Source organism: Bos mutus, chromosome 22 (assembly GCF_027580195.1).
Source record: "Bos mutus isolate GX-2022 chromosome 22, NWIPB_WYAK_1.1, whole genome shotgun sequence".
NCBI lineage: Eukaryota > Metazoa > Chordata > Mammalia > Artiodactyla > Bovidae > Bos > Bos mutus.
The window spans coordinates 3,072,084-3,207,422 of NC_091638.1; the positions used below are offsets into that span (position 1 = coordinate 3,072,084).

At 39.3% G+C, this 135,339-nt stretch overlaps 1 protein-coding gene across 1 annotated transcript; it reads left to right on the top strand.

The window, feature by feature from the left end:
- The first annotated feature begins 36,173 nt into the window (after window positions 1-36,173).
- Window positions 36,174-117,191, top strand: ZCWPW2 (zinc finger CW-type and PWWP domain containing 2). Its single transcript, XM_070360033.1, has 9 exons — window positions 36,174-36,177; window positions 36,690-37,068; window positions 45,789-45,948; window positions 66,718-66,829; window positions 84,691-84,737; window positions 101,970-102,028; window positions 106,067-106,134; window positions 113,264-113,388; window positions 116,554-117,191. The coding sequence occupies exons 1-9, from the start codon at window positions 36,174-36,176 to the stop codon at window positions 116,713-116,715; spliced, it is 1,116 nt and encodes a 371-aa protein (XP_070216134.1). The 3' UTR covers window positions 116,716-117,191.
- Window positions 117,192-135,339: the final 18,148 nt, after the last annotated feature.

The window sequence follows — 135,339 nt, forward strand, 5'->3', positions numbered from 1 at the left end:
TGGATTTAGGTGACTCTAAGGTATTTATGTGTGTAGGGTGGGCATTTGGCTTGTTTTAACCTATTAAGATTTTATTTTCATTTTATATTAAAGAAAAATTCTACTAAAAGAAAAGAGATATGCATTAATACCAAGTGGTCTGGTTTGGGGAATCAATTTTAGTCAGGATTTCTAAACATTCAGATGGATGCTGAAAGTCTAGCTCTTCAATTCTAAAATCTTCATTAAAAGTCTCTCATTTGCTCTCAAACAAAAGTATCTCACTGCTGCTTTTCTAAAAGTTCAAGGACAAAAAGTCTCCAGTTCAGACTTTTTCTAATGAGGAAAGAACATTTTGCATACCTTATAAAAATGTGACTCAGTGCTTAATTTTAAAACTGGATTTCAAAATTAGTATAAATAATAATAAGCAGTGAGCCATTTATGGGTGTACTATATAATTTTATAATTCCTAGTCTAAAAATTCGGTACTTTTTCCTTCTGGGAAAACCTACATGTCACAGTGTACACAAACTACATGGTGAGGTGGATGGACTCTCCCGTAACCTTTGAGATAAAGTGTACAAATCTTAAGGGATTTCCTGGTGGCTCAGACGGTAAAGAATTGCCCCACAATGTGGGAAACCTGTATTCGATCCCTGGGATGGAGAGATCCTCTGGAGAAGGAAATGTCAACCTACTCCAGTGTTCTTGCCTGGAGAATTCCATGAACAGAGGAGCCTGGTGGGTTACAGTTTATGGGGTCACGAAGAGTAGGACTTGACTGAGTGACTAACACAATATTTCCATATACAAATCTTAGCCATTATTCCCTCTCTTGAGTCATATTTGAGTTTTATTTTTTACACTTTGGTCTTGGTAGAATATAATTGAATGTGGATCATCTCAAGTTTCATATTTATTATTAGATCCAATCACAGTCTTCTTTTCTCTTTTCCCCCTCTTTGCTTGTAGAATGCACTATATATTACATATGGTGATACAGTTTGTAATCATATATTAGAAATAAAAAATCTGTTTTGTGCTTTTTATGTTGTTAGATCCTGACACTCAAACTTTTACTAGGATATCAAATTAATTTAGTCCTTATTACAAAGTTTTAAAAATAATATAAACAGAAAAGCAATCTTGAGGCTTCCCTGCTTTTGCGAAGCTCTTCTACCAAGTACACTCACTTTATATTGTGTATAGTCTGAATATTAATCCCTGTGTCTGTGTATTGAAAATATTCAACCTTGTCTTTTTCTTGCTTTTCAACTTATTTTATGGTTTTAATGTTTTTTTAAGTTTTATTTACACAGAACATTTAATCTCTACATTTTCAAAAGTCTTTTCTTTTATGACTTTTTTGTGTTCTGCATACAAATGCATTCATATTTCAATTCTGTCTATGTTTGATACTTTTTACCTCACTATTTAGTCACCTCAGAATTTGTTTTAGTAAATGATGCTGGGTTGGGATTGAACTTTATTTTTTGCTGTAAAAATCGTGAATGGATGTTAAATTTCTCACTTGTTTGGGGGAGGTAAATATGAAGATGATCATAATGGTTTTCCTTCTCTAATCTGTAACATGGCATGTCATGCAAACAGTGCGAGTAGCCCAGCAGCCCACGTGTCAGACTAGCTGGGTCAGTATTACTAGAGAGCCCTCACAAGGATGGAGTCAGTAATTTAATGGTGAGCCTCCCTTGCCTCATTTCACTCTGGAGCAGAATATAGCACAATCGATTCAGTCCATAGGGCAACTTATCATTATAGAGCCTTTGACCATTGAACTGGGGAGCTTCTAATGAATAATTAAAGAAACACATGATTCGCCCTGGCATGATTGGACCAGGATACAGTAGTAATAAAATGTGGTAGAACTTTGATTCTAGCACTGTCCTGACAGCATGGCATTGAGGGTTGTTGGGCCATCTAAGACAAGTGGTTACAGTTGTGGGATGCTGCAAGTTAGCAGCAGGATCACCATGCTTAATTCACAGTCGACCACACCAGTATACAGATTGGGCTAGCAGCATCCCCTTCCCTGGCATGAAGGGGTAGAGGTGGCCCTGGTGTGCGCATGTTGTGGTTGATCAGTATTGATTGTTTTGGGCTCTGAGCTATAGCCAGTGTCCATGGAGCTTTGTATGATGCAACATGTGAGGGAAGTCAGGTTGGAGGGGACCAGTGTTGGAATAATTAACTATGACTTCTCACTGCCAATTTAGCCATGATCCCTTTTTCTCTTAATATTCTAATACATCTGACTTACTTTTCAGATCTGATCTGCTTTAGCTAGGATATTTAAAATCTACTTTCCTAAAGGAGATTAACATAGATTTTTCTTTTTTACATTCTTTCTATCTGACTTTTAAACTATGTTAAATATATATAAGATATCCTCTAGGAACTTTTAAATTTTTCTATAGTTTGCAGGTAGGTTTCTAATATGGTTTATTTCTGAATTTTCTCCTTTTAAAGACCCAGCTTTTGTTTTACTGATTATTGTGGACAGAATGTTTTTGTGCTCCTAAATTCATATGGTAAAGCCCTAATCTCCAACTGTGTTTGGAGATCAGGCCTCTAAGGATAGTAGTTAGGGTGAAATGATATCATAAAAGGTAGGGACTTGATCTTATAGGATTGGTTGCTTTATCAGAAGAGACACCAGAAAGCTTGCTCTCTCTGGTCATGGACCAGAGAAAGGCTGTGTGAGAGAAAACACAGTGAGAAGGTAGCCGGTCACAGGCCGGGAGGCTCTCACCAGAAACCAGGTCAGCTAGAGCTTCAGCCACCAAAGCTGTGAGAAAGTCAGCTTGTTTTCTGTTGTTTAAGTCACCAGTCTATTCGTTGTTTGTTTTAATGGCAGCCTACACTGATCATAACCAACTCTGTTGGTTATTTATGTGCTTGTTTTTCACTTGTTTGTTTCCTAGCTTATTCATTTGTCTTATACATCATTTTTAAACTTTGGATTGCATTCTGTGAAAAACCCTTGGCTTAGTCGTTACAGTTTACTGATTTTTATTTGACCATTTTAATAGTGTATCATTTGATTTTTTTTATTTCAGTGGTCAAACTTTAAATTTCCATGATATTCTCTTATTCTTTTAAATAATATCGTTTCATATATTTCTGAAGTTAGTGGCTATTCTAAAATGCCATCCTATTTAGTTTATTAAACATGCATTTTTTACATAATGAATTGTTTGTTTTGTTGGATTTGTATCCTCTCCTTCAGTTTTGGATTTTCTCTTTGCTGTGATTGAATGCTCAACTATATACTTGAGATTATTTATGAATTCTTGGTTTACTTTAGCTTTTCTCCAAATCTGAAAGAGTGGCTGACACAGAGCTCCTGGATGAGGTGAGCCAGCCACTGCTTCTGGGTAGTGAGAACCCTCTGTTTTTCCTGGGTTTTGCTGACCTCCTGAAGCTCTGTTTCCACCTTTACTCCTGGGATTGCCTGTCTCCCCCCATCTGACAATAGACATCTCTGTGGCTTAAAGCCTGACCTGAGCAGAGGTGACCCTGTGTGCTGTACTTAGTACTTCAGCAAGTCATTCTCTTGTCCCAGACTCTCCTGCATTCATTATTTTAGCACACCCTTGAACCAGCCTACATCTTTGTGGGAGTTTTTTTTTTTTTTTTTCCTGTGGGTGTGTTGGGCTGTGGTGTCCCCTTCTTAATTCCGTGTATTTTTTTTTTTTCATTCCATGTATTTTCTTTCTTGAAAGGATTTCTCATAGTTTCTGGAGACCTGAGGATCCTGCTTGTTTATTACTATTATATCTTTAAGGGGATATGGAGATCAGTTCAGTTCAGTCGCTCAGTCGTGTCTGACTCTTTGCGACCTCATGGACCTGCAATACGCCAGGCTACCCTCTCCATCACCAACTCTTGGAGCTTGCTCAAACTCATGTTTGATGCCATCCAACTATCTCATCCTCTGCTATCCCCTTCTCCTCCTGCCTTTAATCTTTCCCAGCATCAGGGTCTTTTCCAGTGAGTCAGTACTTTGCATCAGGTGGCCCAAGTATTGGAGCTTCAGCTTCAGCATCAGTCCTTTTAATGAATATTCAGGACTGATTTTCTTTAGGGTTGGCTGGTTTGATTTTCTTGCAGTTCAGGGGATTTTCAAGAGTCTTCTCCAATACCACAGTTCAAAAGCATCAATTCTTTAGTGCTTAGCCTTCTTTATGGTCCAACTCTCGTATCCATACATGACCACTGGAAAAACCATAGCTTTGACTATACAGACCTTTGTAGGCAATGTAATGTCTCTGCTTTTTAATATGCTGTTCAGGTTGGTCATAGCTTTTCTTCCAAGGAGCAAGTGTCTTTTAATTTCATGGTTTCAGTCACCATCTGCAGTGATTTTGGAGCCAAAGAAAATAAAGCCCGTCACTGTTTCCATTGTTTCCCCACCTATTTGCCATGAAGTGATGGGCCCAGATGCCATGATCTTAGTTTTCTGAATGTTGAGTTTTAAGCCAACTTTTTCACTCTCTTCTTCATTTTCATCAAGAGGTTCTTTAGTTCCTCTTCACTTTCTGCTATAATGGTGGTGTCATCTGCATGTCTGAGGTTATTGATATTTCTCCTGGCAATTTTGATTCCAGCCTGTGCTTCATCCAGCCTGGCATTTTGCATGATGTGCTCTGCATATAAGTTAAATAAGCAAGGTGACAAAAACAGCCTTGACGTACTCCTTTCCCAGTTTGGACCCAGTCTGTTGTTCCGTATCTGGTTCTAAATGTTGCTTCTTGACCTGCATACAGATTTCTCAGGAGGCAGGTAAGGTGATCTGGAGATAAAATCTTCTTTAATTTCCAGGCACTTTGGGGTGGCGTGAGAAGGCTTTGGCTTGCATTCAGTTGCCCATCTTGAACCAGTCTCTAAAAAGGCTATATTTTAGAAATTGCTTTATTTTGATTTAATTAAAGACTTAGAGAAAAGTTTCAGAAACAGAAGAGAGAATATTTCCCAAATATTCTCAATGTTAACATTTGAAAGTAATGATTCTGGAAAATATATAATTCACCATATATTTGAGAATCATTTAAGTAAGTTGTAGTGATATTACTGAAAATTGCAGATTAGGGAACTTTAAAAAGATCTGTTCCTCCACTGAAGCAATGATTAAACTAGGGGGAAAATACTGTTAAAATTAGCTCTTTTGGATCTCTGGAGTCTAATTTTGGAATCTGATAAAAACTTGACAATACCCAGAAGATTGCTTACTAAAGAAAGCAGCTGCTGTATTTCATTAAGTGAGCTACTTTCCCATGTGTTAGGGTAATTCCTGAGTAACACAACCAACAGTGTGTGTGTGCAGAGAGAAATTTATTTTTAAGGAACTGGCTCATATGATTGTGGTGTCTTAATAAGTCCAGTGTGATGGGTTAGGCCAGCAGGCTAGAGATTCAGGAAAGAGTTGCATTTCAAGTCCAAAGGCAGTTAGTTCTGTTACAAAATTCCTTCTTGCTTAGGAGAGGTCAGGTTTTTTTTTCTATTAATGCCTTTGACTGATTAAATGAGACCTGTCCACATTGTGAAGAGTAATCTGCTTTACTTAGAACCTATCAATTTAAAGGTTAATCTCATCTAAAAATAATCACCCTCACACAGCAACATCTAGAATAATACTTGACCAGATATCTAGGTACCCTGACCCAGCCAAGCTGACACATAAAACTAACAATGGTTAGTTTCAATGCCCACCTGCTGTCGCCCATTCCCAGCTCACAGGTGGCCATGGGAGTGGCAGCTCACATGTGTGCTGTGTTAGTGTCATGCTATTGCCCACACACAGCAGAGTACAGTCTTTACAAAAACTTGTAGATGCAATCTTTCAACCACTTGATACTTCAGTATGCTGTTTCCAAAAACAGACATATTTTTATTCTTACATGACTACAATATAGATACCCAAATCATCAATTTAACTTTGATGAAATACTATTACTATGTGGATACATTTTAAAGGCTTTTGTTACATAGTTCAAAATTTCCTTCCCAAGGTTTCTACCAGTTTATATTTTGGTCAATACTATGTGAGAATTTAAAATAATTCTTTACAATGTTAGAATTGTAGACTTACATAGTTTTAAACTTTGTAGACTGATACACAGTGTCTTCAGATTCATCCCAGTACAATCCTATCTCTTTGTTACTATAGTCTTCACCTTCCTTATCTATATTTTGGATTTTCTTCATGGAATTTTCCTAAGAATAAAAAAGAAAAAGTCTACAACTCTGGAAGTGTTGGGGGAACTTCCAGACTTGACTGTCCCTGCCACAAAAGCACTTTTATTACTATAACTGTTCTTTATTACATATACTTATTTTTTAATTTATCTTTATAACCTCTCTTATAAAATATAATTTTACAGATACAATCATGAGGTTAAATGTCTTTCCCAGTTATACAACTATTAAATTGGTAGATTGTGCACTCCTCTTTGACTGCCTGACTTCAGAGCTGATAACATTATAATTATATTGGGCTGCTTAGGTGGGAAGGACAGTGAAACACTCTGTGAACATTTGCCAAAGAGAATTCATATCTGGTATATTTAATTGTCTTGAAGACAGTTATCAAAGCATCTCTCATGAAAGATGATAGAAGGTATCAGACTTCTATCAGAAGGCTCCAGATGGGGATTGAAGGTGATGAAGAATGTTGGATGTTAAAACTGAGTAAGAAATACAGCTTTTAGGCTTAATATGATTGCCAAATCAAAGGAGATTGTATGTGAACTGGAGACAGAATAAACACTGAAAACCAACACAGTATTAGCTTTACTGCAGAGCTAATAAAGTTTAGCAAGTCTTCAGAGCTGACAAGATTTAACACAGATATTATGAAAGGGTGGCTGGTGAAATTTGACTCTGATATATGGTTAAATACAGGAGACAAGCTGATAATTCAGCAAGGGGGAATAGAAGACTTTTGAGGAATAACAGCCAGAATGGCTAAATTAAGAAATATGGGAGATTGGCTCACAATAGAGGAGAAGGACATGTGCTCATCTTCTCCTGAAAGAGCACCAAAATCGCAACTAGCTGTTGACCAGCCATTGGCAGGCGGATGCTGGAACCCACCAAAAAGAGAAACCCCACGTCCAGAGAAAAAGAAGAAGCTACAGCAGGACAGTAGGCAGGGCGAAATCATGATAAAGTCAAACCCCGTACCCACTGGGATCTCCTGGTGGCTCAGATGGTAAGGTATCTGCCTGGAGTGTGGGAGGTCCAGACCTGATCTCTGGATCAGGAAGATCCCCTGGAGAAGGGAACGAACGGCTACCCACTGCAGTATTCTTGCCTGGAGAATCCCATGGACAGAGGAGCCTGGCAGGCTACGGTCCATGGAGTTGCTAAGAGTTGGACATGACTGAGCGACTTCACTTTCATACCCACTGATGGGCAACCCACAAACTGGAGAACAATAATACTAAAGAAGTTCTCCCCCTGTTGTAAAGGTTCTGAGCCTCGCAACAGACTTCCAAGCCTGGGGATCCAACAAAGAGATTGGGAATCCCCAGGGAATGTGACTCTGAAGACTAGCAGCATTTGATTACAGGACTTCCGCAGAACTGGGGAAAACAGAGACTTTACTCTTAAAGAGCACAAATAAAATCTTATGCACACCAGGACCCAGGAGAAAGGAGCGCTGACCCCACAGTAAACTGAACCAGACCTACCTGCTAGTGTTAGAGGGTCTCCTGTGGAGGTGTGGGTCGGCAGTGACTTGCTGCAGGGACGGAGTCACTGGCAGCAGCAGTCTGGGAGGTGCCCCTTAGCATAAGCCATCTTGGAGGTTGCCATTAATCTTACCATAGAACGTGTAGACTCCAGGGCTGTGTTCCCTCAGGCTAAACAACTAACAGAGAGGAAGGGAAGCCCCATCCATCAGCAGATAACCAAATTAAAACTTTACTGAGCAAGGCCCTGCCCACTAGAGCCAGACCTAGGTTTTCAACCAGAGGTCCCTTCCACCAGAAAACTTATACAGGCCTCTTTGCCTCATCCACCAGAGGGCAGACAGAAGAAGCAAGAAGAACCATGACTCCACAGCTGCTAAAATGAAAACCACATCACAGAAAGTTATTCAAAATGAACAGCCAGAAGGTTATATTCCAGATGAAGGGACAAGATAAACCCCAGAGAGACGGCTAAATGAAGAGGAGATAAACAACTTTCCAGAAAAAGAATGCAAAATACTGATAGTGAAGATGATCCAGGATCTTAGAAGAATAGAGAAGATGCAAGAAATGTTTACTAAAGACCTAGAAGAACAGAAGAACAAACAGAGATGAACAATTCACTAGAAGGAATCAATAGCAGAATAACTGAGCTGGAAGAATGGATGAGTGACCTGGAAGATAGGATGGAGGAAATCACTGCCACAAAACAGAATACTGAAAAAAGAATTAAAAAAATGAAGACAGCCTAAGAGTCCTCTGGGACAACAGTAAATGCACTAACATTCACATTATATGGATCCCAGAAGGAGAAGAGAGAGAAAGGACCTGAGAAAGTATTTGAAGAGATATAGTAGCTGAAAACTTCCTTAAATTGGGAAAGGAAATAGTTAACCAAGTCCAGGAAGCACAGCGAGCCCCAGGCAGGATAAACTCAAGGAGGAACACACCAACACACACAGTAAACCAACTGACATAAAATATTAAAAGCAACAAGGGAAAAACATACAAGGGAACTCCTATCAGGTTATCAACTGATTTCTCAACAGAAACTCTACGAGCCTTAAGGGAATGGCACGATATATTCAAAGTGATAAAAGGGAAGAACCTACAACCAGGAATACTCTACCCAGCAAGACTCTCATTCAGATTTGACAGAGAAATCAAAAGCTTTCCAGACAAGCAAAAGTTAAGAGAATTCAGCACCACCAAACCAGCTTTACAACTAATGCTAAAGGAACTTCTCTAGGCAGGAAACACAGAGAAGGGAAAGATCTACAGAAAATAAACCCAAAATGATTAAGAAGATGGTAATAGAATCATACATATTGATATTTATCTTAAATGTAAAAAGATTAAATGCATCAGCCAAAAGACATAGACTGGCTAAGTGAATGAAAACACGTGCATGTATGTTATCACATCACTTCTACTTACCATGTCATTCTACCCCTCAGATTCTATGTAATTATTTTATATTGTTAGATTAACCCTCTTCCCATTATGGCTTGCAATTGTAATTATCTTTTTTTTTTTTTTTTTTGGTCTGGCTATTGCTTGTTAAAACTGATAAACATCTTCTACTATTGTGATTATGTAATTATTATTCATTTGATACCATGTATAATGATTGGTTAACAGGAAATAATAGAATATCACAAAACTAACATTTAATAGTGCCGGGGTCCAGCCCCGGTGGATCCAGGGAATTCGAAGTGGAGATGGCGTCGGTGAGATCAGAAAACAACTGCTAAATTAAACGTTTATTAAGGATATAAAGAGTGGTGAAATAAGGATAGCTCAGCGAAGAAATTCAGTGAAGAAAAGAGGCTGAATAAAATTCCAAAGCAGGGAATTTATGTCACCTACGAAGGCTGCAGGCGTCCTCCCATTCTCCCGAAGGAGAGGAGACACTAAGGTCTCCCCGGTCAGATCTTAGAAGCCCAGGCAAAATTAGTAGGCTTGACGAGCTTCCCCGCCTCAGAGGAAAAATTCAGCCAGAAGGTGAAAGAAAGAATGACATGGGGAGACCAAATTTCGGTGAATAAAAAGGCGTACTTTATTTTCCAAAGTAGTTTTATACCTTAAGTTGTGCATAGAGGATAATGGGGGAAGGGGTAGAATCATCCAAGGACAGCAGTTCCTGATCCTAATCTAAGCCAGGCTTTCAAACTTATCATATGCAAAAGTTTAGGTGATTTACATCGTCTTCTGGCCAGGAGGCCTGTTAACATTTTAAGAAACTTATTTTTCTCTAAAGGTGATTATTCTAAAGTCAGGCACCAGCCTCCAAAAAAGCATTGGATAAAGTTGCATTCCTATAGGGCAAAGGTGAGGTGGGCTCAATCAAGAAAAGAATTAACTCAAGGGTCCAAGGTTACAAACATTGAAGCTACTACTTACATTTCTATACACCCATTATATCAATCAATACACTGCCAAGGACACAGTAGGTAAGGGGTATGGAGACTTAGCAGCAAACATTGGCCCAACAAGTGAAAAACCCTTCACCAATACAATTTCTAATCAATCTTTTAACTACTCAAAGGAATCTGTGTTTAGACAGTTCAGAACATCTCTTGCCTCTCACAGTTGGGAGGCTCTGAGCAATCACATGTGGCCGGAAAAACCTATTCAGGCAGGCTAGAGGACTTCCAAAGGAGTTTGTAGGTTGAAACACTGTCACACCCAGGAATTATTAACTGGAGCTGTAAGCTAACTCTTTTTTCAGAGAGAGGTAGTGGGGGACAGCCCCCCATAAAGTCAGAGGTGTACGTGAAAGCACAAAGCAGAAAGTAGGCACACTCTGGTTTTGGGGGTAGATGCTCGAGAATTTCCAGGGGGACTCCTGAGGCTCAATCCCGCCTTTGCGTATGCCGAGCCTCCTTCCTCATGACCTTTGCCATGGGCAGAGTTCCTCACGCTGGCTCCTGGCAGTGACAGAATTCTAGTTGAGCTATTCCAGATCCTGAAAGATGATGCTGTGGAAAGTGCTGGACTCAATATGCAGTATGCACTCAATATGCAATATGCCGGCTCCCGGCATAATAGAAAAACTTGTAATCGCTTCTTAAAATCCAGATGCATATTAGAATTATCTTGGAACTTTTTGAAAAATAAAAATGCCCAGATATTGTTTTCTTTCTCCAAACCTTCAGATATGATTCTTAAGAGCAGCCATGTTTAAGAACAACTGGACTATATGATAATCTTTTACCTTTATCCAGTTTGTTTTACTTTTTCTATTCATGGTCAATGCTCCCATTTCATTTAGTTTATGTTTTCTAATTTCTCTGTCTCTTTTTTTGTTGTTGTTCTTTCTCAAGCCTTTATCAAGTATAGTAGAAAAGCTTTTATATACATATATGTGTATGTATATGTATAGTATGTATAATATACACATTTTAGAAAATGTATGAATTTTTGCCTAGATAAAAAATACATTTTGATTCCACTTGTTTGAGTGTGAATAGAATGCTAGATTTCTCATTTATATTCACTTAAAGCTTTGATATAGGTCCATTTATTCTGGCATCTCATATTACTGCTAAAAATCTAGAAAGCTTATAAGCTTAGTGATTTTTAAAAAATGTTGATGAGCCTTGAAACTTTTAATCCAATTCTGAGAATATAAAGAAATACTGTGTTGTAAAAAATAAGAAATTAATATGTGATACAGTATGATTAACTAAAGTACAGATATTGTTGAAATATCACACAATTTTATGCTAGTGTCCATTATTTGTTTCCATATATTGTATTTAGTTGCTTTAGCTTCATGTACCAAATTCTGATAAATTCTTTTTTTTATTCTGTTGTTAATATTTTCTAATTTTCCTTGTTATGACTTAGATACATCCATCATTTAAAAATGAACATTTAATTTCCAAATACATGAGATTTTTAAAGTATATTTGATATTAATTTTAATTTGAATTCTTTCTTCTCTGAAACCACCGTCTGTGTTTTTCTACAGAGAAGGCAATGGTAGCCCACTCCAGTACTCTTGCCTGGAAAATCCCATGGACGGAGGAGCCTGGTAGGCTGCAGTCCATGGGGTCGCTGAGAGTCGGACACGACTGAGCAACTTCCCTTTCACTTTCCACTTACATGCATTGGAGAAGGAAGTGGCAACCCACTCCAGTGTTCTTGCCTGGAGAATCCCAGGGACGGGGAAACCTGGTAGGCTGCCGTCTTGAGGCTTTCAGTGGCTAAGTCAAAGATCTCTCTTGGTGAGTGTCACATTGCACTTGAGAATATGTGGGTTATTTTCAGATATCTTTTAGTATTGATTTCTAATACAATTCTACAGTACTGAGAATAGACTCTATATGAGTTCAAAACCTTTAGACCAAGAAATTTTTGCACCTTGTTTTATGTCCCTGGGTAGGTTCCAGAGCTAACGCCTCAAAAAAAAAAAAAAAAAACCAATGTCCTTTTCATTATAGGGGACTGGAATGCAAAAGTAGGAAATCAAGAGATACCTGGAGTAATAGGCAAATATGGCCTTGGAGTACAGAATGAAGCAGGGCAAAGGCTAACAAAAGTATTGCCAAGAGAATGCACTGGTCATAGCAAACACCCTCTTCCAACAACACAAGAGAAGACTCTAAACATGGACATTGACCAGATGGTCAATACAGAAATTAGATTGATTATATTCTTTGCAGCCAAAGATGGAGAAGCTCTATACAGTCAGCAAAAACAAGATGGGGAGCTGACTGTGGCTCAGATCATGAACACCTTATTGCCAGATTCGGACTTAAAAGTAGGGGGAAAAGGTAGGGACTTGAAAAAAGTAGGAAAGCCACTAGACCATTCAGGTATGACCTAAATCAAATCCCTTACGATTATACAATGGAAGTGACAAATAGATTCAAGGGATTAGATCTGATAGAGTGCCTGAAGAACTATGGGCAAAGGCTTGTGACATTGTACAAGAGGCAGTGATCAAGACCATCCCCAAGTAAAAGAAATGCAAAAAACCCAAAATGGTTGTCTGAGGCGGCCTTACAAATAGCTGAGAAAAGAAGAGAAGGTAAAGGCAAAGGGGAAAAGGAAAGATATAAGCATCTGAATGCAGAGTTCCAAAGAGCAAGGAGAGATAAGAAAGCCTTCCTCAGAGATCAATGCAAAGAAATAGAGGAAAACAACAGAATGGGAAAGACTAGAGATCTCTTCAAGAAAATTAGAGATACCAAGGGAACATTTCATGCAAAGATGGACACAATAAAAGACAGAAATGGTATGGACCTAACAGAAACAGAAGATATTAACAAGAGGTGGCAAGAATACACAGAAGAACTGTACAAAAATTATCTTCATGATCCAGATAATCACAATGGTGTGATCACTCACCTACAGCCAGACATCCTGGAATGTAAAGTCAAGTGGGTCTTAGGAGGCATCGCTACAAACAAAGCTAGTGGAGGTGATGGAATTCCAGTTGAGCTATTTCAAATCCTAAAAGATGATGCTGCGAAAGTGCTGCACTCAATATGCCAGCAAATTTGGAAAACTCAGCAGTGGCTACAGAATTGGAAAAGGTGAGTTTTCATTCCAATCCCAAAGAAAGGTAATGCCAAAGAATGTTCAGACTACTGCACAATTGCACTCATCTCACACGCCAGCAAAGTAATGTTCAAAGTCCTCCAAGCCAGGCTTCAACAGTACATGAACTGTGAACTTCAGATGTTCAAGCTGGATTTCGAAAAGACAGAGGAACCAGAGATCAAATTGCCAACACCCGTTGCATCATCAAAAAAACAGGAGAGTTCCAAAAAAACATCTACTTCTGCTTTATTGACTATGCCAAGGCCTTTGATTGTGTGGATCACAACAAACTGTGGAAAATTCTTAAATGGGAATACCAGACCACCTTACCTGCCTCCTGAGAAATCTGTATGCAGGTTAAGAAGCAACAGTTAGAACCAGACATGGAACAACAGACTAATTCCAAATCGGGAAAGGAGTATATTGAGGCTGTATATTGTCATCCTGCTTATTTAATTTATATGCGGAGTACATCATGTAAAATGCTGTGCTGGGTGAAGTACAGGCTGGAATCAAGATTGCCGGGAGAAATATCAATAACCTCAGATATGCAGATGACACTACCCTTATGGCAGAAAGTGAGGAGGAACTAAAAAGCCTCTTGATGAAAGTGAAAGAGGAGAGTGAAAGAGTTGGCTTAAAGCTCAACATTCAGAAAACTAAGATCATGGCATCCAGTCCCATTACTTCATGGCAAATAGATGAGGAAACAATGGAAACAGAGATAGACTTTATTTTTTGGAACTCTAGAATCACTGCAGATGGTGACGGCAGCCATGAAATTAAGAGACTTGCTCCTTAGAAGAAAAGCTATGGCCAACCTAGACAGCATATTATAAAACAGAGACATTACTTTGCCTACAAAGGTCCATCTAGTCAAAGCTATGGTTTTTCCAGTGGTCATGTATGGATGTGAGAGTTGGACTATAAAGAAAGCTGAGTGCCGAAGAACTGATGCTTTTGAATTGTCATGTTAGAGAAGACTCTTGAGAGTCCCTTGAACTGCAAGGAGATCAAACCAATCCATCCTAAAGGAAATCAGTCCTGAATATTCATTGGAAGGACTGATGCTGAAGCTGAAGCTCCAATACTTGGGCCACCTGATGCAAAGAACTGACTCATTTGAAAAGATCCTGATGCTGGGAAAGATTGAAGGCAAGAGGAGAAGGGGACGAAAGAGGATGAGATAGTTGGATGGCATCACCGACTCAATGGATATGAGTTTGAGCAAGCTCTGGGAGTTGGTGATGGACAAGGAAGCCTGGCAATGCTGCAGCCCATGGGGTCACAAAGGGTCGGACATGACTCAGTGACTGAACTGAACTGAACTGATGTTCCAGTATCTGCTGGTTTATAGTCTGTGGGAACTTGAATAGAATTTGTATCCTACTGTTGTGTGAAAATTATATAAATCTTAATTATGTTGAATTGGTTCATAGTGCTTTTTAAGGTCTACTATATCCTTCTATTTTTCTGTCTATTCTATTACTTTTTGAGAGTTTTATATTGAAACTCCAACTAAAAATTCTTAATTTATCTGCTTAAAAAATAATTATATGGTGAAACTCTGTGTAACTTTGTTCTATATTTTCCAAATCTCCTGTAAATGTGTTGTCATTCTTTCATAGTTTTAAAAATAAAGAATAAGAAAAAAATATAAAAGCCCAACAAATTTTTAGAGGTCATCCAGTCCTACTTCTTTCCCTTATAGTTGAAAACACTGAGTGCTCTTGAGATTATAAATGTAAGAAGTTGCATGGTGACAGAAACTGCATTTTTTGACTCCTAAGTTCTGATGTTTTTTTACTGTCTCTTGAATATTATGAAATTTTAATCTATAGTGTTAAAATTATCTTATTTTCTCTTTAAATTCTCTTTGGAAGTAAGCAGATTCAGCGTTGTAGTCATACAGTCATTTTTTATGAGTGAGATATCAGGACTTCCCTCGTAGTACAATGGATAAGAATCGCCCTCCCAGTGCAGGGGAAACGGGTTTGGTCTCTGGTCTGGGAAGATTCGACATGATGCAAGGCAACTAAGCCCATGTACCACAACTGCAGAAGCCCTCACACTCTAGAGCCTGTATGCCACACTAATGAGCCCACAAGTTGCAGCTCCTGAAGCCCAAGTGCCTAGAGCTTTTGCTCAGCAACGAGAAACCACCACAGCGAGGAGTCTGCACCACAGCCAAGAGTAGCCCCGCTCACCACAACTAAAGAAAGCCCCCATGAAGCAACGAAACCCATCGCAGCCATTAATTAATCAAAAAGAAGGAGATATCATCTAGAAATGGACATGACAAAAGTTGAAATTATAATGTTGAAATACCCCAAGTGTAAAAGTAGTGGTACAGATAGTTACTTTGCTCAAACTCAGAAGAGTTGCATCATCTGGGTTAGTCTGTATTTAAAATGTATGTGCTTTCTATAACAGCAGTGTTGGAGAGCAAAATAATAATGACAACTTTTTTGTTCGGAGGAACAATCATTATTTTTCTCAGTCACATACAAACAATAAAAGCAATTTCTATTATAAGTAGCCATTTGTCTTCATTCCTATTCTGTATGTATTTATTCACACTGTCTCATTAAATTCTGAGATTATTCAGAACTCCTTGGGTATGTTGTAATTTTACCATCTGGGATACATCAGTCATAAAATACATATACATTGTAATAAAAACTGATGCTTCATAAGAATTCATATTGGCTATACTCCATATCTAAGACCTTTGTTCTGTTGAACAATGGAACTGTGTAATATTTCAATTCAAAAAGAATTGATCTTGTTTTCTAATTTTTTTCAGACTGTGCTATAACACTAAAGTAACATTCATAGAATGCAGAAATCTTTGGAGAATTTATGTAAAATCCATGTTATTTAGCTCATGAGTTTCACTTTAATGCTATAAATATCTATAATAATTGTACTATATTAAGTTATTTAGAACAGTTTAGTGGGGTTCTACAGACCTTGGTGGTCTTATTAAATTCCATATAACTAGTAATACGTTGTGATGTATTGTGATAGATAAAAAATTGCTCACTAGCCCCTTTCTCATCTGTTAATATATACTCATTCCAGATGCTCCACAGATACAGAGAAGAAATAGAGAAAAATTAGGGAAGTGATATGAATGCTTCCTGCATGTAAAATACTATTTGAGTATTGGGGGATCAACAGACACAGAATAATGTTTCTAATATCAAATCATTTTTTACTGAAGATTGAAAATAATATCCCTATCCTTGGAGAGGATACAGTCAAGTGGTGGGAATTAGGTAGTAAACATCATTGTAATATGTCACACAATATTGTAAATACCAGAAGTTAAGAGGATGTGAATGTCAAGCAGGGAGAAATTGCAACTGGTTGAGGACTTCCAAGAAGACTTCTTGAAAGACATGGTATTTGAGGTGGGTCTTAAAAGTAGGCAGTTTACAGATTATGCTAGAGTAAGGAGGATACATGAGCAAAGATAAAGAGAATACATTGGATATTTTGGGGGAATAACAAATAATGTAAATTGATGTTGTTTGGAAGATGAATAGTGATGCTAGCTAGCTACCATTTAATGAACACATGCATGCTGTGCTTCTTGCCACATACCCTGCACACATCATTTTATAGAACTTTCTGAATACTTTATGAGGTAGTACTAGTATTATTCCCACTTTCCGGATGGAAAGATATGAAATGATTTACTAAAGGTCATACAGCTATTAAATTGATGTTTTTAGATCTTGGTCTAAGTCTGACTGGTAATAAAATTCATAACCTTAAATATTTCACTATAGAGTAACATTGTGGAAAATTGAAAGTGGGGACATTATTTCCAACTATGTTAGCAGTGGCAAACTATATATATTTTAGCAAAAGTACCAATTATTGTGAGTTTCTAAGATTAATCTCTTATTGATGAGTTGAAATAATTAATATGGGGAGAGAGAGAGTAGACAGATTGGTTAGTAGGCTATTTCAGTTCAGTTCAGTTCAGTTCAGTCGCTCAGTCGTGTCTGACTCTTTGTGACCCCATGAATTGCAGCATGCCAGGCCTACCTGTCCATCACCAACTCCCGGAGTTTACACAAACTCATGTCCATCAAGTCAGTGATGCCATCCAGCCATCTCATCCTCCATCGTCCCCTTCTCCTCCTGCCCCCAATCCCTCCCAGCATCAGAGTCTTTTCCAATGAGTCAACTCTTTGCATGAGGTGGCCAGAGTATTGGAGTTTCAGCTTCAGCATCAGTCCTTCCAATGAACACCCAGGACTGATCTCCTTTAGGATGGACTGGTTGGATCTCCTTGCAGTCCAAGGGACTCTCAAGAGTCTTCTCCAACACCACAGTTCAAAAGCACCAGTTCTTTGGTGCTCAGCTTTCTTCACGGTCCAACTCTCACATCCGTACATGACCACTGGAAAAACCATAGCCTTGACTAGATGGACCTTTGTTGGCAAAGTAATGTCTCTGCTTTTGAATATGCTATCTAGGTTGGTTATAACTTTCCTTCCAAGGAGTAAGCGTCTTGTAATTTCATGGCTGCAGTCACCGTCTGGAGTGATTTTGGAACCCCCCAAAATAAAGTCTGCCACAGTTTCCACTGTTTCCTCATCTATTTGCCATGAAGTGATGGGACCCGATGCCATGATCTTAGTTTTCTGAATGTTGAGAAAGTTTAAGCCAACTCTTTCACTTTGCTCTTTCACTTTCATCAAGAGGCTCTTTAGTTTTTCTTGGCTTTCTGCCATAAGGGTGGTGTCATCTGCATATTTGAGGTTATTGATGTTTCTCCTGCCAATCTTGATTCCAACTTGTGTTTCTTCCAGCCCAGCGTTTCTCATGATGTACTCTGCATAGAAGTTAAATAAGCAGGGTGACAATATACAGCCTTGACGTACTCCTTTTCCTATTTGGAACCAGTCTGTTGTTCCATGTCCAGTTCTAACTGTTGCTTCCTGACCTACATTAGGTTTCTCAAGAGGCAGGTCAGGTGGTCTGGTATTCCCATCTCTTTCAGCATTTTCCACAGTTGATTGTGATCCACACAGTCAAAGGCTTTGGCATAGTCAATAAAGCAGAAATAGATGTTTTTCTGGGACTCTCTTGCTTTTTCCATGATCCAGCGGATGTTGGCAATTTGATCTCTGGTTCCTCTGCCTTTTCTAAAACCAGCTTGAACATCTGGAAGTTCACAGTTCACGTATTGCTGAAGCCTGGCTTGTAGAATTTTGAGCATTACTTTACTATGTGAAATGAGTGCAATTGTGCGGTAGTTTGCACATTCTTTGGCATTGCCTGTCTTTGGGATTGGAATGCCAACGTAGGCTATTTAGAGCAGTCTAAATGAACTGGTGAGGAACTGAGCTGTGTTTGTAGCAGCAAGATTAGAAAGGGGGAAACACACACTTTTTTAATTTTGTAACTCATAACAAAATGACAACTATTTCAATGGAGGGGATAAGGAGGTAGGCATTTTCAAAGTTGACCCTTGCCGACACCCTTGCTGACATTTGAATCTAGGTAATGGATGGATGGTTGGATGACATTAGCAACGCAGTGGACATGAGTTTGAGTAGACTCTGGGAATTGGTGATGGGCACAGGGAAGCCTGGCGTGCTGCAGTCCATGGGGTCGCAAAGAGCTGGACACGACTGAGCAACTGAACTGAACTGAACAAAACAGTAATGTGAAAGAGAAACTTCACATTCAAAACTTTGAAGGAAAAGAAAACTCAATTTGGCCCAAGTTCAGTGTGCTTGAGTAAATCCAGGTGTCAAAATTACATAGAATGTAGGTGTGCTGGTGAGACTTGAGATGGAAATCAGGGATTGAGGTGATTTGGTAGCCATTTGCATGGGAGAGAGAGTGGAAGCTATTTGAATGAAATCTCCAAGGACGAAAATATAAGAGAAGTTTGAAGACAGAGCCTTAGAAAGACTTATTCAGGGCCTTGGGAGAGAAAGAGCAACTGGTCAAGGAATCAGTAGTGGTTAGAGGTTTAAGAGTAAAGCCTTTGGATTAGGTGGTTATAAAACCTTTGGTTTCCTTTAAAAGAAACTTAGCAAAAACCAGGTGGTCAAGCATTTAAGAGTTGAATAGATGTCTAGGATTTATGGTACCTAGTTTATACTCTCACTTTTTGTGACTCTGGAGTTTTCTCTAGAGGAATAGACCCAAATTTCATATTGTGTATCTAGCTAACACACAAGCATTTTAAAATCAAGACCCAAAAGACTGTATTATTTCTGTTCGCTAAACTTCAAGCTTGCACCATATTTGTGTCCCCATACTTGGTTATTAACTCCACTTTTCATCCATTTACCCAAATGGATGTCTAAGATTTATGTGCCACTGTCTTCCCTTACCACTAAGACCCTTCCCCTTGCTTTTAAAACATTTTTAAAAATGTTTGACTGATTATTGCTATAGACTGAATGGTTGTGTCCCCCCCTAAAATGTGATGATAATAGGAAGTGTTAGGATGGTAATGGGGAGGTGATAATGTAGTGAGGGCAGAGCTCTCATGAATAGAATTAATTCACTTATAAAAAGAGAACCCCCAAACTACCTTGCCCATTCCTCCAAATGAGGTTACTATAGAAAGCAGCCATTTATGAACCAGCAGTGGGTGCTTTCTAGATACCAGATATATCAGTGCCTTGATCTTGGATTTCTCAGCCTCCAGATATGTGAGAAATAAATTTCTGTTGTTTATAAGTCACGGTCTATTTTTGTTACAGCAGTCCAAACAGACAAAGACAGATATTGGTACTGAGAAAAGGGGATGCTGCTGTAATAAATACCTAAAAATGTGGAAGTGGTTTTGAAATTGGGTAAAAGGTAGAGGCTGGAAGAGTTTTGAGATTCATTCTAGAAAAAGCCTGTGCTGTGCTGTCTCTTCAGTCATGTCTGACTCTTTGTGACCCTATGGTCATAACCCACCAGGCTCCTTTGTCCATGGCATTCTCTGGGCAAGAAGACTGGAGTGAGTTGCCGTGCCCTCCTCCAGAGAGAAAAAGTCTGCATTGCCAAAAATGAATGGATTGTTAAGGGCAACTGTGATGTGAGCCCAGAAAGAAAAGGTGAGAACTGTAGAGAAAGCTTCAGTCTTTTTGGAGAATACCCAAGTAATTTTGAACAGAATTTTGGTAGAAACGTGGACAGTAAAGGGGGCATTCTGATGAGGTCTCAGATGGAAATGAGGAGCATGTTATTGTGCAATGGAGAAAAACGGGTCCTTGTGATACAGTGGCAAAAACTTGGCTGATTTGTGTTCATGTGTAGTGTTTCATGAAAGGTAGAATTTGTGAGTAATGAAAGTGAATATGTGGCTGAGGAAATATCTAAGCAAGGCTTTGGAGATACAGCTTAGCCTCGTTTGACTAAGTAAAATAATAAGTTCCTTTATCTCCACTGCACTGTGGAGCTGTGGGCCAGGGCCACCATCATGAAGCTGACCAGTAAAGCCCAGCTGAGCTACAGGCACTTGACTCTAACATATGAGAGCTACTGTGTGGGCTGCCTTCAAAGCCATATGGGGACAAGACCAGATACATCCTATAGGGCCCAACCCCTACTGGTAAAACTATGCGGTTACCTACCCTAGTAGGTCTGGAAGGGGTCCACAGCCCCGGTTTGCCTGGAGGGAGAGCATAGAGCCAAAGATCATTACCCCGGATTAATGTTTAGACTTGCTTGGAACCTTTCTTTTTTATTTCTCCCTTTGGAAAAGGGAGTGTCTGTCCTATGCCTGTCCCACCATTGTATTTTGGAAGCAGAGAACACATTTGATTTCACAGGTTCACAGATGGAGAGGAATTTGCCTTAAGGTGAATCCTGCATTCAGTCTCACCCATGTCTGATTTAGGTGATATTTAGATGAGACTTTGGACTTCAGATTTTTGGGTTGATGCTGGAAGCAGTTAAAACTTCTGGGAACGGAATAAATGTATTTTTCATGTGAGAGGAATGTGAATTTTGGGGCCAGAGATGGAATGCTATAGACTGAATATTTGTGTCCCCTCAAATTCATATTGAAACCTAATCCTCAACGTGATGTTATTAGAAGGTAGATGCAGTGGGTGGTGATTAAATCTTAAAGACAGAGCCTTTATGAATGGGGACTAGTATCCCTATAAAAGAGGTTCCAGAGTGATAGTACTCTTGTTATCCCTAGAGTAGTGGTTAACTAATTTGCAAATTAAAAAGTGGTAGAGTTGTCTGACTGAAAATTGAGTGTCTGTAATCCCATGGTCGGAGGAGCCTGGTAGGCTGCAGCCCATGGGGTCGCTAAGAGTCAGGCACGACTGAGTGACTTCACTTTCACTTTTCACTTTCATGCATTGGAGAAGGAAATGGCAACCCACTCCAGTATTCTTGCCTGGAGAATCCCAGGGACAGAGGAGCCTAGTAGGCTGCCATCTATGGGGTCGCACAGAGTCGGACATGACTGAAGCGACTTAGCAGCAGCAGCAGCAACCATTCATAACTATTGCATTAAATGAATGAATGAATAAACTAATAGCCCAAACATGACTGCCTAATTTTGAATAGACATTCAATGTTTTCTATTTTTTAAAATGTAATTTTTAAATTTTCTTTTGAATTATCTAGCATAATAGCTAAGTTATGAAATAAAAAGTTAAAAACAGAAGTTGAGTAAGTCAAGTATACTCAGCACAGCTTTGCATTTGTCATCATCTCTTTAAACTGAAGTGTGGACTACTGTCCCTATGATTTTATAGGGCATCTCACAGACTCCAGCATTCTCCTCACCACAGTTTCTTTCTCCTCTTCATTTGTACCTTCTGTGCACATAGTAATCATGTTCTACTTTCTTTTATATTCCTTATTAGGTTGGTGAAAAAGTAATTGTGGTATTGAAACATGAATTTTAAATCATTAAAACTAGGCTCAAACACATCTTAATTAATCAAAATAGGAACCATTGCATTCAACACAGTTTTGCCAACAAGAAATAAGTTTGTTTATTCTTGTAGCATAAAAATCCATGCTTTGGAATTCCATGAACTCTTGGAAAGCATTTTCTGCCTCCTGCTGGTTTATGGAAGCTTTTTCCCTGCAAAAAGTTGTCAAGATGCTTGAAGAAGTGGTAGTCGCTTGGTGAGAGGTAAGGTGAATATGACAGATGAGGCAAAACTTTGTAGCCCGATTTGTTCAACTTTTGAAGTGTTGGTTGTGCTATGTGTGGTTGGGTGTTGTCATGCAGAAAAACTGGGCCCATTCTATCCACCAATGCCAGCTGCAATCATTGCAGTTTTTGGTGCATCTCACCAATTTGCTGAGCATACTTCTCAGATGTAATGGTTTTGCCTGGATTCAGAAAGCTATAGTGGATCAAATCAGCAGATCACCAAACAGTGACCATGACCTTTTTTTTGGTGCAAGTTTGGCTTTGAAAAGTGCTTTGGAGCTTCTTCTTGGTCCAGCCACTGAGCTAATCATTGCTGATTTTCATATAAAATCCACTTTTCATTTTTTTAATATAAATTTATTTGTTTTAATTGGAAGATAATTTCTTTACAATATTGTATTGGTTTTGCCATACATCAACGTGAATCTGCCACGGGTGTACACGTGTTCCCCATCCTGAACCCCTCTCCCACCTCCCTCCCCATACCATCCCTCTGGGTCATCCCAGTGCACCAGCCCCGAGCATCTTATATCATGCATCAAACCTGGACTGGCAATTTGTTTCACATATGATATTGTACATGTTTCAATGCCATTCTCCCATATCATCCCTCCCTCACCTGCTCCCACAGAGTCCAAAAGACTGTTTTATACATCTGTGTCTCTTTTGCTGTCTCACACAGGGTTATTGTTATCATCTTTCTAAATTCCATATATATGCTTTAGTATACTGTATTGGTTTTTATACTGTTTATAAACAGTATAAAACTTTTTATAAGTAAAAAATATTTATAAACAGTATAAAAATATGTTTACTATTTGTATACTGTATTGGTTTTTTTATACTGTTTATAAACAGTATATATTGGTTGCTGCTAAGTCACTTCAGTCGTGTCAGACTCTGTGCGACCCTATAGATGGCAGCCCACCAGGCTCCCATTCCTGGGATTCTCCAGGCAAGAATATGGAGTGGGTTGCCATTTCCTTCTCCAGTGCATGAAAGTGAAAAGTGAAAGTGAAGTCACTCAGTCATGTCTGACTCTTTGCGACCCCATGGACTGTAGCCCACCAGGCTCCTCCATCCATGGGATTTCCCAGGCAAGAGTACTGGAGTGGGTTGCCATTGGTTAGTGTACTGTTTTCCTTTCTGGCTTACTTCAGTCTGTATAATAGGCTCCAGTTTCATCCACCTCATTAGAACTGATTCAAATGTATTCTTTTTAATGGCTGAGTAATACTCCATTGTGTATATGTACCACAGCTCTCTTAACCATTCATCTGCTGATGCACATCTAGGTTGCTTCCATGTCCTGGCTATTATAAACAGTGCTGCGATGAACATTGGGGTACATGTGTCTCTTTCAATTCTGCTTTCCTCCGTGTGAATGCTCAGCAGTGGGATTGCTGGGTCATATGGCAGTTCTATTTCCAGTTTTTTAAGGAATCTCCACACTGTTCTCCATAGTGGCTGTACTAGTTTGCATTCCCACCAACAGTGTAAGAGGGTTCCCTTTTCTCCACACCCTCTCCAGCATTTATTGCTTGTAGACTTTTGGATCGCAGCCATTCTGACTGGCGTGAAATGGTACCTCATTGTGGTTTTGATTTGCATTTCTCTGATAATGAGTGATGCTGAGCATCTTTTCATGTGTTTGTTAGCCATCTGTATGTCTTTTTTGGAGAAATGTCTGTTTAGTTCTTTGGCCCATTTTTTGATTGGGTCGTTTATTTTTCTGGAATTGAGCTGCAGGAATTGCTTGAATATTTTTGAGATTAATTCTTCGTCAGTTGTTTCATTTGCTATTATTTTCTCCCATTCTGAAGGCTGTCTTTTCACCTTGCTTAGAGTTTCCTTTGTTGTGCAGAAGCTTTTAATTTTAGTTAGGTCCCGTTTGTTTATTTTTGCTTTTATTTCCAATATTCTGGGAGGTGGGTCATAGAAGATCCTGCTGTGAAAATCCACTTTTCATTACATGTCACAATCCAATAAGAAATGGTTCATTGTTGCTACATAGAGTAAAAGAAGATAACACTTCAAAATGACGATTTTTCTTTTTGATCAGCTCACAAGACACCCACTTATCAAGCTTTTTCACCTTTCCAATTTGCTTCAAATGCTGCATGACCATAGAATGGTTGACGCTGAGTTCTTTGGCAACTTCTCATGTTGTTGTAAGAGGATCAGTTTTGATGATCCTCTCAGTTGGTCATTGTCAGCTTCCAATGGCCTGCCACTGCACTGTTTCATCTTCACGGCTCTTATTTGCTCTGCAAAACTTCTCAAATCACCACTGCAGAGTATGTTTGTTAGCAGTTCCTAGGCCAGGTGTGTTGTTGATGTTGCGAGTTGTCTCCATAACATATTGTTTATGACCCATTTTGAACTCAATAAGAAAATCACTCGAATTTGCTTTTTGTCTAACATCGTTTCCTTAGTCTAAAATAAATATAAAATAAATAGCAAGTAATACGTCATTAGCAAAAAAAAGCAAAGCAAGAAATGAGCATTAAAGTGATGTATAACGTAATCACATTTATTTGAGAATATATTCCAGTATCGAACAGCAAAATTCAACAATCCAAAACTGCAAATTACTTTTGCATCAGCCTAAATACTTTATTTGTATTATCACTATTCTTTTCAATATGCTGTTTCTTTGTAGAAACATATTTTAATATTCATTTATTTCTTTACTTTTGGCTGAGCTGGGTCTTCATTGCTTCGCGTGGGCTTTCTATAGTTTCAGAGAGTGGGGGCTACTCTCTAGTTGCTGTGTGCAGGCTTCTCATCGCAGTGGCTTCTGTTGTTGCAGAGCGTGGGCTGTAGGGCACAGGGACTTCAGTAGTTGCTATGTGCGGACTAAGCTGTTGCAGCTTGCAGGCTCCAGAGTGCAGGCTTAGTAGTTGTGGCCCAAGGACTCAGTTGCCCCGCAGCATGTGGGATCTTCCCAGACCAGGGGTTAAACTGGTGTCCCCTGCATTGCAAGGTGATTCTCAACCACTGGACCACTAGGAAAGCCCTGTAGAAATATTTTAAAGTGGCTTCACTTTGTGAGGAAAATTGTGGATAATATAATCTGTATATATGTTTTAACTAGTTAAATATAACTGATGTGGCAATAATTTTTAAAACCAACCAAATGCTGGAGAAAAGGTAATAGAAATAATGAGAATCTGGTTTGAAAAGAGTAAGTATTTCATAACCTATATTATACATTCTATTAGCCTGGATAAACTATCAAATCTAAAATACCAAGAGGTTTAAGTTTGACACAATTGAAAATGAGTATCACTACTTAAATAATAATGACATTTTCTTGGTATTAATTTATCTTCTCAGTATTATCCACTGACTTCCTAAGAAAATCTGAAAACTTTATCTACCATTTAAAAGTAATCTTTTAATCCCCTTAACATATTATAATTGGCTATCATAATGGATTTTCCTAAGCTTTCCACTGATGCAGTGCAGTGAACTTAGAGTGCTTTCTCCAGTGGTTCTAGGATGGACAGAATCCTAGGCAATTGAGTGACAGATACTAATATTATGTTCTGCTTTCTTTTATACCTCTTAACTTGCATTATTTGTTATTAGTATTCTCTTCAATATGCTCTTTCTTTGTAGGAATATTTTAAAGTAACTTCACTTTGTGAGGAATAATCTAGATAATATAGCCTGTAGATCTGTTTAGCTAGTTAAAAATAATGGCAGTATGGTAAAAGTAAATGGATAACTGAAGGGCACCTGATACTCTACATGTGGTACCTCCCATCTTTCCAGCAGGAGGCCTCACATTCCATTTAGAACATATGACCTGCTTTTATATGGCCCGAGTGAGGGTTCTAGTGTCAATTTGATATTAAATACTAAGAAATCCTATTTTTCTTATTAATAATAAATAGAAGGTTCTTGAATGAACTTGTAATCGATTATTTCACTGTTTGTAGACCTGTTCCCCAACTCCTTACCCTCAGCTTAGTTGTCCCAATACCTGCTTTAGACTTATGAGTCTTCCTTCTCTCTCTTCATATTTGAACTTGGGGTTGGTTGACCAGTGTTATCTCATCCTACTGTTACCAAATCGCAAATCCGTGTGCCCGACACACAGTGAGGCCCATCAATACTAAAATGTTAAGAGTTTAGAACAGAGAAAGATTTATTACAGATCTATACAAAGAGATGGGTGGCTCATGCCCTAAGAACCCCAAAGTTACTGAAAACTTTCAGCAAACCCCTTTAAAAGCAAAAGGTGAGGGAAGGGCATGGTTAGTTGTTGCAAACTTTTTGGTGTCAAATCCTTTGCTGTTGAGGTCAGGTCATGGTGAGGTAACAGTCAGGTAATGGTATTCTTGTGATTCTCTACCAGACAACTTTTATTCTCAGTCCTGACAAAAAAAGGCAGGGTCTTAAGGCACAACTTTAACCCTCCAAGGTCCCAATCCTCTCTTTGAGAAGGTGGATTGCAGTTGGCTGTTCCTTTAGGGCCAGGTTCCCACATCCTGCTGAGCTGTCATTGCTGAGGAAGCCAGGTGCCCAACTCAGCTGGTCTTCAGTCTCCTCAGGTCACCCAAATGGGACAGACCAGGTCTCAGAGAGTGTGACCATGGCAGTAAGTCACAGAAACAGGAAAGGGAGAGCGGTTCACTGCTGCCTCAAGGACTGGGACAAGGCTGGTGGAGGGCCTTAGTGAGGTCGCTGGAGCCCTGCAGGATGTAGTCCCCAATCTATTCCCTGGGCACTCCACCTCACCTGTTGGCCCAAGGCTAGGTGAGCTGGAGGGCCTCCAGGAGAAGGCCTGAATCTGCCTCTTACCTCACTCTCCACCTCAACAACCCCCCTCCCCAACCTCTGTTGTCTAAATCCCCTCACTAACTCATTATTTTAACAGTTGGTTGCTTGTGGGCAGGGCCCACTGCTACACTCTTCAGTGGCTGAGCAGGACCCCTAACAGTCGCTCACTGACAGTTGTTGAATGGGCGGGGCCCACTGAGGCACTGACTAATAGGTGAACGGGACACAGTGCCTGGTGACAGGGTACGAGGTAAAGATGCACGGCAGTGGCTGCTGTGCTAAGGGCTGAGGTCACTGCGCTCTTTTATAACAAGGTAGAGATATTGCTATTACTGTTTAAAATTTTCTGGAGCTCATTAGAAGTAAAGAAAACAAAATACAAAGGACGCCACCAAGACAGCAGAGTAAATACAAGGCATCAGACTTTTCTTCCTCCCACAGATGCACTGAATGAGCAGCTTCACACAGATCAGTTCCTTTGGAGAGAAATATAGAAACTAGTTTAGTTCCTCCTACACATTGAGGTGACTGAGGAAATAACCACACTGAAATGAGTAGGAAAAGCTAAGATACATTCATGTCATAGACCTTTAGTTTAACCACGGAGGAACCCAGCAGTTTCTCCTGAGAAACAGATGGTTTGGACCACACAGCTAGTTCCTCAACTTTTATGGCTGCTACCCAAGGGACCAGCTCCTAGATCACCTAGCTCTGAGAGCCAATGGGAATCAGCATTTGTGCATCCACCAGGACCATGTTATGGTTTTAAACAGAAGTGCAAACACTTAACCTTGGCTGTATCCTTGGACTCAACACACACGGACCAGAATAAAACACAAAATTACCATTTTCTCTATGGAAGGAATTTAACTGCATACTTTTCTAGTTGCTGCCCAAGAATTGGGCTTCTAACCAGCTTGCATCTGGAAGCTGATTGTCCTCTTCCAGGAGCCTGAAAGGGCTTGTGAGCAGTTTCCTCTCCCTCTCTCCAGTTATAAAAGTGAGTGTCCAGCTTCTTTCTGGAAGGAGCTTGTCTGTGCATCTAGCACCCCAACTTTTATGACTGCCACTCAAGGAACTGGCTCCCAAATCACCTAGCTTAGAGAACCAAAAGGGCTTCACATTCACAGTCCCCTTTCACCATGGAAAACAAGTAAGCAATTTCTAACAGATCTGTAAGCACGTCCTGCCAGGCTTATCACAGAGAGAGCAGGCAAAAGCACAAGTCTCAGTTTTCCCTAAAAGGGATTTGACTATATACTTTTTCAGCTGCTGCCTAATGGTTCTAATTAATCTGCATATGGGAGCTAATGGGGCACATAATTAGTAGTAGTTCTGTGAGATCCTAAATGGACATCTGGAAACTGGGGTGAGACGAGAAAAGGCAGAAGATCAAACAGAAGAAAGGATCAATGAGCTTGAAGATAGTTCACTGGAAATCATAAAGTCAGAGGAACAAAAAGGACAGAAAAAAGTGAGGAGAGGGAGTGGAATAATATATTGAAAGTTCTAAAAGAACTTATGAAAGAAAGAAAACTGCCAGTCAAGAACAGTGTTTCTGGCAAAGTTGTTCTTCAGAATTGGTGGAGAAATAGAGATATTGATAAAAGGTCACCACTAAACCTGCCTTACAAGAAATGCTAAAGGAATTCTTTAAGCTCAAATGAAAGGATACTAATTAGAAATATGAAAACATAAAAGTATAAAACTCACTGATACAGGTAAATATAAAGTTGTATTAAAAATAATATATGATGGCATTATGTAAATCACATATAGCTTTAGTATAAAGGCAAAAAGACAAAAGTATTGAAAATCTCTGTAGCTACAGTAATTTGGGGGCTTCCGTAATAGCTCAGGTGGTAAACAATCTGCCTGCAATGAAAGAGATCCTGGTTCAATTCCTGGGTTGGGAAGACCCCCTGGAGAAAGGGATAGGCTACCCACTCCAGTATTATTGGGCTTCCCTGGTGGCTCAGCTGGTAAAGAATCCTCCTGCAATGCAGGAGATCTGGGTTCAATCCCTGGGTTGGGAAGATCCCCTGGAGAAGGGAACAGCTCTCACTCCAGTATTCTGGCCTGGAGAATTCAATCGACCGTATACTCCATGGGGTAGCAAAGAGTTGGACACTTAAATAATTTTTATTGGACACATAATATGGAAAGTTGTAAATTGTGACAACAGAACATAAAATGTAGGGACAAAGAGTAAACACGAGGAGCTTTTGTATGTTATTGAAGTTATCAACTTAAAATGAACTATTACAATTGTAGGATGTTTTAGGCAAGCCTCAAAGCAAAACCCTTTGTTAGATATGCATAAGATAATGCAAAAGGAATCGGGGTATACCACTACAGAAAACCATCAAATCATAAAAGATGAGAGAAAGAAGAGAAAGATCTATAAAACACTTAGAAAAAAATTAACAAAGGGGCAATAATAAGCTTTTACCTGTTAAAAATTACTCCAGATGTAAATGGACTAATTCTCTAATCATAGACTGAAAGTGAAGGGAAGGAAAAAGATACTCCACACAAATGAAAACCAAAAGAGACCCAGAAATAGCTATTCTTATATAAAACAGAAGTAAAAAAAAATGTAAAAAACGTCAGGGTTGCTATACAATGATAAAGAGATCAATTCATCAAGAGAATATAATAACTGAAAATATTTATGCACCCAGTATTGGAGCGTCTAAATATATAAAGCAAATATCTGAAGAGAGAAATAGACAGCAGTACAACAATACTTAAAATTGAAATTAAAAGATGCATGCTCCTTGAAATAACAGCTGTGACAAATCTAGACAGTGTATTAAAGCAGAGATATCACTTTGCTGACAAAGGTCCATATAGCCAAAGCTATGGTTTTTCCAGTAGTCTTGTATGGATGTGAGAGCCGGACCATAAGGAAGGCTAAGTGCTGAGGAATTAATGCTTTTGAACAACAACAATAATAGGGGATTTCATTACCTGACTTTGAACAATGAATAGATCATCCAGACAGAAAATCAGTAAAGAACTTTGGACTTAAATTACGCTTTAGATGAGGATTCCACAGATATATACAGAACATTCTAACAGCAGCAGAATGGACATTCTTCTCAAATGTACATGGAGCATTTTTCAGGATATATCATATTGCAATACTATCAGTCATCCTTTCTGACCATAATGGTGTGAAACTAGAAATTAATAACAGGAGAAAAACTGGAAAATTGACAAATACATAGAGATTAAACAACATGCTCCTGAAAAACCAGTTGATCAAAGAAGAAATCAGGAACCTGAAAATGTCATGAGACAAATGAAAATGAAATACAACATACTGAAATTATGGGATATTGCAAAAGCAATTCTAAGAGGGAAGTTTATAATGATAAATGTTTACATTAAGAAGAAAGACCTCACGCAAACTAACTTTACATAGAAGGAACTAGAAAAAAGAAGAGCTACTAAGCCTAAATTTAGTTGAAGGAGGAAATAACAGAAATCAAAGCAAAAATAAATGAAAGATTAAAAAAATAATAGAAAAAGATCAGTGAAAGTAAGAGTTGGTTTTGTGATAAAAGACACAAAACTTTAGCTAGACTAGCAGGAAATAAAAGAAGACTCATAATTGAAAGAGACTTTATAGCTGAGCCACAGAAACACAAAGGATCCTAAGAGACTATGATGAACAATTAGATGCTAACAAATTGAATAATTTAGAAGAATGGATAAATTCCTAGAAGCATATAACCTACCAAGACTGAATCAGAATGAAATAGATTTGAACAGATAACAACAAGTAAGGTGATTGAATCAGTAATCTAAAATTCTCCCAACAAAGAAAAGTTCAGAACCAGATGACTTTATTGGTAAGTTCTATCAAAAATTTAAGAGTAATTAGTGGGAATTCCTTCTCAGCCTCTTTCAAAAAATTGAAGAGAACAACTCCAAATACATTTTAGAAAGCCAGCATTAACTTGATACCAACATCATAAAAGAACACCACTAGAAAAGAGAACATCAGACTAGTATACCCAATGAACATATGTAGAAAAATTCTCAATTTTCTAGCAAACAATTGAGCACATAAAACGGATCATACACCAGGAGCAAGTAGAATTTATTCATAAGATGCATGGATGGTTTAACACTTTGAAATGAATAAACATGATACACCGCAGTGAAGGGAAAGGTAATCATAATGTCATCTCAGTAGATGGAGAGAAAACATTTGACAAAAGTTAATATCTCTTGATGATGAAAACTCTTGACAGATTGGATGTAGAAGGATTATATTTCAATAAAATGATGACCATATGTAACAAGCTCACAGGTAACATCATGCTCACTAGTGAAAAACTTGAAGCTTTCATCTAAGATCAGCAACAAGACCAGGGTGCCCATTCACACCACTGTTATTCAACATGGTACTAGAGTTTCTAGCCAGGACAGGCAGGCAAGAAAGAGAAATAGAAAGTGTCCATATCTCAAAGGAAGAAGTAAAATTTTCTCTGTTTGTAGAATACATGATCTCATATATAGAAAACCCTGAGGACTCCACGAAAAAAATTGTTAAAACTAATAAATGAACTCAAGAAAGTTGTAAGATACAAAACCAACCAACAGAAATGAGTTGCATTTCTATACACTGACAACAAAGTAGCTGAAAAAGAAATGAAAATAATCTAATTTACAGTTGTGTCCAAAAAATGGGGGAAACAGTGTCAGACTATTTTTTGGGGCTCCAAAATCACTGCAGATGGTGATTGCAGCCATGAAATTAAAAGACGCTTACTCCTTGGAAGGAAAGTTATGACCAACCTAGATTGCATAGTCAAAAGCAGAGACATTACTTTGCAAACAAAGGTCCATCTAGTCAAGGCTATGGTTTTTCCAGTGGTCATGTATGGATGTGCGAGTTGGACTGTGAAGAAAGCTGAGCACTGCAGAATTGATGCTTCTGAACTGTGGTGTTGGAGAAGACTCTTGAGAGTCCCTTGGACTGCAAGGAGATCCAACCAGTCCATCCTAGAGGAGACCAGTTCTGGGTGTTCTTTGGAAGGAATGATGCTAAAGCTGAAACTCCAATATTTTGGCCACCTCATGCGAAGAGTTGACTCATTGGAAAAGACTCTGATGCTGGGAGGGATTGGGGGCAGGAGGAGAAGGGGACGATAGAGGATGAGATGGCTGAATGGCATCACTGGCTTGATGGACATGATGGACATGGTGAACTCCAGGAGTTGGTGATGGACAGGGAAGACTGGAGTGCTGTGATTCATGGGGTCACAAAGAGTTGGACACAACTGAGTAACTGAACTGAACTGAAAGTTAATCAAAAAGGTGAAAGATCTATAAACTGAAAACTGTAAAACATAGATGAAAGAAACAGAAGGCAAAAATAAGTGGAAAGATATCCATATTAATAGATTAGAAGAATTTATATTGTTAAAATACCCATACAACCCAAAGTAATCTATAGGTTCAGTTCAATCCCTATCAAAATTCCAGTGGCATTTTCACAGAAATAGAAAAAATGCTAAAATTTGTATGTAACCATAAAACTCCAAAAAGCTAAGCAATCTTGAACAAGAAGAGAAAAGTTGGAGGCATTCTACTTCCTGGTTTCAAACTATTTTACAAAATTGTAGTAATCGAAGGGGTATAGTATCAGCATTAAAAACAGACACAGATCAGTGGAACAGAGTACATAGACCAGAAATAAACCCAGGTATATAGAGGTCAACCAGTTTTAAACAAAGGTACTGAATGGGGAAAAGATAGTCCCTTCATTAAATTGTCTTGGAAAACTGGATGTTCATATGCAAAAGAATGAAATTGGATCCTTAACTTAAACTGTGCACAAAAATAAACTTGAAATTTATTTTTGGATTAAAGACAAATGTAAAACCAAACTGTAAAACTCCTAGAAGGAAACTTATAGGAAAAGTTTCTTGAGATTGATTTTATCAATGATTCTTTGGATCTGACACCAAAAGCATAGGCAACAAAAGTAAAAATAAAGCAGGACGGCTGCTGCTGATGCTAAGTCACTTCAGTCGTGTCCGACTCTGTGCTACCCCATAGACGGCCTCCTACCAGGCTCCTCTGTCCCTAGGATTCTCCAGGCGAGAACACTGGAGTGGGTTGCCATTTCCTTCTCCAATGAAAATGAAAAGTGGAAGTGAAGTCGCTCAGTCGTGTCCGACTCTTATGACCTCATGGACTGCAGCCTACCAGGCTCCTCCGTCCATGGGATTTTCCAGGCAAGAGTACTGGAATGGGGTGCCATTGCCTTCTCCAAAAGCAGGAAGGACTACATTAAATTAAACTGTTTCTTTGTAGCAAGAGAGACAATTAGTTAAATGAAAAGTAGCCTACAGAATGGGAGAAAATATTTGTAAACATTTTTAAAAGGGATTAATATCCAAAATATATAAGGAACTCATACAACTGACACAATAAAAACATTTAAATCTTAAAATGGGCCATTTTTCTAAAGAAGCTATATGGCCATTGGGTATATGAAAAGATCCTTCACATCACTAATCATCAGGGAAATGCAAATCAAAATCACAATTAGTTATCATTTCACACCTGTTAGGATGGCTGTTATCAAAAAGTCAAAAGACAATAGAGATTGATGAGGATGTGAATACACTGGAAACTTGTAGGTGGGAATACAAAATGCTGCTGGTGCTATGGAAAACAATATGGAGGGAGGTCTCCTCAAAAAATTAAAAATATAACTACTATATGATTCAGCTACCCCACTTCTGGGTATTTATCTATGATAACTGAAATCAGAATCTCCAAGACATATTAGTACTCCCATGTTTATAGCAGTACTATTTACAGTAGCCAAGATATGGAACCAACCTAAGTGTTAATTAACGGACAAATAAAGAAAACATACAATGGAATGCTGTTCAGCCTTAAATGAGGAGAATGTTCTGCAACATGCAACAACATGGATTAACCTGGGGGACATTATGCTAAATGAAATAAGCCAGTCACAGAAAGACAAATACTGTGTGATTCCACTTATATGTGATATCTAAAATAATCAAATTCATATAATCAAACAGTGCAATGATTTCCACGGGTGAGGAAAATGGGAAAGTAGGGAGTTCTAAATTAGCAGGCATAAAGTTTTAAGTAAGAAAGATGAGTAAATGATAGAGATCTGCTATACGACATTCTACCCATAGTCAGCAGTACTCTTTAAATGCACTTTAAAATTATTAAAAGGGTAGATCTCATACTAAGAGTACTTACCAAAATATAATAAAATTAATGAAGTTTAAAAAAGACATAAAATGAAGCATCAACTCAAAAAGAGAAAGATAAGCTCAACAAAGAACACCCAAAGAAAGTAGAAGGAAGGAAAGAATAAAGTACAGCTATTAATTAAAGGTGAAAGAGGAGAGTGAAAAAATCTGGCTTAAAACTCAACATTCAGAAAACTAAGATCATGGCATCCAGTCATCACTTCATGGCAAATAGATGGGGAAACAGTGGCTGACTTTTATTTTTCTGGGCTCCAAAGTCACTGTAGATGGTGATTGCAGCCATGAAATTAAAAGATGCTTACTCCTTGGAAGAAAAGTTATGACCAACCTAGATAGCATATTAAAAAGCAGAGACATACTTTGTCAATAAAGGTCCATCTAGTCAAAGCTATGGTTTTTCCAGTAGTCATGTATGGATGTGAGAGTTGGACTATAAAGGAAGCTGAGTGCCAAATAATTGATGCTTTTGAACTGTGGTACTGGAGAAGACTCTTGAGAGTCCCTTGGACTGAAAGGAGATCAAACCAGTCTGTCCTAAAGGAAATCAGTCCTGAATATTCATTGAAAGGACTGATGCTGAACCTGAAACTCCAATACTTTGGCCACCTGATGGGAAGAACTGACTCACTGGAAAAGACCGTGATGGTGGGAAAGACTGAAGGCAGGAGGAGGAAGGGACAACAGAGGATGAGATGGTTGGATGGCATCACCAACTCAATGGACATGAGTTTTGCAAGCTCTGGGAGTTGGTGATGGACAGGGAAGCCTGGCAGTGCTGCAGTCCATGGGGGTTGCAAAGAGTCTGACACGACTGAACCACTGAACTTGGTTAGTGTTGGATAGTGGATAATGATAGTGGATAGTGATAGACTGATTATCCATACTTGGATAGTGATGTTCAATGTATGTGTGCTCAGTAATGTCAGACTCTTTGCGACCCCATAGACTGTAGCCTGCCAGGCTCCTCTGTCCATGGAATTTTCCAAGCAAGAATACTGGAGTGGGTTACCATTTCCTACTCTAGGGGATCTTCCCAACCCAAGGATCGATTCTCCGTCTCTTGCATCTCTTTTGTCTCCTGCACTGGCAGCAGATTGTTTACCACTGAGCCACCTAGGAAGCCCCAGTGGTGGTCTACTAATTTATCAATATAGTATATGCAAGTCTTTTTCTAAAAATAGGTTTGTATTTCAAAGTAAGTTACTAATAATTAGTTTTACTTATATTTTACCTATATTAATTATTTTAATATACACATAACTTATTATTAAAGCTGGCAGTTAGGAACTTATATAATTCTAATGTCTTGAATTAATAGTAAATAAAATCACTTGAATTAATAATAAAAGGCAAAACTACATAAGCAAAATATTCCTTTAATTTTTAAAAAATTTCACATTTTCATATGGTGAAATATTTTGCTACCTTTAGTTTTCTTCAGAATTAGAAAGGGATCAATTCTACACTGTATACACCATATACCCAAGAGGCAATACTACCTAGTGGATAAGATTGCAGAATTAGGGAACTGCCTGACTTTAAATCCCAACTATATCATGTACTAGCTGTGGGACCTTGAACAAATAACTTGACTTTCCTTGGCTTTCATTTTCTCTCTAAAAATGGTCACACTGAGGTTGTCGGGAAGGCTATATGAGTGGTGTGCATTGAATAGTATCTGGCCCAGAATCCGCAATGGGTAAGATTTACCTCTTATTATGGTGGCTTAGCAGTAAAGAAGCTGCCTGTGATGCAGGAGATGCAGGTTCAATCCCTAGGTCAGGAAGATCCCCTGGAAAAGGAAATAGCAACCCACTCTAGCATTCTTGCCTGGGAAATCCCATGGGCAGAGGAGCGTGGCGGGCTACAGTCCATGGGGTCGCAAAGAGTCAGACACGACTTAGCGGCTAAACAACAACAACAACAACGGCAAAAGTACTGGGTATCTATTAGATGCATACTGAGGAGTAGTGGAATAGATATTATAGTTAACCTGTACCCCTTTTCTGCTCCATCATACTTTCCTTATTTTTAATTTGGGAGCATTTTATGACCAGAATGACTGAGGCTTCTGTTTTCTTCCTTTGTCTCTGGGTGGGTGGAAACACGACACGTTCAACGTTTACAGGGAAGAGGTGCGCAAACAAAGTATAAAAGAGCTACTTCTCGGATTTTGGCCTGAGCTTTCTCTCCTTATCCCCTGAAATCTTTATTCTGTTATTTTCCTCTTATTTTCTAGGTTAAATGCACTTACGGAAAAAGGAAAATTTGATAGTAAGATAATAGAATGTTGTAATATGGCAATGGATTCCTCAGTGGAAAACAACATGTATATAAACAAAGTGTGGGTTCAATGTGAGAATGAAAGTTGTTTGAAATGGAGACTGTTATCAAATGAGGATAAAGCCAAAGTCAATCACAGTGAACCATGGTACTGCTTCATGAACACTGACTCAAAGTACAATAAGTGCTCTGTTTCTGAAGAAGACTTTCCTGAAGAGTCTCAGCTTCATCAAAGTGGATATAAGATCGTCTATTCACAGCTGCCTCTTGGAAGCCTGGTTTTGGTAAAATTAAAGAATTGGCCAAGGTAAGATTTTTGTTGGTGTTTTCTAATAAACTTTTGAGGTATAGTCTTGCTAAGTTTATTAACTTTCAAAACTTTTCAAACAATCAACTTCTCTGTTGTTGTCTAACTTATTTATTGTTTTCTGATCTCACTGTTATTCTTTCCCTGACTTGTTTGGGTTTAATTCTTCTTTGTCTAGTTTCTTAAATTGGAGACTTAGATAACTGATTCATATCTTTTTTTCTTCCAGATATGGGCAATTAAAGCTATAAATTTCTCTTTAAGCACTGCTTTAGTTATATCCCACAAATTTTAATATGCTTTGTTTTATTACAATTCAGTTTGTGATTTTTTTCTTTGAAATGAGTTATTAGAATTGTGTTTTTAAATGACCAAATACGGGATTTAAAAAATATTGTTATTGAGTTCTAATTTAAATCTCTTGTAGTCTGTTTCACTGAATCTTGTTTTATGGCCCAATGTGGCCTATCTTGAAAAAAATTTACATTCTTTAATTATTGCCTAGATGCTTAAAAGATCTTTTTTCTTCTGATTTTTGTACATTTACTATTTTATAGCTCCATGTTTCCCATTCTGGGTTGATTTCTCTAGTATGCAATGGGCATTTTCAGTGTGCAGTTTCAAGTCTTTTCATCTCGATTACGTTTTTCTTAAATTATAACTAGTTTATTCAGTTTCATTGCTTTGATTGTATGTTTGGATCCCTGTAGTACTGATGGTGAATCTTCTCTGGTGAGCTTTGGTATTACTTTTTCTTCAGGAGTTTTCATCTTTGAAATTTATGTATTTTCCCTTTCCATATGTTATTTTTCTGAAGGAGTTACCAGTTCTTGTGTTCTTCTAGTTCAGTCTTTATTGAAAAATTTAAAATTTCTTTCAAGAGTTTTGCCCCTTCTCTTTTCAAATCTTCCTTTTCTCCTATCACTTTGTTTTCATTTGTATTCAGTGATTCGCCATGAAAAATGTTAGATGTTTGCTTTCCTACGGAGACTGTGATGGGCTCATCTAACACACAACACAGAACACACACAAGAGGTCTCCAAGGCAACACCGAGAAGCGCGCTCCTACTCTATCACTTCCTGTTACGGACCGGATTGTGGTTCCCCCTAAAGGCCGTGTGCTAAATCCCTAACCTCGGAATGAGACTGTATTTGGAATGAGAGCCTTTAAAGAGGTGGTTAAGTTAAAAGAGGCCCTCATCCAATCTGACTGGTGTTCCTGTAAGAAGAGAAACTTCAAGTACACAGTAGACAACCAGGGCCGTGTGCAGAGCACAGCCCTTGAGAAGACAGCATCTGCAACCCTGGGAGAGGCCTCCAGGAAAACCAGCCCAGCTGATACCTTGATCTGCGACTTCTGGCCTTTAAGACTGTGGGAGAATAAATTTCTGTTTGTAAGCTACCCAGTCTGTGATAATTTTCTATGGCAGCCTTAGCAAACCAATATACTTAATATCTTTCCAGATGTGGAAGTCTCTCAAATATGTACCTTTTGTTACTGAGAGTTTTTCTAGGGATCAAATGTGAAATATTGTTTAAAAATACATGTATGTTAATTGATATGTGCATATATTAATTGATAGATATATAGTTTATACATATATAATTGTTGTTGTTGTTTAGTTGTTAAGTCGTGTCCAACTCTTTGTGACCCCATGGATTGTAGCCTGCCAGAGTCCTATGTCCATGGGATTTTCCAGTCAACAATACTGAAGTGGGTTGCCATTTCATTCTCTAGGGGATCTTCCTGACCCAGAGACTGAATCTGCATCTCTTGCATTGGCGGGCAAGTTTTTTTTACCACTAAGTCACAAGGGAATCCCATGTAATAATAGGATGGTCTTTAAGAGGAGCTAGAGTTATGTAAGAACAAATGTTTTTAAAGGTGTGAATATGAGCACTTATTTTTGAAGTTACTTATGAAGGTATTTGTAGTCCCATGCTATTTTTCATATCTCTAACATTTTGAAAGCAGAGCATTTATATTTACTAATGGAAATTCTGAAGGTTCAGTAATTCTAATTCAAGAAATGGATTTGAATCTTGTCACTATGTCTGAAATATTACATTAGAAATTTGATTAGGAATTTCTTTTGCAGTTTTGTGCTTATAACTGAGGGTTAGAGTTTGAAATACGAATGAAGCATGTTTTACTCCAGTCCCTAAATTACCTCTAATCTGTGATTAAGACCATCAAAATGCTGCAAAATACAGCTATACCCACCTTCTTGCTTACTGGAAAGAGTAAAATACATTTTGCTATGCAGTCACATAAATTCTTCTTTATAAACTAACTACAAATGAACACAGACTTAAAGTACAGACTAGGAAACTCAAATCTATTGCTTTATTGCTTATTCAGTACCACAAATACATAGAAAGATGGTAACAGGATAAATTGCAGTCAGTTCGGTTCAGTTCAGTTCAGTCGCTCAGTCATGTCCGACTCTCTGTGACCCCATGAATCGCAGCACGCCAGGCCTCCCTGTCCATCACCAACTCCTGGAGTTCACTCAGACTCACGTCCATTGAGTCAGTGATGCCATCCAGCCATCTCATCCTCTGTCGTCCCCTTCTCCTCCTGCCCCCAATCCCTCCCAGCATCAGAGTCTTTTCCAGTGAGTCAGCTCTTTGCATGAGGTGGCCAAAGTACTGGAGTTTCAGCTTTAGCATCATTCCTTCCAAAGAAATCCCAGGGCTGATCTCCTTCAGAATGGACTGGTTGGATCTCCTTGCAGTCCAAGGGACTCTCAAGAGTCTTCTCCAACACCACAGTTCAAAAGCATCAATTCTTCGGCGCTCAGCCTTCTTCACAATCCAACTCTCACATCCATACATGACTACAGGAAAAACCATAGCCTTGACTAGATGAACCTTTGTTTGCAAAGTAATGTCTCTGCTTTTGAATATGCTATCTAGGTTGGTCATAACTTTCCTTCCAAGGAGTAAGCGTCTTTTAATTTCATGGCTGTAGTCACCATCTGCAGTGATTTTGGAGCCCAAAAAAGTAAAGTCTGACACTGTTTCCACTGTTTCCCCATCTATTTTCCATGAAGTGATGGGACCGGATGCCATGATCTTCGTTTTCTGAATGTTGAGCTTTAAGCCAACTTTTTCAGTCTCCTCTTTCACTTTCATCAAGAGGCTTTTTAGTTCCTCTTCACATAGCCAAACATCAGTTCTTAATTAAGAAATATAGATACTGAAATTTCAAATGGGAAGACCAGTCAACTGGCTACAGAGACACTTGGCAGTGTAGCATTATGTGTGTTAATTGTTAGCCTTTGCCCTTACCCCTAACTGAAGGCTCAGAACTCAGTCTTATCAACATCTTGGAGTTACTCTTTCTCAGAATAGTTCACACTCTCCTATAAAGCTAAAAAAGCTAAAGAGAAATTGATACAGAATCAAGAAATGCCTGCTTAATCACTGTATAATAAAAGCAAATAATAGTTAGGAGAACATCACTTTCTTTGTCTGTGGTCAAGCTCCATGAAAAATCTAATGGTAATAGTCATATTTGTCGCTACATCATACAGTAACACACACTTATAAAAATACTTATGCAGTCTCTTTCCTCTGAGTTATGCCCACTTCAGCTTGAGGATGGGGCTGTCTTCACTGCTAGGAAGAGAAAGCTATAATGTTTAAGAAATCTTAGAAAGAGCAAAGAAATTAAAGGTTAAAAAGAACTTCATATCTCAGTATAGGAAAATACAATGTCAAGCAGAAGCTAGGCATTTTACACAGACGTTTTGCAAAGATTTCTCATAAATATGAAAATTAAAGAAAATATATTTGCATTCTAAATACTATGGGCTAAACAGTTCAATTCTGTCTGTAAGTTAGCAAGCCAATCCAGTGTTACTTTTTAGATATAGTGTATATTTTAGGGCTTCCCAGGTGGCGCTAGTGGTAAAGAACCTGTCTGCCAGTGCAGCAGATGTAAGAAACCTGAGTTTGATCCCAGGGTTGGGAAGATCCCCTGGAGGAGGGCACAGCAACCCACTACAGTATTCTTGCCTGGAGAGTCCCATGGACAGAGAAGCCTGGTAGGCTATAGTCCGCAGAGTCTGACAAGACTGAAGACTTAGCACACACACATGTATTCATTCATAAATGAGATCTCTATTACATCTTTTTATTAATAGTATTATAAAATATTATTTGATTACTTATTATTTGCATACTTATATACTTTTGTATGTAAATATGTGTGTGTATGTGTAGACATGAGAAATTTCCTTTTCCCATTGGTCCCTGCTGTTAGGTACAGTAAAGAGATTTCTTGGCAAATATAACAGTAAGTTAATGATGATTCCAACTCATCCATTTTGTTTCCTATAGATTAAGGATGAGCTCAAGTAAAATTTGCTATCTCCTTAAACATCCAGACTACAGTTTGAAAAATGTATTTATTTCTTCTCATTGGTTATAAATATATGGCAGCCAATATCATGCTTAAGCTTCAACTTCTGTTGCAGGCAGTAGCTATCTTAGATCATTTCCACCGGATAAGGAAAGTATAAAACATCAGTTTCTTTGTGATATATTTTCTGTTCTTTTGAAATTTCTTGTGCTGCCTAAGTTTCCCACTTCTTGCTGCAAGTGGATTTCAATACCCAATGTCTGTCTGACCTTGCTGTGTTTGTGTATTTTACCTTCCACCGCCCACAGGCTCTGAGACTGACTGTTCGTTTTCCCTTGTAATTCTGATGTCCTTCCCTTGGGTTGTTGACTCTTACTTTCCCTGTCCACCTTCCAGCCCCCACACAGCACTTCAGAATTTCTTCTTGATATGAACACGAAAAACCAGGAAGCAGAAGTGCACAGTGCACTATCAGCATCGACAGTTCTGGAACTCAGATTGAGGTCAGAGTGAGGGTGAAACTGGACATCAGCTTCTTTCTTCAGTCACAGCAAATCAGAGCAGATGATGGATGTAGCAGCTGGAGAGAAGTAATCATGTTTTCTACATCTATTGCCTCTGCTCAGCTTTCCCTACAGTTCGGTACATTCTGTTTTAGCTGAGATATGCAGACTTGGAGTCAGATAATTCCTTTGCATCACCTGAAAGTGCCCAAGTTATTTGGACATTTGATAATGCTTTTCATAATTCATCTTCAAATCAGTACTCAGTATTTTCTGTAATATATTTCAAGTAATGAACAGAAGCTTTTCTGTTGGCATCTAATTCTTTTTAGAAGTCATCTCTTTATATTTTATAGAGTAATTAAATTGAATACTCTTGGACCCAATAGATTTCACTTAAAAAATAGTATCAGAATTTGTGTCAGAAAAGTAGCAGCTCATCTAACACATAAAAACTGCCAAATATTTCTTTTTTAAAAAAAAATTTATTTATTTTAATTGGAGGCTAATTATTTTACAATATTGTATTGGTTTTGCCATACATCAACATGAATCCGCCATGGGTGTACACGTGTTCCCCATCCTGAACCCTCTTCCCACCTCCCTCCCTATACCATGCCTCTGGGTCATCCCTTCTTTCATGTGTTAAATATAAGAAATCCATTTCTGAGATTATTTTAAAGTGAATGGAGTAGGTACTGCTTATAATTTTGTATTGGGTTGGTAGTAATCCTTTTTAAAAATTCAGTGAGGTGCAAATCACCTAATATTAAACATGAACCCCTTATGTTTTATAAAGAGTTTATACAAATAGAATGTAACAATCACAGTTGAGTTACTTTTAAAATAGGTATTGATCATGTTGAAGGACCCACTTGTTCCTTGATTTCTTGTAAGTTGGGTGTCTCCATTGCAGCTGTCACTCATTCTCAGTCATTTATCTACCTGTTGAAGTCTTCTTTTGAGTGGACTCCTTCAGAAATGTAGATTTCTAAAATATGTTTAAAATATAAATTGAACTCAAGTTTATCTCTTAAGCACAGTCCAGTACGAGTTGCCAACTACCGGTAAGATGCTGTGATGTGAGCCTGGTGACCCGATGGTCCTCTTCATTTAGGTTCTGAACTCTCACTTGACTTTCCATTATCATTTCCACTTCTTCCCAAGTATTCAACTTCTTTGGATGTCAGGTTGTTGGACTTAGTTTTTCATTCTCTGTCGTGTCCGTGTGTCCTCAGTCGTGTCCGACTCTTTGCAACCCTGTTGGCTGTAGCCCACCAGGCTCCTCCGTCCATGGGATTTCCCAGGCAAGAATACTGGAGTGGGTTGCCATTTCCTTCTCCAAAGGATCTTCCCAACCTGGGGATCTAACCCACATCTCCTGCATTATAGACAGAAGATTCTTTACCACTTGAGCTATCCAAGCCCTTTCATTCTCTAGCCCTTGTTTTCTCACAATTCCAGGGGCTAGAAGTCTGAGGTCAGGGTGTCAGCAGGGTTGATTTCTTCTGAGGCTTCTCTTGGCTTGTGGGAGAGTCTCTCTTTTTGTCTTCTTGTGGTCTGTCCTCTGTGTGTGTCTAGATCCTAACCTTCTTTTTTATAAGGAAACTAGTCATGTTGGATTAGGGCCTGCCTTTTAACTTGGTTGCTAGACCCTATCTCTAAATAGAGTCACATTCTGAGATCCTGGGAGTCAGGACTTTGACATATGAATTTGGGTTGGTGAAAGGGAAAGTCAGGTCTCTCAGTCATGCCCGACTCTTTGTGACCCCGTGGACTGTAGCCCACCAGACTTCTTTGTCAGTGGGATTTTTCAGGCAAGAATACTGGAGTGGGTTGCCATATGGGTTGGTAGGATGACATAATTCAGTCCATAATGATGGTACTTTATAATATTTTAATTTGTAAAACCCCAAAATGTGTAAAGTGTATGTTTTTGGAACTTTGAAACAGCACAGTGAGGACCTAGAGTGACAGTAAGGCCTAGTTACCTGCTAGAGGCCTCATGTCTGGTACAAGGCAGAACAAGAAACTGGGCCTTCTAACTTGAACTTCACTGCCTTTCTTGCTCTGCAGTACTGCAAACTGAAGAACTTGATAATTGTACAGTTTTTGTATGCTTGGGTGTATTAGCCATGCATATTTTGAATCTTGATCTGTAAAGTTTAGTCAGATTGCTACTGTGCATCCCTTAGTCACAGGCTTCCCCAGTGGCTCAGCAGTGAAGAATCTGCCTGCAGTTCAGGAGCCACAGGAAATGTGGGTTCGATCCCTGGGTTGGGAAGATCCCTTGAAGGGAAAGGCTACACATTCCAGTATGCTTGCCTAGAGAATTCCTTGGACAGAGGAGCCTGGCGAGCTACAGTCCATGGGGTCACTAAGAATCAGATACAGTTGAAGTGACTGAGCACACACACATGCATTCCTTAATCACAGCTTGCTGATCTTCCTTCTTTATTCTCTGAGCAGTAGGTCAGAGTCTTCTGTGATTGGTAAAAAGGCTAAAACTTAGTGGATGTATATGCTGTTTTTGCCAAGTGGGAAACTGAACTGTATCAAGGAATTTCTGAAGGTTGTGTCATGAAAGAACACACCCCTAGAGATTTGTTTTTAGTGAAGGATAAATGTTATTCACAGTCTTCCCTGGTGGTTCAGGCGGTAAAGAATCCACCTGCAATGTGGGAGACATGGGTCTGATCCCTGGGTTGGGAAGATCCCCTGGAGAAGGGAATGGCTGCCCACTCTCGGATTTGCAGTATTGAGGATGTGTACCATTTGGTCACTGCCGATGGAACATATGTGGTGGGGAGGACAACTGCTGTGGTGGGAGGGTAAAAGCAGAACTGCTGCTTTTGTTTCCACTTTTCCCAAAGTTGCTACACCGTCCAGTGTCAGCACAGCCTGAGTCACCAGTCCCCTTTGGCATCCTGGTTCACAGATTGCTAGCTCTCTCCTACCAAGTCAGTGGGTTAACATTTTAGTAGTGAATCATTACAATTGGTGAGAGTTGATTCAAGCCTGCCATGAATCTGATGACTCTTTTTCTCTTAACTTTACTGTTCAGTTCAGTTCAGTCGCTCAGTCATGTCCAACTCTTTGTGACCCCATGAATCGCAGCACGCCAGGCCTCTGTCCATCACCAACTCCCGGAGTTCACTCCAACTCACATCCATCGAGTCAGTGATGCCATCCAGCCATCTCATCCTCTGTCATCCCCTTCTCCTCCTGCCCTCAATCCCTCCCAGCATCAGAGTCTTTTCCAATGAGTCAACTCTTCGCATGAGGTGGCCAAAGTACTGGAGTTTCACCTTCAGCATCATTCCTTCCAAAGAACACTCAGGACTGATCTCCTTCAGAATGGACTGGTTGGATCTCCTTGCAGTCCAAGGGACTCTCGAGAGTCTTCCCCAACACCGCAGTTCAAAAGCATCAATTCTTCAGTGCTCAGCTTTCTTCACAGTCCAACTCTCACATCCATACATGACCACTGGAAAAACCATAGCCTTGACTAGACGGACCTTTGTTGGCAAACTTTACTGTTAGCAGTGCCTCAATGTCTCTTAGCGACCCTGGAAATCATTCTTTTGTCTCATGATTCTTTCTTCTCACATCTTATGAATATCTTCAGTATGTGACTGTTTGAAAACTTTCTATATTTACAGAGATACAACTGATTACTTGTATCATTTGAATATTCTACTTAAAAGACTAAAGTATGAATATGTTTAAAATTTGTAAAAAAGTTATTAAAATTCAAAGGAGGAAGTTTGACAGATGATTGTGATAGATGTATTAATGTCTGCCCTTTTTAAAACATGAAAATAATTAAAAATATTTTCTTTTGAAAGTTGGCCAGGGATACTTTGCCCTGACCCTTTTAAAGGGAAGTATGTGACCCATGACCTGGATGGAGATGTTGAACAATATCACGTAGAATTCCTGGGTGATCCACATTCGAGAACATGGATAGATGCGGAGTTTGTCGGACATTATAGTATCACGTTAAAGGTAGGTACAGTAATGTCAAAACTTTATTCTTCTTCTACTTGTTTTTAATGATGACTATTTTCTCTCATATCCTAAAAGGTATATAGTTTTTTACTTTTATGTTTATATGAACAGAATAGTATGTACTATTTGTTTAAACTTGAATATTGGTATTTTTAAAACAGCCTTTTCAAAGAAAGTATGAATATAAAAATAGCTACGAGGTAGTTTTAAATTTTATTTCTCTAATGGCTATATAGTATAAATCAACAGAGCGCTCTCTATAATTGCCTTTTGAAACAGTTTTAAGATTATCATTCGATAATTTTTCAGTTCTCTTGAGAAAACTCTTAAGTTATAGCCCTAGCTCACAGGAAAGATTAATTATGGAATGCAACCAGATTTTTTCAAATTTCAAACAGAATATTTCATTATACTAACTCCTTCAGTATTTTTTTATTCTTTTTAAACTTTTTAAAACACAGTCTGCAATTAATAAATAGACTGAATTCTCAAGTTGATGAGAGTAAGTGAATTGAACCTATTTTCATGGGTTTGGTTTAGTTATTATAAATTAATTCAATTATCTATATCTGTATTCTAATACTGAAACTTTCCATCTGCAAACTATGCTTTCATTAGAAATCTGATTAAAAAGTAGATGTCAAAAATATGAATGCCTTTGATTCAATTTGGATGGTTCCTATTGTAGAGTGAGAAGTATATATATATTCAGATATACATATAAATGTATGTACATTTATGACATGCCATTTAGTCCACAGTATATGTAAATCTGTGGAAATTTGAGGTACTTGCTGAGGGACTTTACTGAATCTCTGACCATACTGTATCTTTGTTCCTTTCAGCTTAAAAGCAGTGGGTAGGGAAGGCTGACTCAGTAGAAATGTTTGTGTGGAATAACACCACATGCATTCCTTTTTGGTGGCTGTGAGCCAGTCATGTTGTATGAGGCACCTCTCCACTCACTTGTTGCCTGGGCACTTCTGCGGACACCCTCAGGAGACAGAGGGGAATGTTCTCCCTCTGTGCCCCTCCCCTTTTCTAAAAGACACAGAAGCCTTCCAGCTTCTCATGGAGCAGAACTTAGAGTCCCAAATGTTTGACAAGTGTGATAAAGAGCAGAGCATTCTTCAAAAATTATATTTAAACATATGTAAAAAATCAAAGTGTAGACAGAAAACAACAAAATTCTGTAAAACAGCTAACCTTCCTTTAAAAAATGAATAAATTTTTAAAAAATCAATGTGTATTTTTAGTTGTCTGAACTAGCGTTACTCTCAGGATTTGAGTTCTGTCAGGATAAATTTAAGTAGTCGGATTCCAGTGAGCATACCATTGGTCCCTGGGACAAGGAAAAAATCTGCTGCAAAACAAAACTAAACTCAAGAATAAGAACCCATAATAAGGTCTGAAAACATTAAAGCAAACTTAAAAAATTTTGCAAATACCAGGAATTCAGGGTGCTTAAATTAAACAGGTTCCTAAAGCAAGAATGAGGACAGAAAAAAATAAAGCATTTGTTTCATGTCTCTGGTGCCTGGGTGAATAACTCCCTGGGTACCCATGGACTCTGGGAAGGCTCTTGCCTCTGCTGTGATTCACAGTACCTACCTATAGGCTCTTATCTCTTACTCTCTTCTTGTTTGTGTCTTCTTCTTCCTGTCCTTTCTTGGAGCTGATAAAATGAGAATGCCTTCTTCTGTGAGTCTCTTCTTTCAAGACTGAAATTTTAGTTTCCCTTTACCTCAGTTGGCACATGCCCGGCTGTCCTGATGTGCTCAGATCCCCTACTCCTGGCTACCTAAGGATCTCCACTTGCCAGAAAGGAGACTCACAGATGATTGACACCTCATTATTCCAATGAAAAATCAGGGAGCAGAAAGGAAAGAGGTCAGCTCAGGAAATGCTGACAACCATGATAGGAAAATGGTCAAAAGTCATCCATATAAGAAATCATTTCAAAATGAATAACATCAAACTACGTAATACCCAGGGGTGACTGAGATATCCCTGTCCCTTGGAGATGGAGATAGTACTGACTGCAACCTGCACTTCAGTTGCCTAGACTTGCCAGGAATTTAATGCATTATGTCCTCTCTTCACTGGGGCTCCTTCCTCCCCAGATACTGTGTCTGCACTGTACTCCATCGATCCAGATACTAAATTCACACTTGTGCCCCCATAAAAATATCACTCACATGAAAATAACATGTATTAAACAATATAGACCTTCTTCAGGATTTTTGTAGAAGAGATGGAGAATGGTTGCACATTACACTTACCATCTCAGCTCCTTTTCTAAAAGCAGACAAACAATGATAAGCATGTATAGCTCTCACTGCTCAAATTGACTACATCTTACTTCATATATTATTTCAACATTAATTTCTCCTTATTTGTATCAGCTTAGTTTAACAAGTGATTAAATACTATTTCAGAGTTTTCACTGACTGTGGATTATATCTATTTTGTGTGTGTTTTATGGTGGGAGAGTCTCTTCTAGAAAGACAGTATATGCATTTATGAGAAAATAGAATATTTTTTCATTTTAGATTCTGAAAATGTTAACTATTCTCCTTTACTTCATGTTTGTCTAGGCTTTTGCTTTTTTTTTTTTTTTTTTGGTAGTCACTAGAAAGTTGTTACGTTTATGGGACCACTGACATTAATTTCATTGTTGAAAGCACAACAGAGCTCTGTTGCTGTGAATGAATATGTATATGAATGTACGGTTGATAAACTTTTCCCCATTAAATAAAATTACTCATCGATATACTGCAATATATTTTAGAAAAAAAGTTGAAGGCCATATTTAGATTCTGTATTTGTAACTTATGTTAGTTTAGTCATACATTTTATTTTTTAACTTACTAGAAAATCAGTAAAGATAGGTGAAATCCCCTTCCCCCTTTTTAAAAAAACATTGATTCCCTTATGGTATATATGCAGAATACATGTCACTCTGGTAATTACTCAGAGAATATAGACATGACATGTGCTAGATAACTATTAGAGTTAATGCATGGAGTACAATTCATTCCCCAATTAGCACAAATGTTTTTTCTTTTATATTTAGTAGGTCCATGTCTGCAGAACCTACTACTTGCAAATTTATTCTTTTGCTCGATAGACTACATGACTTAGTTTAGCATTTCTTAAGCCTGGCTTTGCATTAGAAGGCTTTATAAAGTGATAACAACAACAAAAATAACAGCAAAACACAGCAGTGCTAGCACTGTGTTCTACTGGATCACTTAAATTAGAAGGTCTTGGATTAAGGCCAGGTCCCTCAGATGAATCTGATGTGCGTTTCAGAGGGAGACAGAGAGAGAGAGAAGCACTAAGTTTTCTCAACTTGAGGCATCAGAGTTTTGTTGGTTTATTTCTGTGTGCACGCTTAGTCATTCAGTCGTGTCTGACTCTTTGCGACTCCATGGACTATGGCCCTTCAGGCTCCTCTGTCCGTGGGATTTTCCAAGCAAGAATATTGGAGTGGGTTGCCATTTCTTCCTCCAGGAGATCTTCTTGACTTAGGGATCAAACCTGCATCTCCTACTTCTGCATTGGCTGGTTTCTTTACCCCTGAGCCACCTGAGAAGTCCTTGGTTTATCTCTGCTAGTGCAGTGATATAACTGTGGTCATGGCTCACTGTTTCAGGACGCCTTTCTCCTACTTCGTTTGTTAGTCTTTCACTTTGGTTTTCCTGGAGATGATGCCGACTGCCATAGCCTCACATGTCTAACCCAGAAATCAGAGTTTTTCTGAACAAAGCTTTAAGTCATACTGGTTATTCAACACTATACATAATTTATAGATATTGCTGATAAAACTGATGTATAATTTAAATGTAATATTTATAGCATGTTTTAGTTGATCATCTATCTTATAGGTTATTACTGGACATAAATAATGTACTCTAACCATGCCTGTTTGTTTTTTTTTTTTTATTTTTAAACTTTACAATATTGTATTAGTTTTGCCAAATATCGAAATGAATCTGCCACAGGTATACATGTGTTCCCCATCCTGAACCCTCCTCCCTCCCCATACCATCCCTCTGGGTCATTCCAGTGCACCAGCCCCAAGCATCCAGTATCGTGCATCGAACCTGGACTGGCAACTCGTTTCATACATGATATTATACATGTTTCAATGCCATTCTCCCAAATCTTCCCACCCTCTCCCTCTCAACAGAGTCCATAAGACTGTTCTATACATCAGTGTCTCTTTTTGCTGTCTCGTACACAGGGTTATTGTTACCATTTTTCTAAATTCCATATATATGCATTAGTATACTGTATTGGTGTTTTTCTTTCTGGCTTACTTCATTCTGTATAACAGGCTCCAGTTTCATCCACCTCATTAGAACTGATTCAAATGTATTCTTTTTAATGGCTGAGTAATACTCCATTGTGTATATGTGTCATAGCTTTCTTATCCATTCTTCTGCTGATGGACATCTAGGTTGCTTCCACGTCCTGGCTATTATAAACAGTGCAATGCCTGTTTGGATTACACTTTTCTAGTTCTTTATACTGCCAAGAAAATTAAGTATTGCACTCCTGGTGCTGGGAGGCTCTTGTGGTAAAATTTAACTTTTTTCGTCCATGATGTGAGTGGATTTTTTTTGGCTATGTATTTCAACAGTCTGCTGTCTTCTCTGTGGAGGATATACCTGTAGATGTGCAAGCACTTCTTTGGGTATTAGATGCCATTTGGTAGTGTGGAGCTGCCTGTGTTTTGCAGGGAAATGAAAAGGGAGCAATGTGGTATTGCTAAACATGTGCTCCACAACTCCTAGAATTTTGCTTCCTGATTGGGGTGGTCATTAATACTGTTTACCAAAGTGTTCCAGGTTTCTGCCTCCCTGTTATAAAGTAGAGATGCATGTCTGATACTCTTGTGCAGGGTGAGGCCAAAGAGTTATGAGTGAGTGAGGAATATCTGAGCATATGATTGTGTCCAGTGCAACATCCTGTAGACTTCTGTCTTGTGGCTCCATGACTGATAATGTTTGAAATTTTGGTTTGCTGCTCTCTCAGCCTGGATCCCTGGACTACTCTTCGCAAAGGCCTCCACTGCCAACAAATAACAGATGTGCAGTGTGAAGAAGAAATAAACTGGCCTATGTTAAGTCCCTAGGATTATTCTGACAGATAATTAATGATAGCAGAGAGGATGTTACAGTTCTTTGTAACCTGTATCTTTAGAAGAAGCATTCCTGAAGCTTCAGTACTCTTCAGAATATGGCCAGATGACTGAGGTCACATTACTCTTAATTTCTCCCAGTCTGTAAATAGAAATAACACAACCTATAGTAATTTAGGGGCTTCACCAATGACTCAGTGGTAAAGAATCCACCTGCAGTGAAGGAGCTGCAGGAAATGCGAGTTTGATCCCTGCGTTGGGAAGATCCCCAGGTGGAGAGCTTGGCCACCCACTCCATTATTCTTGCCTGGAGAATCCCATGGACAGAAGAGGCTAGTGGGCTACAGTTCATAGGGTTGCAAAGAGTCAGTCACAGCCGTAGCAACTTAGCACGTATGGTAATTTATCAAATACTTTGGTTTCTTTCCTGTATTATGATAAACATATGGATAGAAATTACCACCAGTGATGATACACTGAATGTAAATTTGGTCCAGTAAATGTCCCCCAGTGGAGGGCTCTGATTGTCAGCATGTACTGCAGTGACTCCAAAAACCAAACAGGCCCATGAATAGCAGTTATGGATCTGAATCCATACCGTAGGTCAGGGACTGGGTGGATCCTTGTATAATAATATAATGCAATAATGTATCATATGTATATGTAATACACTTAGATATACATATTATAATAAAACACTGCATTTGTTATAATAAATGTAGTATTTAAAGGCGCACGGCACCCGTGAAGCAGGCATCATCACTGTTGCCGTATGCAGGAGCTGAGTCAGGCTGCGTGTCTGACCCAAGGCCAGGCAGCTGCTGGGGGACGGGGCAGTGCCTGGTGCCAGTGTGTCTAACCCCAAAGTCCATTCTTCTGTTTTACGCCTTACCAGCTTGCACATGCATAAGCATCAGCCTAATTTATTGTTGAATGTTTTCCACATTTGCACCTAATAAATGAGGAACATTTTCACCTTTTAATCCTAATATGCGTGTTGAATGATGGCAGTTTCTGGTCGACTTGTTTTTTATTTGCTGCTTGATGTTCCCCTTTGCAGGACTAGTGGCCAAGCAGAACTCTTGCTGTTTTCAAATTACAATTGCAATAGTCATTTGACATGTCTAGATTAGCATCTATTTGAGCAAGTGTTTTGCTTCTCAGATTTTATTAGGATTCAAACTCTAAGAATGTAGTCTTTAAAAAGGATTAGCAAATTAGTTTATAACTAGATCATCAGGCAGCATTTTGCTCTTAGAGTAATGAAGTAAAACAGGATACAAATTTATTTAGCTTGCTGTCTGTGGAAAGCCACATTTGCCAGAAAAAAAGTGTACATATGTGTGTGTGTGTTTGCACCATGTTCCTGTTGGCAAATAAGCTGTTATAGCTACCAAACTCTCAGTAAATTTTTATCATTCTGATTCCATATTTAGTATAAAATATGTTGTAATTTTGGTATTATTGGATTAAGATTTTTGTTTGTTTGCTTGTTTTCTAAGCATCCTTTAATTTTTGACCTGAAGAAAGTTTAAGGGAATTAGAACATGTTTTTATAGGTATGAATTATTTGTGAATAATCTGCCAAGAAAACTCATTGAAATGTATTAGGAGAAGAATGAAGTTGTCATAGTGATTAAAAGGCAGGCTCTAGAACCCAGTCCTTTGGGTTTGAAGGTTGGCTGTCTGCTTACTAGATGTTTTTCCTGAAGCAAGTCATTCCTGAAGCAAGTCATTTACCTTTTACCAGTCCCACACACCTCATCTTAAAATGGAAGTTATAATAGTAGATGCTTCATGGAGTTGTCATAGGGTTAACTGAGGTTACATGTGTAAAGCACTTAGCATGGTGCTTATCATATAGTAGGCTTTTAATAAACATTAGTTCATGCTGTCATTGGAAGTACAGGTGAAATACAGGTTACATTATTTATTTCTTCTTCCTGGAAACCCACATCTACAGGAGAGAGTACCAAAAAAATTTTTTTACCAAGAATAGTAAGGTGGAGAATAATATCTTTTCTTCTGACTAAGATTTTATGTGAAAGATAACATGATTTTAGTGTTTTTTTTATCAGCCAATACCTTCCTCCCCAAAATTGACAGAGATAGGGGGAGGCCTGGCGTGCTGCAATTCATGGGGTTGCAAAGAGTCGGACACGACTGAGCAACTGAACTGAACTGAGGGCTAAGTGATCATGTTATTCTTTGATTTTTCAGCACATGACTGGAAGTGGTCATTGCTGTGGTGCTTTTCTACTTTAGTGTGAAAAAAGTGGTGAGACTTCTTGAGAGCAGGACATAGGTTAGAGCCTTCTTAATCTGACTTCTTGGTGAATGAATTGTCCCCAGTATCAGCAATGCCTCAAGAATACTTTAGTTTTCTCTGATGGAATTTGGAAGGAGACTAGGAAATATTATCTTTTATGTTCTTTGCAACTGAATAAAACCAGTTTTTTTTCCTGTATCTCTATTCTGTCTCTTTGATTCAGTCATATTTGTATATGCTGACTTTGCTGCTCCAAATAAATTCTTGAATTCACTTCTGTCATCTCTCAACTTCATCTCTTATGAATTTAGAGAGCTGTGAACTTGTACTGAAGTTAAAAGTCCAAATGCACATAATATGACCAACTTTACTCAGTTGATAAAGGAAGGAACAGAGGGGCTACCTTTCCCATCATCAAATGCAGGAAAAATGTATTAAACAACAGCCAGCTTTCTCATGTTCTTCAGCAGACAGCAATAATCTTTCCTAAGGAATTCTCAACTTTCTAGAAGTGCTTATTTTCTGTTAAAGAAACCAGAGTCAGATTATTGTTTTTAAACCAAAATATAAGTCTCACTAAATTGTCTTCAAGGTAATTTAATCCCTTATGAGTAATTTAATCCCTTATGAAATAAAGCTGCCGTATAATGAGATGTTTCTGTTGAGCTTGTTAAATTAGTAAAAGGTTGCAGAGTAACTGTTTGATGCTTCAAGGAATGGTGATGTCCAAAACTCAAAACCATGGAACTGAAAGTCTACAATTTATGTATTAACTTCTCTTTTCTTTAATTTGTCCACTTTAAAAAAAGTATCTTCTGACCAGTTACTAGGAACAGTCTGTGACTCAGGCAAAACCCTAAACAGTGCAGATTAAACTAACTTTGAAAATAAATTCCAGAACTACCACTTCCTTCCCATTTTGTTCAGCTCACAGTATATGAGCTGATTGTGTCACATATTTAACCATCCTCTTCTCCTGGCTCTCCCACCTGCTTGTGTGATTCTATTTTTAAATAGAATCTGAGCATCTGTCTGTAATAAATACAACATTTGTTTTCCCACAAACACATATTCCCTAAAAAACAAGCAAATGTGGAGTAGAAAACAGCAGCCAAGAATGTTAACTCTTTTAGGCTCATGTCTTGAGATCCTTTAAACCAAGCCTGACTGTTTTAGGTATCAGAGCAAATGAACACATGATTTAAACCCTTTCTCCCTCTTGTATTTAACATCCCAGCTGCAGCAGGCAGCCTGGCCAGAACCCTAGGAGACAGTGGCCCTGGAGATTTCACAGACCTTAAAAGTTATCAGTTGACCCAACACTCACTTCCTGTGGTTTGTTTATCAATATATTACGGCTACTTCACTGTCATTTTTATTGTTGTAATATTGGAGTGGGTTACTGTTTCCTTCTTCAGGGGATCTTTCTGACCAAGGGATCAAACCCACGACTCCTGCTTGGCAGGAGGACTCTTTGCCACTGAGCCACCTGGGATGCCCATTATCAGTTTAGCAGTGAAATGTGTGTATGCCCATTTGCTGTGGACTTAAGGATACATTCACTTTTGTGAAATAAAAATTCTACAGCTTGAGATAAAAGTATGTGAGATACTTTAAATTGTACACAATAAATTAAGGTTTTTATTTTTTAATTGTGATAAAATACATGTAATGTAAAATTTACCATTTTAACTGTGTATCTAGTGGTGATTTAAGTTTGTAACTCCTGATTAATAATCCTAGAAAAAAATTTTCCTAAGCAATGTAAATATGACCCAATACAGAAAATGCCAGATGGTAGTTTCCTATCATTTTCAACACAATTTATTTCTTATGATAATGACCTACAAGCTCTTCATAACATCATCTTTGAGGTTTGTGTGACGATATCGCCTTCTAGTGAAATATCATTTTATAGTCACTGAGCCCATGAATTCTGGAGCCAAACTGCCTGTGTGTGAATGCCAGCTCTCTCACTCACTGGCTCTGTGAACTTGTGTCGAAACCAAGTGCCTCCATTCCCTTATGTGTAAAATGAGAAAAGTACCTACCTTGCAAGCTAGTTGGGAAGTTAAAAAAAAAAAAAGAAACTGTTTGTGAAGTGCTTCAGATTGTACCTGACACTTCGTACTACATAAGCAGCCCTGGATATATTAGTGGATACAAACAACAATGGACTCATTAATAGTAGAACTGCTCTGGACATAAAGTACACAGTCAGCTCCTCCCTGTTGTTGATAACAGTTTCTGTCTTGTTTTCTTGGACTTCAGAGACTATATGATAAATGTTTACATTCTGATCATTTATGACATTGATAACCAACATTTAAAAACTGCTTTACAATTTATAAAGTACCTTTTAATGTATGCTGTCTCATGGGATTTTCGTTTATTGTTAAGGAAGTTAGGTCTCACGTTAGGTGACTTGCCTGAGGTCAAACAGCAGCAGAACTGGGACTCAAGCCCAGGTCTTCTGACTGCGAGTTCCAGGTTTTTGCATTATGTGACAGCCTGCTTGGTTTACATTGGACCATCTGTTTCTAATCTTTACAAGCATACCAAATTCGTAATAAGCTATCATCTATAAACTGGAAAATCACAAAGCCCTTCTTATTGGTCTCCTGGTGTTAATTCAGCCAACTTGATTAATTAACTTAATCTTTAGCCAGGGCTTTTCAAAGTTGGACAAAGATGTGACAGATCTCTTCACCTTTAGTGCACTGATTCTTAGCCAAGGATCTTGGGCCTCTGCATGGCTGTCACTAAAACTTAGTATTTATTTCATTCCCTTGTAACCTTAGAAGTAATTGGTTATTATTAATGCAAACTTTGGTATCCTGATACCAGGGTTTGTTTTTTGTTGTTGTTTGTTTGTTTTACTCTAGTTTTGTTTGCCAAACTTACTCATCATCACATTCTCCTATAGAATTCTTTAAAAATGTATATTCCTGAGGGATTTCCTTGGTGGTCCAGTGATTAAGAATCAGCCTTCCAATGCTGAGGACACAGGTTTGATCATTGGTCAGGGAACTAAGATCCCAAAGGCTGTGGAGCAGCTAAGCCTCTGTGCTGCAGCTACTGAGCCATGCTGTCTAGATCCTCAGAAGCCTCAACAGGAGAAGCTTGCAAGCTGCAGCGAAGACCCACTGTAGTCTATATATGTATTCCTGAACCTGCATCCTGGGGAGTGTCTGAGGAACCACTCTGTAGCAGATTGTCTCCCCATATACCTATGCTCTGCTTTACTACAATTAGCTAAAGAAGAGATACATAAAAACATGTGTTATTTTTATTGTGTTTACCTTGTGGAATATAAGTCTTCTCAGGTGGCACAGTGGTAAAGAATCTGTCTGCCAATGCAGGAGATGCAAGAGATGCAGGTTCAATCCCTGGGTCGGAATATCCCCTGGGATAGGAAATGGCAACCCACTCCAATATTCTTTCCTGGAAAATCCCATGGAGAGAGGAACCTGGTGTGCTTTATTAATGTTTTTGAGTCCATGTGCTAAAGAAGCAAGGCAAAGCTTCAGCAAAACTGTGGTATTGGATACCCTGTCCCTTTAAATAGTTTCTCTCTTGGTGGTGACTGATTTTTTCATTGCTGAAGTAGCCGGAGGCCTCTTTCTTTCTCTCGTCTCTCAAAATCTGGTCTACACATTAAATGACAGAAGTATTCGCTGTATGAAAAGGGATATCAGTCCAGATAACAGACCAGCCTGAAATGTTAGTCTGTGTGTGTATGTATGTGCATGTGCTCAGTCAGTCAGCTGTGTCTGACTGTAGCCTGCCAGGCTCCTCTGTCCATGGGATGTCCCAGGCAGGAATACTGGGGTGGGTTGCCATTTCCTACTGCAGGGCATCTTCCTGACCTAGGGATCGAACTCACATCTCTTGTGTCTCTTGCATTGGCTGGTGGATTCTTTACCACTGTGCCACCAGGGAAGCCCCAAAATGTTAGACTAGGGCTCCTTTAAAAACAACATACAGTGGTTGTTTATCCATCTTGTTAGGAAAAAAAACTTAGATATTCAAAATACTTAGAAAACACATGTTAAAGTCCAGATGAATGAAGAGCTTAGCTGGAAGCCTGTGGGTTTTCTAATTTGTCCATTGGGGCTGTTTTACCTAAAGCTGCTTGACTTCCTTCCCCTCCCCCTCCCCAAAGTTCAGGACCTGCTCAGGCATGTGTCAAACCAAGTAATGGAATCACCTTAAAGGTTTGACTGTCACATTTTCTTATTCTTTCCTTTCTGCCTAATTTCTCCCCTAGTACTCATAGCATTCTTGGTATTATCTTTGAAGTTGATGTAAGGGATCAGACTAAACAGAGCTGGAACTTTGTTGGGGGGAAGGGAGGTCAACTGGCTCATACTTTTCAGTTTTTTTGGATGTGGGAGACCTAAGTTATTTTGATCTTAAAATCTGGCTGAATTAGAGTAAGCAAATTCCTATTTATGATTTTGAAACCATTATTGCTTCCAGGACTCAATAATTTGAATGGGCTGTCTAAATCATCCAGAACCTGTATTAAAGATGGCAGGTAACAGAGGAGGCAGGTGTTACGAAGCCCAGGCATGTGAAGTGCACAGAGGTTCCTGTGACTATCTTCTAGTTGGCATCAGAGGAATGAGAATGTTCTTACTGTTAAGATTGCTGGTTGCTATTGCGGAAATCCAATTTAAGGAAGACAAGACATCCTTATGATTAACTTCCTACTGAACTTCTTTGAAAGTTGCTTCAGTAGCTTCTTGAAAGCTACTGTAAACAGTAGCTTTGGCCTGATAGGAAATGGGTGTTGCATCACGGGTTGAGTCAGTGAGGTACACTGGAAGTTTGAGTGTATAAACAGCAACAGTCAACAGAAATCCTTAAGCAGAGGACTTTACTGGGTGGTGGTGTTGGTCCCCAAACATTTAGGAGAGATGCCTTTCAAAGGAAAATTATTTTGTATTTCTTTAGGTTATAAAGTCTGTGAATTATCCCCCCATGCTTCTAAAGACATATTATAACTTAAAGTAATAAAATAGTAAGGTAATGGTCAGTATTTAAAGCTGTTTCAATGAATTTATGAAATCCAATACAACAGTTTCAGTACTTAGGATTCCAGTTTTCCAGATTTTTATTATATTCTCAACACTGTGTCTGAAAGATACATTTCATAAATTATAAATACTTATATTTGCAGCTAACTTTGTTATTAATATCATCAAAATTTGAATCGACAGTATTGGATAGTAGCTGCTCTGTGGTATCTATAGGATTTTAGTGAGGCTCTGCCATCCCCTCGAATAGGTCATATTAAGATGATTTGCTTGAATTTAATTTTAAAATTAGGTAGTATTTTTTTTGCATAACACTTAAAGTACTTGAAATTAGACACTTTTTTTTCAAGAAAAAATGCTATTAACATCATAGGATAAATCAGTGGTTCATGAAATACTATACAGATCTGACTTCTTACAAGAAAATGAAGTTTAACATCATCTTAGAAATAATATCAGGGACTTTCCTGGTAGTTCAGTGGTTAAAACTTCGAGCTTTCAATGCAGGAGCTGCAGGTTCAATCCTTGGTCAGAGAGCTAAGATCCCACATGCTGGGCAGTGCAGCCAATAAATAAATAAATAAACTTAAAAAAAAAAGTAATATCACCATATTATAATGCCAGATAGTCATCATGTTTATACATTTTTCTTTTACTGTTCTAGGGATAATCACATAATTCAGGATTAAAATGTAGCAACCTTTTATTTTCATCTCCAATTTTCTGTCTGGGCTCTGCTCATACCACCATAAACAAAAAATGTCTATTTATAATACTCAAAATAGTTACTGAGCTCCTATTACTTGCACTGATTCTAGGCTCAAAATTTATCAAAACAGACAAAATTTAAATGCCATCAGATGACTTAAATTAGTGGAGTGAGACATGCAGTTAACAAAGTTTTTAAGGACAGATACACTGTGTTAGCTGTTGATGAGTGCCATAGGGAGAAATTAAGGGAGAGCAGTAGACAGGCAGAATGAAGGAGCAGAGCGCCCAGCCAGTGGGGAGAGGAAAGACCACCTGGAGAATCCTGCACTAGGAGATTCTTTGCCACAGCCAACCAGATACCAGGTTGATAATAGTTTTTGTTTCAATTATATTTTTCCCTTTAATTTATTCCAAAAAGTGGTCATATTTCTTTTATTCTCATCTCTCAGGGATGTTTTCTGTTGGGATCAAAAGCAGAGCTGACCTGTCTCTTTGACCTGAGCTCCCTGAATCTGGGCATGGGGCAGGCAAGAGCATGCAGGCAGAGAAAATCCTTTCAGACCTGGAAGATGACAAGGGTCCGCCATTGCCCTGGGGAATGAAGTACCTCACAAAAGAAGAGCGCAAGGTGCGCTGGGAGGTTGATGGTTTCCAGCCTCAGAAAGGACCCTTTGGGCCTGAAGAAGTTGTGATTGCCTGACTCGAGGGATTTGAATAGACATGTTATTCATGGAAGCCTTATGGGTTAAGGAGTAATGATCTCTCCTCACTCTTCAGGTACCATCTTTCCCTCCCAATTTACAGGAACCTAGAGAAAGTAAGGGGTGGCCCCAAAATGAGCAAGATCAAATTTCTTATCCTTGTTGGACAAGGACTGGCACATTCAATTTTATTTAGCAAAAATAATGTGACATTGTGCACACATTCAAGTTTGAGAAGTGAGATTTATCTTGCTACAACTCCAAGTAATTATTGAGTTGTCCAAAAAATTCATTGAGTTTTTTCTATAAGAGAGAGTATGGAAAGAAAGTATGGAAAAACCCAAATGAACTTTTTGGCCAACCCAATATCTTGATTAATTTTTATGGGGAGAAGCAATCTTAAATACAAAACAACAGAAGACACGAATTTCTGCCTGACTGCAGATTTCTCTTCACTGGCCTTATTGGGTGGACAGACACATAGGTATTCTTTGCTTTGAATGTGCTACCTCGTGATATAGAGATAGCACGCATCTTTGTCAGAGAGTCAGAAGTTACTTGGAACAAGATCATATGGGACAGTAGTTAGTTTCAGATGTAACAGCAGAGTGATTTAATTATACATGTATCTATTCTTTTTCAAATTCTTTTCCCATTTAGGTTATTACAGAGTATTGAGCAGAGTTCCCTGTGCTGTACAATATGTCAATCTCAAACTCCCAACCTGTCCCTCCCCTTTCTCCTACCTAGTAACCATAAATTCATTCTCAAAGTGTTTGAGTCTGTTCCTGTTTTGTGAATAAGTTCATACCACTTTTTTAGATTCTGCATATAAATGATGTCATCTGTGTGTCTGTATGGTACTTACTTCACTTAGTGTGATCATCTCTGGGTCCATCCATGCTGCTGTCCATGGCATTCCTTTTAATGCTGCTAAGTCACTTTAGTGGTGTCCGACTCTGTGCAACCCCATAGATGGCAGCCCACCAGGCTCTGCTGTCCCTGGGATTCTCCAGGCAAGAACCCTGGAGTGGGATTCCTTTTAATAGCTGAGTAGTATTCCATTACAGAGAAGGCAATGGCATCCCACTCCAGTCCGCTAAGAGTCGGACACAACTGAGTGACTTCACTTTCACTCTTCACTTTCACGCATTGGAGAAGGAAATGGCAACCCACTCCAGTGTTCTTGCCTGGAGAATCACAGGGACTGGGGAGCCTGGTAGGCTGCTGTCTATGGGGTTGCACAGAGTCGGACACGACTGAAGCAACTTAGCAGCAGCAGTATTCCATTATATGTATGTACTACATCTTCTTTATCATTAAAAAGAACTTTAAAAAACCCCTACAGTTGACCCATGAAAAACTCGAGAGCCAGGGGCATCAACCCTCTGCAGTTGAAAATCTACCTTCACAGTGGTCATTGACTAAAGTGACTTAGCACACACGCATGCACCGTGATCATCAAAGTTCACCAGTTCTGCACCCGAAGATTCAACCAACCTTGGGTCATGTAGTATAGCAGTACATATTGAATGAAAACTCTACATAAAAATGCGATTGCAAAGTTCAGACCTGTGCTGTTCAAGGGTCAATTTCTAAAATTTGTAGGAAAATAAAACGTGGAAGAGGGATCGGATCTGTGTCTCCTGAGTCTCCTGCCTTGCAGGCAGATTCTTTACCACTGAGCCATAAAGAATCTAGGGTAAGCCCAGATATGGGAGAGGGAGTTGGGCCTATAAAATATAGAATTATAATAACTCTCTAGTAGTTAAAGCAGTTTGATTTTAACAGTTATTTGATAGATTAATAGAACAACGTAAAGTTCAAAAGTACATGAAAATACTTAATGGTAAGGTTGTATTCAAGTAGTTTTTTAAAGGTTGTTATTGTTTAATAAATTATATATGTACAGATGGCTAAATTAGTTCTAGAAGGATGAAAAATTTAAATGAAAAAGAAAACACAATTATACTAACACATAAACTAAAAATAGGAGAAGATATTTGTAGTACATATAGCAAAGGGCTACTTCTTTAACACATAAAAATCTCTTACAAATCAATGAGAATGCAACCAATATAAATATTAACAGTTATTATGGAACAGTTATTCCATAGAAAGGAAAATATAACTGGCTTTTAGCCTATTATACGGAATGAAGTAAGTCAGAGAAAGACAAATATCAAATATTAATGCCTGTCTATGGAATCTAGAAAGACGGTACTGATGATCCTATTCGTGGGGCAGCAAAGGAGACACAGACATAAAGAACAGACTTTTGAACACAGTAAGGGAAGAAAAGGGTAGGACGATTTGAGGAAATAGCACTGAAACGCAGACATGACCATATGTGAAATGGATAGCCAGTGGGAGGTTTAATGTATGAGGCAGGGAACCCAAAGCCCCGGCCCTGTGACAACCTCAAGGGGTGGGATGGGCAGGGAGATGGGAGGGGGGTTCAAGAGGGAGGGGACATATGTATACTTATGGTTGATTCATGTTGATATATGGCAAAAACCATCATAATATTATAAAGTAATTATCCTTCAATTAAAATTTTAAAAAAGAAAAAATATGAAAAACTGATGAATAAGGTCTGGGAATCTAATGTATAACATGGTGACTATCATTATTAATAATGTTGCTGTGTTATATACTTGACAGTTGCTGAGAGCAGATCTTAAATGTTCTCACCGTACACACAGGTAAAGGCTATTATGTGAGTTGATGATATATGTTAACAAACCCTACATGGTAATCATTTCCATATATATATATACACACACACACACACACACATATATATATATCAAATCATTGTGTAGTACTCCTTAAATTTATACAGTTGTCAATTATATATCAATAAAACTGGAAAATGTAAAAAATTACTCAAAATTAAAGAATTTTAGAAATGAAAATTCTAATAGAAAGGAAATACCATTTTTTCCTTAAAAATATTGGCAGAGATCTGAGTTTGGTAACAAGAGTGTTCTCCAGAGTGTGACAAAGCATAATACTCATGGCATTGTAAATTGTGATCACCTCATTCAAGAGTGATTTCACAGTAGCTCCAAAATTTAACTTAAGTTCAATGTCTTAGGAATTTATGCTTCAGTACACTTTAACATGGGTAAGGAGACATACGGACAAAACTTTTTTTTGCAGCATTGTTTCATCTTGCAAAATATTGGAAAAAACCCAAATGTCCATCACAAGGGCATTTGTAAAATAAATAACGGTACGTGTGTACTACCTATTTGGATATACATACATCTACTTCCTCATTCCCTTGGTTATCTATTTTAATTTCTTGGCTTTAAATATGGTGTATGTGTATGTTTCCTCCATTTTATCTGCAGTTCAATTCTCTCTACTGAATTCCCTTATGAGAGTGCTCCTCAGGTATTGTAATGTGTATTCAAAATGTGTGAACTCTTGATCTCTACACCACCCCTATCTCACTTCTTTGACAGCTCCCCTATCTCAGTGGATAGCAAATCCCATCCTCTACTTACTTGGTCCCAGAGCCTTAGAGTCATCCTCTCTGTCTCTCTTAACCAATTTCCAGTTGGTTAAGAAGTTAATTATTTTTGGTCTACCTCCAGATTATACCTGGAATCCTACCTCTTGTCACCACAGTGGCTGCTATGACCTGGACTGTACCACATCATGTCTTGCCTGGATGACTGTAGTAGCCAGTCATCCACTCTACACTTGTTCTGTGGTCTGTTCTCATTAAAGCAAGCAGGACGATCGATTGTTTTAAAGCATTCAATCAAAACAAATTTTATTTTTCTGCTCAGAACTGTGCAGTGACTCCGATTTCACTCAGAGTAAAAGCCAGGAACTCATTGGAGAGTTCCTGCAGTGGCCTGCAAGGACCTCCATGACCTGGTCCCTGTTAATTCTTTGGACATCATTCCCAGTTACTCATTTTCTTTCTCATTCACTCATAACCAGCTTACCTTCCTTGATGCCCCTTGAGTACACTTATATTCTCCTGTCTTAGAGCATCTTTTGTCCACCCACAGTGCTCTTTCTCAGGATATCTCAGGTAGCTGCTCGACCTCCTTCAGATCCTTGCTTAAATGTCACCTTTTCAATGAGAGTTACCCTGAACCACTTTATTCCCTCCCCTTTTCTTTATTACAGAATACTTACAGCCTCTTAAACTAGAGCCTTTATGTATTTGTTATGCTTACTTCACCGGTTAGATTGTAAGCTTCATTTGTTTTCTTCAGTGATAAATCCTGAGGATCTGAAATACATTGAATAAATCTATAAAGAGATTAAAAATAAAAGATTACAAGCATTTAAAAAAAATCTGCAAGGTACAAATAGAAAAACTCAAAGTATATAGCTATTCATAGCATTCTGTAAAAATAGATATTTAAGTGATGTAAATGCTTGTAGGTGGATACAGTGTCTCTGGAAGACTGTGAAAGAAACTGGTAATTTGGGGCGCCTTTGGGAGAAACAGTACGGGGGTGGACAGGGGGGCACATTCTACGCTTTTAGAATCGCTTCTTCAATCAAAGAACAAACTAATTGAAAATACATTGCATATCTGAGCCTTATTCTGAAATTCAAAATTCTTTGTACAAGAGTTTGAGTTCTTTGGAAGATGTGTAATTGTAATATTACCACTAGGTGGCACATACTTACTGATAAATTCTTAAAGATTCTCAGACACAGGATTAAAAATTGCTTTTTCGTTCCCCAGACTCACCAGGGTTTAATTTTGGAATATTTTGCATCGGTTTTCTTGAGAAATTTCCTTAACTTTAGTTGTTTAGTGCTGTAACAGCTTCCCAGGTGGCTCAGTGGTAAAGAATCCTCCTGCAGGAGATCGGGGGTTCAGTCCTTGGGTCAGGAAGATCCCCTGGAAGACGGCATGGCAACCCACTCTAGTATTCTTGCCCGGAGAGTCCCATGGACAGAGGAGCCTGGCGGGCTGCAGTGCATGGGGTCTCAAAGAGTTGGACCTGACTGAGCAACTGAGCGTACAACACGTAACAGCTTATAGGTGATTTTTCATTATCTATAAATTATTTTTAAAATCTTTTAAATTAATTTATTTTTGGCTGGACTGGGTCTTCCCTGCTTTGCACAGCCTTTCTATAGTCGTGGTGGGCAAAGGCTCCTCCTCGCTGAGTTGTGGGGCCTTCTCATTGAGGTGGCTTTTCTTTCTGCGCAGCACAGGCTCTAGACGCAGCCTTCAGCGGTTGCGGCACACAGGCTCGGTGGTTGCCTCACAGGCTCAGTAGTTGCCTTTGTGGGGTTAGTTGCTCTGTGGCAAGTGGAATCGTCCCAAACCAGGGATTAAAACCGTGTCCCCTACACTGGCAGGTGAGTTCTTATCCATTGCACCTCCAGAAAGTTACCATGAAAGTGAAAGTCACCGTCGTGTCCGACTCTTTGCGACCCCATGGACGATGCAGTCCATGGAATTCTCTAGGCCAGAATACTCCAGGGAAGCCCAAGAATACTGGAGTGGGTAGCCCATCCCTTCTCCAGCAGATCTTCCAGACCCAGGAATCGAACCAGGGTCTCCTGCATTGCAGGCAGATTCTTTACCCACTGAGCTATCAGGGAGGCACCACCAGAAGTCCTATAAATGTTTAACTTAGCATCTTTATAACATTTGAGAGGCAAAAATGTTTTAAATCTGCAAATGTTGTTATAGCTTAGATATTCTTAAATTAGTTTAAATTATCTGATGTTTTTTGAATTGTATCTGTCTGTCTTTTCTTTTTTCCTATGAAATAACCTAATAAGTGAAATTTAGGTATTCTGTGTGCAAAAATCTATTGTTTGATTTACAAAAATAGATTTTTGTTTGATTGTATTTTTTCACTACTTTTATGGCAAATAGTGTCCAGTACCACATGCAATTTAACACCTGTGTTCTTTTTGGAGCTGAAGTTTGCAAAAATAAAATGATGGCATGCATTTTATAAATTGTAAATTTTTTAAGCATCATAAAAATCTTTTAGGGACAAGCTCTAAAATAACATTGGCAAAATTACTAGGCCATATAATTTTTACAGTCATTTTTAACCTAAAGATTCTTTTATTCCATTTTTCTTTTCAAATTAAATTTTCCAGCTGTTATTTTTTTAAATATTTCGGCTATGCTACATGGCATGTGGGGTCTTAGTTCCCAAACCATGATCAAACCCATCCCCCCTGTTTTGGCGGCATGGGGTCTTAACCACTGGACCACCAGGGAAGTCTCTCAAGTTATATTTTTTAAAAATTGAATATATATTTAGAAAAAGAACTGTATTCAAGTAGAATAACATGTATTGATCACTTATTATGCCAGAAAACTCTCTCATCTATTATTCCCTTAATACTTACTGAATTTAATACTTATTGTTTCCTTTAATACTTAATGGTGATTGCATTAGCCACGCTTTACAGGTGAAGAAATTGGGCACAGAAAGTTTCAAAAAATTGTATGAATATGCCAGCTATCTGCTGTAACACCAAAACTGGATGTGAATGGAATTAGTTTTACTACAGTAAGAAACTATGCCTTTCAGTTTTTATCATTACATTACCATTGCCTTGTTACTTAAAGAGGAATCAAAATTATTCTTATAAAATGTATTAATATTCACTACTTTGTTACACTGGTGGTCTTAGCTATCTGTAACTAAGTCTGAGATAAATCATATTAAAGTATCTTAGTGAATTGAGACTCTGACCCTTTTGGCTATTAACATACAAAATTTCCCCAACTTTGCTATATTCTAAAATATACCAAAAAATAATAATCAAAGTCTAGAGTATTGTACAGTGCTTAGTTTTAGTTCAAGCTCAACAGCTGAACCTGTTAAAAAAAATACACTTAAAGATGAATCTTACTAATTTTCTGTCTTTCTTTAGCCAGAAAAATGTAAGAAAAATAAGTGGTATAAGAGTGCCCTACAAGAAGCATACCTCCTGTATGGATGTTCTCATGAGCAAAGGCTGGAAAGATGCTACCTATCAAAACAGGGTACGTGCATTGTTTATTCTTCACCACCACAAAACAAGGATTTATTCAAGAGTGTCTTTCCAAAACATGTTTGCACATTTTAAAATCTCTCTTTCCGTTTCACAGGAGAATAGTATATCTTTGTCCAATGAAAATTTATTCTTATGTGGATTAATAGTATTTATTTTTTGCCCTCTGAAACTATTTTCCCAGACTAAACATGCAATCCATGTTTTAAAATTAATTTCTGTTGGCGCATAGCTGCTTTACAATGTTGTATTATTTTCTGCTGTGCAGCAAAGTGAATCAGCTATATGTATACATATATTCCCTCTTTTTCAGATTCCTTTCCCATTTAAGTCACCAGAGGACTGAGAAGAGTTCCCTGTGCTAGATTCTCATTAGTTGTCTATTTTATACACAGTATCAATAGTGTATATATGTCAACCCCAATCTCCCAATTCATCCCACCCCCAGCATCTCCCCTCGGTAACTGTAAATTTGTTTTCTACGTCTGTAGTTTCTGTTTCTACTTTGCAAATAAGTTCATCTCTACCATTTTTCTAGATCCATGTAAAGCGATATCAATATTTGTTTTTCTCTTTCTGACTTACTTCACTCTGTATTATAGTCTCTAGATCCATCCATGTCTCTGCAAATGTCACTTTTTCATTCCTTTTTATGGCTGAGTAGTATTCTTTTGTCTCTTCTTTATCTATTCCTCTGTTGATGGACATTTAGGTTGTTGACTTCCCTGGTGGCTCAGCCGGTAAAGTGTCTGCCTACAATGTGGGAGACCTGGGTTCAATCCCTGGGTTGGGAAGATCTCCTGGAGAAGGAAATGGCAACCCACTCCAGTATTCTTGCCTTGAAAATCCCATGGGCAGAGGAGCCTGCTTTAAGTTCTAAAGCAGACCATGGAGTCACAAAGAGTCGGACATGACTGAGTGACTTCACGTTCATGTCTTGGCTCATGTAAATAGTGCTACAAAGAACACTGAGGTGCATGCTTCTTTTCAGATTATAGTTTTCTCTAGATATATGTCCAGAATGGGATTGCTGGATCATATGGTAGCTCTATTTTTAGTTTTATAAGGAGCCTCCAATCCTGTTCTCCATAGTGGCTGCACTAATTTACATTCCCACCAAAAGTATAGGAGGGTTCCCTTTTCTCTACACCCTGTCCAACATTTATTATTTGTAGACTTGCTGATGATGGCCATTCTTACCAGTGTGAGGTGATAATTCATGGTAGTTTTGATTTGTGTTTCTAAGTCGCTCTGTGTCCCAGTCGTGTCTGACTCTTTGCAACCCCGTGGACTGTAGCCTACTAGGCTTCTCTGTCCATGGGATTCTCCAGGCAAGAATACTGGAGTGGGTTACCATATCCTTCTCCAGGGGATCTTCCCGACCCAGGGATTGAACCCAGGTCTCCTGCATTGGAGGCAGACGCTTTAACCTCTGAGCCACCAGGGGAGCCCAATAATTAGTTATGCTGAGCATCTTTTCATGTGTTGTTTGGCTATCTGTATGTCCTTTTGGAGTAGTGTCTATATAGCGAGCACTCTATTTAAATGTAGGTGTTTTAATTAGTGCTTCTGTCATCTATATTCTTAACCTTTCTACATAGATTCTCTTATGTATTTCAAAGCATTTATTTCAAAATTAGAAGCTATGGCTTTAAAATATATTCCTTGAGTGAAACTTTTATTTGGATATGCTATATTATTTTAGAACAAAGTATTTTTCAAAATGTTTTTTTTTTTTCAAATTCAAGGCAAAGATAAAAAGTGATCTTTAACTTCTTTAATTAGGTAGAAAAGTATAATATTTCAAAGCATCCTCAAAGTTCTCTTGAATCATAAATATTGTGGTTTATGGGTAGCTTTTTAAATGAATTCATAGGGTTTGTAGCAGCTATAATACATTTTTAACTCTAAAAAGAATTTAATATTTGCATGGAAATGATTTTTCAATAAATAAATATATTTAAATTTTTTTCTGCTTAGTGATCATAAAAGGATATATTTTTTTTCCTTACAAGGTACCTTCTGATTTTCTCCACCTTAAGTTCTAAAGCAGATTTTTCTAAGGGAGGATCTGGTCTTTTGTGCTTACTGAATTTTAAAGTAAGACTGATATTTTTTCTCCTGTAGAAAAGTTTAAAACATGTATAAAAACATTTTATTTGAGAAAAAGTTTAAATATTAACCTAGCCACCTAAGTTTAGATTTTAAAGCATATAAATAGATTTGAAAAGAATGGAAAAAGAATGATAAGCAAACTCCTGTGGTCAAGACTTTTATTACCACAAATGTGATTTTATTCCTTGAGCTGAAAATATAATGTCTCTGTTTATTAGCAATAAAGGTTGAACTCACTTTAGTGTCACAAATACAATTTTATGCTTTGCATGGGCTATACATTTGTTTGTGTAACCAGAATAAACTGAAATATTTAGTTGTTTTAAACATTAATATTTTGTAGTAATGTATAGTCTTTTACTTTTGAAAGTTGTATTGCAGCCATTTCACACTAGCAGTGACCTGGTCTCGGTAAGTTATTTTGCCTTTGCTGTTGTTGTGTGTGCCAGGGTGTTGATGTCTGCATCCTTTGGCATTCTTACTTGTCCGGAGACCTGGAACGGGGTTCTTTCTGATTGATTTTGCAGCAACAAACCATTTTCTTGATGAAAGTCTGATGGTTTTTACATGCAGAATTTGTATAATTCAGCCTGATTATAGAGAGCCATGTGCCTAAGGACTCTCATTTTGTGCCTGAAGTATCCCAAATTGACGGGCGTGAACAGACTTCTAGGAGTTAAGTCTTTGCGTCACAGGCTCACTCCCTCTTTACTGCCTCCAAAAGAGAATTTAGTCCTGTGCCTGCTTAGCTTCTAGAGTGGATTCTAGGAGGTATACAGCTTCTTACTGTATTCAAAGTAGGTTTGAGAGATAATTAACCATTATTCAAATATTTTACAGGAGGTCAGTTACTTAAAAGTTTAGTTGCTTAGAGGCAAACCATTTATTTCATTCCAGTAGCTGTGAGGATTTCTCTACTACCAATTATATTCCATTGTTTGTGTGTACCAGTTTATTTATCCACTCACCCATTGAAAACATCCTGGTTGCTTCCAGGTTTTCAGTTCAGTTCAGTCGCTCAGTCGTGTCTGACTCTTTGCGACCCCATGAATCACAGCATGCCAGGCCTCCCTGTCGATCACCAACTCCCAGGGTTCACCCAAACTCGTGCCTGTCGAGTCGGCGATGCCATCCAGCCATCTCATCCTCTGTCGTCCCCTTCTCCTCCTGCCCCTAATCCCTCCCAGCATCAGAGTCTTTTTCCAGTGAGTCAACTCTTCGCATGAGGTGGCCAAAGTATTGGAGTTTCAGCTTCAGCATCAGTCCTTCCAGTGAACACCCAGGACCTTTAGAATGGACTGGTTGGATCTCCTTGCAGTCCAAGGGACTCTCAAGAGTCTTCTCCAACACCACAGTTCAAAAGCATCAATTCTTTGGTGCTCAGCTTTCTTTCTAACCCTAACTTCCCTCTCATATGGTTGTAAATAAAAATTTTAACATCTCTTACGATTCATGATGCATAACCACCTCTACTCATTTGGAACATTTTTATTTTCTACCTGAAGCTCCTCTTTTATACTTTAAAAATATGATGTGGATATAGTTCAGAAGAGAAGTAAAGGTCCTTTTAATTATCCAAATCTACATTTCCTGTTAACTGCTTTTCACTCTGTATGTCAGGGTTCTTACATGCAGAGATTTCTGAAGGGAGGAAATTAAACCTTTCTCACTAGGGAGAATTCAGCTCTTAGAAAATAGTAAATGCTGCTGAAGTTGAACACAGACTTACTGTTATTAACAGAGAAATCAGTAGTGATTGCTATGTTTGAAAGTATTACATCAGCACTTTCCTTTGACATTGAATTAGAGTTCTATTGCACTGGGAGACAGCTCCACAACGTTTGAGTGTGAAGAGTTCTTGAACAGCAGTTTGGATGTTTCTGTTCCCAATTCATCTCCCTGCTGGATGTTTTACTTAAGAATCGCTTACGTTTTGAGAAGAAACATGAGTTCTGTTCTATTCTCATTAACTCTCAATATATGATCAGGGTCCTTTGGATCCAATTTTAGTCTTTTTGTGCAGTTTTAGCTATTTGTACAGATTAGCCTTTCATTGTGATTTTTATTATTGTCAGAGGTCTTCAAAAGAACAGGGAAATTTTTTTTGATTCAACAAAGCATGTTCTATATTGTAACTACTACCAGGTCTCACTGGGCCCTTAAATCTGAAATGCATTGTGGAATTTCAACCATCTTATTTTTCCCTCTCGGAATATTTTGCTATTTTATCATTGCTCATCAATTATTCCCAACTGTTTGAAAGACAAATAATTATTTAAATGGAAGAATGATGAAATCACTTGAAAAGATGAGACAATAGTGAAATATATCATTGACAAACTATTTTTCCTAGTATTACAAGGCTTAAGATCTCTCCCTCACTCTCTCTCTAACACACACACACACACACATGCACACACACACACACACACACATCAATTAGCTAAAATGGAAGAGAACATTGTTATCTAAAATCTACCAGACATTGTTTTAGGAACTTTATTTTATGTAGATTATATTATTTAAATCACAGTATACCAATATATTACTCCTGCTTTATCAGTTAAGAAACTAAAGATCTGAGTGACAACATGTAATATTTTATATTTTACATTGTCTAGTATAGTGACTTATGCCATGTAAATATTCTGTGTGTTTCAGTTAATTATATTAATTTGTTTGGGTACAATGTATATTTCAGATCCATATAATATTTTGCATAAAATCCATATACATTTATTAAATGTAAAAAAATTGAGCACCTGCTGCATTGAAAAGTGGTCCCTGCCTCAAGGCACATCCTAGCCTTGCAGAGTGCTTAGATATATATCGAAGAAGCTGTAAGACAAGGGAAAAAGTTCTGTGACCTAAGATGACTATGAATTTGCAAAAGAGGTGGGTATTTCTCCTAGCTGAAGAATCATCTATGGTGGTGGGTCATCTTGTACGTTCATCAGGAAGGAAACATATACTCCAGAAGAAGGGGTTATTTCAAGCACCAGCTGAACATAGGAAAAAGGGAAATTTACACATGGCAGCCAGTTGTAGGTACTAATACAATAACCTACTCCTCTAGTTTTCTGTTTTGTGAAAATAATTTTTTACTGCAAAATTGGCTTTTAGATGGCAAAAATTTATTTACTCTTATCCTTTTTGTTTTACATGCTCATTGTGATTATATTCCCGTATTGATAAATCTTTTTCGTTTCTTTCTTAAATTTTAATTTTAATTGAAGGATAACTGCTTTACCACTAGTGTTATGTTGGTTTCTACCATACAGCAACATGAATCAGCTGTATGTGTGTGCTTAGTCACTTAGTCGTATTTGACTCTTTGCAACTTCATGGGCTGTAGCCTGCCAGGCTCCTCTGTTCATGGTATTCTCCAGGCAAGAATACTGGGGTGGGTAGCCATTCCCTTCTCTAGGACATCTTCCTGACCCAGGGATTGAACCCAGGTCTCCTGCATTGCAGGAGGATTCTTTACCGTTTGAGGCACCAGGGAAGCTCTAGGTATACACATATCCCCTCCCTCTTGAGCCTCCCTCCCAGCCCACCATGTCACCTTTCTAGGTCTTAACAGAGCACCAGGCTGAGCTCCCTGTGTTATATAGCAACTTCTCTCTGGCTGTGTATTTACGTGTGGTAAAGTATATATTTTCAAAGCTACTCTCTCATCTTATCCTTGCCTTCTGCCACTGTGTCCACAAGTCTGTCTCTACATCTCTGTCTATTCCTGCCATGCAAATAGGTTAATCAGTACCATTTTTCTAGATTTCATATATATGCATTAATATATGACAATTGTTTTTCTCTTTCTGACTTATTTCACACTGTATAACAGGCTCTAGGTTCATCCACGTCAGTTCAACTGACTCAAATTCATTCCTTTTTATGGCTGAGTAATATTCCATTGTATATATCTACCACAATTTCTTTATCCATTCATCTGTTGATGGACATCTAGATTGCTTCCATGTCCTGTCTATTGTTAGTAGTGCTGCAGTGAACATTGGGTACAAGTGCCTTTTTGAATTATTATTTTCTCAGGGTATATGCCCAGTAGTGGGATCACTGGTTCATGTTGTTGTTCAGGCACTAAGTCCTGTTTGACTCTTTGCAACCCCATGGACCACACAACACCAGGCTTCCTTGTCCTTCATTATGTCCCAGAGCTTGCTAAAACTCATGTCCATTGAGTCAGTGATGCCATCCAACCATCTCATCTTCTGTCGCCCCCTTTTCCTCCTGCCCTCAATCTTTCCTAGCATCAGGGTCTTCACATCAGTTGACCAAAGTATTAGAGGTTCAGCTTCAGCATCAGTCCTTCCAATGAATATTCAGTGTTGATTTCTTTTAGGATTGACTGGTTTGATCTCCTTGATGTCCATGGGATTCTCATGAGTCTTCTCTTGCACCACAATTCAAAAGCATTAATTCTTTGATGCTCAGCCTTGATGGTCCAGCTGTCACATTGACACATGACTACTGAAAGAAACATATGTTTGTCTGTACAGTTCCTTTGACTGTACAGACCTTTGTTAGAAAAGTGATGTCTCTGCTTTTAATACACTGTCTAGGTTTGTCATAGCTTTTCTTCCAAGGAGCTAGCATCTTTTAATTTCAGAGGTCATATGGTAGCTTCATTCCTAGTTTTCTAAGAAATTTCTGTACTGTTCTCCATAATGGCTGTATCAATTTACATTCCCACCAACAGTGCAGGAAGGTTCTCTTTTCTCCACATCCTCTCCAGTATTTATTGTTTGTTAGCCGTCTGTATGTCTTCTTTGGAGAAATGTCGGTTTAGGTCTTCTGCCCATTTTTTAATTGGGTTGTTTGCTTTTCTGATATTGAGCTGCATGAGCTGCTTGTATATTCTGGAATTTAATCCTTTGTCAGTTGCTTCTTTTGCAGTTATTTTCTTCCATTCTGAGGGTTGTCTTTTCATCTTGTTTATAGCTTCTTTACTGTGCAAAAGCTTTTAAGTTTAATTAGGTCCCATTTGTTTATTTCTGTTCTTATTTCCATTATTCTTGGAGGTGAGTCAAAGAGGATCTTGCTGTGATTTATGTCAAAAAGTGTTCTGCCTACATTTTCTTTTTAAGAGTTATATAGTTTGGGCTTATATTAGGGTCTTTAATCCATTTTGAGTTTATTTTTGTGTATGGTGTTATGAAGTGTTCTAATTTCATTCTTTTACACATAGCTGCCCAGTTTTCCCACACCACTTGTTAAAAAAGCTATCTTTCCATTGTATATTCTTGCCTGCTTTGTCAAAGATAAGGTGCCCATAGGTGTGTGTGTTTTATTGTAGGCTTTCTGTCTTATTCCAGTGATTCATATTTCTGTTTTTGTGCCAGTACCATATTATCTTGATTACTATAGCTTTGTTGTACAGTCTGAAATCAGGACCATCGATTCTTCCAGCTCCATTTTTCTTTCTCAAGATTGCTTTGGCTATTTGGGGTCTTTAGTGTTTTCATACAAATTGTGAAATATTTTGTTCTAGTTCTGTGAAAAATGCCGTTGGTAATTTGATAGGGATTGTATTGAGTTTGTAGATTGCTTTGGCTAGTATAGTCATTTTCACAATGTTAATTCTTCCAATCCTAGAATGTGATATATCTCTCCATCTGTTTGTGTCATCTTTGATTTCTTTCATCACTATCATAGTTTTCTGTATACAGGTCTTTTGCGGGTTTTTATCCTAGGAATAAACCTACGTAAGGAGAGAAATTAAGGAAATAATCCCATTCGCCATTGCAACAAACAGAATAAAATACCTAGGAATATTTCTTTAAATTTCAAAGGTCGTATGGTAACTTCATTCTTAGTTTTCTAAGGAATTTCCATATTGTTCTCCATAGTGGCTGTATCAATTTACATTCCCACCAACAGTGCAAGAAGGTTCTCTTTTCTCCACATCCTCTCCAGCATTTATTGTTTGTAGATTTTTTGATGATTACCATTCTGACCAATGTGAGGTGATACCTCATTGTAGTTTTGATTTGCGTTTCTCTCATGATGAGTGATGTAGAGCATCTTTTGGTGTGTCTTTTAGCCATCTGTGTGTCTTTTTTGGAGAAATGTCAGTTTAGGTCTTCTGTCCATTTTCTGATTGGGTTGTTTGCTTTTCTGATATTGAACTACTTGTGTATGCTGGAGATTATTCCTTCATCAGTTGGAATATTCCTGGGTATTTTATTCTGTATGTTGCAATGACGAATGGGATTGTTTCCTTAATTTCTCTTTCTGATTTTTCATTATTAGTGTATAGGAATGCAAACAATTTCTATGTATTAATTTTGTATCCTGAGACTTTACTAAATTCATTGATAAGCTCTAGTAATTTTCTGGTGGCATCTTTAGGATTTTCTGTGTACATACATTATCTTGTCATCTGTAGACAGTAAGAGTTTTACTTCTTTTCCAATCCAGATTCCTTTTATTTGTTTTTCTTCTCTGATTGCCGTGACTAGGACTTCCAAAACTATGTTGAATAACAGTGGTGAGAGTGGGCCCTTTTTCTTGTTCCTGATCTTAGAGGAAATGCTTTCAGTTTTTCACCAAAAGAAATAATGTTTGCTGTGGGTTTGTTGTACTTGGCCCTTGTTATGTTGAGGTAGGTTCCTTCTCTTTCATTTTCTGGAGAGATTTTTTTTTTTTTAACATAAATGGGTATTGAATTTTGTTGAAAGATTTTTCTAAATCTATTGAGATTATCATGTGATTTTTATCTTTTATCAGAAGCCTTTTATCTTTTAATTTGTTAATATGGTGTATCACACTGATTTGCATATGTTGAAGTATCCTTGCATCCCATGGATAAACCCCACTTGATCATGGTGTACGATCCTTTTAACATGTTGTTAGATTCTTTTTGCTAGTATTTTGTTGAGGATTTTTACATCTATATTCATGGATGATATTGGCCTGAAGTTTTCTTTTTTTGTGATTTCCTTATCTGGTTTTGGTACCAGGGTGATGGTGGCCTCGTAAAATGAGTTTGGGAGTATTTGCTTCCCTCTGCAATTTTTGGGAAGAATTTGAACAGGATAGAATTCACCTATGAAGCCTTCTGGCACTGGTCTTTTGTTTGTTGGAAGATTTTTGATCAATTTCATTTTCAGTGCTTGTCGTAGTTTTTGTCATCTCATGTTTTTTTTTTTTTTTGATGGGTGGGTCTGTGTTCCTTTCTTACTAGTTGTTTGGCCTGAGGTTTCTAGCAGTGGAGTTTGTGGGCACTTGGGTGAAGTGGGGTGTTGGTGTTGAGATGTGGACCTCTGGGATACCTCATCCTGATTAATATTCCCTGGGGCCTGATATTCTGTGTTAGTCTAGCAGTTTGGAATCACTGCTCCCACCACAGGAGCTCAGGCCTGTTTCCTGGCCTGTGAGCTGGGATCCTGCAAGATGCAGGGTGCAGCAAAAGAAGAAAAAAAGAAAATAGAAAAGTAAAAAGGGAGCAGATCAATAACAAATAATAAAATAAAAAATAAATTTAAAATACTAACAGATATGTTAGAAAAGATATAAATCTATATGAAACAGGCTCTGGAGGTAAAAACCAAACTTCAGTAGCAAAGAAGAAAATAATAATAAAAAATAAAAAGGAGCAGAACAATAACAAAGAATAAAAAATAAAATGGATTTAGAAAACTAACAGATATATCAGAAAAAATAAGAGTATATATGAAACAACCCCTGGGGGGTAAAACCAGACTCCAGTAGCAAAGAAAGAAAAAGTATGTGTGTGTGTGTGTGTGTGTGTGTGTGTGTGTGTGTGTGTATACAAATAGCTGTGAAAAGAAGAGAAGTGAAAAGCAAAGGAGAAAAGGAATGATATAAACATCAGAATGCAGAGTTCCAAAGAATAGCAAGAAGAGATAAGAAAGCCGCCTTCAGCGATCAATGCAAAGAAATAGAGGTAAACAACAGAATGGGAAAGACTAGAGATCTCTTCAAGAAAATCAGAGATACCAAAGGAACATTTCATGCAAAGATGGGCTCAATAAAGGACAGAAATGGTATGGACCTAATAGAAGCAGAAGATATTAAGAAGAGATGGCAAGAATACACAGAAGAACTATACAAAAAAGATCTTCATGACCCAGATGATCACGATGGTGTGATCACTCACCTAGAGCCAGACATCCTGGAATGTGAAGTCAAGTGGGCCTTAGAAAGCATCACTACAAACAAAGCTAGTGGAGGTGATAGAATTCCAGTTGAGCTATTCCAAATCCTGAAAGATGATGCTGTGAAAGTGCTGCACTCAATATGCCAGCAAATTTGGAAAACTCAGCAGTGGCCACAGGACTGGAAAAGGTCAGTTTTCATTCCAATCCCAAAGAAAGGCAATGCCGAAGAATGCTCGAACTACCGCACAATTGCACTCATCTCACATGCTAGTAAAGTAATGCTAAAATTCTCCAAGGCAGGCTTCAGCAATATGTGAACCGTGAACTTCCTGATGTTCAAGCTGGTTTTAAAAAAGGCAGAGGAACCAGAGATCAAATTGCCAACATCCACTGGATCATGGAAAAAGCAAGAGAGTTCCAGAAAAACATCTATTTCTGCTTTATTGACTATGCCAAAGCCTTTGACTGTGTGGATCACAATAAACTGGAAAATTCTGAAAGAGATGGGAATACCAGACCACCTGATCTGCCTCTTGAGAAATTTGTATGCAGATCAGGAAGCAACAGTTAGAACTGGACATGGAACAACAGACTGGTTCCAAATAGGAAAAGGAGTACGTCAAGGCTGTATATTGTCACCCTGTTTATTTAACTTACATGCAGAGTACATCATGAGAAACGCTGGACTGGAAGAAACACAAGCTGGAATCAAGATTGCTGGGAGAAATATCAATAACCTCAGATATGCAGGTGATACCACCCTTATGGCAGAAAGTGAAGAGGAACTAAAAAGCCTCTTGATGAAGGTGAAAGTAGAGAGTGAAAAAGTTGGCTTAAAGCTCAACGTTCAGAAAACGAAGATCATGGCATCCGGTCCCATCACTTCATGGGAAATAGATGGGGAAACAGTGGAAACAGTGTCAGACTTTATTTTTCTGGGCTCCAAAATCACTGCAGATGGTGACTGCAGCCATGAAATTAAAAGACACTTAGTCCTTGGAAGGAAAGTTATGACCAACCTAGACAGCATATTCAAAAGCAGAGACATTACTTTGCTAACAAAGGTTTGTCTAGTCAAGGCTATGGTTTTTCCTGTGGTCATGTATGGATGTGAGAGTTGGACTGTGAAGAAGGCTGAGCGCCGAAGAATTGATGCTTTTGAACTGTGGTGTTGGAGCAGACTCTTGAGAGTCCCTTGGACTGCAAGGAGATCCAACCAGTCCATTCTGAAGGAGATCAGCCCTGGGATTTATTTGGAAGGAATGATGCTAAAGCTGAAACTCCAATACTTTGGCCACCTCATGCAAAGAGTTGACTCATTGGAAAAGACTCTGATGCTGGGAGGGGTTGGGGGCAAGAGGAGAAGGGGACGACAGAGAATGAGATGGCTGGATGGCATCACTGACTTGATGGACGTGAGTCTGAGTGAACTCCGAGAGTTGGTGATGGACAGGGAGGCCTGGCGTGCTGCGATTCATGGGGCAAAGAGTCTGACACGACTGAGCGACTGATCTGATCTGATCTGATGTGTATATATATATATCTATGTATATATGTTTATATGTATATATATGTGTGTATATATGTTTATATGTATATATATATATATATTATACTAAATAAAAATAAAAGGGAGCAGAACAATAACAAAGAATAAAATAGATTTAGAAAACTAACAAACAGTAGAAAAATTAAGACTATATATAAAATAGCTACAGATTGCAAAACTGAAGGTAAAACTGAACTCCACTGGCCAAGAGTAAAAAACAAAAAAATCTAACAAAACAATAAGAGCAACAAAGAAAGGCAGAAAAAAACCTTGGCTTTAGGGGGTCATGGTCCTTAGGTAGGTAAGGGCTTAGGTGGTTGTAGAGTTTAGGTAGAGGCAGGGTTTAGGTGGGGCATGGGGTCTTGGTTCAGGACCATGCCTCCAGAAAAGACCTTGGATTGGAGTAGGAGGTAAGGCCTGGGCTCAGCCCACCTGAGGGGGCCTCCAGAGTGCATCAGGCTTCCAAGTACAGAGGATCGGGCTTGGCACCCCAGGAGGCTCCCCCAGGCTGAGTGGATGGTAGAACACCAGGCTGTTTCCCACTCTTCCACACCCGAGGGACATACCCCCAGCCAACACAGCTCTTTCTCCTCTTTCTTTCCTGTGCCTGCAGGGCCTACATGGGCAATGCATGTGCTTGGAAGGGACTCTAGAGGACAGAGGGGGCTCCAGAAGACAGAGGGAGACTTGACTTCTTGACTGCCCCTCCCCTTCTGCTCCCCCATGGGAGCTGGTCACCCAGGGGCTCCTCCCGTTGGCCTGGTTGTTGGGGATTCCCTACCAGTGTCTAGTGAGTGTCCTAGGCATGGGGAGACAGGGACTTTGTTTCTTCTCTCTCCTCCATCTTGATTCTGCCTTTCTGCATAAATGCAGCCCTGAAACCTTACAGTTAATATCTATAGCCCTTCCCATTTTTCATTACCACAGTATTAAGGTTTCTAAAACATATCTATGGATAAATATTTACATAGAATCTATTCAATTATGGAATTCCAGATTGAACATTTTTTAAAAAAAGACCAGTTGTGCCAATGATTTTTACTAATATACACACATACATACTTTTGCACATATCAAAATGATCTTTAAATACTTTTCTATACAATTGACCCTTAAACAACATGAGTTGAAACTGAGCAGGTTCACTTATACACAGATTTCAGTGAATTCACTTAATAAATATATGAAAAATGTGGGGAGATTGGTGACAATTTGAAAAAATTTACAGATGAACTGCATAGCCTAAAAAATTTGAGAAAAGTGTATATCATGAGTGATTAAATTATATGTAGATAGCAGTCTATTTTAATCATTTACTACCATGAAATACACACAAATATATTATAAAAATTAAAACTTATTAAAATGTACATAAACACAGATTGTATATGGTGCCATTTGTAGTCGGGTGAAATGTAAACAAACATAAAAATGCAGTATTAAACCTTGATTGCATAAAGGTAAGTGTTGTGCACACACTGTGCCATGGTAATACTTTCCCAGCTACCTCCTGCTGCTGTCACAGTGAGCACAGATGTAGTGCACACTTGTGCAAATGCTGTGACACGGGTCACCTCTGCACGAGCACTTCATCTCTCCACTAAAGTTGCGTATCACAGTGGAAAGTGTTCTCTTGCAGTTCTCACATATTTCTATGCAATACCATAAGCCCTGAACAATACCATAGAACCCACGAAGTGCCACTAATGATGCTGAAAGTGCACGCAGGAAATAAGTCACGACGTTCCAAGGAAAAACAGAGTTACTTGATATGGACTATAGACTGAGGTCTGCAACTGAAGTTGCCACCATTTCAAGATGAATGAATCCAACCATTGTAAAAAAGTGAAACAAGGAAATTTGTGAAACTATCACTTTGGCTACACTGCTGCTGTCGGACTTCAGTCATGTCCGACTCTGTGTGACCCCATAGATGGCAGCCCACCAGGCTCCCCTGTCCCTGGGATTCTCCAGGCAAGAACACTGGAGTGGGTTGCCATTTCCTTCTCCAGTGCATGAAAGTGAAAAGTGAAAATGAAGTCGCTCAGTTGTGTCTGACTCTTTAGCGACCCCATGGACTGCAGCCTACCAGGCTCCTCCATCCATGGGATTTTCCAGACAAGAGTACTGGAGTGGGGTGCCATTGCTACACTAGCATGCACCAAAACCTTTCACTTTAGTGCAATACACTTTTTACCTTGCGTTGAAATTGCAGCCTTAGTGTGAGTACAGGTTTGCTATCAAAAAGACATACCTTAGACTCTAGTATGATTCAAGAAAAAGTGAGGTTATAATATGACAACTTAAAGCAAAAGGAAGGTGAGGGATCTGAATTAGAGAATTTACTGCCTGCAAAGGATGATTTGATAATTTTAGAAAGAGGTTGGGCTTAAGAAATGTCAAGATAACAAGAGAAGCAGCTTCTGCTGACCAAAAGGCAGGAGATGAGTTCCCAGATGCCATTAAAAAAGTCACTGAGGAGAAAGGATGCCTACCTGAACAGATTTTTAATGCAGATGAAAGTGTCCTATTCTGGAAAAAAAATGCTGCAAAAGATATTTGTTAGTAAAGAAAAGAAGCAAGTACCAGGATTTAAGGCAGGAAGGGCTAGGCTAACTGTTTGATTTTGTGCAAATGCAGCTGGATGTATGATCAGGACTGCCCTTATCCATAAAGCTGCTAACCCACAAGCTTTGAAGGGAAAAGATAAACAGCAGCTGCCAGTCTTTTGGTTGTACTATACGAAGAAGGCCTGGACAGCAAGAATTCTTTTACTGGATTGGTTTCATCAGTGCTTTGTCCTTGGAGTCAGGAAGTACTCCACCAGCAAGGGGACTGTCTTTTAAAGTTCTTCTGATATCGGAAATGCCCTGGCCCCCAGAATGCCACGAGTTCAGCACTGAAGGTGTCAAAGTGATCTGCTTGCCTTTCGAACATATATTCTCTAATTCAGTCTCTGAATTGCTGGGAGAAACATCAGTAACCTCAGATATGCAGATGACACCACCGTTATGGCAGAAAATGAAGAGGAACTGAAGAGCCTCATGATGAAGGTGAAAGAAGAGACTGAAAAAGCTGGCTTAAAGCTCAACATAGAAAACAAAGATCATGGCATGCAGTCCCATCACTTCATGGCAAATAGATGGGGAAACAGTAGAAACAGTGACAGACTGTATTTTCTTAGACTCCAAAATCACTGCAGATGGTGACTGCAGCCATGAAATTAAAAGACACTTGCTCCTTGGAAGAAAAGCTATGACCAACTGGAACAGAATATTAAATAGCAGAGACATTACTTTGCCTACAAAGTCCGTCTAGTCAAAGCTATGGTTTTTCCAATAGTCATGTCTGGATGTGAGAGTTGGATCATAAAGAAAACTGAGCAGCATTGAATTGATGCTTCTGAACTGTGGTGTTGGAGAAGACTCTTGAGAGTCCCTTGGAAATCAACACTGAATATTCATTGGAAGGACTGATGCTGAAGCTGAAGCTCCAGTCTTTTGACCACATGATGTAACAACCTGACTCACTAGAAAAGACCCTGATGCTGGGAAAGATTGAAGGCAGGAGAAGAAGGGGATGACAGAGGATGAGATGGTTGGATGGTATCACCAACTCGATGGACATGAGTTTGAGCAAACTCCAGGAGTTGGTGATGGATAGGGAGGCTTGGTGTGCTGCAGTCCATGGGGTCGCAAAGAGTCCAACACGACTGAGTGACTGAACTGAACTGAATTCAGTCTGTAGATCAGGGATCATAGAACTTTTAATGTGTGTTACACATGGAAAGGATTGTCAGTGCTCTAGAAGAGAACCCTAATAGAACATTGTGAAAGTCTGGAAGGTTGATTACACCATTGCAGATGCCATTGTTGTGACAGAAAAATCCATGAAGCCCATCAAGCCTGAAATAATAAATCCCTGCTGGAGAAAACTGTGACCAGATGTGCATGACTTCACAGGACTTACAATGGATCCAGTTGAGGACATCATGAAAGAGGTTGTGGGTAGGACAAAAAGGGTAGCAGGTGATGAGTTTCCAGACCTTGGAGAAATTCAAGACAGCACACCAGAGGAATTAACAGATAACTGCTTCTGAATCATGGCCAGATGATGAGGAAGAAGATGTAGAAGAAGCAGTGCCAGGAAACAAATTGACATCAGACAATCTGGCAGAAGGTTTCAGATTACTCAAGCCTGGTTTTAACTTTTTACATCGTGAACTCTTCTATGATATGGGCACCGAAACGGAAGCAAATGGTGGAAGAAGTGTTAGTATCATTTTGGAGAAATGAGGATGCAAAAAAGTCAGACAAAAATGAAGATGCATTCCTATAAAGTGACATCAAGTGAGCCTGCCTATCCTGTCTCCCCTTCCACCTCCTCTGCCTCTGCCACCCATAAGAAAGTCCAACCCTTTCTCCTCCTCCTGCACAGCCTTGTCAAAGTGAAGCTAATGAGGATGAAAACCTTAATGATGACCTACTTCTACTCAATGAATAGTAAATAATCCTCATGCCGTACGGTCCATAAATGTATTTGTTGTGCACTATGTGGGTATCCTCACGTGCCAGTCTAACACTTGCAGTAGAGTCTGTATGACAGTGTGTGTCCTCCGCATTAGTGCCCAGGCATTCATCATGTAGAGCATTGTGTGCAAGACTTATATTGAAGTGAATAGACTAGCCTTACATAGGCAAAAACTGAGTGATAGTTAACACAAAATTAATAATGTGTTGGTTTTCTTACTGTCTTGTAACTTTGCTTTCAAAGAATTATATTACATACAGTACCTCTCTCTCTCATAATTGGGGAAACTGCATATCAGCCTATCATCACAGGTAAGGGGTTTTAAAAAATCTAACAGGTGTCGCATTCTGTCTTATGAATGTGACCATAATATTGTCTGCCATAAAAATGTTATAATGATTTATCCATTAACATAGAGGCTGGGCTACTGTGAGCAATCATATCTATTACACTGGGCAGCCATGTCACTGTTTCTTCATGAAACATGAATTTTGTTTTCACATTATCTTTTCATATTTGATGTCTAGTGTTAGTAATACATGTGACATCTACAGTATTTTGTATCATAGAAGACAAAATTTCTATAGGTAGTGACAGATGGATGATTCATCTTAAAAACAAATCACAGACTTACAGCATTGATATATATATACAGTACAGTACTGTAAATATTTTTTCCTTTCATGATTTGCTTAAAGACATTTTCTTTTCTCTGGCTTACTGTATTGTAAGAATGTAGTATATAATACATAATAACATACATAATATGTGTTCGTCAACTGTTTACATTATCAGTAAGGCTTCCAGTTAACAGTAGGCTACAAGTCATTAAATTTTAGGGAGTCAAAAGTTATATGTGGATTTTTGACTGCACAAGGGGTTGGCGCTCTAAACCGCCTTGTTGTTCAAGGTCAGCTGTACTCTTGTTTGATTAGCCTCCTCACTCTTGCTGCATCTTTCTTGGCAGCACTGTTGGCAGCCCCATTTGGGGCCCCGAATGGAGGCAGCAGGGATAGAGACCAGGGACTTGTGGTCGGATGTATCTGCCCCATTGCAGAACCTCAGGCTGTGGAGTGGAGACGGGGCATGCACCTTTAAAAACTATCAGGAGGATTAAATAAGATGTTGTCTCTTTGAAGTCTTTATTCCTTGTCTGGCATGTAGTAAGACATGCATGTAGAAGTAACTGGGATTTAATTCCAGATCCTACATACCCCAGGGCACTTGGGCTGACTGGAACCTAGAAATGAAATGCACTGGATGCTCGCTGGAGGGCATCCAGCCAGCCAGTCAGATTTAGGGGCCGAGGTTTGTCAAATAAGTATAGGAATGCTCTTACTTTTGGATTACTTTGTTTTATAATCAACTCTGGGAGCTGAGTTTGTTAGCATTTTTATCAAAAAGGACCACAGAAAACACATATCATGGTATGAGAAAGAAAATTCTGTGTAATGTTGCATTTATTCGAACAGGAGTGTAGGCACTTTTCTGAAGCAGCCATTCTTTATTATCTTACAGACAAATCCAAAGCAACTGGCAAAGTTACTGTGGTGGCCAAGAAAAGGGTAAGATCATATTTTATTAAATATACAGATTTGAAATTCAATCTGATTAATACACTTTTAAAAGAAAATAGTATTTATATTTAATATTAATGGTTAATATTTTAACTTTTATGGTTAATTTAATATTTATGTTACTTATATCAGTGTAATAGAATTATCAGATATTAGAATAATAGAAAATTTTAAGTTAAAAAATAAACAATTGCTTTTATTTGTGCATACTCATATTTTAATATTTCTCATACTAAAATATTTTATGTCATGTTATTATGTGTGCAATCTTCATAGAAAATTGAAATAATTAAAATTCACAGCTTATTGTGGACTTTACCTTAAAGTTAAGTAGAGAACAACATCAGGCATTTTTTTGAATCTTTTTAATAAAAATTCGTAAAGTTAATAGCATTTTAAAGCAATTTTTAAAATTTAATGTTATTCTGTACATTGTGTGCAGAGAGATATTTAACTCTACTTACTGTCAAAGCTATGGTTAGGATAGGAGAAGCTTTGACAGTGTTCTCATGTGACAATATTCTCAATAGGACACCACTGAAAAAGAAAAGGAGTCAATGCTTTTAAACAAATTCTTCTGGACAAGTAATGTATTAGTGTCATAAGTAAGTGGACCATGATTGAAAGCAAAGCCTACCCTTGTGGTCCTTCCGTGTTGAGTGATGGGGCGGGCACAGGGTGAACTCTCAGAAGGTCAAGTGTGACGTGGGGAAACAGGAAAGGCTGATGGGCAGGAACCTCCAGGTGGACAGGCAATAAAAGGAGCATCATTCTTGTGTTCCATGTATGTATATTTTTATGAGTCCTTTTAAAATCAAATTTTGTTTTTATCCTTTTGCTTTTTGCTTGTAAAAGGAATCTGGACTTTTCACTATGTAAATAGTGTAGATGCACCTTTGCAAAGGGAAATTCAACATCAGAAGACAAGGTTGCCCTTTAAAAAAGAAACGAACTAGGACTTGTGTGCATGTCTGAAGGTTTAGACAGGAGCATGTGAAGTAGTGCAGGGTTGTTTATGAGGATGGTATTGTTTATTTCAGTCTCTACTAGAGGATATTTAGCATAAAAATTATAAAGGTAATATTAACTACCATTCTTATGTATTGCTTTATTTTTACTAGTGATTTTCAACAAAGGTGGTACTGTCTCTAGGTCAGTGCTATTCAAAATGTGGCCCACGAACCAGAACTGGTCTGTGAACTGTTTATTGGCCTGCAGTGAGATAAGAGGAAAAACTGACAGTAACCATTTAGACACTTGCATGGTAATTTTTGTCTGTCAAATGCAATAAAATGGAATTTATATTCTGTATGTTTTAATTTATTGTTTTGTTTTCCCCTAGTGACTTTTTTTTTTTAAATAAAAGTATAGATATTGGACAGATTATGGAGTTGGGGAAGGTAACAACTGGCTTTTTACTACAGGTAGTTTGTGAGACACTGCCCTAACAGATATTTTAGGAATGTGTGGAGGTGTTTGGGAGTATAGTAATTGAGGGAATACAAGACATTCTGCTTCCCTTGTTGCTCAGCTGGTAAAGAATCCGCCTGCAATGCGGGAGACCTGGATTCTGTCCCTGGGTTGGGAAGATCCCAACCCACTCCAGTATTCTGACCTGGAGAATTCCATGGACTATACAGTCCATGGAGTCGCAAAGAATTGGACACGACTGAGCAACGTTCACTTTCACAAGATGTTCTACTGAGCAAAGATTCAGGACAGTAGATATCTTGCAGTGCATTAAACAAGACTGTGTAATGTCTGTCCGACATTTGGTATGACTTTTGAATGTCCTGCTGAACTCAACAAACTACCAATATAATTGCAGAGTGATTTAATATAAAATAATACTGAAATATTATAAATTAGACCAAAAGCCATGAAATTTCAAAGACTTATGGAGAGGAAAATGGAAATAAACACATTGTTATTGAAATTACTGGATAATTTACTTATTTTCTACCCTACATACTGTAACATTTTCAACCATATATTTACTTGTAAAGGGGATAGAGGTCCTGGTCTGTCACCTACCACTGCTATGATCTTCAATTTGGCTGCTAAACTCTCTATGCTCTCAGTTTCCTCCTGTTAAATGAGAAGAATGAAAGTCTTATAATATAAAAATTACTCTTGACAATTTATATAAAGTACATAGCACAGTGCTTAGAAAATAGGAAACATTTCATAAATGTTAGCTATTGTTGTGGGAATATGGATTTATTTTTACATGTGGTACAAGGATAGAGTATAAAAAATTGCAGCAGCCTTATAGTGATAAGACTCAGGATGTGCTGCCCCAGAATACAGCACCTTGGTGTATTGAGTGTTCTCAGATGAAGGAATTTGTGAAACACCAGGTAGGAAGGAGTTTCTGACCTTCCCCTGAAGCAGGTCATAAAGGCCTCATGAGGGAGTTCTCCTCCCTGTCCGTGGAGGACAGGAGCCTCCTGTCTCCAAAGACAGAGGGCACAGAGAGTTCTCAGAAGCAGGCTCCACATGTAGCCCATGCACCTTCCTGTCCTGCCACATCCCTGTGACTTTCCACTCCTCGTCACACCCGGAGTCACAACACTGAGGCTGAGTTGCTTCTCTGGGTCTTCATTTCCTATGGAGGCACCCCAGTCACATAAAACTTATATTAGATAATTTTGCATGCTTTCACTTTTTCATCTGTCTTTTGCTGTAGGGGCCCCAAATGAAAACTTAGAAGGGTGGTGGAAAAAGACATGTTTTCTCCCCGCACTCACTGCTTATCCCAACACCATTTATACTAATAAATAATCTTTCCCTACTTTGCTGCTCTTCTTTTGTTTTCTTCTCTATAATAGATAGTATGGGGTTTCCCAGGTGCATCAGTAAAGGACCCACGTACCAATGCAGGAGACAAGAGTTTGATCCCTGGGTTGGGAAGATCGAGGAGGAAATAGCAACCCACTCCAGTATTCTTGCCTGGAGAATCCCATGAACAGAGGAGCCTGGTGGGCTGCCATCTATGGGGTCACACAGAGTCGGACATGACTGAAGTCCGACAGCAGCAGTGTAGAACTCTCTTGCTTTTTCCATGATCCAGCGGAGGTTGGCAATTTGGTCTCTGGTTCCTCTGCCTTTTCTAAAACCAACTTGAACATCTGGAAGTTCACAGTTCACATACTGCTGAATCCTGGCTTGGAGAATTTTGAGCATTACTTTACTAGCGTGTGAGATGAGTGCAACTGTGCGGTAGTTTGACCAACCTAGATAGCATATTCAAAAGCAGAGACATTACTTTGCCAATAAAGGTCCGTCTAGTCAAGGCTGTGGTTTTTCCGGTGGTCATGTATGGTTGTGAAAGTTTGACTGTGAAGAAAGCTGAGTGCCGAAGAATTGATGCTTTTGAACTGTGGTGTTGGAGAAGACTCTTGAGAGTCCCTTGAATTGCAAGGAGATCCAACCAGTCCGTTCTAAAGGAGATCAGTCCTGGGTGTTCATTGGAAGGACTGATGCTGAAGCTGAAACTCCAATACTTTGGCCACCTCATGCAAAGAGTTGACTCACTGGAAAAGACTCTGATGCTGGGAGGCATTGGGGGCAGGAGGAGAAGGGGACGACAGAGGATGAGATGGTTGGATCGCAGCACCAACTTGATGGGCATGAGTTTGGGTAAACTCTGGGAGTTGGTGATGGACAGGGAGGCCTGGCGTGCTGTGAATCATGGGGTCACAAAGAGTCGGACACAACTGAGCGACTGAACTGAACTGAACATCACACAATAATATATTTAGAAATATTTAGTCAAGTCTCCAAAGAAAAACTCTGTTGAGGTTATGGTTGGTATTGACAAAAATCTGTGTACTAATCTGGAGAGAAACCCCATGTTTATTGAATATTGCTACATACCTGTAGAAATGTAACTTGTCCCTTTATCATTTTTTCTTTACTGTTTTTTCAGTGTGGAATTTTACATCTATCTAATTAAGGCCATCCCACATTGTTGTTACTAATCAGAAAAGGATCTCTTTTTAAATTTTGTTTTCTAAATTTTTTAGCTTACATATGAAAATATGTACACATGGGTATCTTTTCTTCTAGCACTTTATTTTTATTAATGCCAAGAGTTTAATTGACACCACCTTAAAAAACAAAAAGTAATGACCACTCTCTTGATTTTTACATGTAGGTATGAGGAATTCAAGCCATTATATTTTTTGATGAAAAATATAAAAAAATTCTCTCCTAAATTATTGTGAAAATTCTTCATAATACGCAGGAAACTTTCATTAGCACAATTACAAAAGTTGCTTATATTTTATGACTGGTTGTCTGAATATTGTGCTAATTATTATTATTTTTTAATGTATATTTATTTATTTTATTTGGAGGCTAATTACTTTACAATATTGTATTGGTTTTGCCATACATCAACATGAATCCACCACAGGTGTACACGTGTTCCCCATCCTGAACCCCCTCCCACCTCCCTCCCCATATCATCCCTCTGGGTCATCCCAGTGCACCAGCCCCGAGCGTCCTGTATCATGCATTGAACCTGGACTGGCGATTCGTTTCACATATGATATTATATATGTTTCAGTGCCATTCTCCCAAATCATCCCACCTTTGCCCTCTCCCACAGAGTCCAAAACACTGTTCTATTCATCTGTGTCTCTTTTGCTGTCTCGCACAGAGGGTTATTGTTACTGTCTTTCTAAATGCCATATATATGCATTAGTATACTGTATTGGTGTTTTTCTTTCTGGCTTACTTCAATCTGTATAATAGGCTCCAGTTTCATCCACCTCATTAGAACTGACTCAAATGTATTCTTTTTAATGGCTGAGTAATACTCCATTGTGTATATGTACCACAGCTTTCTTATCCATTCATCTGCTGATGGACATCTAAGTTGCTTCCATGTCCTGGCTATTATAAACAGTGCTGCAATGAACATTGCGGTACACGTGTCTCTTTCAATTCTGGTTTCCTCAGTGTGTATGCCCAGCAGTGGGATTGCTGGGTGATATGGCAGTTCTATTTCTAGTTTTTTAATGAATCTCCACACTGTTCTCCATAGTAGCTGTAGTAGTTTGCATTCCCACCAACGGTGTAAGAGGGTTCCCTTTTCTCCATACCCTCTCCACCATTTATTGCTTGTAGACTTTTGGATAGCAGCCATTCTGACTGGCATGAAATGGTACTTCACTGTGGATTTGATTTGCATTTCTCTGATAATGATCAAATTGCCAACATCTGCTGGATCATGGAAAAAGGAAGATAGTTCCAGAAAAACATCTATTTCTGCTTTATTGACTATGCCAAAGCCTTTGACTATGTGGATCACAATAAACTGTGGAAAATTCTGAAAGAGATGGGAATACCAGACCACCTAACCTGCCTCTTGAGAAACCTGGATGCAGGTCAGGAAGCAACAGTTAGAACTGGACATGGAACAACAGACTGGTTCCAAATAGGAAAAGGAGTACATCAAGGCTGTATACTGTCACCCTGCTTGTTTAACTTATATGCAGAGTACATCATGAGAAACACTGGGCTGGAAGAAGCACAAGTTGGAATCAAGATGGCTGGGAGAAATATCAGTAACCTCAGATATGCAGATGACACCACCCTTATGGCAGAAAGTGAGGAGGAACTAAAAAGCCTCTTGATGAAAGTGAAAGAGGAGAGTGAAAAAGTTGGCTTAAAGCTCAACATTCAGAAAACGAAGATCATGGCATCTGGTCCCATCACTTCATGGGAAATAGATGGAGAAACAGTGGAAACAGTCTCAGACTTTTTTGGGGGGCTCTAAAATCACTGTAGATGGTGATTGCAGCCATGAAATTAAAAGACACTTAGTCCTTGGAAGGAAAGTTATGACTAACCTAGGTAGCATATTCAAAGGCAGAGATTACTTTGCCAACAAAGGTCCATCTAGTCAAGGCTATGGTTTTTCCAGTGGTCATGTATGGATGTGAGAGTTGGACTGTGAAGAAAGCTGAGTGCCAAAGAATTGATGCTTTTGAACTGTGGTGTTGGAGAAGACTGTTGAGAGTCCCTTGAATTGCAAGGAGATCCAACCAGTCCGTTCTAAAGGAAATCAGTCCTGAATGTTCATTGGAAGGACTGATGCTGAAGCTGAAACTGCAGTACTTTGACCACCTCATGTGAAGAGTTGACTCATTGGAAAAGACTTTGATGCTGTGAGGGATTGGGGGCAGGAGGAGAAAGGGACAACAGAGGATGAGATGGCTGGATGGCATCACTGACTCGATGGATGTGAGTTTGAGTGAACTCCGGGAGTTGGTGATGGACAGGGAGGCCTGGTGTGCTGCAATTCATGGGGTCGCAAAGAGTCAGACACGACTGAGTGACTGAACTGAACTGATTGATAAGGAGTGATGTTGAGCATCTTTTCATGTATATGTTAGCCATCTGTATATCTTCTTTGGAGAAATGTCTGTTTACTTCTTTGGCTCATTTTTTGGTTGGGTTGTTTATTTTTCTGGAATTGAGCTGCAGGAGATGCTTGTATATTTTTGAGATTCATTCTTCGTCAGTTGCTTCATTTCCTATTATTTTCTCCCATTTGAAGGCTGTATTTTCACCTTGCTTAGAGTTTCCTTTGTTGTGCAGAAGCTTTTAATTTTAATTAGGTCCCATTTGTTTATTTTTGCTTTTATTTCCAATATTCTGGGAGGTGGGTCATAGAGGATCCTTCTGTGATTTATGTCAGAGAGTGTTTTGCCTATGTTCTCCTCTAGGAGTTTTATAGTTTCTGGTCTTACATTTAGATCTTTAATCCTTTTTGAGTTTATTTTTGTGTATGGTGTTAGAAAGTGTTCTAGTTTCATTCTTTTACAAGTGGTTGACCAGTTTTCCCAGCACCACTTGTTAAAGAGATTGTCTTTTCTCCATTGTATATTCTTGCCTCCTTTGTCAAAGATAAGGTGTCCATAGGTGTGTGGATTTATTACTGGGCTTTCTATTTTGTTTCATTGATCAATATTTCTGTCTTTGTGCCAGTACCATACTGTTATTTGTGCTAATTAATAAGCTTCTTATAATATAGAATTCATGTACAGCACTTCACTGAATTCACTTAGTTTTATATGCATCTTTCCACAAAGATAAATATTGTAATTGATCTTTACAGCTGGCTTATAGCCCCAGGCAAAGAGATATCTCAAGAAAGAATGGTAAGAGAGGAATCCCTTGGGAAGAGTCACTGTCAGGCTTCAAAACTCACTTAATTTCCTTTGGATGTTACTTTTTTTCAACCTTCTCATAAGCCAGTGTTTCCAAAACTTGAATCAATTCAGATATTCTGTCAAAATTTGCCGTTTTCTATACTGTTAGTTTTTATAGCTTTCTTGCTTTTGATTTACCTTTTTGGTAATTTAGTTTTTTAAATTGATGTGAAACTTAAACACAATGAAATGCACAGATCTTAAGTGTAGAGTTTGATGAGTTTTTCTTAAGCATATAGACCCATGTAACTACCATTCCAGATTAAAATAGAAAACATTTTCATTACTGCCTAAAATTTTCCTAATCAAAGTTTTCAGATATAAATGTATTCTTTTGATGTGAGCTGCATTTTCAAATATAAATAAAATATATATTAATATATAAATTTGTCCATTTATCATTTTAAGTCATCAGTGGAAACCTTCATATAGAAAGTTCTGTTTGTGCTAATTTTAGTTTCCCTGAAAAACTCTGAGTCACTCTAAGGCAATGTTATCAAACTTCCTTCCAGGGGAGTGATTTTAAACAAGATATTCTGTAGTAACTTAAAAACTAAGCCTGCCCTTTAGGTTTCAAGCTTTACCTCTTTTATCTTAAATTAAAATCTATAGGAATTCTGTGGGATAACTATTAGTAGAAAGTATTAAAATCAGACAAAATGGATTAGTTGTTGATATCCATAACCTTTTATATATTTGTAAGAACAAGGAGTACTCTTGACTTAGAGTACCTCTTTTCTGATGTGGATGATTCTGTTTGTTTCTTAAATAGAAAAGCCTACTTTGGGACTTGTATATTTGCTTAACCCTTTTTCTGACTTGACTTTCAGTTTATGGATCTGATTTCAGCCAAACTGATATCCTGGTAGTTTTCTTAAGATGGTTGATGGGAGTGAGAGGAGTGGGGAATAGAGGGTAAGTGGGCATCAGAGTGCGTATAGCAGAGTGAACACCTCTTTGTTTTTGTTCCCTGGACAGAAGCTGACCACTTCCTAGAGTGAGGTACTGTTCTCCAAGCGGGCAGGTTGTCATTTAGCAGGCAGCTTACACAGGGCCGGTTTTCCGCCACGGGGCTGTGGGGTGCCTCTTGTTGCCATTTGGGGGTTGCAGGTCCCAAGAGTGCTTTGGGAGGTGGGAGTGGCAGGGTTTTCCTAAACTAGTGACCTGTCCCGGTGTACTGATTTACCTGAGAAGATTTAAAATCTAGTTAGGCAGTAAACAGAAATTCATCTCTATCAGTAATATCCTCTCAACTTCTAAGAATTGTTTTCATCCTAATTATTTTAAAATGTCTTCATTTATAATAATAGAAGATTGGCCTAATTTTTCTTTCTCTACATATGATGCCCATTTGAAAATTCACTCAAGGTATGTATTCACTTGGAATTCAAGTTTAGTAATACTTAAAATCCGGTGTCATAGATTCCAGAAATCCAAAACTTTTCAACCATAACTCTCCACATTTTCTATTCTGTAATTTAACTTTGAACCAGAAAGCAAAAAAAAAAAAAAAAAAAAGCTACAAAATGTGATTGCTCTTTTGTTAAGAAACATAAAGCTGTTCAAGTTGAGTCCTACTAATCACACGAAGAGCAAGTGTTGTCCTTTGCTATTTGGGACTGAAGGTTGTTATGCAGCTCTCTTCAGTTTTATTGGTTATATTCATTGCCAGAATAGTTCTTTCTCTTATCCAGAGACACATCTCCAACATCAAGCTACACACACACAATGAGTCTGGGTTTCTTCTCACCGTCACCTTCCTCATCCCATTCCATTAAAACCAAAAACCAGTATTACTAATCCATAGAAGTGTGGTTATTGATATACAATAGGAGTTTGAATAATTAGTATATTTTATAGATTCTAGCTATTGCCCTGAATATTAAAAATTATCTTTCTATGCCTAATGAAATAACTACTATTTTCTAATTGGCAAAGGAAAATTGTTATCACTGGAAGAAAATATGCCAGTGAAAATCAGTAAAGTTTACATATAACTTATTAGAATTAATCTATAATTTCAAATTTATAAACATTCGACCTCTGCCCACAGATCTTCAAATTTTATATTTATTTATATTTTGTTCATAGGTCTTTAAAAACCTATAAATTACTACTTTAAAATTCTTTAAAATATTACTAATTTGGGGGTGATATTTTTATTTTTGTTTATGTATTAATGCTTTCCATGCTTAGTTTCTCAGTCGTGTCCAACTCTTTGTGACCCCATGGACTGTAGCCTGAAAGTTCCTCTGTCCATGGGGATTTTCCTGGCAAGAATTCTAGAGTGGGTTGTCATGCGCCCTTCCTGGGGATCTTCCCAACTCAGGGATCAAAGCCAGGTCTCCCACATTGCAGGCAGATTCTTTACTGTCTGAGCCATCAGGGAAGCCAATGAATACTGGAGTGGGTAGCCTGTCCCTTCTCCAAGGGATCTTCCCGACCCAGGGATCGAACTGGGATCTCCTGCATTACAGGCGGCTTCTTTACCACCTGAGCTACCAGGGAAGCCCAAATGGAGATGATAATATCAATCTCAAGAAGGTACAGTAATACTGGAATGGGTAACCATTCCCTTCTCCAGGGGATCTTCCCAACCCAGGGATCGAACCCAGGTCTCTCAAATTTCAGGCGGATCCTTTACTGTCTGAGCTGCCAGGAAAGCCCAAATACTTTCACTTTGCTTCAAAAATAATTTTCTCTGTTATGAAATATGTATTTTAGGTACACATCCTAAATCTGTACTCCCCTACATGCTGGAAGCATGTCACCCAGATCAAACAAAAGGAGTTGTAGCTTCTACATTCTTCTATGAATCTAGGTGCAAGAATGTCTTTCGTTTCAAACTCTGGAATCCTCAGAGATCTGATTTAAAGACTTGGATCCAGACAAAATATTTTAAATAATCTTTTTTTAAAAATTATGCTACTCTGCAGTCTGTCTGTCCCTGTATAGGAGAGAGACAATCTTCCTTTCCATGTTGCTGAGGATAAAATGTTCAGAACACTTGACAGTGATCATGGGTCAGAGAATCAGACCACCTATCCTCACTAATCAAGTTAATGGAGAGAAAAATGGTAAAACCACTAATGAAGGTCTCAACATTTGTTCTTTAGTCCAGAAAAAAATGTAATATGTGTCCTATAATCACTGAATGTTCTCAGAACATCTGCTTTTTCGAATTTAATTGAAATAGGTAGATTCTAGAAAGTATTCCTGAGAAACCTTATCTTTTCCCAACATTCCTCTTGCTGAAATATCTAATGACTTAGAAAAAACTGTATAGAAATAGGAATTGTTTTCAACAGACTTGGATTTTTAGGCAGTGTCCAATTGCAGGGCAAATAGTCTAACTTACCAGCTTCATTCAGTCAGATTAACAGCTGACATAAGTTCTACTTTCTTCTGATTTCCATGGGACTCTTTCCTCCATGTTCCTATTAATCCTTCATGTTTTGAAGCTCTCTATAGATATAGTGCAATTTGTGTTGTTTTTTAAAAAAAAACTTCCTGAATTGCTATGTTCTACCTGTGGTATAGATAGATGGTCAAAGATTGTTAAAAAAAAATAATCGAGTGCAAGACTTGAAAATTTATCAGTGATGTATATAACCATTGGAGTTCCCTTGAGGTGTCTGGTACTTCTGTCCTCAACCAGGAGTGGGAGGTGTTAACAGCAGGACTTTTCTTGACTTCTGTCTAAGGTGGTCTAGCAGTCAACTTCTATTTTAGGGGGAAACATTGTCCCATGAATGCCAAAGAATTGATACTTTTGAACTGTGGTGTTGGAGAAGACTCTTGAGAGTCCCTTGGACTGCAAGGAAATCCAACCAGTCCATCCTAAAGGAAATCAGTCCTGAGCATTCATTGGAAGAACTGATGCTGAAGCTGAAACTCCAATACTTTGGCCACCTGATGTGAAGAACTGACTCATCTGAAGAGACCCTGATGCTGGGAAAGATTGAGGGCAGGAGAAGGGGACGACAGAGGATGAGATAGTTGGATGGCATCACTGACTCAGTGGACATGAGTTTGAGTAAACTCCAGGAGTTGGTGATGGACAGGGAGGCCTGGCGTGCTGCAGTCCATGGGGTCTCAAAGAGTCGGACATGACTGAGTGACTGAACTGAACTGAACTGATTCTCCCATGCCTCAGGTCACTGTTTGAGCATACACTCCAGTGTTTTCTCTGGTAAGCTCTTCATGCAGAGAAATCCACAGACCAGTAGTATGAACTTACACATGGCTGAAGAGAGTGCAAGGGACAGCTAGAGGTTGATAAATCATGTTGCCAGGGACTGGTCTCTGATACTGTCCAAACCTCACAGGAATACCCCTCTGCTGAAGACTGACCTGACTGAAGCATTGGTCATTGGCTGCCATCTATGTAAGAAACACCGATTTGTAGATGATCTGTTGAAATCATGCTTAAAATAAGACTAGAAAATGATCATTTCAACCTTCCCTTCTTTTCAAAGAAGTGTTAAAAACAAATATTCTCTGGGCCCGAAGACTTAACTTTATTATTTGTTCTCCCAAGGTACTCAGATTAAGTAATAACCATCATTTACAATGTTTCATGAAACCAGTTTTCATCCTATTCCAAGCATATATTTCCCAGAAGATTTACCAAAGGGGAATGAGAATATTGGCTTTTCCTTCTATATAATGACTTTTGACAGGAGTTTATGTACATTATTCAAGGTACAGATTCATTCTTCTGTCAAAATAGGCAGCTCTTTAGTGATTATTGACTGACAATTATTCTCAGAAGATTACAAAATGTATTTATGTATTCAGTGAGCATAAAATGCTGATCAAAACTTTACGCCCTCAGATTTAATACAGCTAACAAACTTGTTCTTCTCACTAAAGAGATTTTTAATTTCAGGACTTCCTTGGCAGGCCAGTGTTTACCACTTCATGCTCCCACTGCTCGTTCAATTGCTGATCATGGAACTAAGATCCCACATGCCATGTGGCCAAAAAAAAAAAAAGATATTTAATTTAGATGAGGAAATGGGCAATGTCAAGTCAGTTTTGCAGATTACATGAATCCGATATAAATAAAATTCTTATAGATTATTTGTCCTTTGCAATTAAAGGCAATTCTATCATTTGCCATTCTAGTTTGCAATCCTAATTATCATTAAATATATATTTTCCTTTTCAGTAAATGGCATATGTTCTGTATATATACACTTCTTTGTTTTACATCCAACAAGAAAAGAATTAATACTTGCTTTGTTTTTGTTAAAATCAATGATACTTACCTAGTAATATATTTGTTTGGATGGTATTAAAATCAATGATACTTACCTAGCAATATATTTGTTTGGATGGTGCCGGCTAGGTCAGTCACCTGAAGAGCTTATTTAAGTACGGATTCTGGGCTCCACCCCCAGACTATCTGATTTGGGGTGGTATATTTGCATTTCTAACAAGCTCTCAGGTGTTACTGATTCTGTCCTGTCATGGCTCTAGTTCTGAATAGCATTGGCTGGACAACATAGGTCAGTCAGCTTTGCAACACAGGAAGAGAAGGAGAAGACATGGAGTAGATAAAGTAGATCTTTCATATCTACTTGTAGTGGGTTGGATGGTAGCCTCCAAAAGATATGTCCACCAGGATCCTCAGAATGTGACCTTATTTGGAATAAGGATCTTTGCACATCCATTGGGTAAGGATTTTGAGATGAATTCATCTTGGTTAATGTGGGCCCTCCATCCAATGACAAGTGTTCTTATAAGAGACACACATCTATCCTTCAGAATAGTAAGAAAATAAACTTTTGGTACTTCACCAAATTTGTGGTAACTTGTTATGGCAGATTTGGAAAACTGATCTATGACCAAAGTCCAACCATATCAAAGTGCCAAGTACCCTCTGTCATATGGTTTAATGAAAAAGGAGACTCCTGACCAGGTAGACTAGTATAACAGTGAAATAGTGACTGCACATCACCTAATTTCTAAGCACTGTTGGATACTTTCTGGCATGTTATTTAATTTAATCTCCCCTCATATGCCTTGAGGTAGAAGGCTCATTTAGTTAGAAAATATTTAATAAATATTTTTATTTATTAAAAACAAAGGAAATAAAAATATCCTTATGCCAAGCTCTTGCTGGATGTTAGAGAGGTCAGTGACTCACTGAAGGTGACCTTGCTGGTAGGTGCCAGGGTCTAGATGAATCCTTTCAGATTCAATGCCTATCCCCATCCACTATACATCATCAAAGGCTAGAGGAAGAGGCACACTTCGGTTCAGTTCAGTTGCTCAGTCGTGTCTGACTCTTTGAGACCCCATGGACTGCAGTATGCCAGGCCCCCCGTCCATCACCAACTCCTGGAGTTAACTCAAACTCATGTCCATCAAGTCAGTGATGCCATCCAACCATCTCATCCTCTGTCGCCCCCTTCTCCTCCTGCCTTCAATTTTTTCCAGCATCAGGTCTTTCCAAATGAGTCAGTTCTTCTCATCAGGTGGCCAGAGTATTGGAGTTTCAGCTTCAGCATCAGTCCTTCCAATGAATGCTTAGGATTGATTTCCTTTAGGATGGACTGGTTGGATCTCCTTGCAGTCCAAGGGACTCTCAAGAGTCTTCTCCAACACCACAGTTCAAAAGCATCAATTCTTCAGTGCTCAGCTTTCTTTATGGTCCAAATCTCACAGCTATACATGACTACTGGAAAAACCAAAGAGGCAAGGGCATCTGAGGAGTGTTAAACAAAGTAGAGAGGAATTTATTATCACCAACACAACTCACCCTCATTTATGGAAGTTGTCTAGTAGTATTTCTCTCTACTAATACCTATAAAACACTTTTCACTTTGTTACCTATGGTTTTTCCAGTAGTCATATATGAATGTCACAGTTGGATCATAAAGAAAGTTGAGCACCAAAAAACGGATGCTTTTGCATTGTGATGCTGGAGAAGACTCCTGAAAATCCCTTTGAAAGTAAGGAGACCAAACCAGTCAATCCTAAAGGAAATTAACACTGAATATTCATTGGAAGGACTGATGCTACAGCTGAAGCTCCAATACTTTGGCCACTTGATGCACAGAACCAATTCATTGGGAAAGACTCTGATGCTGGGAAAGATTGAAGGCAGGAGGAGAAGGGGACAACAGAGGATGAGATGGTTGGATAGTATCACTGACTGAATGGACATGAGTTTGAGCAAACTCTGGGAGAGAGTGGAGGACAGCGGAGCCTGGTGTGCTACAGTTCATGAGGTTACAAAGAGTCTGACATGACTTTGCGGCTGAACAACAACCTTGTTACCTGAATTTCATTTCCACTTGTGACCACCACCCTTTCGCTTCATATTCAAATATGCATATAATGTGAGCTGATCCTAAATAGCAAGATAGAAATAAAGTGTTACAATGTCTTTGTGGATGTAGACCATTGATTTAAACAATAGTATTTTTATATGCTTTTTTTTTTTTTACCATATAAATATGTAAAGCAGTCTTGGAAAAGCTATATGAATATCATGTGTGAAAGTTGCCCAGTCATATTGGACTCTGCAACCCCGTGGGCTATATACAGTCCATGGAATTCTCCGGGCCAGAATACTGGAGTGGGTAGCCATTCCCTTCTCCAGGGGATCTTTCCAACCCAGGAATCGAATCTAGGTCTTCTGCATTGCAGGGAGATTCTTTACTGTCTGAACCACCAGGGACCTTGAGGTTAAGATCACAAAAAGAAGACCACTTAAATCTCTAGTATCATAATAATATGAACTTCCTAAATGTTTCATACAAACTTCCTTTGAGAGATTATTAAGATATAACTTTTTAATGAGAAATAAATTTAAATTATCCCATTTTACCTGTAAATTCTTCATCAGGTTTCTCCTTGTAATTCTGTTTCTCTGTGTATATTTTAAGGCTAAGAGTTTGGTATACACAGGTTAAGGACTGTTATATTTAGATGGTAGATTGTTTCTTTTAGCATTAAGGAATAACCCTTTTTATCTTTGATTATGCTTTTTGCCTTAACATCTGCTTTTTTCTAACAGTAGTATTGTTATACCAGGTTCCTTTTGTTATTAATCATTAATATATTCTGTCTCCTTTCTTTCAATTTTTCCAAGTCACTGCATTAAAAAATATTTTTACCTTTATTCTTGCCAGGAAGGTGTAACTTAATTTTAAACTATAAAACTCAGTGGTTTTTAATATACTAACAGTTGTACAGGCATTACTACTATCTGATTTCAGAACATTTTTTCATACTACCAAAAGAAAACCTGGTATTTGTTAGAAATCACTACTCATTTCCACATCCCACGGTCCTTGGCTATCAGTAATGTACTTCTGTGTCTGTAGATTTACCTTTTCTGGGCATTTCAAATAAGTGAAATCATTGAACATGTGGCCTTTTGTGTCTGACTTTTTTAACTTTTTACTTTGCATAATGATCTCAGGATTCATCCATGTTGTAGTATGTGTCAGTGGTTCATTATTTATAAAAGCAACATCATATGTCATTATATGGATAACCAGGCTTCCCCAGTGACTCAATGGTAAAGAATCTGCCTGCAATTCAGGAGATGCAGGAGATGAAGGTTCAATCTCTGTGTCAGGAAGATCCCCTAGAGGAGGACAGGGCAACCCGATCCAGTATTCTTGTCAGGAAGATCCCATGGCCAGAACAGCCTGGAAGGCTATGGTCCTTGGGGTCACAAAGAGTCAGACATGACTGAAGTGACTGAGTACACGTATGGATATACCACATATTCAGTTCAGTTCAGTCACTCAGTCATGTCCAACTCTTTGCGACCCCATGAATTGCAGCACGCCAGGCCTCCCTGTCCATCACCAACTCCTGGAGTTCACTCAGACTCATGTCCATCAAGTCAGTGATGCCATCCAGCCATCTCATCCTCTGTCGTCCCCTTGTCCTCTTGCCCCCAACCCCTCCCAGCATCAGAGTCTTTTCCAATGAGTCAACTCTTCGCATGAGGTGGCCAAAGTACTGGAGTTTCAGCTTTAGCATCATTCCTTCCAAAGAAATCCCAGGGCTGATCTTCAGAATGGACTGGTTGGATCTCCTTGCAGTCCAAGGGACTCTCAAGAGTCTTCTCCAATACCACAGTTCAAAAGCATATGGACATTTAAATTCTTTCTCCTTTTGGACTATCATGAATAATGCTATTATTCACATTTATAGTTTCATAGTTATGACCAGACACAATCTTTTACATGTGTATATGATTCATTTATGTTGGGTATATACCTCGGAGTGGAATTGCTAGATCATAGGGTAACTCTACACTTAACATATTGAAGAATTATCACACTGTATTCCACAATGGCTCCCCCATTCTACATTCCCACCAGCAGTGTATGAGGGTTCCCATTTTCCCACCACCTTCTTGTCTTTGCTGAGACATTAAGACCCCATCCCAAGTCCCTTTGGCCCTTTCCTGATACAGATTCCCTGGAGGCCTTCCACATGTCAGTTCCTAACATACAGATTTACATTCCACATGTTTCTGGCCTTTGAATATTTCTTTCTTTCTTTAAAGATCATAAGTGTATTAAAATTTAAAAGTTGTCTTACTTAATGTTTTTGTATGTTTGTAAAATGAGGAAGGGAGAGTCTATATAAGGGTAGACATTTGTATAGGATCAGTCAACTGTTCCTGGAAGTTGAGCAGGTGAGTGCAATTACAGCAATTGTTGACTTGGAATTACAGGTGTGTTTACAGCTGGGAGCCAGAGTTTCTCTTCGGGGCTAAATTACTCAGACTGTATGCTGCTGCTGCTAAGTCACTTCAGTCGTGTCCGACTCTGTGCAACCTCATGGACTGCAGCCTACCAGGCTCCTCCGTCCATGGGATTTTCCAGGCAAGAGTACTGGAGTGGGGTGCCATTGCCTTCTCCGACTCAGACTGTGTAGGATCCATTATTATGCTGAGCTCATCATATCCCACATGAACTAACACATCTTTTTGTTAATGGTTATCTTTTTACAGGTGCAAATTTCCAAAAATAACACTGAAAAGAAAAATCCCAAATTTAGAAAAAGGAAAAGGTATGTTTTTTTTAATGAAAAATTATTATGATAAAATATATATATGGTTTAATTTTTATATGACATTTCCCCTGATTCTTTTTTTAATTTATTTATTTTAATTGGAGGCTAATTACTTTACAATATTGTAGTGGTTTTGCCATACATTGACATGAATCAGCCATGGGTGTACATGTGTTCCCCATCCTGAACCCCCCTCCCACCTCCCTCCCCATCCCATCCCTCAGGGTCATCCCAGTGCACCAGCCCTGAGCACCCTGTCTCACGCATTGAACCTGGACTGGCGATCGATTTCACATATAATATACATGTTTTGATGCTATTCTCTCAAATCATCCCATCCTCGCCTTCTCCCACAGAGTCCAAAAGTCTGTTCTTTATGTCTGTATCTCTTTTGCTGTCTCGCATATAGGGTCATCATTACCATCTTTCTAAATTCCATATATATGCATTAATATACAGTATTGGTGTTTTTATTTCTGACTGACTTCACTCTGTATAATAGGCTCCAGTTTCATCCACCTCATTAGAACTGATTCAAATGCATTCTTTTATGTACCACAGCCTTCTTATCCATTTGTCTCCCGATGGACATCTAGGTTGCTTCCATGTCCTGGCTATTATAAACTGTGCTGCGATGAACATTGGGGTACACGTGTCTCTTTCAATTCTGGTTTCCTCGGTGTGTATGCCCAGCAGAGAGATTGCTGGGTCGTATGGCAGTTCTATTTCCAGTTTTTTGAGGAATCCCCACACTGTTCTCCATGGTGGCTGTACTAGTTTGCATTCCCACCAACAGTGTTAAGAGGGTTCCCTTTTCTCCACACCCTCTCCATCATTTATTGCTTGTAGACTTTTGGATCACAGCCATTCTGACTGGCATGAGATGGTACCTCATTGTGGTTTTGATTTGCATTTCTCTGATAATGAGTGATGTTGAGCATCTTTTCATGTGTCTGTTAGCCATCTGTATGTCTTCTTTGGAGAAATGTCTGTTTAGTTCTTTGGCCCATTTTTTGATTGGGTCATTTATTTTTCTGGAATTGAGCTGCAGGAGATCCTTGTATATTTTTGAGATTAATTCTTTGTCAGTTGCTTCATTTGCTATTATTTCCTCCCATTTGAAGGCTGTCTTTTCACCTTGCTTAGAGTTTCCTTTGTTGTGCAAAAGGTTTTAAGTTTACTTAGGTCCCATTTGTTTATTTTTGCTTTTATTTCCATTACTCTGGGAGGTGGGTCATAGAGGATCCTGCTGTGATTTATGTCAGACAGTGTTTTGCCTGTGTTTTCCTCTAGGAGTTTTATAGTTTCTGGTCTTTTTTTTTTTTTTTAGTTTCTGGTCTTACATTTAGATCTTTAATCCATTTTGAGTTTATTTTTGTGTATGGTGTTAGAAAGTGTTCTAGTTTCATTCTTTTACAAGTGGTTGACCAGTTTTTCCAACACCACTTGTTAAAGAGATTGTCTTTTCTCCATTGTATATTCTTGCCTCCTTTGTCAAAGATAAGGTGTCCATAGGTGCATGGATTTATCTCTGGGCTTTCTATTTTGTTCCATTGATCTATTTTTCTGTCTTTGTGCCAATACTGTACTATTTTGATGACTGTAGCTTTGTAGTATAGTCTGAAGTCAGGAAGGTTGATTCCTCCAGTTCCATTCTTTTTTCTCAAGATTATTTTGGCTATTCAAGGTTTTTTGTATTTCCATACAAATTGTGAAATTATTTGTTCTAGTTCTCTGAAAAATACCATTGGTAGCTTGATAGGGATTGCATTGAATCTATAGATTGCTTTGAGTAGTATACTCATTTTCACTGTATTGATTCTTCCACTCCATGAACATGGTATATTTCTCCATCTATTAGTGTCCTCTTTGATTTCTTTCACCAGTGTTTTATAGTTTTCTATATATAGGTCTTTTGTTTCTTTAGGTAGATTTATCCCTAAGTATTTTATTCTTTTCATTGCAATGGTGAATGGAATTGTTTCCTTAATTTCTCTTTCTTTCCTCTCATTGTTAGTGTATAGGAATGCAAGGGATTTCCGTGTGTTAATTTTATATCCTGCAACTTTACTATATTCATTGATTAGCTCTAGTAATTTTCTGGTGGAGTCTAGGGTTTTCTATGTAGAGGATCATGTCATCTGCAAACAGTGAGAGTTTTACTTCTTCTTTTCCAATCTGGATTCCTTTAGTTTCTTTTTCTTTTCTAATTGCTGTGGCCCAAACTTCCAAAACTATGTTGAATAGTAGTGGTGAGAATGGGCACCCTTGTCTTGTTCCTGACTTTGGGAGAAGTGCCTTCAAATTTTCACCATTGAGAATAATGTTTGCTGTGGGTTTATCATATATGGCTTTTATTATGTTGAGCTATGTTCCTTCTATGCCTGCTTTCTGGAGGGTTTTTATCATAAATAGATGTTGAATTTTGTCAAAGACTTTCTCTGCATCTATTGAGATAATCATATGGTTTTTATCTTTCAATTCATTAATGTGGTGCATCACATTGATTGATTTGCAAATGTTGAAGAATCCTTGCATCCCTGGGATAAAGCCCACTTGGTCATGATGTGTGATCTTTTTGATAAGTTGTTGGATTCTGTTTGCTAGAATTTTGTTAAGGATTTTTTGCATCTATGTTCATCAGTGATATTGGCCTGTAGTTTTCTTTTTTTGTGGCATCTTTGTCAGGTTTTGGTATTAGGGTGATGGTGGCCTCATAGAATGAGTTTGGAAGTTTACCTTCCTCTTCCCCTGATTCTTGATTCTGTTTCTCTAGGGAACTATGTTCTAAATTTTCTAAAAGAATTAATAATATAAGTAGTATTCTTAGAAGTATGGAGAAAGTTTTATGTTTGTACAGATGTATTGAACTGTAAGTTTCAAAGATTAATATCATGTGAGTGACCAGATGAGAAACAGGTTTTAAATTTAAACATAGGTAGTACAAACCAGAAACAAGGTTGTATAATAAGTCATGGATAACAAGTTTTAGTGTTTATCATTGAACCAATTGCATAGGTTTTTTATTTTTTTATTGAATGGTAAGCAGTGCTTTGTGAAAAGGAGTCCTACTTAAAGACTGGCTTGATATGATAGTCCTTCTTTTCTTTTTTGTCCTTTTTCTGAAGATGAATAATTGCATTTTATAAAGGACTTTCACTTCCTAATCTCAGTTACCCTTCACAGTAACCCTATCAAATAAGTATGAAGTGTATCATAATTATGCCCATTTAAAAGATAAAGAATTTATGGCTTAAAGAAGTTACGTGACTTTCTTAGGATCTTCTGGTTAGAGAAGATGTGCCTGAACAAATGTTTTCTGACTCTAAATCATCAGTACAGTATACTGGGAAAAGCATGGATTTTGCAGTTTGACAGAATTCATTTCTGTCATTTTCAACCATTTTCCTATGTTGTCAAATTTCTCAATCTCTCAGGGCCTCAGTTTCTTCATAAAATGAGAGTAACAATAACTTAGTAGGTTTTTGGAGGGAGGATTATATGAAATAGGCTATGTAAAGTGCTGGGTAGCTTGTTAGTATGGAGAAGGCAATGGCACCCACTCCAGTACTCTTGCTTGGAAAATCCCATGGATGGAGGAGCCTGGTAGGCTGCAGTCCATGGGGTCGCTGAGGGTCGGACATGACTGAGCGACTTCACTTTCACTTTTCACTTTCATGCATTGGAGAAGGAAATGGCAACCCACTCCAGTGTTCTTGCCTGGAGAATCCCAGGGACAAGGCATCCTGGTGGGCTGCCGTCTATGGGGTCGCAGAGTCGGACACGACTGAAGTGACTCAGCAGCAGCAGCAGCAGCAGCAGCTTGTTAGTACTTCTCACCTAGTGAGAGCTCAAATCAATATTATTCCCCTTTGGGTTTTCACTGCCCTTCTTACTGTGTAAAACAACCCTGAAAAAAGATACTTCAAGGTAAGAAATGTATATTCATAATTTACTGTTACCAGTATTCATGAATGATCATTTAAATATACATGCTTGTTCTTAAAAAGTAAATCTGTCAAATTCTTTTTCCAGGAAAGCTGTTTTAAAATCCTCTTTTGAAAATGTTTGTTCAGATGATGCCTTATCAAAGGAAAACATGGGTATGTGAAGGCCTGTCTTGCTTTTAGTTCTTTTACCTATATTTAATTCCACCAAACGTAATTGTAGTCCTTTGAAGAAAACAAAATGTACATGTATATGTATATGAGAAACATTAGTGGCGTTCTGGTATTAATTTACATACTAGGGCTTTTCCATTGTCTTTAAATTTCTATCCTCTCAAATTAAATTTTGTCTGGCTTTGTCATATGTTTGATTTTTTTTTTTAAATAAAGCACTAGCAGTTATAGGAGGAAATACCAACATCAGTACATTTCAGTCTAGAATTCTCTATTCTACATTTAGTCAGGGCTGCCAAAGGAGGGAAGAAAAGCAGAGCCTGGTGCTCCCAGCTCAACTTGTTGTCGTGGGTGCTAGAGCACTGTAAGGAGAAGGTGGCCTGTAGGGGGAAAAGCTTTTCTTTCAGAAGCACTTTACTCTTTCTACATTTTCCTTGGTCTTGAAAAGAGGCACATGCTTGTTTGCAAGGTGGAACTTCGGCAGCCACACAAAGAGGTATCATAGCCGATTAAACCCAGAGAAGCTTTTGGTCCTCACTTCCTCTCCTGTAGCCACTCCCACATCCTATGGGGCTAAATGCGCCATTTGTACAGTCTCATGGAACGGAAGGAAGGACAGAGTGGTTATTTTATATCTTCCTTTCCTCTCCTAAACCACTACAGAATTCTGTTGCTCTCCTCTTAAACTTACTGCTCCTGCTTTCCTGCTAATTAAGGTACCTCCTTTTTTGCAGAGGGAGTGCAGCTCTGTTCCTTTGCCTCACATGATCAGCTCACATATTCCTGTAGAAACAAAAGTCACTTTATCCCTAGAGTGAGTTCCCAGTAGGTGACCCTGACACCACAGCTGGATCATCCTCCCCTCCAACTGGCACAGGATCCTTCAGGAGAGATCCTAGGGCACCAGGGATCCAGGGACCAGAAGTGACTGCCCGGTTAGTAGTTTCCCTGCTGCCTGGCTCTGAAAGCCTCAGTAGCTCACTGGTCTGTGTCTCACTCCTCCAGTGCCATTTGAACTGAAGAGCAGAGCCATCTCATCTTCTATGTTCTCTGTCCACTTCCTGAAAGAGGGATGCTTTTTCAGTAGTTTGCATCCTCTTCAAATTCTTTATTCACTACTCATATTTCTGTGGCTTCCTTGATCCAGGTCTCTGATGTCTCTCATTTCTTCTTAGCTTAAGGTAGGATCAGTCCTAGATCAGACAACAGAGAAAAATGATAGCATCTGACTCTTGAGTCTCAGCTCCACTTTGAGGCCCTCCTTTACACTCTGGGTGCTCATGTCTCCCCTTTGTCCTCTGCCCCAGCTGTGATGTGCCCTCTTGGCTTCATGCTCTGCAGTTGCTTCTCTCTCCCTTAGTTTGAGATCTCAGGGAGAGTCAAGTACATGCAACTACCCTACCTTTTCAGACATCAGTTTCTTCATCTGAAATAAAGAAAATGCAAGAGAAACTGTCTTATCCAAGAGAGAGAGGACTGTTTCTGGAAAACAACAGAAAAAGTTGAGGAATCATTAAATAAATGATTAAACTGTGTGTTCATGGGTGTGTAAAGATTTAATCTCATGCTGGGGTGGGAGATAAATTATGAGTTTGGGGTTAACATATATACACTACTGTATCTGAAATAGATAAACAAGGGCCTACTGTATAGCACAGGGAACTGTACTCAATATTTTGTAATATTTTCTAATAACTTATAATGGAAAAGAATCTGAGAAAGTATATATATGTGTATGTGTGTATAACTGAATCACTGCTGTACACCCGAAACTAACACAACATTGTAAATTTACTACAATTTTGAAAATGGTTATAAAAAAGGATTTGATCTAAGAAATAACTATTTGTGAAGTATGTCTGTATTTTTGGGGAAATTGCTACCAGAAATATCTTGTATTATGTTTGATTGTCCCTGTAACCCATTTTCTTTCAGTGTTTAGGGACCAAAAACATCCATCTATGATGGTGAAATAATAATAGAATAATAATGATGATAATGATAAACTACACCTGTAACAGTTACTGTGTCTTCACTTTTCTAAACATTTCATATATATTAGTTTAATCCTCACAAGATCTGTATGAGATGAATAAGGTATATTTTATTATAATTCCTATGGTATCAGTGGAGAAACAGAAGCACTTAATAGGTTATATGCCTTTTCTAAGGTCACATAGCTTCTTAAAATTAATCAAAGTTTGCAGCTATTTCCTTGGTTGCTTTAGCAGAAGTTTAAAGCTAAATTTATGGTTTTTCAGTGTGGCTCAGTGGTAAAGAATCCGCCTGCCAATGCAGGAGACACGAGTTGGATCCCTGGGTCAGGAAGATTCCCTGGAGTAGGAAATGGCAACTTACTCCTGTATTCTTGCCTGGAATTTCCCATGGACAGAGGAGGATGACAGGCTGCAGTCCATGGGGTCACAAAGAGTCAGACATGCCTGACCACACATGCAGTCACAGTCACATACAGCACTGCTAGTTTGTCAAAGCATCTTTTTAAAATGTAATTATTGCCCTTCATATCCCCCTTAATGAAGAGATTTTTTACTTCTCTTATTTTTAGTCTTTGAGCTTTGTCACTTGTTTTATTGTATCAGTGTTGTCTGTTGGTAAATACCTCATTTCTCTTTGTGGAGTAGGCAGTCTATAAAAGTTTTAATAAAAGATTAACATATCATCAGTATCAGTTGAGTCACTCAGTTGTGTTTGACTCTTTGCAACCCCATGGACTGCAGCAGGCCAGGCTTCCTTGTCCATCACCAACTCCTGGAGCTTGATTAAACTCACGTCAATTGAGTCGGTGATGCCATCCAACCATCTCATCCTCTGTCGTCCCCTTCTCCTCCTATATTGACATATAACCCTGGATTAGTTAACAGTCTACTAACATTCATGAGTAAATTAGCAAGGGATGTGTTCATCATCCACCTGGGACAGGTGAGCATGGCAGAGAATGGCTGATACAGAAAAGGTCTGGATGATGTCTGGATGAGCCAGGCAGGAGGTGAAGGCCTTAGGCCTGGGTGGGGGCAGAAGGCTGACAGGGGAGAAGGGTGCTGTCTTGCTATTGAAGGCAGACTTGGCCTGCCTGGTCTGGGTTGGAAGTTATCTTTATCCTCTGGGCCCTCCTGCCCGCCATGTCTGTTTGTTCTAGGTAGGCACCTTCTTCTTCATTCACTTGAGCCTGTAGTTCCCTCATCTCTACATTTACATCCTAAGCTGATAGAAGAGGCTTTGTGGTTCAGTTCGGTTCAGTTCAGTCACTTAGTCGTGTCCGACTCTCCGCGACCAAACAAATCAAAACCAAGTGCTTTTTCCTCCTCTTCACCTTCCTCCTCTAGAAGAATGGCTTCAATATTTCAACATTGAAATGGCCCTGAAAATTTAAGATGCTGTTTTTCAGTGCCAAGTTTGAAGTAACTGAACCAGTGGCCTCTTTATATAAAAGAGGAAATAGCTTCTTTAAACGTTTAATAGAGAAGTAGAGAATAAAGAAAACTTCCTAAATATATTATACATTGAAGGATTTTTCTAAAATAGTGACTGATTTATTGAGATAAACAGTAAGTTATTTCTTACCAGGAATGAAAAACCAGCACTAATTTATTTTATAAAAATTCATTTTAAAAAGCCAGATTCATACTTCAGTGGGAAAGATACCTTTTTTCTTTTTTCTTTATTTTTTTTCTCCCACTTTCTCTGAGTGATAGAGCAACTATAATGGTACCACTTTACTCTCGACAACAAATTGAAGCAAGTCAGGAAAACTACCAGATAATCAGGATTGATAGAAGATGATTGGTCATGCAGTCAGCACAGACCTGCATTCTGTCTGTATCTTTGGAGATCATTGACCAATTTTGATAACCTTGTTTGCAGATTACAGTAACTGCAATTTCTGAGAATTATTTTTGGACTCTCTGTGTTTGCAGTATTAGGAATACCTTTTAGAAAAGCAAGCCTCGTGTTCTGAAAGCAGAATTTGACATCATCAAGTTGGTGTTATGAACCCTACTTGATTTACGAAGCCATCCATTACTTTGTCTACCCTTTGATCGAAAGGCAGTATACATGTTTTTCCAGATCACTTGAAAACAGAGAGCCTGCAATGGCACTCGGCAGTGACATTCATTATCATAAATTGACTGTATTTTAGTCTAGCCTTAGAAATACAAGGGCTTCCCTGGCCGCTCAGCTGGTAAAGAACCCAGCTGCAATGCAGGAGACCTGGGTTTGATCTCTGGGTTGGGAAGATCCTCTGGAGGAGGGCACAGCAACCCACTTCAGTATTCTTGCCTGGAGAATTTCATGGACAGAGCCTGGCAGGCTGCAGTCCATGGGGTCGCAAAGAGCTGGACACAACTAAGCGACTTTCACACACAACTTAGAAATATAAAGATGTTTGTGTGCCATTTTTCCTTCACAGCAGAGCTCAAAATTCGTCTTCTCAACAGTGCATTAAATGTCACTATCAATTTCCATAGACTCAGACTGTAAAATAGGAAAACACAACATCCATGAGTGGGACTGGGGAACTGATGTGAAGATAGTCACACTCTTGTTGTTAAGTGACAAGTTACTAAGTAAGTAATCTGTCACAGAGAGAGGTGACTCTCAACAAAACTGCTTCCATGAAAATGGACTTTCCTGTAGAAAATTCTAATTCAGAAGCCATGGTGTTGCATTCATATTTTTTGATCATCTTCAGGTGATTCTTATGCCCCAGATTTGGAATACTGTTGTTCTAGGATGTGATAGCTTATACTCTGTGTTCTTATGTGTTCGCAGTTACCACAGAACACAGATCTATATGCTTACAATGCACATGTAAGTCGTGGTTTTTTGTTTGTGTTGTTTCTGAACATAGGAACTGATTCTGAGGTGTAGAATGGCTTATCAGAAAACTACTTTCAAAGTGTTTTGGGAGTTTTCCACAGAGGAGACCTGAGACTGGCTGGGTGGAGGTGGTGACAAGGATGGCTCGCTGATCTGTGGCTCTTCTCTCAGATCCTTGACCCTTAGAAGGCACAAAATAAACATTTGTCAGTTGAATAAAAGAAAATGATAATGAAAATGGCTTTTTTTGAACTGGAACGTTTTACGTTAATAATCTCTATTTATTAACCGTATAACATGCCTAATTTGTAAGAATACCTGTGCAAACTCACACACACACAAATGGATGTGTATATCATATTACACAAATTAAAATTAATGTTATTGCTGGGAACACCTTGCTTCCATATTCACTGATGATATTTTAGCCCTGAAGGGTGTGTCCTGCTTGGGTTTCCATGAACTTTCAGCTGCTCTACGTCTGTGATGTGGTTTTTGGTGACCTGCCAATGTGTAGTGGATGATGGGGTGTATGTCAGATTTGTATAACCAGAGTGGAAGATGATGGGGTGTGTGTCTTTCTCTCTGAGTCATGCTGCCCTTGGAAGACTTTTCAGGGCCCCATCTGTCTGCTGTGCAGGAGCAGGTCACTAGCCTCCTCCCTTGATCTTTACTTCAGAAAGATTCGATATCAATTGAAAATGTTTGTTTTATTTAAATAGGGAACTCCGTTGATATTGTTAATCAGCAATCGGGTCTATAGAGTTATAATAGGTATTTATATCTTTGTTGGGAATATTATATCAGCAAGTTCAACAAATTACCAGATATTTTGCTTACTTACATATTTCTGTCACAGTAGCAGAAAAATCACACAGCCTTTATAAGTATGTGAATTAAAAAAAAAAAAAAACTAGATTAGGCAGTTAAGATGCATTGATATTTTGATTAAGAATAAACTAGGGCTTCCCGGGCAGCTGAAATGGTAAAGAATCTGCCTGCAATGCAGGAAAACTGGATTTGATCTCCTGGAGAAGGGAATGGCTACCCATTCCAGTATTCATGCCTGGAGAATTCCATGGATAGAGGAGCCTCGCGAGCTACAGTCCCTGGGGTCACAAAGAGTTGGACACGACTGAGCAACTAACACTTTCACTTTACATATTCAGCCTGGATTTAGTCTTGACACTTAATTACTGGCTCCCCCTTTTAAACAGTAGTTTTAATAGTTTATTTCAGGGCTTAACAAATTGTGGCTCACGATGATCAGTTGTTGCTTGTTCTCGTAAATAAAGTTTTATTGGGACACAGCCACTCCCATTTGGTTGAGGGTGGCGCTGTGGCAAAGAATCTGCCTACCAATATAGGAGGCGCAAGAGACACAGGTTCAATCCCTGGGTTCGGAAGTTTCCCTGAAGAGGAAATGGCAGTCCACTCCAATAGCTTTCCCTGGAAAATCCCGTAGATAGAAGAGCATGGTGGGCTACAGTATGTGGGGTTGCAAAGAGTTAGAAGTGACTGAGCATGCACTCACATATGCTTTCTAACAGCAGAGTTGAGTAGTTGTGATGCAGACCATCTGGCCCACAAAGCCTGAAATATTTACTCTCTTGTCCTTCCTAGAAAAAAAGTTGCTGATCCCTGGTCTTTAAGTAACAACTTAATTTGGTGCCCTTGGCTTCTTATTTTAAAAATACACATGTATACCCATGGCTGATTCATGTGAATGTATGGCAAAAACCACTACAATATTGTAAAGTAATTAGCCTCCAATTAAAATAAATTAATTAATTTTTAAAAAATAAATAAAAATAAAATAATTCAGTGTCTGGGATACTTATAGTCTACATATAGCAAGAATGTCACTTGCATTTGTCAAGGAATACTTATAAAAGATTCACCTGGAAATCCACAGTAATTTTGCATCAAGCAGAGGATATAACTGAAAGTTACACAAAATACTTTTTACCTTGTTCAGTTCAGTCACTCAGTCGTGACCGACTCTTTGAGACCCCATGAACTGCAGCATGCCAGGCTTCCCAGTCCATCACCAACTCCTGGAGCTTGCTCAAACTCGTGTCCATCAAGTTGGTGATGCCATCCAACCATCTCATCCTCTGTTGTCCCCTTCTCCTCCTGCCTCATAACATTTAGAAAATGTCCTCTTTGAGGGTGGTTAAGATTATGAATTAGATAGAATTAATTAAGGTGTAGGTTTCTTTGTGTTTTTTTGTTGTTGTTGTTTTTTACTATATTAACAACGTTTCTTCAGTTGTCTCTGAGACAGAATTTTTACTGAAAGAGCTGGAGCAAATGCTAGAGCAAGCCCTGGAGCACACAACCACCCAAAGGGAGTTTGAAGAGGAGTGCGGGGAGGAAGTGAATACAGGAGAAAAGGTAGGATCCATAATGACCATCAGGCCTAAAGAGCAACCTCAGATCCTTAAATGGCAGAAGTTGTTCCCAGATATTCATTTTCATTATGTGGGAAATTCCTTTCACTTCTGAAATGTGAGCCCTTGGTTATCATGAGGTGAACAAGAAACTAGTAGCCTGTGGAAAAATCAGAATGCATCTGTCAGTCTTTGAAAAAAATATACTTGAGCCAAGGAGCTGTTTTATTTTGGATCTTTGGGGCTGGAATGAAGAGAGATAGTGAGACTCACTGACGCCAGGGAGGTACTGATCTTCGCATTCAGGAGAAGCACCAGAACAAGAGGCCCCCCGGAAACCTGCCCTGCCTGGTCGTGCACAGAGCTGACCTCCATGGGGCATTTTTCACCAGATTCTATTTCACTACTCTTAACCGGGTAGTTTTTTCTTTTTCCTTTTGGCCAGCCATGTTGGGCTGAGAAAGGCCATGTGTGCTTACTGTATTCAATACTTATCAAGGACAGCAGAAATTTTAAGTTGGTTGACACATTGCTCAGCACAACAGCAAGCCCAGGTCATTAACACAGAGCAGCAAGGTAGCAGGTGTGAAAGAAGTCAGCCGTGAGGCAGACGCTTACACAGGTGGCCCAGCTGTTCCCTGTGTGGTTAGGAGGCAAATGGCAGTGAGGAGCTCTGGGTCCTTCCAGTTTCATTCCTTTTCTCATTTCTTGTTTGGCTGTCCACTGTGCCTGGAGTCAGGAAACAGGGGATGGGAGACGGGCTCGGGATACTGTCCTTGTGTCCCCTTCCTGGTCCAGGCAGTGAGGACTCAGGACTGGCTAAGGTTGCCTGTCACTTGCCTCAGAGGATTGTTAAATGAGGCAAACCAGAAAAAGTGCTTTGCAGAGTAACTGACTCCTAAGACTGGCCATTATTACAGACGAGAATTGGCAGTGGCAGCCTCTGGAGGGAATAGGAGCTAAGAATTCCTCACCTGGTCTCTGTTACCACATCCTCACTTTGCAAAACTACCCATCCCCAAGTCTTCTGTGCTGAGGTGCAGAAAAGGTGGCTTTGTAAATGGACAAGATTGTTCATCCACTTTGGCTGATTTCATTCATAACTTCAGCAAGAACAAAGATGATTCTTAAAGACTTCCTAGATTAAGTTACAAATCATGAAAATGCACAAAATTCGCTGTTGAGATCAAACTGTAAAGGAAAATAAAATTTAAATAAATAAAATTATTGGTAAAAACACTGAGTTGAAAAACATAATTGTTTTCTTGGTCAGCGATCTCAACTTGTTCTTGAATTGCCATGAATTGTGAATACTATTTCTCTGATTAGACTCCCTTTAAAAAAAAAAAAAAATCTTGTTCTCTCTGTAGATCTTACCCCTCGTAGAACAAGAGCTATAGATTGGTGACATTTATTGTATACATGTAGTTAATATATAAATTATTCTTTTCTGGCAAATGTGTATTTTGTTTGAGCACCATATGGTTTTGTGCAGTGTTTTTTTTTCCGTCTTAGCAGTTTGTCTATTCAAAAATACAGGCAGGTTGATTTTTATAGAAATGTCCTGGAGCTTTTACAGCCACAAAATTGGCTTCTATTTTGCCATTATAACTAGTAACTTGATAGAACAGAAAATTACTTCTGATTTTTATGTCTTAAGGTAAAATACATAGTTTTAATACATCACCAGGCAGGAGCTTGCTCTTTGTTTTAGATTCCTGTAATGTTTTATGCTTTCAAAAGGCATTTAGGAATTATAAAAATTAACTGTTTTAACTTGCTGGCAGGCAGGTGAGTGCTGCCTGCTGACTGGCTCTAAGCCTCTCTCCACATAGAGCTTTAGAAGCCTGGAATTCATGCCAGGTTGGGGTACTTACTGCCTTGTTCACTTTTAAATGAGGAGAATAGCAATGAGACCAGCTGTCAGAGCTGGAGCAATTTCCAGCTTATAGGTAAAGAAATGATCACCTAAGGGATTTCTTTTCTCCTTTCTTTTCTTCCTTCCTTCCTTTTTTTTTTTTGTGTGTGTTAGTAGGAAAAATTAATATGGCTTCCAAAGGTAATACTGTTTAACACTGAAGATGTGTTTTGTTTTTAGAAAGTGGTTAAGTGTTTTGTTAAAAAAAGTGGTCTTTTATAAGCTAACACACCAGAAGAGGATATACCTGATAATTTTGAAGTTCTGAGCATGTTTATTCTCTGGGCAGATATTGTTTGAGCTGTTTTCAAAGTTGTGAATGTGATGTTTTCATCATGCATTTCATGTGTGAGGTTTCAAGTTGATTACTGTCAAGCACTTATACTAATGAATTGAGAATAGCACCATGAACAAAAGCACACACACATGGATAATCAAAATCCATTTTTGTTTGTCATTCAAGTACTCAGAGATTGTTTTCCTCAGTAGACTCACCTTTCTAATTATGTTCTTAGCTAACATTAACACTGGTTGACATGCCCTAACTTTGAAAAAAATGGAAGGGAATTAATTTCAGACTGTTATAAAATCCACCTAAATAATTCACAAACTAGATAATCCATATACAAATAAGACAGAGTTTACTGAGTACCTCTCTGTATTAAAAGGTACACTTTTGATACATGAAAGTAGAAAGTACTTGTATAAACTGCATGAGTTTTGTTTTGTTTTGTTTTGTTTCCACATTGTGTGGGAAGTTGCCTTTGCCTTTAACGAACCTTGAAGTTGTAAATCTCGTGTGTGCATTTGTGTGTTTGCCTTGTTTTTACCTGTGTCCTTTCCAACTAAACCAGCGCACACACTTACTATTCGTAAGGAATGCAGGTGCTTATGAGAAGACGGTCATCGGAAGTGTGACTAAAACAGTTTTCACTTGTATTCTCCGTAATGGTCAATTTAAAAATAAAAAACATAGAAAACTTGCAGAATTTTAATTTTAATGATCACATTTTTCCAATTCAAAAAGTTAAAGCTAAAAATGTATGATGTCGAGGAGCAGAGATAGGATTAAATATTCAGTTACTTTTACACTGACACTTACTGTATATTATATTTTATGTGGGGATCATTATTTGACCACCAGCATAACAGAACACCTTGTTAAGGAGTTACTGACACTTTTATATTTTGTTCAGATAATTAAGCCTGGTCTTCAAGTAAATTTGATGACTTCTGTGGTTATTTTTACAGTTACCTAAATGTGGCCCTGAAGTTCCTGCAGGCAGCTCTCTTGAAAACCACTGTGAAGAGGACTGTCTTATAATTGATGGGCGAAGGTTAAAGGCTGGAGAATGTATTGAAAATATAACTAAGAAGTTTAAAGAAATAGATGCTTTGATGTCTGAATTATAAGGAATTATAATGCCCTGTCTTATATAGGGCATTATAAGATATTTTCAAAAGTTAATTATAAAAACATTTACATCTTTACATTTGCCCAAAGTTAAAACTTAAAAATGTTTTATGAAACATTTTACCAAAGTTGTTATTTATAATAACTTTCTACTTTGTATTTTGAGAATATCCATTGTTTTGAGAGAGAATCAGGTGGTATTTAAATTAATGTTGTAATTTTAGAATCTGAGAACCCTGATATTTATATTTGTAGATTTTTTCTTGTTTGCCTTAATTTTAAAATAGTTTATGAAACTTACTTCACAAATACATGCTTTATAATGATTTAATTTAGATCCTTTGTTCAAGTGTGGCTAACTTAAAATGACTGCTAATGCTATTATAATTCTTACAAATAATTCAGATCCAATATTCTTAGAGAATGTATATTTGTAGTAGAAATAAGCTACTGCAAAATAAAAGGAAATAATAAAAAATAATTGTGTAATAGAATTGGAGCTTTTCTAAAAAAACAAAAATGTTAATTGCCTTATTATTTTGGAAACAGTCGTTTCAACCACAGTTCCCAAACTGACAATTTAGTAGAGTCTGTGAAGGGTCTTTGGAAGATCAGAATCCTGGACCCTTCCCTGCTGAGTCAGAATCTCTGGAGGCAAGGATGGGAAATGCAATTTAAAATATAGAGATAAGTTAAACATCTTCACTGTAGAAAAATCTAAACAATATAGAAAAGTAAAAGGTACATCCTGCAATACCACTCCCCTAACATCCCCCTGGGAGCCCCGTTCCTTAGGGGTCCCTGTGAACGCTCTGGTGGGTGTCCTCGATCAGGTCCTTTGCTCATCAGATGGTGTGTGTGCACAACCACCTCCAACTCTACACTCTAGCTTTGGCTCCTTCTCTAAATCACTCCTTCTCCCTGGGGGCCGGGGTGGGAGAAAGGGCATTTTACGCACTTGAAAACATGGAAACAAAGACCAAAGCTTGAGGAGAGAGGAAGAGGGAGCATCCAGGACTTGCTGGTGGTTGAAGTGGCTGGAGTGGCATGTGATGGGGGAAGGTGAGCATCAGAGCTGAGCCAGGCTTCTCTCCGTCAGTAGAGTGGAGGTTGCTGTGAAAGGAAAGTTGATAATCTGCAGAGAGTGAGGAAGCAGTCTGAAGATGTGGAAACTATGCAGCTTATGATGGTGACTGGCATTGTCTCAGAGCTTCTCTCTTCTGGCCACCCTGCCATGCCTCTCCAGGGCCTCATGGACCAGCATGTTCCTTCCAGCAGAACCAGCGGGGACACACTTGCTCCTATGGGCCTGGGACCAGGGCTTCTGTGTGATTATCTGCCTCTAGGGCAGGCCGCACCCTACATGTAGAGCTAGAGCTTCTTGCTGTGCCCAAACGAAAGCTTTGTAAGGAAATTGTGTCTGCCTCCCAGGGGAAGTTACACTCTTAAGTACCCTAGTTACACGATACCAAGTTTAATATATGAGGTGTAAAGCAATATGTCAAGGCCTTCCGCTCAAGCATTTGGGTTGGAATAAGAGCCTGCCTTTGTCCAGTTTGAAGAGGCTAACTGCTCCTTTTGGAATGAGTTGGGCCACACCATCCTAGTCTACAGCCTCTGTGAACTTACGGAGAGTCTGCCTCCACTGGAAGCTGAGTCCCCGGTTAGATCTGCAGACCCTGGAGAGCTGAGCACCAAAGCCAGCCTGTTGCCCATGTTCCAGGAAGACCTGGTCTATTTGCCCCAAGAAGCTGAATTTGTGATTTCCATTGGTAAGAGGCTTGCTGCTGTTTCGTTCCTAAGCTAAGTCCTACTCTTTGAGACTCCATGGACTGTACCCCGCCAGGCTTCTCTGTCCATGGAATTTTCCAGGCAAGAATACTGGAGTGGTTTGCCATTTCCTTCTCCAGGGGATCTTCTCAACATAGGAATTGAACCCAAGGCACCTGCTTGGCAGGCAGACTCCTTACTGTCTGAACCCCCTGGGAAGCCCAGTAAGAGGCTTAGCGCTATCTTTATTGGAGACAAACTGTACTTTTAATGGATTCGTCTCTTTTGCCTCCAGTGCATGTATGTATTTGCAGAAATCTGTAGTGTCTATAGCCTTGGCCTTACTGGCTCTGCAGTGGCAGGTGATGGCCCATGGACAGTTAATCCATCCACTGTAGACCTAGGTGCTGTCATAAACTTTCTAAATCAGTCTAGTTTTTGTAGAAAGAATTGGCAGTTCACTCTTTCTAGAGGAAACTTGCATTCAGGTACCTGAGGTGACCCTATGAAAGTGTTCCAGTTAGACCATTCTGCCATCTACTACCTCTATCAAATAGCTGGTAATCCATGTCTCCACCATACATTGGGGCTGACAGGTGGTAGACTTCTGTTCCAGATACTCCCAGGCCAGTAGAATTTGCACCTGCAGCCCTTCCAAGGAACAGAGGTAACATTTTGAAAATTCTCAAAATAATGAAGTCCTGCTCTGTCATTTCTCTCTGTTGGGTCCCAACAGGAGACACAGTACAGTTTAAGAATTCTCATATTTCTTTAGGGCTGAACCAATTCTTAATGCCTTTCCATAGAGTTCTAGAAGAGTTGGTCAGTACAGATAAACTTTATCTTAAGGTCCAAGTGGGACATTTGCCCAAGTGGGCAAATCTGAATATTAGGATTTTTCCATCTCGTGATTTGTTGCATGGTAAAAACACTCAAAGTGGTAAGCAACATAAAGAGAACAATTTTGAAAAAATGAGTTGTTTGCTTTAAAATTCATATAGCAAGTTACTATAAGCAAGAGACATGCTCAAAACAAAAACCAAACAAAACAGTAAAAGAAAACCAAATACTGTATACTGATGCATACATGTGGAATCTGAAAAAATTGATATACATAACCTTATTTACAAAGCAAAAATAGAGACACAGACATAGAGAACAAACATATGGAAAAGAAGGGGCGATGAATTGGGAAATTGGGTTTGACATATCTACACTATTGATACTATTAATATGGGTAAAGCAGATCACTAATGAGAACCTACTGTACAGCACAGGGGACTCTACTCACTGCTCTGTGGTGACCGAAACGGGGAGGAAATCCAGAAAAGGGGGTATGTATGCATATGTATGGCTGATTCACTTTGCTGCACAGCATAAACTAATACAACATTGTAAATAATTATACCCCAATTAAAAAAAAATTGTAAGCAGCCCAAAAGTTGCTACTTAGAAAATAAAATTGTTATCTTCAGCCAATCAAGGCAGGAAAAGATTTTTAAATTAAGATATAGCATGGGGAGAAAGGTTAAATCCAGGAAATGATTGTTGAATGGTATAGCAAGAGAGACAAAAGACCAAATTCAGGTGACTTGCCAGAAAACATGGCTTCAGGGCAAAGACCCAAACGGGTGTGGCTGTAACACTGCAAAATATGACAGAATGACATTTAGTAGATCTTCCAGTTGGACAGAGGCCTGGGTCCACTGCCACAGGATGTACTCAAAGTGCTAGTGATTCAGTCTGGAGAGAAGCATGTCTTGGAAAAAAAATAACAATGTGATTTTCACACATGGAATGAACCGCAATTGAATACATAGAAAATCCACTAAGTTGTAGAGAAAGTGACGCTATCAAAGTCCTACCAGCCTGAACTAAGAGAAACTGAAATGTTTGAGAAGGAACAAGACCTCTGAGCCCCCGATTTTCTTCAGGTGGGAAGCAAGCAGGGCAAACTTAGTGTAAACAGGTGTAAGTTTCAATGTCCTCTTAGGAAGCAACAAGAAACATGAAGACAAGGTATCTCAGAGGACAGAGCATGGACTGGGGTCTCACCCCTCCCCCTGACCCCACTGTTCCTCCCCTTCCTTGAAAGAGAACCAAGAATCAAGAACCAAGAACCAAGAACCACTTTCTGTAATGGTGTATATAGGAAAACAATCTAAAAGGAGTAGCTATTTTCTGGGCTCCAAAATCACTGTGGATGGTGACTGCAGCCATGAAATTAAAAGATACTTACTCCTTGGAAGGAAAGTTATGACCAACCTACATAGTATATTCAAAAGCAGAGACATTACTTTGCCAACAAAGGTTCGTCTAGTCAAGCCTATGATTTTTCCTGTGGTCATGTATGGATGTGAGAGTTGGACTGTGAAGAAGGCTGAGTGCCGAAGAATTGATGCTTTTGAACTGTGGTGTTGGAGAAGACTCTTGGGAGTCCCTTGGACTGCAAGGAGATCCAACCAGTCCATTCTGAAGGAGATCAGCCCTGGGATTTATTTGGAAGGAATGATGCTAAAGCTGAAACTCCAGTACTTTGGCCACCTCATGCAAAGAGTTGACTCATTGGAAAAGACTCTGATGCTGGGAGGGATTGGGGGCAGGAGGAGAAGGGGACAACAGAGGATGAGATGGCTGGATGGCATCACTGACTTGATGGACATGAGTCTGAGTGAACTCCGGGAGCTGATGATGGACAGGGAGGCCTGGCGTGCTGCGATTCATGGGGTCGCAAAAAGTTGGACACGACTGAGCGACTGATCTGATCTGATCTGGTACGTACAATTGATTCCTTTTCCTGTACACCTGAAACTAATATAGTGTTGTAAATCAACTATATTTCAATAAAAATATATATATAAAATTTTTTAAAGCCACTTCCTACTTCCATGGCAGGGAAATTGGTCTACTTTGCCTAGAAGGATTTCAAGTTTGCTGAAGATCAGGTTTCTGCTCTTTGAATGGGAGTGGCTATTGTGATTATCTGTCCCCATTGCACTGTGCCTGTTGCATGGGTGTGGGAGGGGGTGGCCAGCAACTTGTATTTTAGTTCCCAGGTCCAGCCCACACCTGTACTGTGTGTTCTTCATGGAGTCCTGAATGTTGCGCCTGACGCCACGACTGGGTGAGACTTCTGCGTGCCCTTGGGTGGAGGTGGGGATGTTTTTCACGTTGCAGGGATATGAATAACATGGTCATGGAGGTGGGCAGAAGCTGACTGGGTTATTGGCCCAGTTCTTTGCGTCTTCTTGCATCATGGCCTCGTTACGGGCAGCATGTACTTCCCTGCCTTGTGACATTAGGCTCGGTCTTCTGCTTTGGCTCCATGAAATAGGGCTGAAGGGACGGTGCCAGTTTTATCAAGAGATGGCCTTTTGAAGCTTTGCATGTTTCTTCTTTTCCTCTTGTGCTCCTGCCATTACCCTGAGAGGAACAGGTCCATTACCCACAGAGGAACAAGCCCTCTGGGAGGGGAGAGACCAAAGTGAGGACTCAGACCCGAAGACCTGCAGAAGGAAGCAAAGCTGCCCCAGGGGACCTCAAGAGCCACAGGATAAAGGGTTATTGCTTTCGGCCACTGAGTTTGGGGTCGTTTACCGCACAGCATTATTGTGGCCATAGTTCTCTGACACACTTGGCTTCTTGGTCCCAGCAACAATCTCACAGGCCAGCTGTGGAGTCTGCCTCCCAACTGTACCCGCAGCATTTTCTCCTTAGGCGGGAACTACTGTCAAAATAGTCCTGCCTCCTGGGTGGACCCGGAATGCTGGCCTGAGGCCTCCTGCCCGTGACCTTCCAGCAACACCCGGACCTGGCCCAGACTGGCCCCTCAACTGGGAGGGCTCAGCCTGCCCCCCACACTGCCCACGGTGCTTGTCATAGCCACACGTTCCAGGAAACAACTCACTCAGGACAATGCAGATAGTGGAGTGCAGTTTATTATACGACAGGCCCAAGGCAGAGTCTCCTCATAGCCAAGGACGCCGACCAGTTTTTGTGAAAACCATATGTACCCTAAGTGTATGTGCCCAAACCCACCTCCCCAAATTCCCTGAAACTAGTCAGAACAAAGGAAAGATACAGTCAAAGTTAACCCGTGATTTGTATGCCTAGGTAGTTAACAGTGGACAATTATCAATAGGCCTGTGGTCATACCCCAATAAGCATAATAGAATGTATGATTCTATTCAGTTACACAGATTATTAGGGTATTCTTTTAGGCTATGGAGAGTCTAGGTACGAGCCCTAGGGCTTTTCCATCCGGAGGGCCTGGTTTTCCAGTTGGTATGTCTTTTCCATAGATACTGGGCATATAGCTCAAAGTCCACAGTCTGGCCCAATATGGAATCCTGCTTTCAACATGGAGCCTGTTCTGTCTGTTTCCTCCTTCATGCTGAGTTGTGCTGGTTTATTAAGGAGGCAGGATAAATATATAGATATTATCAATAAATAGGATACTACCACCACCAGCATATCACTAAGGGCCAAAAGAGTGAGTCACTTATTCCATGTAAGTAGTTTTAGATGCTACAATAATCCCATAGAGTGGATATATGCCCATAATGTTGCAGTGTCTCATTTGACAAACGTTTGTGTGCTTTTTCCTCCCCCTTGCCTTTGCCCATGTCTTCCTTCTACTTTGGCATTGTGTCACAGGATTGTGAGTAGCAAAATCTGTTTGGGTCCAGATTTTACCTACTAACTTGTCTAAGTCATATAGCCAGTAAGTGGAAAGGGCAGAATTTGAGTACATTTCTCTCTGGTTCCAGATCCCTTGCCCTAAATTACTGTCTATATTATTTAATAGCCTGCTTATTAGCTGGGTAGTCGAATGATCATCTAATGTCCTCTTATGCAAAAAGGGGTGGGACTTTCTAAAGCAAAGCATTATTATGAGGAATGAGTGAAAAATTTTATGTGAAAGTGCTCTGTAAATCAATTTTATCTTTTCTGCTGAAGGAAACCAAATATGTATTTAAGGATATTGCAGTTATAATTATTGAGATTAAATATAACTATACATTTGAAATGATCACTTATCTTGGTTTTGAATTACTCCATCTGCTAGTCATCAATATCAGATTTCCTTGTTTCTCTATTTTAAATTAATCTTTAGCAGCACTGCAATCTTCTCTCTGGTGGGTATGTGAACAGCAGTGTCCGTCTTTTAAGAGGCATCTTAACTGTTTAACTTTAGCAATGGGTTTAAATCACCTTACCTTCCTCACAGACATTCAGTTGAAGAAAGAAAAGAGGTGGGGATGGATCTTAACACTGACGAGTAGTGGCAGGATTCTGTATGACCTCGGATGCGTTCATGCCTTTCACATAGAGCCAACGTGTGTTTTATCACATTCCAGCAAGGTGGAATTTGGACTCTGCCTCTGAAATCCTTTTGAAAGCCAGGAGGCTAACCAAAGTATTTGATCAGAATTAGTCTGTTTTAGCAGTGACACTTGCTTATTGTGACAGGCAATTAACATCAGTTCAGTTCAGTCGCTCAGTCGTGTCCGACTCTTTGCGACCCCATGAATTGCAGCATGCCAGGCCTCCCCGTCCATCACCAACTCCCAGAGTTTACTCAGACTCACGTCCATCGAGTCAGTGATGCCATCCAGCCATCTCATCCTCTGTCGTCCCCTTCTCCTCCTGCCCCCAATCCCTCCCAGCATCAGAGTCTTTCCCAATTAACATATATACATTTAAATTTTGTAAAACAACCCTCTTGCAATTTACAGAGGAAAAAGAGCCAGCAGGAGAGACACGTGTGGCTCCGCCCTCCAGTCTGGAGTTTTCCACTTAGGGATGGGGAAGTGGAAACAAATAGAGGAGGTCCTTGGAGCAGAAAGTACATGTGAAAACTGGACATCTCAATGCAGAAAGGAGTTCTCTTCTCGATAGCTACAAAACCCCTTATTGTAACTCCTTCCTCCTTCCGTGTGTCCCTGAGAAGCTGCACCTCACCGACCCTGAGGTCAGCAGACAGCTTTGGACTTGGGCTGTCAGTAGCTGTTCATGGAGGGAGTTTAGCCAAAACTAGCCTACCCTCTTAAACTCCCTTACAAAAAGTGGTAAGTTTTAGTCGCTCAGTCGTGTCTGACTCTTTGCGACCCATGGACTGTAGCCTGTCAGGCTCCTCTGTCCATGGGATTTTCCCAGCAAGAATACTGGAGTGGATTGCCATTTCCTTCTCCAGGGGATCTTCCCAACCCAGGGATCGAACCCGGGTCTTCCACATTGCAGGCAGATTCTTTACTGTCTGAGCCACCAGGGAAGCCCTTATACCCCATTATAGTTCCTACTGAATTGCAGAGAAGACCAGTGGCAGTGACACCTGATATTTATACCCACTAGGTCTTGTTCTGAGGGGACTCAGTGCTTCCACCACACAACTGGCTCAGACTCTAGGGGCTCCAGAAGACTACTGTGTCCTCTCTGTACTTAATGCCCAGCTGCCTGCCTGTGCCCCATAACCCCCTGTTCCTGCATAACCTCTGCAGCCACACTTCCCACTGTGGTTGAAGCTGAGATGGGGGAGGCACAGGAGGGGAGGCTGGCAGGGGACCCATATCTTGGGGACAGTGGTTCTCTAAGTGAGCCAGTGAGCTGTTGGAGCCCTTCACCGGCGGTGGGGGGCAAGGCTGTGTTTCTTCACGGTGGGGGCTGCCCACACCCTCCTGCCCTCCTTGTCCATGGACTTCCAGGCCTGTCCAGCAGCCACTGCTGTCGGCTGTGCCAGAGTTGGAGGATACCTGGTCTATGCAAGCCTGACCTTGTCCCAGCAAAGGAGCACTAGACGGTGAAGGCACAGCAGTGCCTGACGGCAGGTTATATGGAAATTGAGCTCCAGTTTTATGAGGTGGAACATGTTGAGGCGGAGATTTGAAAGCAAAGGAGGGTGTGATTAATTCTGCTTGCAGGAACAGCCTCCTGGAGAGGTTTCATTCATTCCTCCATTCAGTGACACAGGCATTGGTAATATACTAGAACACGTGACCCACTTGCTGGTGCTGGTGCTCCCGACAAGTTGCCTCAGCCTCTCTGAGCCTCACTGTCCTTATCTGAAAACTGGGATACACAATCATGCTAATGATACTAATAGTAATGATGCTAATCTCCTAGATTGTAGAACAGGATAAGATGACCTAAGACCGGCAGAGCACCCAACAAAGTGGCTTGTTGTGTATTATCTAACGATCATTTTTACAGTCTGCTTGGGGAGCAAATCCTAGGAAGTGAAGCCCAATTTGGAAAGTAGAAGGGGGAGAGCTGGAGACAATGAGAGCCACAGAAAAGGAGAAGAGAGAAGGAGCAGAGAGCTGAGAAAAGCGGGTACAGCAGATACTTAACCTGAGTGAGCAGAGTGCAGGGGCAGAGGGGAGAATCCTGGGAGTTAAGGCTGGCCAGGCAGGCTCGCATCTGCTCGAGGAAGGCTGTGTCTGTCACACCAAGGGCAGCACTTTGTTCTACAGGACAACCAGGCTTGGCAACACCCCCAGCATCTCCAGGATGAACACACAAGGGTGCTGGGTGCTGGGTGGGCTTGGGATGTAGACCATTCTGTGATGTGCAGGCATCAGGGGCAGGAAGGGACCCGTGGGCGGACATCGCTGCAGAGCCTGTGCCCCGTGTCTGAGCATCTCTATGCCCCGACGTTCACTCAGGTTGTCAGCTTCCAAAGTGAGCACCTTGGGACTGGCAGCAGGTGGCCTGGGACTGGAAGATTCCGTATCTCCACTACCTCTTGTTAAACTCTCGGCTGCATGGGAATGATGCTCCCCAGCCGTGGAGTATTCAGTGGCAATGCGTCTCTGGCTGTCAGAAAGGTTACAGGCAGATACAGCTCGTTTATCCTCCATGAAAACTTGAGATTGTTTGGTCCCCAACTGTACTGTGTGTTCCAGGAGGGGGATGGTGTATGTCCTTGGTGACCTTCCCACCATGGCACAGTGCCTTGCAGAAGTTAGGACATTGGTTCCATTTTTATACTGATGTTAAACTTTCTGCCAACCTAGCCTATTCAGAGGTATTTTCTGGCAAGTTCTATACTACACCTTTGGTTTGAACTTGAGCTGGTTGTTGATTTTTCTTCCAACTCCCCTCACGCTCTCCCGGTTGCCTATGGCTACATGAACTCAAGCAGCCAATGACCTTGAAATGCCAGGAGCAGACTGCAAAGCACGTGGCTGAGTGAGGAAACCCACAAGGCTCGGGGCATGGCTGCTTCCCGCTGGTGTCAGTGCTGGCCAGAGGTTGGCAGGTCAGCTTGTCCAAGCCTCTGCTGATCTCTCTGGGCTCACTCAGGATTGGGGGACCAGCTGACCCTCAGGGGATCTCATACAATCTTGGGGGGAAATGGGGCATCTCAGCTCTGCTTCATGCACCAACTTTCATTTGCCAATGGGCATGGGCTCATGGAGACAGCAGAGGGGTGAGATCAAGAGTAAGTTGGTCATGCCAGAGCTTCCAAACCTCTGTGTGCACCACGCCTGCTAACATCCAGCTGGCCAACCAAGTCACGCACAGACCCAGAGCCAGTCAGTGAGTTTAGGGAGGATGCATCTGCTACAGGGTCTCGTGGACAAAGGAGAAAATCTCAATAAGAAAATGCAAATCAGGAATTCCCTGGCAGTCCAGCGGTTAGGACTCTGCACTTCCAGGGTACTAGGATCCCACAAGCCTCACAGCATGGGCAACAAAAAAAGAAAAAGCAAATGTAGATTATCTACAATCCTACCGATTACAGCTAAATCATTGCTGACACCTAAAAAATCCTTCCAAGCTCATTTTCAAGTAAGTATGTACTTTGAAAAGCACATATGTAATATCGATCACACAATTGTTCCCGTTGCTCTTTTATGCTTTTTATGTATTTAGGTATTTACATGCACACCATGAAATGCTCTCTTGATGGCCATTGAATTTGTTTCCGTTTTCACAAATATAAATCATTCTGCCGTGAACATCCTTATCCTCCCATCTTTGGGTCCTTTCACATTTTCATCCTTCCTAGAATAAGAGGTAGTAAGTCAGAGTGTCTGCACTGCCATCATGCTCTTATGTCTGTGCCTGACTCCGCCAAAGGTGTGTGAGAGTCTTTTGCCTTGCTGGGGTTTGGTTTTCTTTTCTTTTCTGTTTTTTCATGTTTTTAAATTTATTGATTGATTTATTTATTTTTGAACTTTCAATCCTGTAACTGTTTGGGGTTTGGTTTCTGCTTGAATTTTATATTACTTGTAACAGTGCATTGGGTTCATCTCTATCTTAAAGCACATTGACCAAATGACTGTGAGATGGTAGTTTCTCCCTAATAAGAGAGTGAAGAAAATTAGCATTAACCTGGGCCTGAAAGTGAGATAAGAATAACAAATCAAGCAATAGACAGGGAGAAGAGAAAACATTAAAAGAATCAGTGGTCACTTGATTTAGATGCTAAATGTCCCTTTGGGCAATCCTTGCTGTGACAAATACCAGTGGAGAATCGTTGGTCTGGAATATGGTTCGATGGCCTAAGTTTAACCCATAAAAGCAGGTTATTTTCCCATGTGGGCAGGGCAAGGGAAGTAGAGGTGCTCTAGAGAATAGGATTGGTTTCTACTGATTCCTTCTGTTAAGACAGTCTTGGGGCTCCCCTTCACATTTTGTAGTCCTGTTTGGTGATTTTTTTCAGTGTTTGATTACTTAACTGATTATTTCCAAAATCCGCCTTTCTTCTGTTAAACTGAAATTGCTTATAAAGAGAGGAAGATGACTATGGTATTCACATGTGACTATGAAGCAGAGCAGGACCCTGTGGTCCTTCCCTGCTATGTCCTCAGCCTACCTTTTGTCTGTGGAAAAGCTTTAGCCAAAGAATAAGTTTAATCAGAGAAACAAGAAAATGCAGAAACAAAGGGAAACAGCCTAAAAAGATTAAATAATACAAATTCAGTAATTAAGGCAAGGACTTTTAGGTCCTTCTCAAGGACTATAGAAAATATTCTGAACCATATCCTGGGAGCCGTCTTATAGATACTGAAATGCTCACCAGGTGGAAGAAGTTAACTACATGATGACCAGATGGTAGCCGTTACGTAAGCTGCCGCAATTCTGAGAAATGGCCTCAAAAGAAACGGAACAAAATGAGCCTGGAACTAAAGATTAACTGTACATAAAACAGTTAAGATAACACTGGTCAGTCGACTAATGACCAATTTCAATGTCAGAGCTGACCATGCTGTTTCTGCATGTAGCTTGCTCCCTCACCCTATAAAGACTCTTGGCCATTGACTGATAGCTGGGAGTGGGCCTTCGGACAGGAGTCTGCCCTCCCACCTAGATTGCCGGACTTTAAAATAAAGCAAACTTTCTTTCCCACCAACCTTGTCTTTTCATTGGTGTTTGAGATTTTTGCTAACCCATTTGGGTGCCCACGTGAGGCTGTCGGGATATCCGGCTCCAGGGTTGGGCAGAGCCACCGCCGTGAAGACTCGCAGGAAAGGCTGTGAGGAGCCGCTGCTCGCGGCTCACTGGCCCCAGGAGGGGTTTGAGGGGATATTTCTAACTGCTGCTGAAACCATTTGTTCCGGGGATTCTCCCTGTTTTTTACCCCTGCTTGGCACTGACTGCCAACCTATGCTTTTCCTTGGTGGAATGGAAAGACACCTCTGGACAAGCTGACCGACTCCAAGACCCAGTAGTCCGACTGGCGTTAGTGCACCCGGCTAACTTCTCTTTCTAGCACCAGGTGCTACTTGAGCATTTTTGCCCCTGGGTTCTGATGTGCATCTGCCGTTAAGGCCCATTTGTGTTGGAAAATGTTGGTTTGGGACTCTGCATCCTCTGGTTGGTTGTGACAGGGTTTTGTGACAGTTGTGTCTTCTGGTGTGTGTATGTTTCATTTGTATGATTGGTATTCTTGTTGCCTTTTCTACAGTGGGGAATTCAGGTTCAATTCATTAGAAAAACTTAAGCTGTGACACTATGGCTATGAAAAAAGAAAGATGAGTTTTTTCAAGCACTGTGTGGCCGCCAACATTATTCTTCAGGGCTTCCCTGGTGGCTCAGTGGTTAAGAATCTGCCTGCCCGGATCCTCTATGACCCACCTCCCAGGATATCAGAAATAAAAACAAAAATAAACAAATGGGACCTAATTAACCTTAAAAGCTTCTGCACATCAAAGGAAACTATTAGCAAGGTGAAAAGACAGCCTTCAGAATGGGAGAAAATAATAGCAAATGAAGCAACTGACAAACAACTAATCTCAAAAATATACAAGCAACTCCTACAGCTCAACTCCAGAAAAATAAATGACCCAATCAAAAAATGGGCCAAAGAACTAAATAGACATTTCTCCAAAGAAGACATACAGATGGCTACCAAACACATGAAAAGATGCTCAACATCACTCATTATCAGAGAAATGCAAATCAAAACCACTATGAGGTACCATTTCACACCAGTCAGAATGGCTGCAATCCAAAAGTCTACAAGTAATAAATGCTGGAGAGGGTGTGGAGAAAAGGGAACCCTCTTACACTGTTGTTGGGAATGCAAACTAGTACAACCACTATGGAGAACAGTGTGGAGATTCCTTAAAAAACTGGAAATAGAACTGCCTTATGATCCAGCAATTCCATTGCTGGGCATACACACTGAGGAAACCAGAAGGGAAAGAGACATGTGTACCCCAATGTTCATCGCAGCACTGTTTATAATAGCCAGGACATGGAAGCAACCTAGATGTCCATCAGCAGATGAATGGATAAGAAAGTGATGGTACATATACACAATGAAGTATTACTCAGCCATTAAAAAGAATACATTTGAATCAGTTCTAATGAGGTGGATGAAACTGGAGCCTATTATACAGAGTGAAGTAAGCCAGAAAGAAAAACACCAATACAGTATACTAACGCATATATATGGAATTTAGAAAGAGGGTAACAATAACCCTGTATACGAGACAGCAAAAGAGACACTGATGTATAGAACAGTCTTATGGACTCTGTGGGAGAGGGAGAGGGTAGGAAGCTTTGGGAGAATGGCATTGAAACATGTAAAATATCATGTATGAAATGAGTTGCCAGTCCAGGTTCAATGCGTGATACTGGATGCTTGGGGCTAGTGCACTGGGACGACCCAGAGGGATGGTATGGGGAGGGAGGAGGGAGGAGGGTTCAGGATGGGGAGCACATGTATACCTGTGGTGGATTCATTTTGATATTTGGCAAAACTAATACAATTTTGTAAAGTTTAAAAAAAAAAGAATCTGCCTGCCAGTGTAGGAGACATGGGTTCAATCCCTAGTCTGGGAAGATCCCATATAGTGTGGGGCAACTCAGCCCGTGCACCACAGCTACTGAGTGCATGCTGTCTAGAGTCCATGCTCCACAAGAAGAGAAATCCCTGCAATGAGGAGTCTGTGCTCCACAACCAGAGAGAGCTCCTGCTCACAGCAGCTAGAGAATGGCCCGGGCACCAGTGAAGAACCGGCATAGCCACTAATAAAGTGAAAGCGTAATTTAAAAAATGTGATTCTTCAAGCTCTGGAGAAAACTGGTTAAAGAGAAACTCTTTTGAAACTCAAAAACTGGTTCTTTTTGCATATGTAGAGAAAACTAGCTTGATGACATAATACTTCCTTCAAAATTCTAACTCTAAGAGAACAAAAATATACTTAGGAGAAAGTCTGAAGTTAACTCTTACCATGTCCTTGAAACAAACACAGCCCACTTTGCCTGACGCTTCAACTTTAATAGTAAAACTTCAAGCCAAGGCAGGTAGGAGGGAGAAAAGATTTGAGTTTATTAATAAACACCCATCTTGTTCCACGTTAAAGGAAATTGTGTTATGAGAAAAGTGTAGGTTTTCAGAAGTTATGGAATATGTTCTCAAGTTTGCCAGTCAGAAAATGGTATATAACAAATAGTTCAATTACTTGTTTCTTATTTTAAGATATTCAAGGGTTAAAAATTGTAATATTTAAAAATGATGAGGGAAGCATTTTAGTGTGTAAAGCAAGTAGGATATGCATTGCTGGTGAGAAATAAAGACTGGAGATATTTTTGTTGAAAAAAGAACAATACTTTTATCCTCGGCTGGTTGCTTGTGTATGGGGGAAAATAAGAGACAAATTAATATGGATCCAGAAAATGATTTGTGAAAATAAAGAAATTCTGTTAAAAGAATTTTGTATACTCTCAGAATTAAAATGGGATTAAATTTAATTAGATAAGTGAATTTTGTTATTAACAGTAAACTGATGCAAGATTGATTTTGGTTTTCTGTCTCTGTTAAGAAAACAGTTTTCCTGGAATATTGAGTTACTTTTGATAACGGATTGTAGGTTTTTTTTCTCTATGAGTATTCCAGAGGGTCCGTGAGGCATTTCAGAGAAAAATATTAGTAAAAAGTTTTATAAACTCTAATGAAAAGCTATTGTTTTACTTCTAACTATACTTTTGATTCCAATGTTCAGGATAAAAAAAATTGATAGATCAATTTCTAGTGAAGTTGTCATAGAGTGTAATTACTTACGACGTGTATCACTGCTGGCTTTAAGTTTACTACTTGAAGCACATGTCAGAGCTGACTGTACTGTCTCTGCATGCAGCTCCCTCCATCGGTAAAATCTCTTGCCCACATCACACATCATCAGTGTGATGGCATGGCATCAATGCATGTTGTTAGATCAACATGTCATGATCTAAAATGCCATGTTAGATCGAGATGTCGAGATCATGGCATGGCTAAGATCTCACATGCCATGGGGCCAAAAGGGTTGTGGGAATCAGCCTTTCAACATGAGTCTGTGCACCCACTGCCCCTAGCCTTCCTGCCTTGGTTGCTGGCATCCAAAATAAAGCAAGCTTTCCCTTTTTATTAGCTTTTGAGCAGTGAGCAGCCAGACCCCAGCTTCAGTAAAAAAGTATTTTGTGTATTTGTAATTTCTGTATTTAGTGTCCAGAGAAAAACTGGCTTTCAATGATGGTCCTTGCCCTCCTGCATGAAGAATTTAAATTCACTTAAAACCATATGGCTCCAAAGTTTGGACCTTTACACTATGCAGTTTGAGTTCCCTCTTCCCATAGTCTGGGCTCTAATCATAATCCTGGACCTAGCACAGCCAGCAAGGGCTTAATAAATATTATTTATAAATATTTAATGAATCATTATTTAATAAATACTTACTGAATAAGTAAATGGGGTTTATGTTATGAAAATATCTGGAACCTTTGCCCAGATGAGGATTAAACTTGTCATCTAACTAAGCCTTTCCAACTACTAAATCCAAGCCTTCAAAACAGATGACTCTAGATTGTTTTTACAGTTCAGTACTCAATCATGCGTGGGCATAGATGTTTCATTATTGATTCCATGTGTGTGGTTGCTAGTCTCCAAAGTGATTCTCCCCTCCTGGTATTCGCATGCTCGTGTGGATAGGGCTCACCTGTATGACCATCAGGGAGTCACAAACATGGTGGAAGGTGGCCTCCAAGGTGAGTCAAAAAAGACACTGAGGCTTCCACTTGGCTCTCTTCTGGGCCTTTCGTCTGGGAGAATCCCACCACTGGCCATGAGGACATTCAGGTAGCTTCCTGGACAGGTCCACATGGTGAGCAACTGAAGCCTCCTGCCAACAGCCAGCTCTCACTTGACAGCTGAGAGCTGTGGCTGAGATCACTTGGAAGTGGCCCTTTAGCCCTAGGCAACCTTCAGATGCCCAGCGCCGGTCAGTGTCTTGGCTGTGACCCCATGAGATGCCATGAGCCAGGACCAAGTCACTGATAGATTTGGATCCACAGAGACTGTGTGTGATAATAAATGTTCATTGTTTGAAAGTGAAAGTGAAGTTGCTCAGTCGTGTCTGACTCTTTGCAACCCCATGGGCTGTAGCCTACCAGGCTCCTCTGTCCATGGGATTTTCTAAGCAATAGTCCTGAAGTGGATTGCCATTTCCTTCTCCAGGGGATCTTCCCAACCCAGGGATCGAACCCGGGTCTCCCGCATTGTAGACAGACACGACGCTTTACTGTCTGAGCCACCAGGGAAGTCATTGTTTTAAGTTACTGATATTTGATGTGTGACGGGCTTGTCTCACTAAATAGATTATAAGCATCTCACAGAAAAGAGTAATGGGACTTCCCTGGAGGTCCAGTGGTTAACACTTCACCTTCCAATGCAGGGGGTGCAAGTTTGATTTCCTGGTCAGGGCGCTAAGATCTCACATGCCATGGGGCCAAAACAAAACAAAGCATAATATGGAAGGAATACCGTAACAAATTCAATACAGACTTAAAGTAAAAATGGTCCACATCAAAAAAAGAGAAAAGTTCCATGTCTTATTTGTCACAGTAACTGGCATGATATTAGGATGATACTAGACAAGGTAAACGATATTAATGCTTTACAATTACCTTCTAGTCAAGTCAACAAGTATTTAATACCCGCCAGATGCTCTTCCAGGAGCCAAGAAAATCAGTAAACAAAAAGGCATAAATTCAAGTGGATAAAACATATGTAATAAAACTAAAGTTATGTACCAGGGCAATGAAGATAGGAAGCTAAGAAGAAAAATAGAATGAAGACAAAGGATGCTATTTTGTATATTTGACTTAGGCTGTCAGGAAAGCCTTCTCTATAGACTCATGTGTGCATCTGGGAACCACAAGCTCAGATCATCGAGATGGATAGTGGGGCACAGCAAGCATGGCTGAGGCCAAGATATCTGTTGTAGACTTCACTGGTCAGTTGCTTGAGTGTCTCATGGCCCATCTTCACATTTAAATCTTTCTCTCAGAGGCTTGGACCCCTCTTTCCTTGGTTCTTGAATTTTAAGAGGACACTGGATAGTGGTTTATTTTACAAAGATCTGCTCATGTAATTGAATCACCATGTAAGCCTATCAATATGGCTAATGAGTCAAAATAGGCTAATATTAGTCAGAAGAATTAGAGAGTTCACAGATCACAGACTCTCTTTCATGACTTCTGTTACTTGAAGCTTTCCGACTTCACTGAAGCCATCAGCACCCTCAAATAAATTATATAGGTAGTAACACAAATATGTCTGTGTGTTTCTGACCCAGAGGGAAATGATCTGCTCAATCAATATACATTTATCAAGACATAAGTTTTCAAATTGACATGTAATTGGCTCTCCCAAGAGAAGAACAAAAGTGTTTCTGAAATGTTCTGTCTGCTGTAGATTTCACCCCCTCTCCCTCTCGCTGGAAGAAGCACAGTGACTAGAAGGATCCCTGGGCGATGGGTCCCGCCCAGGTCTCAGGGCGGTGCTGGTGTCTGTCGTTCAGAGCCCAGTCAGGCACTCTCACATCTTAGCCATCTCACTTCGGAGAGATAAGCATGTCCTTATTTAATAAGCTGCCACTCCTCAGAGAGGCATGATGCCCAACTGCAACTTGCATCTGATATTAAAATGTTCAGTCATGGAGCTCCTGCCGTGTGGTGGCAGCAGCTGGCGTTCTTCTTTGTAAAACTGATTGATTCGCTTGCTTTTTATCATTTGCTATCATTATTTATTATCCGCTCCCTTTTAGCAACATATTCTTGGCAAATTAATTTATTTGTGCTTTAAATTCCTAAATGTCCCTAGAATACTGGAGTGGGTAGCCATTTCCATCTCTCAAGGATCTTCCTAACCCAGGGATCAAACCTGGGTGTCCTTCATTGTGGGTAGATTCTTTACCATCTGAGCCACCAAGGAAGCCCTCAATTTTTGCTTTAATTCTGCAGAGCAAGTTTCACTGAGAGGTTCACATAGAGGAAGTGAGAAGCAGGGTAGACAGAAAGAATGGAGGAGAGGAAGCCAGAGAGAGAGACACAGAGACAGAAGAATCCCCAGGTGCGTA

Coding starts and splice junctions, on each gene's coding strand:
- ZCWPW2 (XM_070360033.1), top strand. Junction 84,738..101,969: donor CTGTGGTGGCCAAGAAAAGG/GTAAGATCATAT, acceptor ATCTTTTTACAG/GTGCAAATTTCCAAAAATAA. Junction 113,389..116,553: donor AAGTGAATACAGGAGAAAAG/GTAGGATCCATA, acceptor TTATTTTTACAG/TTACCTAAATGTGGCCCTGA.